General features: G+C 37.8%; 6 protein-coding genes, 1 long non-coding RNA gene and 2 pseudogenes across 7 annotated transcripts; 4 read left to right on the top strand and 5 right to left on the bottom strand.

Moving 5' to 3' along the window:
• Window positions 1-30,513: 30,513 nt before the first annotated feature.
• Window positions 30,514-32,501, bottom strand: LOC126583269 (2-methylpropanoate--CoA ligase CCL4-like). Its single transcript, XM_050247603.1, has one exon. It carries the CDS (start codon window positions 32,388-32,390, stop codon window positions 30,732-30,734), a length of 1,659 nt encoding a protein of 552 aa, XP_050103560.1. The 5' UTR covers window positions 32,391-32,501; the 3' UTR covers window positions 30,514-30,731.
• A 16,394-nt stretch (window positions 32,502-48,895) lies between these two features.
• Window positions 48,896-49,823, top strand: LOC126634289 (uncharacterized; annotated as a pseudogene).
• A 7,451-nt stretch (window positions 49,824-57,274) lies between these two features.
• LOC126583949 (uncharacterized) lies at window positions 57,275-58,890 on the bottom strand. Its single transcript, XR_007609887.1, has 3 exons — window positions 58,726-58,890; window positions 58,422-58,620; window positions 57,275-57,752 (listed from the first exon to the last, which is right to left on the bottom strand). It is a non-coding gene; the product is annotated as an uncharacterized LOC126583949 (long non-coding RNA).
• Window positions 58,891-72,401: 13,511 nt separating this feature from the next.
• On the top strand, window positions 72,402-74,920 carry LOC126582682 (protein LEAD-SENSITIVE 1-like). The gene is made up of 2 exons (XM_050246854.1): window positions 72,402-72,799; window positions 74,052-74,920. The coding sequence occupies exons 1-2, from the start codon at window positions 72,706-72,708 to the stop codon at window positions 74,720-74,722; spliced, it is 765 nt and encodes a 254-aa protein (XP_050102811.1). The 5' UTR covers window positions 72,402-72,705; the 3' UTR covers window positions 74,723-74,920.
• Window positions 74,921-75,044: 124 nt separating this feature from the next.
• Window positions 75,045-77,648, bottom strand: LOC126582685 (uncharacterized). Its single transcript, XM_050246855.1, has 2 exons — window positions 77,409-77,648; window positions 75,045-75,281 (listed from the first exon to the last, which is right to left on the bottom strand). The coding sequence occupies exons 1-2, from the start codon at window positions 77,631-77,633 to the stop codon at window positions 75,213-75,215; spliced, it is 294 nt and encodes a 97-aa protein (XP_050102812.1). The 5' UTR covers window positions 77,634-77,648; the 3' UTR covers window positions 75,045-75,212.
• Window positions 77,649-79,575: 1,927 nt separating this feature from the next.
• Window positions 79,576-101,883, top strand: LOC126582131 (uncharacterized). The gene is made up of 2 exons (XM_050246147.1): window positions 79,576-80,301; window positions 101,716-101,883. The coding sequence occupies exon 1, from the start codon at window positions 79,656-79,658 to the stop codon at window positions 80,241-80,243; it is 588 nt and encodes a 195-aa protein (XP_050102104.1). The 5' UTR covers window positions 79,576-79,655; the 3' UTR covers window positions 80,244-80,301; window positions 101,716-101,883.
• Window positions 86,242-88,767, bottom strand: LOC126582123 (geraniol 8-hydroxylase-like). Its single transcript, XM_050246133.1, has 3 exons — window positions 88,300-88,767; window positions 87,139-87,594; window positions 86,242-86,965 (listed from the first exon to the last, which is right to left on the bottom strand). The coding sequence occupies exons 1-3, from the start codon at window positions 88,765-88,767 to the stop codon at window positions 86,351-86,353; spliced, it is 1,539 nt and encodes a 512-aa protein (XP_050102090.1). The 3' UTR covers window positions 86,242-86,350.
• Window positions 94,725-95,302, bottom strand: LOC126633995 (lipid phosphate phosphatase 2-like; annotated as a pseudogene).
• Window positions 99,553-101,883, top strand: LOC126633994 (uncharacterized). The gene is made up of 2 exons (XM_050304488.1): window positions 99,553-99,656; window positions 101,240-101,883. Exons 1-2 carry the CDS (start codon window positions 99,553-99,555, stop codon window positions 101,655-101,657), a joined length of 522 nt encoding a protein of 173 aa, XP_050160445.1. The 3' UTR covers window positions 101,658-101,883.
• Window positions 101,884-103,726: the final 1,843 nt, after the last annotated feature.

The following is a 103,726-nucleotide window of genomic DNA, read 5'->3' as shown; positions in this document are numbered from 1 at the left end:
GTCTAGCTGGAGTCTTCCTACTAAGTGCATCCGCCACTACATTTGTACGACCAGGGTGATACTCAATCGTGCAATCATAATCGCTAAGTAACTCAATCTATCTCCGCTGCCGAAGATTTAGATCCTTCTGAGTAAACAGATACTGAAGACTCTTATGATCCGTTAAGATCTTACATTTTTCACCATAAAGATAATGTCTCCAAATCTTCAGAGGAAATATGATAGCCGCTAACTCTGGATCATGAGTAGGGTAATTCTTCTCGTGAGGTTTCAACTGTCTCGAAGCATAAGCAATCACCCTACCGTGTTGCATCAATACACAACCCAGACCATTCAAAGAAGCATCACTGTAGACCTTAAAATTACCACTATCATCTGGGAGTGCTAAAACAGGTGCATGAGTGAGATAATACTTCAACTGCTGAAAACTTTGCTCACAATTATCATCCCACTTAAACTTAACCTCTTTTCTAGTCAACCTCGTTAATGGAAAAGCAATGACTGAAAAATCCTTAGCAAACCGTCTATAATAGCCTGCTAGGCCAAGAAAACTCCGTACCTTAGTGACAGTTCGAGGTTGCTCCCAATCCTCCATAGCTGCCACTTTTTGAGAATCCACTCGAATGCCTTGAGCTGATATAACATGTCCTAAAAATGCCACTTGACCTAACCAGAATTGGCATTTGCTGAACTTAGCATATAACTGTTGTTCCCTCAAACTTTTCAACACCAATTTAAGATGTCTAGCATGCTCTGCTCTAGTCTTAGAGTATACCAGAATATCATCAATGAAGACAATGACAAACCTGTCCAAATATGGCTGGAATACTCGATTCATTAAATCCATGAAAGCTGCTAGTGCATAAGTTAACCCAAACGACATCACAAGAAACTCATAATGACCATACCGAGTCCTGAATGCTGTTCGGGACATCTTCACTTTTAATCTTCAACTGGTAGAAACCAGACCTTAAATCAATCTTAGAGAACACACAGTCACCTCGGAGTTAATCAAACAAATCATCTATACGTGGCAATGGATAACGGTTCTTAATTGTTACCCGATTCAATTGCATGTAATCAATACATAGCCTCAAAGTTCCGTCCTTCTTCCTCACAAATAAAACTGGAGCTCCCCAAGGTGAAGTACTAGGCTGAATAAAAAATTTATCCACTAATTCTTGCAACTGAACTTTCAATTCCCTTAATTCAGCATGAGCCATTCTATAAGGAGTCAAAAATATAGGATCCGTACCTAGAAGCAGATCAATAGCGAACTCCACATCTCTACAAATGTAACTTCGGGCAATCCAGGACGATGAAAAGTAACTGTCTTTCCATAGCAATCTATCTTGGCATGATTGCAGTGTAACCAATCAGTGCCCAAAATCACATCAAAATCAACAATGTCTAACGGAATAAGGTTAGTTGGCATAACAACATCATCCATCATCATTGGACATCCTGGATATGCTCGATCAACATAACATCTCTCCCCTCTAGGCATAGAAAACTCTAAATCATATCCTAGAGGTGTAGGATGAGGTTGGGTCATTTCAGCAAATGTATGAGAAACAACAGAATGCGTAGCACCACAATCAATCAATACTCTAGCAAAATGACCAAGAACATTTAATGTACCCATGATTAAATCAGGATTGTTCTGAGTATCTTGCAGTATCATGTTATGGATACGTCCCTGATTCTGCTGTCGTCCACCATGACCTCTATTAGCATGAATACCTCTTCCTTGTCTTGGCTAACCAGACTACCTCAAAGATCCTGCACTGCTAGCAGCAATCTCTACCTGTTGGGGATGTCCCCCTAGTACCACCGGGATCTACCTGCTGAATGTGGCTGATAAGGCATAAAACCTCCCTGATACTAAGGGTAACCACCTTAATAATGAAGGTCCTACGAGTATGATATTGCCCTGTAGTATAAGGAGCGGTGTCGCCTTAATAATGATAAGCAGCACCACGACCAGTCTGGGCATAACCACTAGGTCTTGATGGGTCGGCGCAGGTGGTGGTAAAGAAAACTGTTGGGGCCTCTGCTGATTCTGAGGGCACTGTGCAGCCCTATGCCCCATATGCCCACAAGTATAGCATCCACTGATGCCTCTCCTACACTCTCCAAAATGCCTATTATTACATATGCGGCATAAAGGAGCACCTGAACCACCAAAATCCCTCTACCTCTGAAATCTAGGGCCTTCAGAAAATCTACCACCTCTCATCTGTACATTAGAGCTCAAACCTCTATTAGAAGAGCTGGAACTGACACCACTTCTCTTAAAACTTTGAGTCTTACGAGGTCCCTAAGAAGATTGACCTTTACCTTTATCATCTCACCTCTGGTTCTCGTTCTTTTCTTCTTCATCTTCACTTTCACTGGGCATGTTTTCTAAGTCTTCAATCCGCAGTAAAACCTCATAAAACTCCTTGTAAGTGGCACAAGAAGTCGATGTTGCTATAGAACGCCATTTCTTTTTAGTGCCCAACCTGAAACGACGGAGCATCTCAACCGGATTAGCAGCAGCCTCCGGATGATAGCGAGACAAGTCAGTGAATCTCCTATAATACTCATTTGTCGTCATCTTCCCCTGCTTTAATTAAGTAAACTCTTGCTTTTTGCGATCAATATACTCAGGGGGAATAAACCTTTTTAGGAACATATGCTTAAATAATTCCCAGTCCCCAATCTCCTTTGGGGTCAACTAATAAGACTCCTGTCTCCACCAAGATGCAGGTTTCGGGCCAAAAAACCAGGTAGTCGTCTCGACCCATTTATCAGAAGGAAGATTCCATTGACTCTGCATCACACAGAAAGTCTTCTCAATATCATTGATCTATTTCTCCGCTCATTCACGCCCTTCATTCCCCATAAAATGATTCAGCTTCAGATTGTACACAATCTCAAGAGGTATCCTTTGAGGATGACGGAGCGAAGACTGAATGGAATTAGCTATAACTTCCCCTAATTGAGCAATATCAAGGAAACTAGGCTTGGCTGAGTGACGTGGCTCACTACGAGGTGGCATGATTCTGACAGAAGACATCACAATGATTAGAATATTCATAAACAATACAAGACTGCTAAACCTAGGCTCTGATACCAAACTGACACACCCCGACCCAAATCAGGACATGCTGGCAGTCACGTGAGGGTGACGTAGCCATGTACACAGTGCGGAATCAATAATGATAATAAAGAATACGAATAATTAACAACCAATTCATTAGAGTACTAGCTAAGGTAAGTGCTAGAAAATGTGTGAATACACAATCAGAGCATAACTAGCCTAAGTTCAATCCAAAAAACAAGCACTAATTAAACGACACCCAAAAATGCCCTACATTTGTGATAGTCAGTCAGAACCTCCAGTCAATCCTCGTGAGCCACCAACGAACAAGCTTATCTAAAACCTGGAGGGGTGCAAAATAGAAAGTGTGAATGGGCAAAAACAAAGCTTTTCAAAACCATTTCATTATCAAATGCTCTAACCCCTCGCCGTAAAACATGTATAATTTTCCCAGAAATGGAATATAAATATATAAGTATATATACACATATATTTCAATTCATGCTTCACATATCCATTTTCATAAGTATGCCATGCCAAAATATGAAACAGAATAAGTAACTCAGGTGATAATAAATTCATGGAAAAATAACATATTAGCCGTGTTGATGCACAAAATCAGCGAAGACTTTGGTACAACAGAAAGTGTCAGGTTTTATGACCTTCGCTTGGTTGCTTCGGTCACTAGTGAGGATAAGTACGTAAATGAATAGAGACAGAGAAGCAAACACAGGATGTACGTGGTTCACCCAGATTGGCTACGTCCACGGAGTAGAGGAGTTCTTATTAGTAGTGAAGGGCTTACACAAGTACAAAGGATCAAGCTCTCAATTTAGTGAGTTCTTGTGAATGATTTCACACAAAATGGCATTAGGCAATATTGTGGGGGAATGACCCCTATTTATAGAAAAACTTGTAGCTTTGTCACATTGACATGTGTCATGTTATGATTGGTTCTTGATGTTGACACGTGCTGCACTCTGATTGGCTTCTAATCTTGACACGTGTCGAGTAGTGATTGGCCTCCTGGTCGGAGGGGAACTCTTCTGGGTCCTTGACAGTATAGCGTTGGCCGGTGCTCGGTAGTTTCGGGATTGGTCAAGTATGGTACAAACAGTGCTCCCCTAAGTTCCCGAGTGAGGGAAACTCCTCGGTTGGGGACTTGCAAGATCCAATCCCTTGAGTAATCACGAAACTTCTAAGTACCGAAGTGTGGTCTGATCTTCATCTGCCCTTCTCTGGAAGTACTTTTCCTCCATCCGGGAATGGTGTATTTAGCTGATGTTAACGCACAAGGTAATGTATCAATTTCACTTGAAGCTTAGTTGTAGTTTCGGGCTTAGTCAAGTGTGATACAAACCCTATAGTAGGAGTCCCCCAAGTCGCCGAGCTAGGAGATCTGCCGAAAGAGGTGACAGACAAGGTAAGCAGTCAAACTTCCAAGTAAGCAACCCAGGATCAGAGGTTTGACTTCGGCTTCCGGTTGATTGTTCTCATTCTCCTTGTCTCTCATTCAACTGCCAGGATAAGGAGAAGCAAATGGATAAGAGATGATATGAGATACTTTTGCTTTTGAAAAAGTAACTTTCCACAGGCTTATTCTTGAACTGTGCTAGAGGGTTTTCTGGTGCCCTTCAGAGTATAAGGCCGACTCAAAAATTTGAGGGTCAAAACAAGTCCATCAAATCTAGAGTACGTTCGACCTTGATGATATGGGATACTTTTGCTGTTGACGGAATAATGAATGTGGTATGGAAAGGTGTCGTGTTGTAGTGATCTGTTTCAGCTCACCGTTGAACCTTCTGCTTCAATCTTTTGCATGGCAGAAGTGGTGTGCAACCTTTGCATTTAAATGGTCCTTCAGAACATTCCTTCATAGTGACTCATCCACGCTTGGCAGCTTCAGTGTAAAGAGCCAATATCTGATCAACTGTCATGAGGTATTTGCCGGTGGAATTCGTGACCTTGACAGCAGTTGAGGATGAGTACTCGAGAGCAATGCTAAGTAAGCAACCAGGCAAAGGCTCCAGGCAGTCAGTTCCAAATTGGAGGTTTGATTTCAGGTTCCGACTGACTGCTCTCTTTCTCCTTGTCCTGCAGGTGTGGACAAGGACAAAGACAAAGATAGGGAGAAAGCATGATATGGGATACTCTTGCTTTCGACCCTGATGATATGAGATACTCTTGTTCTTGGTGTGGCTTATTTGCTGAGGTATTATCGGGGGGAAATAAAGCTGAGTATTTCGAGAGGTTATGTTGAGGGTGCCTTTTCGAATGCGAGAAAGGGTTGAGCATTTTTGCAGGTTTGCCTGTCCGTTGAGGAGGGAGGTCAATGTATATAGGGATTTCCCAATAACAAGTAGTAATGCTATTCCTTTACCCTTCTTGGTCACAGCAATGTAGTGGGAGCTGCCAGCTTCACGTGTTTTAATTTTGTCAGAGCACTTTGAAAAAGTGGTATGTGGTATCTGGAAAGCTGATGTTACGTGTGAAGATTACAGACAAGCTTTATCTAAGGAAATCTGGCTCTCGAAGTTCTGAGAGTTGTGCCTCTTCGGTTTTTGAACAAGCAATCCCGTCGAGGATCTGACTTTCGAGATTCGGAAAGCGGTGCTACTCCGGTTTTTTAGAAAGTAATTATGTTGGGAGTCTTTTCTCGAATGTGAGTAAAGGTTGGACGTTCTTGCCAACTTGTCTTGCCGCAAAACCCGGAGGTCGACACACATAGGGACTTTCCAGTTGTCAAGCAGTGGTGCTGTTCCTTTACCCTTATGGGTAATAGTAGGGTAGCTGGAACTTCGAAATTCTCGTGCCTAAACTTTGTCAGAGATCTTTGACAAAGTTATATGTGGTACCCGAGGAGTTGATGGTGCATATGGAGAGCGGTGATTGAACAGTAAGATTCACGTGCTTTCTACTTCACCAGAAATCTTCGACAGAGTGCCCGTAATTTCCGCAAAGCTGATTGTGCATGTGACAGGTGCTGACGAGGCTGAAAAAGCAGGTGCTTCTTCGATTTCTGAGATTGGCCCTCGTGGTCTCTGAGCAGCCCAGCTTTTGAGAAAGCAAACGCCTCTTCAATTTCTGAGATCGGCCCTCGTGGTCTCTGAGTAGCCCAGCTTTTGAGAAAGCAAACGCCTCTTCGATTTCTGAAGCTCCGTCGAGTGCAGATTTTTATAGAGGCTGACATTAAGTTCCACAGCACACTTGAATCTCTACCAGTAGAAGCTCATTTCTTGCACTTCTAAGATCTTGATTTGTCTGACCTCTTCCTTCTTCAACACATTTGAAAATGTCTGGACCCTCCGACCGTCGTTTTGACTTGAACCTTGGAGAAGAGACAGCCACGCCTTCTCCAGACAACATATGGCGCCCATCCTTCATATCCCCTACTGGTCCCCTTACCGTTGGGGATTCTGTGATGAAGAATGATATGACCGCTGCAGTGGTGGCCAGGAACCTTCTCACTCCCAAAGATAACAGACTACTTTCCAAACGGTCTGATGAGTTGGCTGTTAAGGACTCTCTGGCTCTTAGTGTTCAGTGTGCAGGTTCTGTGTCTAATATGGCCCAACGCCTATTTGCTAGAACCCGCCAAGTTGAATCATTGGCTGCTGAAGTGATGAGTCTCAAACAGGAGATTAGAGGGCTCAAGCATGAGAATAAGCAGTTGCACCGGCTCGCCCATGACTATGCTACAAACATGAAGAGGAAGCTTGACCAGATGAAGGAATCTGATGGTAAGGTTTTACTTGATCATCAGCGGTTTGTGGGTTTGTTCCAAAGGCATTTATTGCCTTCGTCCTCTGGGGCTGTACCTGGTAATGAAGCTTCAAATGATGAACCTCCAATTCCTCCTCCTTCTGGGGTTTTGTCAAGTACTGAGGCTCCAAATAACCACCCTCCGGTGCTTTCTCTTTCTGGGGCTCTACCGACTGCTGAGACTTCCCCTAAGCAACCTTTGTGAAGGCTCCCTTTTGTTTGTTTATTTTGACTCATGTATATGTACATATTTGTGGCTTATCGAAAATATTAATAAATAAGCTTTGCTTCATTTCAACATATTGTGTTAAATACACCAAAGCCTTCTTCATAAAGTTCTTTGAATTTTTGCTTTTGTTGAAACCTGTATTGTTGAAGCTTTGTGAGTGAAGCATGTAGTTTGAGGTAGTGTTCCCTTAATTTCCCGAGTGAAGAAAACTTCTCGGTTGGAGACTTGAAAAATCCAAGTCACTGAGTGGTTGTGAGACTGCCGAGTATCAAGGTGCAGTAGCATATGGTGGGAGTCCCCCAAGTCTTCAGGCGAAGAGAGTTGCCGAATGAGGTGTCTCGCGTGTTACTAATTTGTCAAAGTAACGAATCCTTGTTTCGATGTCACACATTCGTATATGCTTTATCTAAAAATATTTCCAACTTTTGTGTGTTTGATGCTGCATGCTATTGACTAGACAAGATCAAGTGCAATTAGTAGCTTTTCTCTCTTTTTCATCTTTTCTTTGGTGGAATTGCTTTTCGTTTCCACTAATCAGCCTGAGTGGATGCAAGATAACACCTTTCTCTATAGCTCAGATTGCAAAGTCGTCTTCATGAAAGTTTTTCCTTATCTTGTGAACTACAACATATACAAATTTGAGATCCATCGGAGTAGTACAACTTCAGAAATTCAAGTATGATGAGTAACTGTTCATCAATGTTCTGTTAATCCGTCAGACTTGTTGTGAGCTTCGAAACTCCATTTGCTCTTGTTCAGATCAACATACTTTCTTCATCGAAGTTGTTCCTTAACTTGTGAACTACAACATATCCAAATTTGAGGTCCCTCGGAGCAGTATAACTCCAGAAATCCAGGTATGATGAGTGACTGGTTATTATTTTTCTGTCAACCCGTCAGATTTGTTGTGAGCTTCGAAACTTCATTTTCTCTTGTTCAGATCGGTATGCTTTCTTCATTGAAGTTGTTCCTCAGCTCGTGAACTACAACATATCCAAATTGGAGATCCCTCGGAGCAGTATAACTCCAGAAATCCAGGTATGATGAATGACTGGTTATTATTTTTCTGTCAACCCGTCAGATTTGTTGTGAGCTTCGAAACTCCATTTTCTATTGTTCAGATCGGCATGCTTTCTTCATTGAAGTTGTTCCTCATCGACTCTTTCATAACATATCAAAAAGTCAGGATGAACTAACGGTTGAATATTTCCAGATCTTCGAAACATCACAACAGCTTCGAAATCTGCAAGAAGCCGACTATCATGTTTGGAGCTTCAACACTGTAATTTCCGTCGCTCAAACAGAAATGGTTCCTTCTTGAAAGTTGTTCATATGCTCAAGAACTATAGGGTGTCTAAAATTCAGCTCCATTGGAGAAGAGCAGAGGTTGCAGAAATTTGATAGATGAAAGGAGGCGGAAGAGGGAGAGAGAGAAAAAGTCTCTTGGGTTGGATTTCTATTTTGGGGCAGATTCCAATTTTTGTAGCACCTTCATTATTGATGAATTGCTTGTACTTTTGTCCATTATGAAACGTGGGACTTTGGCTTGTTGTTGGATCTATTATAATATGTTTGGGAACATATATAAGTGAATAAATAAGAAGGAAAATTTTGGGCCCTTGTGGGTGTAAAACAAAAAATGTTTATGTTTACCCAAGTGTTTTTGTACAAGTTCAAGGGCATCTTGGGTTTTGTGAACAAAATTTGTTTATTTGGAGCAAGGTTTTGTGTTGAAGCTTTCTAGGTGAAGCTTTGATGGTGAAGCTTTGTAGATGAAGCTTTGTAGATGAAGCTTTCTAGGTGAAGCTTTGATGGTGAAGCTTTGTAGATGAAGCTTTCTAGGTGAAGCTTTGATGGTGAAGCTTTGTAGATGAAGCTTTGTAGGTGAAGCTTTTTTAAGTGAAGCTTTTCGGGTGAAGTTTTTTTTTTTTTTGGGTGAAGCTTTGTGGGTGAAGCTTTTTAGGTGAAGCTTTGTGGGTGAAGCTTTGGAGGTGAAGCTTTTCGGGTGAAGCTTGTTGGGTGAAGCTTTTTAGGTGAAGCTTTGTGGGTGAAGCTTTTTTAGGTGAAGCTTTGTGGGTGAAGCTTTGGAGGTGAAGCTTTTCGGGTGAAGCTTTTTGGGTGAAGCTTTTTAGGTGAAGCTTTGTGGGTGAAGCTTTGGAGGTGAAGCTTTTCGGGTGAAGCTTTTTGGATGAAGCTGTTTTTTTTTTTTTTTTTTTTTTTTTTTTTGGCGCTTGACACGGTCTTCATTTGCTTGTTTTGTAGTGACTGTGGAAGACGGATTGCTTTCTGATTGAGAAGGGTTCCGGCATCGCTTGCTATGAATGTAAAAGAGTGAGGGCTGAGTTGGCTAAATTACCTCTTTATTGAATTCATTGCCAAATGGCCTTCATTACATAGGATGCCGAACGGCTATAGCTCAACACTTGTACATCGTGAGTCTATTTGTAGTAGTACTTCAAGTGATCAGCGTTCCATGGATGGCCAAGGGTCTTGCCATCGGAGCTTCTAAGTGTGTAAGAGCCAGGGCGACTGATGCCAATGACTTCATACGGTCAATCCCAGTTTGGACTAAGTGTGCCTTCACTCGGGACTCTGTCGCAGAGTAATCTTTTCTTTAAGACCCAGTCTCCTATTTTGAAAGAACGAGGCTTGACCCTAGAGTCATAATAGTTGGAGATGCGCTGCTTGTAGGCGACATTCCTCAAGTGAGCTTGGTTTCTGTGTTCCTCGACTAAATCCAAGTTGAGGGTGAGTTGTTTGTCATTTTCACTTTGAATGTAATTCTGGACTCGGAATGTTGCTTGCTCGAGCTCAACAGGGACAACCGCCTCTGTGCCAAAGGCAAGTGAGAATGGAGTTTCTCCTGTTGAAGTCCGATATGAAGTGCGATATGACCAAAGAACTTGGGGTACAAATTCTGGCCAACAGCCTTTAGCTTTGTCCAAGCTGGTTTTCAAAGTGCGCTTGATTATTTTGTTGATGGCCTTAACTTGTCCATTAGACTGGGGATGAGCTGGAGAGGCAAAGCATAAGTTGATGTTGAACTTAGAGCAGAACAACCTGAACTTCTTGTTGTCAAACTGTCGCCCATTGTCAGTGACTATCGCATTGGGAATGCCGAATCTACAAAGGATGTTCTTCCACACGAAGTCTTCTATCTTTGCCTCAGTAATGGTTGCCAAGGGTTCTACTTCGGCCCACTTTGTGAAGTAGTCCACTGCAACGACTGCGTAACAGACTTTGCCCTTCCCTGCCGGCATTGGGCCGATCAAATCAAGTCCCCACTGGGCGAAGGGCCAAGGGCTGATCATAGGAGTAAGAGGCTCTGGAGGGGAATGAGGAATAATTGCATATCGTTGACATTTGTCACATGAGCGGGATACTTTGATGGCATCCTGGTGGAGTGTTGGCCAGTAATATCCTTGGTGAAAAGTCTTGTGTGCTAGGGACCGAGATCCAGCATGATCTCCACAGACTCCCTCATGTATTTCCCGAAGGACGATTTCCGCCTCGGCAGGCGTAAGACACCTTAAGTATGGCAGGCTAAAACCTCGCTATTGTGGCGATACCCTTGACGCAGGTTTGACCCACTGCATTGACTGCCTGGGGGCGAGCGCTATTGTGGCGATACCCTTGGTTATCGGGATAGTGTCCCTTACTCTTTTTACTGAAAGGAGAGTGGTGAGGATGGAAATCCTTCCTCTTGCCTTGAAATTGATATGTCTGTTGATTCGGTGAAGCATTATGCAAGGCATGGGGAGGTGCCACTGCTGTTTGGAAAGTCGAGGTCTTCTCATTTAGGTGAGTCTGGCTTCCACCTCCCACTTGTTGATAAAGGATGGTTGTAGGGGGTTTCTCCTGATATGTCTTTGCCTCGGCGGAGGCATGGTTATAAGCCTGCGCCATCACCTCAGAGTAAGTCTTCCAAGTATTGGCATTGATCATGTATTTAAAGAAACAATCACGTAGGCCTGCCGTGAAGGCTTTGAGGGCAGTCTTGTCGTCTGCCTCGGCACACCGGGAGTATTCATGGCTGAAGCGGCCAGCATACATACGTAATGACTCGTCTGGCTTCTGGCGGATAGTGTACAAGTCATCTGCAGAGTGCAAGCGATCGGTTTGGAAAATGTGTTGGGAAACAAATAGTTTCCTCAATTCCTCAAATGAGTCTACCGTCTCAGGTGTAAGACGACAATACCAATTTAGAGCTCCACTAGAGAGGGTGGAGGGGAAGAGAAGACATCGCTCTTCGTCGGTGTGCATCCGGTATGCCATGGTGGATTCAAAGAGGTTAAGGTGCTCAATCGGGTCCTCTTTTCCAGTATAAAGTTGCAAGCCAAGCTTTTGCTTTGTCTTTGCTTGAAGGGGGGTGTTGAGGATCCTCCTTGTAAGAGGGCCAGGCCTGGGTTGGTTCCAGTCAGGTATTTCAGCCTGACGTTCAGCCTTCAACTTGTTTACTTCCTCAAGAAGTTGTAGGACAAGGGGGTCCTGAGCGGAGTTATGTGCCACTGGAGCTTTCTTTCGTAAATCTCCATCTCCTCTTGGAATTAGGAAGGTTTGATCAAGGGCATGTGATTTTTCCCTGGACTCGCTGTACTGGCTTCCAGGGTATGTCTGTCGGAACACCTCTGAGTCCCCTGTACCCTCATGTCTCTCTGGGACTTGTTGCCCCTTCCCCAAATTGGTGGCCGGCTTGGGCCGTGGCAGGGGACCGAGTCTCTCAGAAATCCTTGGGTCATTAATCTTTGAGCTTATATGGATGGAATTCTCTCGACGTTGCTTCAGGAAATCCCGACAATCGCGAAAGACGGCTTTCGATCCTTCTGCCCCTTCAGCAAAGAGGTGTCTCCCTCCACTTCTCATGGTTCGGGTCGAAGCAACTGGGTTAAGAGAAGCCTCATGTTGATTATCAAGTCGAGGGGTAATCTGTTCCCTATCAGGGATATCTATGTCGAATGCATGTGACCCTCCATGTTGGAGGGCACCCAGTTGATGGTTGACTTCCACGAGGGCAACAAGCTCGCGTGTCTGAGCTTGCCTAGCTTCGTGGAGTGTCTCGAAGAGCTTCTCATATTGCTCCTGGAGGACCTCATTCCTCATTGCTATCTTGTTGTTCTGAGCTTCCAACTCATCGACTTTAGCTTGAAGAAGAACTCGTTTTCCTTCATTCTTTCGTTGTTTCGCACTATGTGCAAGGGGGGTGTCATTCTGTGTGCTGTGGCTTCCTTCGCTTCCCATGCTGGAGAGGGATGCCTGATCAAAAGAAAGTGTACGAATGATAGAAACCAGCTTGACACAGCTGAAGAGAGTAGGAATAAGTGTCGTTTCCCACAGACGGCGCCAAATGTTGATGCACAAAATCAGCGAAGACTTTGGTACAACAGAAAGTGTCAGGTTTTATGACCTTCGCTTGGTTGCTTCGATCACTAGTGAGGATAAGTACGTAAATGAATAGAGACAGAGAAGCAAACACAGGATGTACGTGGTTCACCCAGATTGGCTACGTCCACGGAGTAGAGGAGTTCTTATTAGTAGTGAAGGGCTTACACAAGTACAAAGGATCAAGCTCTCAATTTAGTGAGTTCTTGTGAATGATTTCACACAAAATGGCATTAGGCAATATTGTGGGGGAATGACCCCTATTTATAGAAAAACTTGTAGCTTTGTCACATTGACATGTGTCATGTTATGATTGGTTCTTGATGTTGACACGTGCTGCACTCTGATTGGCTTCTAATCTTGACACGTGTCGAGTAGTGATTGGCCTCCTGGTCGGAGGGGAACTCTTCTGGGTCCTTGACAGTATAGCGTTGGCCGGTGCTCGGTAGTTTCGGGATTGGTCAAGTATGGTACAAACAAGCCGAAACCTTTGCAGAGGTATATACGGCTGAATTCATAGCTCAATAGTCAATCTAGCCGGAGTCACTGCAAGTGACCTATACGGCACTACACTGCACACGAGTTGGAACCACTGTAATGGTCTGTACAACAGGACTGGGTGTAATATAACTATGCTCCTTACTACATTCTCATTATAACTGTGCGATAAATCACTAGTCACCTACGAGTCGGAACCACATAGAATGGTCTGTACGACAAGACCGTGCACCTAACTTGGATCTAATGTGAGCATATCGTGCGGGAGGTGATATTATATACAGGCCTGTGCCATATCTCTGGCTAAATCACTAACACCGGGGTGCAGGTTTATGAGCTCATTGTTCCTTAATTAATCACAACTGTTATTCACATTCACAATTCATAAACTCACCTAGGACTTACCTGAGCGTCCACATCACCACAATTATATATATATGCAAACATCATATGCATATTCTAAATGTAAAACATTTGGCATGGCAATTTAAGTCATAACTCATTTAAATGCATTTTCTGGGAAAGATACCAAGCATATACATATATATTTAAAACCAAAAGCCCACTCATTGGTATGTCGAAGGGTCGTAGTCCCCGAGTCACCCTTGACTGCGCTCGTCCTCGAGATAAGTCTCCCCTATATGCGAAACAACTATAAAAACGTTAATTTAAAGCACATAACCAATATTGGCTAATAACTTCTCATATATTGCTCAAATGGGATGTTTAAATATACCAACATGATCTACACAACCTCAGAAACACGCCCAAATTTTTAAAATAATTTTTGGAGCCCTCACGCGCCGTCACGCGCCGGCAAGGGCACGGCCCTACGCGCCACACGCGGCCAAACCTTAACTGAGGCCTAATGGCCGTTAGGAATATTTCGTTAAATTTAAGGAATATTCCATTAAATTTAACTAACGCCTTTAGTTGCCGTTAGGAATATTCCGTCAAAATTGAATGAATATTCCATCATCTCCTACCTTCGAACTCCGACGACCGTCGCCGTCGCCGGAAACTGGAAAATCTAAAAATCCTTCTAACTTCTTCATTTTCGGCGAGTTTCGTGGATTTTAAGGCTCTTGAAAGCTATGGTTTTATTCTATTCATGTCAAGCTTCAAATTGGTTTAAGTTTCATGAAATTTGACTGAGAAATGGACGAGAAATAAAGGTTTGAAAATTTCCCAGTTTTCCGGCGACGGTCGCCGGAGTTCTGAGGTAGGGGATGACGAAATATTTCGTCAACTTTGATGGAATATTCCTAACGGCGTTGGTTAGTTTAACATATTCTGTTACTATGTAATGGAATATTCCTAATGGGGTTAGGAGATTCCGTTAGGGTCCTTGCGCGTGGCCGCGCGTGTTGCCGTGCCTTTGCCGGCGCGTGGGACGTCCAAAAATTATTCTTAAAATATGGGAATGTTCGTGAGGTTGTGTAGATCACGTTGGTATATTCAAACACCCAATTTGAGCATTGTATGAGAAGTTATTAGCTAGTATTGGTTATGTGCTTTAAATTAACGTTTTTATAGTTGTTTCGCATATAGGAGAGACTTATCCCGAGGACAAGCACAGTCAAGGGTGACTCGGGGGCTACAACCCTTTGACATACCAGTGAGTGGGCTTTTGGTTTTTAGTATATATTTATATACTTGATATTTTCCTAGAAAATGTGTTTAAATGAAAGTATGCCTTGAAATGCCATGCATATGAAATTATATTATGTATATGAATTGGTATATGATGCATATTATATAATTGTGGTGTTGAGCATAATTATATTACACCCAGTCTTGTCGTACAGACCGCTTTTAGTGGTTTCGACTTATGTGCAGTGTAGTGCCGTATAGGTCCTTGTAGTGACTCCGGCTATATTGAATAATGAGCTATGAATTCAACCGTACATACTTATGTAGGGGTTCCGGCTAATACGTTATTTTCCATGAATTTATTCTCACCTAAGTTACTTATTCTACTTTATGTTTTGGCATGGTATACTTATAAATATGATTATATGAAGCATGATTTGAATTGAAATATGCATATATATATTTATGCATATGTTTATATTCTATTATGGGAAAATTATACATGTTTTACGGCGAGGGGTTAGAGCATTTTAATGATGAAATGGTTTTGAAAAACATTTGTTTTTGCCCACTCACACTTTCTGTTTTGCGCCCCTCCAGGTTTTAGGTAGTCTTGCTATTGGTGGCGTATGAGGATTTCGGCGGTTCTGACATAATAAAATATTTGTAGGATGTTTTCTGGTACTGTATAACTAGTACTTGTCCTACTGGACTGCACCTAGACTTTCTATGCTTTGATTAGGGGTATTTACACTTGTATCTCACTCCTAGCACTTCATGTTTATTAGTGCACATTAGTAGCTTTCGGTTTTTATTTATTCGTATATTTCTTATCTTTATTGCTTCCGCACTATGCACATGGTTACGTCACCCTCACGTGATGGCCAGCATGCTTCAATCTCGGTCGGGGTGTGTGATATGTATTTATTCAAACATACATACAAAATTCACTTTTTCGTCAAACAATTCTTCCTTTTTTTTCTTTCTACCCATCTATGTATTTGTTATTAAGAATGGGGTAGGGTGTGTGATTTTCCATGTTTTTTTTCATGTGGTGCATATTTGTAAGAATGATGTAAGTTTAGTAATTTTTCATTATCTATCGGGACTTAAATATTTTTAGGTTAAAATATGGGTAAATTACATAGTAGTCCCTCAGGTTTAAGATCTATTACAACCTCATACAGCATCTTTAAAACATTTCACTTTCATATCTCAAGTACTATTTTATTTCAAAATAATACATCCGTTACATTTTCCATCCATTGATCCGTTAAGTGCTGACGTTGCTGCCACATATATACGACGTGGCAAAAAAAATTTTTTTTACAAAAAAACCTTAATCTTCTAAATTTACAAAAAAAAAAAAAAAAACTCTAAAACCCCAATCCATTACCCCACCCCCCGCCGCAAAAACCCAGTTCCCATTAAAAACCCCCATATCCCATTATTCCCCCCCCCCCCAACAAACAAAAAAACCCAAATCGCCCAGTTCCCATTAAAAAAAAACCCCATATCCCATTATTCCTCCCCCCCCCAAACAAAAAAACCCAAAACGCATACCTAGCGAAGTCCGACGGTCCGCACCCATCCTCCACCTCCTCCTCTGCACCCAGCTCCACCTTCTTCGCGCACCCATCTTCCGCTACCCTATCCTGCAACCTAGAAAGAAGAAGAAAAAAAAACCCAGCGCACCCACCCTCGCACGCATCCACTTCCCTCCTCTACACACCTCACTCCTTAAATCCACACTCATTGGAGAAGACGGGATTTGGGTTGCAGGGAAAGGGAGATGAGTTTTTTTTTTCTTTTCTTTTATGGGTTGCAGGTAGTGGGTGCAGAGGAGGAGGTGGAGGATGGGTGCATGGTGGGTTTGGGGAAGACGGGAGTGGGAAGAAACGAGTGGGTTGCAAGGAAGGTGGGTTGGGGGATGAAGATGGGATTTTTTTTTTTTCCCTCTCCTCTTCTTCTTCTGGGGTGCAGGTTGTGTGGGTGGGTTGCGGGTTCAGCTTTTGGTTTTTTTTTTTTTAAATGTAGAAGATTCATGTTTTTTTTTTTTAAAAAAAATTTGTTTGCCACGTGGCACACATTTGGCAGCCACGTCATCAATGGATGGAAAATGTAACATATGTATTATTTTGAAATAAAATAGTACTTGAGGTATGAAAATGAAATATTTTAAAGATGTTGTATGGGATTATAATAGACCTCAAACCTGAGGGGCTACTATGTAATTTACCCTTAAAATATTCATAAAAATAAATTAGGATAATATACAAAAATTTTTTTTTTAAAGAAGTTACCCAAAAAAAAGGCTAAAATCATTCTTTAATAATTTCGGACTAAAACTTTAAGCCCAAAACCATTGGAGGAGAAAAACTGTTTCTAAGTTAGAACTAAGGACGTATTTGGTATCATACTTGAGTTTAACTTTTTAAATTCAAAAACACATTTTGAATTTTAGACTTTGAATTTTTGTTTAGAAAGGTTTTTTTTTTTTAAATTGTATTCAAAACTAATTTAAAAACATAGATTATTTCTTAAAAACATTAAAAGTGAGCTTTTAGAGTTTTTATTTCTTTTTCTGCTCCCTCTCCTCAACATTTTTTTTTTGCTTGCTCTTTCTCTCTCCTAACCCTCGTTGTCTTATCTCTCTCCTCACATCCTCCACCTCTGTCTTATCTCTCTCCTCACCGTATTTTTATGCTCTCTCATCACCCTCTCTTAATTACTTCTCTCCCCTCACCTCTTCGCCTACTTCATATCTTTCTCTCTCCTTGCCAACCGTTTCCCTTCTTCTCTCTTTCCTACTTGTGTCTCTCCTCCAATTTTTGCAAGGTAGTTTGAATTTCAATTAAGAAAAACTATTTTTTTAAATATAACCAAATAGATTTTTGAATTGTGAGATTTAAAAGAAAAATTGTTCTTAAGGGATGTCCTTTGAAAAATGTTTTAGGAACAATCAAAGTTTTTGGATAGAATACTAAACAAGCTTTGAATTTTTTGAGCTAAAATTAAGATTTTAACCTCGATCATTGGAGTTGGTCTTAGAAAAATAGTACAAATAAGGTATAAAAAAAATATGACAAGTATAACATTACTCCTTTATAATTGTTATTGATGAAATGTGCTATCTGATAAATTATTTAATCATAAGGGTCGTCTTGTTACGTTTTCATTTGTTTAAACGAAGCTGAGAAAATTGATATTAGGGAAAGACTGAATCGCTAACATGGCCCCAAGGGGTTAGACTGGGACGATAAACAAATGATTTCCTAGATGGGGCCGTTGGAGGCTACTTGCTATAGCCCATTGTCATATCTATTTAGTTTGTTGTCTGAAACCCTTGGATTAAAACCTAAAATTTTTAACCCATAAAATTTAGATTTTAGCCTTGAAACAGTTTTTCTGCTCCAACATTTCTTACCTAAATTTTTTAGCCTGAGATTATTAAAGAATAAATTTAGGCTAATTTTTTCCTTTAAAGTAATTTTTTTAAAAATTTATGTACACTATCATAATTTAATTTTATGAACATTTTAACCTAAAAATATTTAAATTCCGATAAATATTGAAAAATCACTAAAATATGGTGAATTTTGAGTTAAATAATTTTTTTTAAATTATTTTAGCTGTTGGATTTAAATTTGGGCAGTTAGATTTTATTATATTCGATCTTAGCCGTTGGATTCAATCAATCCTATGAGACATGCCTATGTGAGTGGGGTACCGCTGGTGGTGCCCACACCATTTTCTAGGCTAAATCCTTGGGGGGGGGGCATTCGGCTTTTGTTTGACTTTTAACTTTTAGCCCAGGTTGAGTTTGGTCTTAAATGTCTTCAATCCTAAACTTAAGTTTCTTTCTTTTTCTTTGTTTTTTTTCCCGTATTTTACTATCCCGAATACAATCAATACCTCCCAGTCAAATAAGAAAGCGGGATAGGTAACAATGGGAAGGGATCTAAGGACCAACATAACACTAAATGGCGTCAATTGAAAATTTTGTCTGTAAAAACATGCATGTTTCCAAGCGGAAAATTCTCCATAGTCGCCTTCAAACGCCATGATGTTATTTGGAATATGTCAATGAACTTAAGCTACTCTTACCCACACCACTCAATCTACTGTGACCAAATTTACAAAAAAAAAATAATTTACATGTGACCAAATGTAAAGGACCAATGGTTTTTATCTATCTTTCAGAATTTCTATACATAACGTGGGCAGCAATATTTGGTGAAACATTCTGAAACGCCTAAAATGCCCTTCTGTAAAAAAAATTCCCACAAAAAAGGCCCAATAGATTAGGGATAGCTTAGTAAATGACACATATCAGAAAATAAAGAAATTAAATAAAAGAATCTGAAGTCACTCACCAACAGATCATGTTTGTGCAAATCTTTAGATTGACTATTTTAGTCGGTCGGATGAAACACATCCGCAGTTGAGATAAACCCTAAACATTATGTCCCCTTGTTTAAGGAGAACTTTTTAGTTGTAAATAGGAGACAAGTGATACACCACGTGTTTTAATAAGAGTGGTGAGAAATTTTATTTTTAAGTTATTAACTTTTTAGCACACATATCACACCATTTGTATAGTGACACGTGATGTACCATCCCGTATACTGTTCACACTAAAAAATCTCTCTTGTTCAAGAACCCTCACACACTCCAAAAACGATTATTTTTAAGTATAATATTAGAGAGATCAAAATTTTTAAATTAAATTTGCAAGCCAAATGATGTGGTTGTTGATGATTGAATTATTACCTAAGCATTAATTAATGTGCTTATTTCCTATTAGTGACACATTATTTGATTTGCAAATTTGTTTTTTAAAAGTTTGGTCTCCCTAACATTACGCACTTGTTTTAAAGTCCTTGTTCAATATAACGATTATTTTAGGGTAATGTTATGGAGACCAAATTATGTAAATCAAATTATGTGGTTGTTGATGATTAGATTATTACCTAAATGTTGATTAACGTAATTATTTCATTATTTTTTATTAGTCACACATATGCAAATTTAGTTTAAAAATTTAATCTTCCTAATATTATCTTTATTTCGGAAAAAAAAAATTAACTTTAATTTTTTATAACAGTTTAAAGGAAAACAATTCTGAGCCGAGGAGGGGCAGGTTGGTAAATTCCAAACGAAACGCCACCACCAGTCTGGAGTGTCGTGAGGAAATATTGATCATCACCACTTCCACTGCCCCAGAAAACCCGCAGATATGAACATTGCAGATCGCCTGAAATTTGACAGTGCAACCATTAATTAATTAAACTTATTGATAAACCGCAATAAAAATTACATCCGAAGCATCGTCGACCAACCCAAACGACGACAATATAGACCCACCACCAACCCAACTCTAATCAAACTGATCATCGCCGGCATCGCAGGGTGATGACGCATTTTCTATTTTCCAGTCAAGATGGCGAACAGTAATCAAACTTAAACTATATATAAAATTATTTTGGAGGAAGAATATCGGACGGAAACTTATTTTAACAATAGATATGAAAAATGATAAGATTAAATAGTCAGAGATGGCAAACCACAACTCATCTGACAATTTCGGTCAGCAACACATGCATGCAATTTTCCTAATATCATAAGCATGTAGTCCAAACGGCCTGCCATCGCAAGCCCGGCAACCCAAAAGCTTCCAACGTCCAACGTCATCATGCTATGCACCTGTACAATAAATTAACCACCAAAATTTACAGTCTTTTTAATTGTCAAAGGAGTAGTGCTACATCACCATATATTTGTGTAATCATTTGTATCATCTCTTTAATAGAGATAGAGTTCACTAACACATGTTGATTCCATCTGTATTAGAGATGTTCAACCTTGGATGCACTCTATCAAAACTAGATGAATGCTGAGTGTGCAACTGTTGGCCAAGACCAACAGATTGTGAATCATTCGGGCATGACTAGATTGATTACTTGCACCACAAGTAAAATGACTTCTTTTATAAGGGATTGTTTATAGAGGGGTTAAGTCCATAAAAGGTCATTTTTACTGCCTTGAGATCAAGGATTGTGTTGATGTTATTTACCAAGTTTTAATTAGGTCAAGATTACCAAGTTTAGGCCATGATTGCATCATAACTGATAGGGAACAACCAAAAGTAGAGTGACAGTGAAGGTTTCAAGTAATAAATGAGTAGAACAGTCCATGTTAGAACGTAATATATAAATTCAAGAGTAAACATGAAGTAAATAATGACAATATGTAATGCATCAAATGGTAAACAAGTGAATTCGGGCACATTATAAACCTTGTCTAGCTCGAGTCCCTACCTTTCGGGCACTTCTTCTGCAAACTTACAGAATATAGGTCAGCTTTTGGAAATGAAAAAGGGTGCAGTAGCGGCTACAAATTAAATCGATACTGCGAAAAGGCTGCAGCAAAGCTATAACTTAAAGGGAATAACTGGGGGGCAAAGAGAATATAACGAAAGCGACAAAGCTTTTAAGTATTTTTTTGAGAATTGAGTTGAGTGTCATTTTCTTTGTGTTCTCTTGTAGATTTTATAAGATTTTCATCGTTCTGGGTTAAACCCCCTTGGATTGATGTGACGTGCAACTGGTGATTTCACATTTAACCCTTTCCAAATTAAGGGGGTTTACCCCTAAAAGGTGCTTTTGCCTTCTGTGAAATCCTTCGTTAATGACCCATGTGCCTGCCCAGTTGCACAGGTTTGCCGTCTAGTTTTGCCACATTAGGCAATATCTTGAATACTGGGTCGAGCTTTCGTACTCAACCTTATTTGCTTTGATGATGTAGTGTTTCCCTGGGGCTTTGTGTGCGATTGGGCCACTCTCCAGGCCTAATATCCAATTTGGGTCCAAATAAGAGAAATGTACAAATGATGGCACAAATAAATAGTAAGAATAAGATTTTTGTTATCAAAGAATCTTTCCAAATTTCCCTCAACTTTGTAAAACACAATACGAAACTTGGTCGAGGCGATTAAACTCCTAATTTTTTCTCTAGTCTCTGTTTTTTCTTTGTTGTCTAGTTTCTCTTGCATCCTATTTGTTGTCCGCGATGCCACCGCCGTGGAAAAAATAACGAGGGCAATGCAATCCCTTTATCAATCTCCCTCACCAAAAACTTTTGAATCTTCCCGGTGGAAGTCTTAGGAAGCTCGTCCTTAATCACCACCGTTGTGGGTACCATGTGTTGATGAATAAGCATTGTTGCTATAATCATTATGTAGACGTTAAATGAAAATTTGAAGCTCGGATTGCTGGATTTCTTCTTAAGTTCAAGTGGTATGGCTTATGTAATCAACGACTGAGATTATAATATCTAGATGGTGTAAATCTTGCCATGTGTTATTTGTTTGTTATGTTTTAAGTTGTATGTGTGCCTTGCACGTGATCATAGTCACGTTGCAAGTGTGACCAACGACTATATTGGAGATGGCATTTCTAGCTTGATGTAATGGGACCCAATTCAGAATTTAAGGAGCTATTAACACCATTTTTTTAATCTCTTTAAGTTTTTTGCATTTTCAACTCTATGAGCTCATCAATTTCTGATTGATTTTAAACCAAATTCAACCAAAATTAACCTGCAAAATTGATAAAAATACTAACATGTGCCCATAGCTTGGTTCGTTGTTGAATCAAGGGGCGTGGATCTGTGAGTTGTTCTCTAAGTTTCCAACGAAGAACTTAGGTGAATCGAGGAGCAAGATGGCTGGATTTGGAGCTGAGCTTCGAACTATGGCCCTTAATAGCATCAACTATGAGTTTTGGTGCATCAGGTTGAAGACAACTTCAAAAATCTATGGAAATTTGTTAAGAAGGCTATGTTCTTCCCTTATATGAGAAGCAACTGCTTGTTGCTCAAGATCTTATTTCCGGTGATGCAAGGGCTCTGGGATTGATCCAAGGAGCTATGAGTGATGATTTTTTCCCAAAGATTACAAACCAGGAAATTGTTAAAGCTACTTAGGATGTATTGCAATAAGAATACAAAGGTGATTCTCAAGTAATGGCCTTTAAACTTCAATGCATTTGTTGTGATTTTGAGTATGATATAATGAGGAATGGTGAATCATTATCTGATTATTTAACTAAGGTGTTTGGATTGATACGTCAAATGCAAATGTATGGTGAAGACTTGCATAACAAGAGGGTTGTTAAAAAGTTATCAATCAGTTTTACACTTCAATATGATAATATTGTTGATGTGAAAGAAGAAGCTAAAAAGACCAAAGAAATTGATTCCACTGAGGTTGTTGCAACACTAAAAGGGTTTGAACAAAAATTAATTAGGCACTCAAAAGATAGTGAGGTTACTGAGAGAGCTTTTGGTAGCCTAAGTGTTTGGGGGAAGAACTAATACGCAATCTAGTGGGTATAAAGACAAGAAGCCTTGGAAAAGCAAGGAGAAGAAACCATTTGTGGAATTAATTGAGAAAAGTAATGCAGTTGTTACGACCAGTCCCTAAAATTAGAGTATTTCAATTTTCAAGAGTGTGAAATGACTAAATGTTCAAAGTGGTGACTTCGGTTGACATTTGAGCTTGTGATAAACATGACCCATTATCTTAGTGTATTCATATAGTATTTGCTGCAACGAATGTGTGGGCGCAAACGGTGAAGAATTTGGAGTTCAAACAAAATTCCTACGGGATTTTAAGTTCATGGTTTTTTTTTTCCCCTAATTTCCCTATTATGGATAATTTTATTGGATTATTGGTACATAGGGACCCACAAAATCTTTCTTTGTAGTTTGCCTGGGCTTTTTCTCCCCCTTGCCTAAAGACTTCCCCACTTTGGGACTCTCTTCTCCATCTCTCTCTCGTTTCTCGTTTGCATAGAGAGTGAGGTGTCCTGCCCCACCCAACACTTCCAAATTCATCTCGCCGTCAACCACCACAACATCTTTCATTCCTCCATCTCCCCCCTCTACTGAACATAGGCTCCCCTCCACTCAACATGAGTTCCCCTCCATAGTTCCACCCAAAATCGGACCTCCCTGTGGTATAAATCAACTCCACACCCGAGCTTAAATCAAGGTAAGATTCATGTAATCCCAATGCAAATATGTTCTACTACTTTGTAATTTATATGTCATTCTACTTTGTCATTTATTTATTTCAATGCAATTATGTATTATTTTAAGTATAAATAAGCACTTATTTACACAATATATAACAAATTTATTTAAATCTGCCTAGTCCGACTAGGCCCCTGCTTAGCCGCTAGGTCTTAGTTCGTATACAGACTAGCGCCTAACGTCTTTTAGAACCTTAGTTTTACCTATATTAGATAGATGAGTTAGATGTATTTTACAAAATGTGATCTAAGCCACAGAGCGTTATGATTGCAGTTGCAGTTGATGAAACGTGTTATTTGATAAATTATTTAATTGTAAAGGTCATTTGGTTATGTTGTCATTTGTGTTTTTCTTTATGGTAATTGGTAAAATTTATTATCAACCCAACGAATGTCCAATCACAAATAAAGCACAAAGCAAAATAATGAACCCCAAAGTAAACACAAAAAAAGCCCAAAACAAGAGTTGGAGCCCAAAGCAGAAAAACCAAAACAAAGAAACCAAAGCAAAATTGGTTTTTCTTGTCTTTTCTATAAGTCAGGTGTAAAACACATCAGGTATATAACCCAGGACCATGATGTGTCATGCAAGTCCGGGTGCACTCAACTTTGGACTTGGATTGTCTGCCCTCTAATTTTGGTGCCCTCCCCGTGCCCTCATGTTTTTATGATCATGGTTAAGCCACGTCAACATTTTATATTACTATTTCTTTTTGTTTTATTATTTTTATAAAAAAATAATATAAAATATTGACATGGCTTAACCGTGACCATACAAAACATGAGGGCACGGGAAGAGCACGGAGAGGGCACTGAAATGGGAGGGCAGACAATCCAAGTCCCCTCAACTTTAAGACTCGATGTTGACATTAGCCTATTAGGGAAAGACTGATTTAAGTAACCCGGCCCGAAAGGGTTGGACTGGGACGGTCCACAAATGATTTCCTAGATAGTGGGTTACTTGTTAGCCCATAGTCGTATCTATTTAGTTTTTTTCTTTTTTTTTTAAAAAAAAAATGAGACAACTGATAGTAAACCACGGTTATCTAAGGTTGGGTTCGGTTGGCAAATCGTGTCAAATTCTTTGTGCCACCTGCCAACCACATATACATAACTATCAAAAATCAGTTACCGTTAGCCAACCGTCTTCTTGCTGTTGCCAAAAATATATTCAGCCGAAATTATTGGCTGATTCGGTTGGTAAATGGCACAACCGATGGTTTGCAAATAAGCTACAAAAACAATAGCTCAAGACTATGCATCAACCCGTAAACAACAAACCAGAAAAGAGAAAAAGAAGTTGCTGCTGCATTTTTCAATTGATGATAAGCCAACATAATCATGACTTAACAAATTAAAATGAAAATCAAATCAAAACTTAATAAAACAATGTCAATGTCAGCAAACATAATCCAAATAGTCATAAGTTCACAAACTCAAAAATCTAACTAATATAATTGTCTAAATTCAATTGTAGCAACTAATGTATAAATAAAAAAACTCAAAAGTATGGTTCTGGTTATAAGATCCCTTTATTAAAATCCCAAAACAAATAACTTGTTAACCAGATCCCCTTATTAAAATCCCAAAACAAATAACTTGTTGTTTTGGTAATGCAACATCACTGAAGTAGGATCAACCAATGCATGTGAAATCTTCCATGAATCAATTCTTCGAAGCACTTGGAATTGATGTTCCTACTTGAGATGTAGAACCATCAACTATTTCAATTCAAATGTTACATAAAAAAGTATGATTAGAATAAGAAGTAATATTGAATAATAAACTAAAAATATCAATAAACATTGGATTGAAGTACTATAACTAGAATTAGAAAAAATATAGCAATACTTACATTTTTCCAGTTCTTCACATGTCAAGCATGTAAAAAATACCTAAAATATCTAAATATAAAATATATAGTATTGGTAGGTATGGCATACCGCCGGTATACAAAATCCAATACCAAAGCCATACCATTAATTGTCGGTTCAGTATAATGTCAACCGATTATGAAAAAATGCCAAAACTATACCATACCATTATGAACCGACCGGTATGGTTTAGTTGGTAAATCGGTTTATGGCAAAATTTCCCACCTGACGAAAAACGTTTAGCGGAGGAATTTGAAGCACAGCTTGATAGGCGCAAGGTGAAGACGAATAGGTCATGAGTATTACACGCCATGATTTAAATAGCATTCAAAATGTATAATTAATAATGCGAATTACAAATAGAATAAATAGGCAATGGAAGTGTTGCCTTAAGGATCAACTTTGTATTCCAGAGTAATCAATATAGTTTTTCAGAATTCTCTCACTTTTCTAGTGGATTCCAGATGAATCATTAAGGGTGAATGTGAGGATCCCTCTGTGTATCTTCATGCTGCGTCACACCCCTACTTTTATCCACCCGTTTCGAGACCAAAGAGGCTATGAGAAATTTCACGCTGCTCATAATTATATCTATTTAGTTGAAATTGAAATTCTTTTTCCAAGTTACATTAGAGGTCTCCAACCCTAAACTTAAGCTACTATTTTTTTTCATCCGTATTTTTTTCAAATTAAGAGTTAAAAGGAGAAGCCCCAAATACAATCAATATCAGCCCGGTCACATAGAAAAGCGAGATAGATAACTATGGGCAATGATGTATCTCAAATATGAGTATATGTGACCTAATGACCAACACTAGTGATGGTTGTCAATTAGAAATTTTATCTCTGTAAAAACATGTTTCCAAGCAGAAAATTTCCCATAATCGCCTTCAACGCCATTGTGTTGTTTAGAATAATGTCGATGAACTTAAGCTACTCTCACCCACAGACTCAATCTACTGTGATCAAATTTACAAAAAAATGATGTAAAGGGCCGACGGTTTTTATCTGTATCTTTTAGATTCTGAAATGCCTAAAATACCCTTCTCTAAGAAAAAAATTCAACAGATAATAGCCAAATATATTACGGATAGCTTAGTAAGATGACACAAATAAGAAAATAAAGAAATTAAGTGAAAAAAATTCAGAGTCACTCACGTACAGACCATGTTTAGGGGAATGTTTAGAATGACTATCCATTGGATAAAACACACCCACAGTTGAGATAAATAATATCGTAGACTCAACTTGGGAATATGCGAAGGAGGACAACTTGAAATATTTGAAGGAGGATTTAAGCATTGTTTCTTATTATATCATTTCCTCACGTAACTATATAATGGGAATAAAAGTCTTAGACTCAGTAATCCTAGAGCAGAGTCTAGTATGACTAACAACTAAGTAAACCAACTATTCAATTAATCATATCAATAGTTATATAAATGATTCAATAATCAACAATTCAATTAATCAATAATTAACAATTTCATTCATCAATAATCAACAATTTCATTTATCAGTACTCATATTGTGGATGCAAATTTCCGTCTTTCTTTGATTGACGAATCTCTTGACATAGTCCCGTAGCGACTCCTTTCGATTCTTCTTGATATTAAAGAGATGATCAGACTTCTCCTTGATCGAGCAGTAGGATGAGTACTTCTTAGTGAAAACTACAGAAAGCTCATCGAAACTCCAGATGGACTATGGAGGTAGGGTATGAAACAAATCCTGCACCTCGCCCTGCAAAGTAGTGGCGAATACCTTGCACATTAAGGCGTCGTTGGCACCGTAGAGGATCATCATGTTGCGGTAGTGCTTTAAGTGCATTTCCGGGTCTTTATCTCCCTTGAATAGGGTGAAGTGTGGCGTATTGAACTTACACGGGGGTTCCGTCTACTAGATCTCGTCCGTGAAAGGTGGTTTGCCCATGTGTGCCACGTCCCTATGAAGGGCTTCGTCTGTGGTATCGATGCGTTGGAATCTGCGCAATCGCTCAGTTAGGAGCCTCTCTACTTCTTCCTAAATTTTCCTCTGTCGAGGCAGCAAGGCTTCCGGTTACCCCTGGTCATAACCTGCTGGTTTCGGCTGCTCTTCCTTATACTTGGCTTGTCTATGTCGCGGTTGTTGTGCATGTAGTACGTTCCTAGTAGGCGAGCAGATTACTCGTAGGATACCGGTTAAACTTGAGCCGGATTGTGCGACTACTTCTCCTCGTCCACCGTGCTGCCTACTCCGATGTAAGATGGAAGATGCTCATTGCGGGCCTAACCGCATATAAACACATTGCTTGGAAGGTTGTCTATGTCGATTATCGGAGTGTGGCCCCAACCTTGAATGTATGTTCGTTTGGGGGCCTAACCGAGAGTGCACGCTCCTCTGTGTGCTAAGACAAGAGTCTACGCTATCTCGAGGGCCCATGCATGAATCTACACTGCCAGAAAGCTCGGTTCTTGGATGGTCGATGGGTTGCTTACCAAGACGCCGTTGGAGAGAAACGTCATTGCTTGCCTTTGTCCTACTTCTGGACATTTTGTCTAGGGCACATTATATCTCGATGCGCTGCAGGAGCTGACTCGCCAAGGTAATCTATTGCGCGAGGACGCTTGTCAGTTCAGCAACCTGTCGGGATATGTGTTGTTTGCCATTTGGAGTGGAAGAACTAGGACAGTAGACATCTACTTGAGTTGTGGAAGTGTAAAGGACTCCGGGTGCAAAACTTGAGCCAGGATAGGTCAGATCTGCAGTAAGTTGGGGGTGAAAATACCCTTGGTTCAACCGTCGACATTGGGATCTGGATTTGGGCTGGTTGAATTGGTCTGGGACTATGATGGGCCGTTTGGAAGCCTGCGGGAGCAGGTTAGGCGCATGGGCGCTGGGCTAGCTCGATTAGCGTGGCTTGGGCTGCCTCGGTCTAAGTAGCTCTTGTCCAACTGAAGGTGGCAGGCGCTAAAGGCTGCTGTCGAGGACGAGTAGTTGTTTGGGTCTACGATTGATGGCTGTTTGTGTCGTGGGCCTCCCTGCCCTAAAGTTTCCTTGTGTTAAGTGGAGGCTGCCCTGTAGGCCACTGTAGCGAGGGTTGGTCCATGTTTTTGCTGTGATGGCAAATGTGTAGTCTTTGTTGTGGTAAACCTCAAGTAGCGACGATGTGGAACCACGACACGATCTTCATCGATTAGTTCATGTCCTTAAACGTAAGGGGTCCCATTGGTTGTAGTTTCTGAATTTCCTGTCATCGTAGTCGTGGATCTACGAATGAAGGAAGTTGAAAGCAAAAGTCTTCTTCGAGTCTTCGGATCAGAGCTTTCAATGAAAACACCAATTTGTGGATGCAAATGTCCGCCTTCCTTTGATTGACGAATTTGCACCAGCAAAATAATAACACCTAAGATTAAGGCCAAAAGCCTCACGCACCCACGATGAATAAGGGGCTTTGGCCGAAGAATCTGCGATGCCAAAGTTAGAATTTTGAAAATAATGCTTTTGAGTGTTTGTGGAAAGCAAAAAGCCTCTTTAGGGGTCGCTAAAGCTTACCGGATTTTGGAGATGAAGTGTGTATTTATAGGAGAAATAGAGAAGATGGGCCGGCCCTCTAGGGTTTAAGGGTGGCCGGCCCTATGGTGGATTTTGGGTGAGAACATTCCAAGATATTTGTATAAATAAATATCTTAGAGTAATTAGGTAAATATCCTAAATAAATGGGATTATGATTACTTACTTGAAAAAAGTTTTCTCTGATTAGGAATGTATTTATAATAAGAATAAGAGATTATTCTTTCATAAATACCTTTGACTTTTCCTACGAGCAGGGGTGCCTTGAGCAGTCGTTGATCTCTGCCTGGTCTATCTTAGCTACGCGTTGTAAATGAGGCTGCTCCCTGTTATTTAATAGGGGCAGTCGTCCTTCTTGGGAAATAATTCATGTGTTAGCAAAATGATTTTTAGGATTATTTTTAGCTTTACACATATGATTCATATCAATAATCAATAAGCATATAACACTATAATTCCTTATTAACTAGACAAAATTTCATATTAAATTATCAATTAAGTTTAGAGATTTAAATTTGAAAATCAGGTAGTTACCTTGAAATAGGTTTGGCTTGGAACTTTGATTTTGTTGGCTTGAAAGCTGGAAAGTGAAGGCTGTATGTGACGGAAGGGGCCTAAGTGTTGTCTCCTCTGTCTTCTTCTGCTCTTTTCGAAGGTGGCCGTGTGTGGGGGCTGGGTGGGAGGATTGGAGGACGCGTGGTTCCCCTAATGATAATATTTTTTTTTTGGTTTTTAATCAACCAAAAGCACGCCGTTTGGCGTCTGATATTTTTTTTTAATAAGCAAAACGAGCTGTTTGGCGTCTGATATAGTTAATTATCAAAACACCGCCGCGGGCAGTGCCGGCTGCGCAGCAGCAGAACCGTTCCAGCTTTTCCGACGAAACCAGAGGGGCGACTACTTGCACCTGAGCGATATTTCCAGCAAGAGGAGTGGCCCTATGTCTGCCCTGTTTAATATGATTTTGGATCGCATTCAAGTCAGTGCCTTGTCAGTGTTCTCTGATGTGATTTCATAATAATATATTCAATTGAGAATTTGAGAGATTTAAATAGATTTATAGATTTATAGATTTTTATGGGATTTAATTGATTTGTAGATATTTTATGTAAAATTTTGATTGAATTCCCTCGAAATCTCATGGAGATATGTAAGATTTGTGAATACTTAAAATACATTACGAAATCTCTACAATTCCCTTTAATTCTTTAATTTTTTTTAAATTCTTTAAAATTAAATTCTAATTGAATACATTCGGATTTCTAACGATTTTAATAAACTATCTTAAAATCATGATTAAATATACATTGAATTTTTATAAAATTACTTAAAATCCTGATACACAAAATTTATGAATTAAAATTCTTAAAAATCCAAATTGAATACATTCATTACAGTCTAGGTAATAGAAAGCAACAACATCACCAGCTGTTCAAATTGTTCACATTTGCTACATAAATTCCACTCCAATAATATTTGAAATATGCTTAAAAAGGCACTGTTCAATGAAAGATATACATTCATAATGAAATGCCACTTCCACTCTGTAGTGTCGTGAGCAAACATTGATCATCACCACTGCCCAGAAAAATCACTTACATGAACATCATAAATGGGTTGAAATTTGACAATGCAATCATTAATTAATTAATTGATATTTAAAGTTACATCCGACTCAGCCTCGACGAACCCAAACCCTTAGCCATCTGTCTGAGCACAAACTTCTGAATCTTCCCGGTCGAAGTCTTGGGAAGCTCGTCCTTAAACACCACCGTTTTTGGCACCATGTATTTCGGCAGCTTCTTCCTGCAATACTCCATGATCTCATTCTCCGTTGGCTTCGCCGTCACATCACTCTTCAAGCTCACAAACGCGCACGGCGTCTCCCCCCAAAACTCGTCAGGCCTCGCCACAACCGCCGCCTCGTCGACAGCCGGGTTCGTATACAGCACTGACTCCACCTCCACGCTGCTCAGGTTCTCGCCCCCGCTTATAATAACGTCCTTGGATCTGTCCTTGATTTCCAAATAGCCATCGGGATGAATTACCCCCACGTCACCAGTATAAAACCACCCGCCTTTCATGCACTTGGCCGTTCCCGATGGGTCCTTCAGATACCCGAGCATCACGCACCCGCCTCTCAGAACGATCTCGCCGAGCGACATTCCGTCGCGTTTTACGCTGAGTCCCGAGTCCGGGTCAACCACGTCGACTCGGGTCATTCCGACCGTCCTCACTCCTTGCCTCGACTTCAGCCTCGCTCTCTCCGTCGCCGGCAACAAATTCCACTTCCCCTTCCACGCGCACGACACCACCACCCCCGCCGTTTCGGTCAGCCCGTACCCGTGACTCACCACGAAACCCATGGACTCGGTCCGGATGAGAACCTGAGCCGGCGGCGGTGCTCCGCCGGTTAGGATGTGTACTGGGTACTCGAGCTTTTCGGTTCCGGACCGGACGTTTGTGAGCATGTTCAGCACCACGGGCGCACCGCACATGTGAGTGACACCGTGTCGTTTGATCATGGCGTAGATGATTTGGCCGTCGAACTTACGGACGCAGATGTTCGTCCCACCGACGGCTGCCATCCCGTATGGGAAGTTCCACCCGTTAGAGTGGAACATTGGTAGGGTCCACAGGTACACGGGCTGTTTGGGTACGCCCCAGTCAATCAGGGAATCGACGGTGATGATGAAAGCCCCTCTGTGGCAGTGAACTACTCCCTTGGGAGACGATGTGGTACCCGACGTGTAATTCAGCGTTATGGGGTCCCACTCGTTCGACGGCGGGACCCACTCGAACCCCTCGTCGCCTGTCTCCACGAGGTTCTCGTACGTGCAGAGGAAGTGGTCGAGTTGTGCTGCGCGTGACGGCGCGCCGGAATCGTTGGCGATGAGGACGAGTCTAGGGGAGGGGGTATTTGGCGGGAAGAGAGAGATGGCTTCAAGGACTAGGGATTGCAATTCGTAGTCGACGAAGACTAGTTTTGATTCGCTGTGGCGCAGGAGTAGGGAGACGGTGCGGGTGTCGAGGCGGGTGTTGATGGTGTTGAGGATGGCGCCGGACATGGGCACGGCGAAGTGTAGCTCGTACATGGCGGGGACGTTTGGGGAAAGGACAGACACCACGTGGCCTCTGTCGATGCCGAGGGATGATATGGAGGAAGCGACGCGGAGACAGCGACGGTGGGTCTGCGTCCACGTGTAGGTGGTGTCTTCGTAGACAACGGAGGGGCAGTCGCCGTAAACGGTGGCTGCTCTTTCCAGAAATCCCAAGGGGGTTAGAGGAGATGAGTTGACTGAAGTGGGCTTCAGGTCTTCCATTATTTTTGTCTGGAGTTGTTCACAGATGGTCTGAGCTAGCTGTGTTGTTCTGATGCGGGTTCTGTTCAATGGGGGACACCTTATTTAATATATAGAACGGAATAGATCCTTTTCGGATTCTCTTGAGAATCTGGATGATAAATTAATCATATCCGTTCATTATAGATATTAAAAATTATTTTAAATTTAAAATTAAATATACATAGTACCTAATAAAAATTAATCACATGATATAGGATAAACAAATACAATTAATTGATCTCCGAATTCCTACGAAAAGAAAAAAAATCCGAGGAGAATTCTTGTCCAGATAGAACGACCTACTTTGGCCAAGGACAAAAATAATAACAAAAGAAGGACCACAAAGTAGCGACAAATTTTGGTAAATTTTTTTTACATTAATCATTTCGTCGTGCACGTTGTATGTACATGGCTGAACTTGTTTTGTTCTTTAAAGATTTGAAGTCTTGCTAAAATATTCAGTGTCATTTGTTTTTTTACAACTATTAGATTGAAAGGTTTTTCTTGAGTTTTAGTTCGTCTGGGGTTGTCTTCACCCCTCCATTCACCCAAAAAAAAAAAATGGTTTTTTCCTTTCCAAGATACTGGCCACTTGAAGGGTTTTCTTTGTTATGAGCTATTAATCTAAATTACATATTAATAAAACTATATTCGTCAATTTAAATTCTATCAAATTACCATTCTAACCCTCTTACCAGAATTGAACAAAAATAAAAAAACATAGACAATTTAGCAATTACACCTAGCTCAAATTTTACTGTTATTTATACTACCATCACATCTATGTAAATATAACATATCCTATTTAAAAATTTAAAAATAAATAAATAAACCTCACCTTTCTCCCTCTCTTCCTCTCTCTTCCGTTTTTGTATTTGTATTTGTTTTTTTTTTTTTTTTGAGTTGTCATTCGTTCACTAATCATAAGTCGTAATAAAATAAAAACAAATTTAGTTGAACATGTGAAGCGTGTGTGCTAATTGCTAGTAATTATGAGGTGAATAGACACTAATAACTTAAAAAGTTAAAGAATATATTTAGCATTCAATATTTAATTATTTTGTAGGGATATTAATGTTATTCATACCATATTTTTATACCATATTTCTATATCAACTTAGATGATATTTGATATGAACTGTCATATCATTTGAAAAAAAATTTAAACATAAGGAAATAAAGGAGAAAGACTCATCGTATACTACAATAATTATTTAATTAACTAGTTTTTCTTAATTATTAGTTTATTAAATAATGAATTAAATTTAAAAACATCAAAAAAAAAAATTTTTTAAGACAGAAGATGCTGCTGGTAAGGGAAATTTTTAGTTATAACTGGAACACAAGTGGTACACCACGTGTTTTAATAGAAATTGTAGGAAATTTTATTTTTTAAGTTATTAACATTTTACCACATATATCTCACCATTTGTTTAATGACACATGATGTATCACCCGTACAAATCATATTAAAAAATCTCTCATCTGGTAGGCCCAAATTAAAATAAAAGGAGGATAGAGAAAAGGACAAGCACGATACACGAACACAATCCATCTTCTTACGGCAGCGCTGCAACTCAAAATTCCAGACTCCATATCGGGCCATCCCCCTGACTCGTCTATTCAGTGTCGGTGCATCCGCTGACTTAACAACACCACCCCCCCCCCCCCCCCTCTCCTCCAAAAAAACCCACCCCCCACCAGTATACGGTATACCCAAAAAAAAAAATGTGAGATGACCACGTGACGCATATTAGGGCTCTTAATCATGTTTTAGGAAAGAATTCTTGATATGATTAATGGTTCCCCACTCTCAAATCACAAACATACACACCTTCCCCACCCCAAACTTAGTCCCCACACACCACATATCTTCTAGACTGATTAGTTATGAGATCCTTAAATAAGCAACTAGAATAGTTGAAATTGTTATTCTACAAGGAGCATCATAACGCTGCTACAAAACAGTAGATAAAATATCAACCATATAAATCACGAACGAAAATTCATCTTTATCAAGATATCAATCAATTAGCAGCCTTGATATACATAACGATCGATACATATATATATATATATATATATATATATATATATATATATCAACCAAATAAATCACGAACAAAAAGTCATCTTCATCTGTCAATCTGTTGTAAATTGTGTATGTATGCCCACATGCACATAGTAACCCCACATGCACATAGTAAACATTTCACAAGTTTAATAGTGTTTTGTTTGCTCTATAAATAGAGCATTACAAGTGTTCAAAAGGGGTGATAAAAAAAGGAAGAATTGGAGATGAATGTGAGGGACTCACGGGAGAGAGAGGAAGGAAAGGAAAGAGAGAAAAGAGAGGAAGATGAGAGGAGATAATAGAGAGGGTTATCTTTGTACTCATATTATTTCAAATTATAATGAAAGCACCACTGCTGCCCCGAGGACGTACTCCAGTCACACTGACTGTAGAGGAACCTCGTAAATTTTGTGTCTTGTTTCATTTATTCCACTGCACCCACAGTCGATTTTACAACACGTTATTAGCACGAGAAGCTCTCATGTCAGTGGAAAGCACAACGCCACAAATCCTGTTCACCTCCTTCAGCTGGAATCTCACAGATAAGAAATAATTTTCATTTCATCTTCAAATCTCAGTACAATTGATTTTCTTGAAGCAACTATATATATTGTTGTATGACTGTATATCATCCTTTGCAGAAGCAAAAGAGTACATACTCAAAATTCGTAAAGAATTTGACAGCCATGTAAACAGCCTCTGAACTCCAACCTGCGGACCTCGGATTAAAATACTTTCTTCTTGAAAGTTGTTCGTCCACTCAGTATCTACAACATATCAAAATTTCAGAAAACTTTAACGGTGCAATCGTTGCAGATGTCTGAAATACTAAACCAGTTTCCAATTTCCGCAGAAAACTGGACAGCCACCTTATGAGTACCATAACTCTATTTCTGTAGCTCAAATCGAAATTGTTTCTTCACGAAAGTTGTTTGGTATCCTCTTATCCATATCATACTAAAATTTGAACTAAATCTAACGGTTTGATCTTCTCATAAGTTGCAGACACTCTTGACTCCAAAACTTATGGGAACCGTTTCGACTTTTTCGAAACTCACCGGAGGAGGAACACCAATTGGAACTTATTATTACTTTTACTTCCTGAGTAACTAAAAGGACTTGTTGTTGTGAAATGAAAACATTAATAAAATAAGGACAATTTGGATGGGTGCCCCGACAGAAGTGAAGGGAAGAAATAATAAAAAATAATAATAAAGTTGATAGTGGGAAGTTGATGAGACCATCACCATTATGAAAAGAAATAATAAAATTATATATTTATTTATGTGCATGGTGTTGGTTTAAAGCACATGTCACAAGTTCTATTTATTTAAAGCAATTTATTTATAGTGGGTAGAATTATTACCCTTTGCTTTAAAGCTTTGATATTTATGTGAATGGTGCTGAATCAAAGCCCTTGTCACAAGCTTTATTTACTTTAAAGCAATTTATTTACCATGGACGGTTTTACCGCCTATTGCTTTAAGTTTTGATGGTGCTGAATTAAAGCCCTTGTCACAAGCTTTATTTACTTAAATGCAATTTATTCATTATGGCTGGAATTACCGCCTATTGCTTTAATTTATTTATTGTACTTATCTTTTGTTACAATGAGTATATATAGGACCTAAAGTTCATTGATCAGATCAGAACCTGCAGTTTCTTGATCCTCATCATATAAAAATGATTGGACCTGAAGTTCCATCACGCAAAAAGATCAGGTATGAAGTCCCTTGATCCTGAAGATCAGGACATGAAGTTCCTAGATGAGTACCGTAAGTTTGAAGTGCCGCAGTGCCTTAACTTAATTGTAATACAAGCCATAAGAGTCTCAGTTTACAGACTATTAAATAAGGACCAGAAGTTCCTTATGTCCATACTCAAAATGGTTTAGCAGAAGCATTTATTAAGCGAATGAAATTGATTTCCCGCGCTCTGCTCATGAAAATGAAATTGCCAATTTTCTACATGGGGACATGTAAACTTTACATGATGCATTATTAATTCGGTTGAGACATGTTACCGACCATCAATACTTCTCAGTACAACTCGGGTTTGGGAACCAGCCAAACATTATACATTTACGAGTTTTTGGTTGTGTTATCTATGTGCCTATTGCACTACCACAACGTACTGAAATGAGGCATCATCGTGGATTAGGCATTAAAGTTGAACACCATCTATCATTCAATATTTAGAACCCTTGATTGGGGATATATTTACCGCATGGTTTGCGGACTGTTATTTTGATAAGACAATTTTCCCGCTGTTAGGGGGAGAAAATATCGTTCCAGAATAATGATGAGAAAATACCGTTCCAGAAGAACGAAGAGAATTTGTCTTATTTTGATTCACGAAGCAATCAATGAAAAAATGAAATAGGAATAATTGAATGATGCAACGAAAGTGATGAAATCATATATACTTGCTGCAAATGTGCCTACAAGAATTGATGTCCTTGTTGGACAAAATAATGAGACAATAAATGATTTATCTGTTGCACGTCTGAAGCGTGGCAGACCTTTAGACTCAAAAGGTTCAGTCATTCGAAAAAAAAAAAAAAAGGAATATGGCACTACTGAACTATTGCATTCCTGAAGCATAATTGTTGCATGCCAGAAGCATGACAGTCGCTGCATGGATAATACGTTCTAGAAAGGACAATCCGCAGACATGGGAATATTGATGTTTCTTGCATGTAGCATGATAGACGTATAGGTTCCAATGACTCAACTCCTAGAAGTGGAGATTAAAATCCAAGCTCTATAACCCTCAAAATGAGGTTATGATCCGAATTCTCTAAATTACGATTATCCTAGAAGAGATAGTATAATGCCCTTGAAGAGGCAATGGATATCCAAAAGAAATAAAAAAAAAGCTTTTATGCATGCGCATGCATATGAGCATATGGGATCACGGATTGATGATAACCAATGATAATTTTGGTTTTTACAAGTAGCTACTAAATTCATCAATGAGCTGTGTTAATATTGAGTCACGTTCTTTTGTTTGTCGACAAAAGGAAAATTATTGGCCAAAAATGGAGAAAGGCAATTCCATTACAATGTTGTAAGAACGTGGAAAAATGGACCTATATATTTGAATAAAATACAAATAGCCAAAAGATGTTGAACCGAGGAGGTTACATATGGGCATTTGTAATACAGTGAAATACACTCACATGATATGACACAAGATTACTAATTGAACTCTTGTAAACGAGTTCATATAAATAGAGAATTATATACGAAGGGTTGTGAGTCGCTCACATTATATCTCCATAAGTAAATCCCTCAAGTATACATGGGAGCAAATTGCTCTGTATAAATTCCAAAGGAAAATGTATCATGAAGTGTAGAAAACCCTTGAAGGATTCAAATTGCTTGAAGTAAGCCTCTGAATGGTAAAACATAAAATATGTACTCAATACCAATGGATGATATAAATTGCCTTAGTGAGTACTATCATTATAATATTGTTGCAACATACTAAAATCTCTTGCAAGAGTCAATGACATTAAATTATAACTCTTGAAGAGTTGATGATATTAAATTGGGACTCCTGAAGAGTCTAGAAAAATTATAAAGTGTTGAAGGAATTATTGTCTCGAGCTGCAGATCGAACAATCTACCAACACGAATCTTATCCATGATATTTATGATATTAAAAGAACCATATGGATTGAAGATTATGAGTTGAATACTCATATGATGAAGACACTAAGAATAATCATTTATCTTCGTGAGGGTAAAGATAAATTAATACTTGGTCCAGAAGTACCACATCTTAGTGAAGTATATGCTTTATTGTATTTGGCACAATACATTGAATGAAATAAAGCTTATTTATTAATATCTCCAAGAAATTACAGATATATACATACACATGAGTTAAAACAAACAAATAGGATGGAGCCTTCACAAAGGTTGCTCATGTGAAGCCTCAGTACTCGGAAGTACCCCAGAAGGGGGAGGCACTGGAGATTGATCATGTGGCACCCCAGTACTTAGCAAAACACCAGAAGGGGAAGGCATCAGTTGCTTTCGGAATCTAGCAACAAACCTCTGGTGATCACTTTGAATTCGACTTTCAGATTCCTGGTCGAGCTTTCTTTTCATGCTCATAGAGTAACTATTTGCAAGCACGTGTAACACCCTATTCTCGTGCTTGAGCCCTCTGATCTCTTGTTTAAGACTTGCCACATCCGCCATCAATAATTCAACTTGGCGAGTTTGAGCAAGTAGGCGTTGGCCCATATTGGAAACAGAGCCAGCACACTGAACACTGAGAGCCAAGGAGTCTTGAACGGCCAACTCTTCAAACCGTTCTGAAAGGATCTTGTTATCCCTTGGAGTGAGAAGATTCCTAACTACCACAGTAGCGGTTATGTTATTCTTCATCACAGAGTCCCCAACCGTAAGAGGACCATTAGAAGATAAGAAGGACGGGCGCCATATATTATCCTGACGCTGCTCGTCTGTATCACTCCTAAGACTCAAATCTAAGCAAATGTTAGATGGGCAAGTCATTTTTCAGAAATGATGAAGGAAAAACAGAGGTCAAATAAAATTTCAGAAGTGCAAGATAGATGAAATTTTTACAGGCAGCAACTTTCTGAGCATACTCTTGAACACAATTGATGTCTCTATAAAAGAAGAGGCAGCAGAGCCACTCGTTCAAAGATCGAAGAGGCACCGCTCTCTGAATTTCAAAAGCCAGATTTTCCTGAATAAAGTTCGTTAGCATTTTTCAGACGTAATCCCAGCTTTTTCAGATGTCGCGTGCAATTTTGTCAAAGATCTCTGACAAAGTTGAAAACGCGTAAATCTTACTATTCTATTTACACCACAGTTGCTGATAAGAGTAAAAGCACAGCACCACCACTTGCTATTGAGAAATCTCTATATATGTCGACATCTGTTCTCCATAACAAGGTAGACCTGCAACACTGCAAGAATACCTAACTCTTCCTCATCTCCGAGAATGCATCTTCAACATAGCATCTCGAAATACTCAGTTTTCTTCCTCTCCGAGAATACCTCTTCAAACATGTCACACCAGAGCAAGATTATCACATATCTTCAGGGACCAGAGTAAGATTATCTCATATCATGCAATCTCCCTGTCCTTTCCTTTGTCCTTGTTCTTGCATGCGAAGACAAGGATAAAGAAAGCAATATGTCGGAACCTCCACTCAAACTCCCGGTAAGGAACCGACTGCCTGGAACCTTTCCTGATTGCTTACCTAGTGTTGCTCTCGAGTAGTCATCTTCAACGGTTGGAGCTGGGTCTCCAGTCACCAAGAAGTGATGAACCATCCAAATGCAAGGGTTGCACTCCACTCCGACATCAGAGGGCAAATACTGCCGGAGAAGATGCCACACATGCATGGGGGGAAAGCAGGGAAAATACTACTTAAGCAAGGGGAGCAAGTAAGAAAAGTGAAAATGATACATTGAAGCATGTGGAGACAAGCACAACAAACGCGTGCTGATTCATCCCTGACAAAACTGAAGATCACTTGCCACATGAAGCTCCTCATGGTCCAATTTCATTCAAGATCAAGCCTCGAAGGTCCTTGAAGAAATCACAAGTCCGATTCAAGATCAAGTGTTCACTACTCTTGAATCAAATTCCGCTCCAGATAAAAGGAGTAAATTCAGACCTTTGGATGCTAGTCTAGTAGAAAGTCCTACAACCCAGTTCAAGAAAAAGCCTGTGGAAAGTTAACAACAAGTAAAGCAACTCTTTCAGCAACTCTTCTTACTAAGTGACTAAAGCAGAACGATCAACGATCAACCTAAATGATTTGAAATCAGGGGGAGCATCCAAAACAAATCAAGATCTTAACGAGTCAATTGAAGACTTATGTGAGCATCCAAGGGGGAGTGTTGTAAATTGTGTATGTATGCCCACATGCACATAGTAACCCCACATGCACATAGTAAACATTTCACAAGTTTAATAGTGTTTTGTTTGCTCTATAAATAGAGCATTACAAGTGTTCAAAAGGGGTGATAAAAAAAGGAAGAATTGGAGATGAATGTGAGGGACTCACGGGAGAGAGAGGAAGGAAAGGAAAGAGAGAAAAGAGAGGAAGATGAGAGGAGATAATAGAGAGGGTTATCTTTGTACTCATATTATTTCAAATTATAATGAAAGCACCACTGCTGCCCCGAGGACGTACTCCAGTCACACTGACTGTAGAGGAACCTCGTAAATTTTGTGTCTTGTTTCATTTATTCCACTGCACCCACAGTCGATTTTACAACACAATTATGTTTCTCTTTAACAAAATGTCTATTAACAGCCTTAATATACATAACAATATCGTTGAAATCACTAAGAAAATGAAAACATAGAAGGTCTTATGTCACGTGAAGCCTTCAAACATCGATCATCATAACTAACATTTTTTTATCAACGTGTTTTATACTTTTATTGGTTAAAGTTTTGTTCAACAATAGTATATAAGAATGACATGGAAAACTTGAAAAAAGAAATAATCTTAGTTCATACACATTGAAAGTCATTCGGAACGTATTTAAAATTTTTAATTTACGTTTAAAAATCTTATGGGGTCTAAATAATCATTTTATATAAGGGTGTATAAGTCATTTAATAAAAAAAATTAATGTTGGGAGTATTTAATAATATGTGGAGTGTTAACAAAAAAACCATTCACAAATAAAATAATAGCTCTTTTGATGGATTTAAAGGGTTTGTAGAGTTCGTATTTAGGAATATATTTTATTTTTTAATAGTGCTATATTTACCATTTATTTGTATCATCTATCTAATAGAGGTAGGACCCACTAATATATGTGAGTCTCATCTCTCTTAATGAGATGATACAAATGATGGTAAAAAAATTAAAAACGAGTTATATTATATAGGAATTATAAAGTAATGCTAGAGAGACCAAAATTTTAAACAAAAATTGCAAACCAAATGATGTGTCACAAATAGAAAATAAGCACGTTAATCAACGTTTAAGTAATAATTCAATCATCAATAACCACATCATTTAATTTGCAATTTTGGTTTTAAAAATTTGATCTCTCTAGCATTATCAAAATCATGTGACTTTAGCAAGTCATTTTATCTCAAACCATAGGGAAAAAAAAAAACACAAGCTCTAAAATCGAAAGATCTACAAAATTGCAGTTTAGACAATCTCCAAAGAAAATGTCAAATTATAAGAGTTAAATTACAATTGATGGCTGATATGGTAATATGAAGCCTTATGTCAAATTTTTATTTCTCCAATCGAATTGTCAAATGTTATTTTATTATTTAACTAGAGATTTAAATGGTTGTAATTATTAAAAAAAATCTTAAAACAAATTGTTTATTGGTTGATATGTTAGTAGAACAAAGGACTTACCATTAAACTGAATTAAAAATAAATTTGACATTGATGTCAAATTTGACTCTAAATCACAAAGCCTTCAAATTCAGTTAGCAAATAATAATTTAGTTGGAGAGACTTTTGATGTCAAATACGTACAGTGATATTCCACCTAAACTTTTGACATTTCATTTAGAAATGCTTTTACAAGTCACCAAACTCAAATTATAAATTATTCAGTCAGTCAAACCTCCCTCGATTTCATTTGTTTCCTCCAAACTGCATCGAAACGTACTTCCAAATTCAATTGATCAAGAAATTCACATGTATTATAATGATAAATTCTGTCCTTAATCAGTGTCCCTACATGAAAATAAGTCCAACAAATCCATATATTTCACTCATAAAAGTTAAAACATACGAATCATTTAATGATTTGGAGCATTTTTAATACAGAGGTGCAAACATAAAGAGAATTGATATTAACATTTCAAAATTTTTTAGGGGTATATTCAATTGGGATTTTGAGGGATTTTAATTCTTTTAATGAATTTAGGGGTATTCAATTAGGATTTTAAGTAATTCTCTGAAATTCAAGGTGTATTCAATTAGAATTTTAAAATAGTTTATTAAAATCATTAGAAATCCGGGTATATTCAATTAGGATTTTAAAGAAGTTTATAACATTCCAGGTGTATTCGATTAGAAATTGATTTTAAAGAATTTGAGAAAGTTGAGGAATTATAGGAAATTTAAGAGATTTCGTAGTTCCTACACTGCCCAAGGTAACCTCGTTGTGTTCCAAATGGGAAAGGAAGCGTTATGAGATGAATGAAATAGTGCGATATGATGCACGCCTTACGACGTAAGGTTTCTCTCAAACGTCATGTGATTGATAGCAGCATTATGAAATGTGGTTAATGTTTTCTCCATGGGGAAATAGATACGGAGATTTACATGTAAGTTCTCAAAGAATTACATGGACTGTTTCAAATAGTTCCAAAACCACGAAACACCCTCTTAACTTGTTTGAGGAGCTCACTACAATCCAACAAATGTGGTATACCCGTCTAAGTGATTATTTGATTAGTCAGGGATATGAATTATGCCCTTGCGTGTTCAACTATGAAGTCTTATTCCAAATTGCTAGAGTTACAGTTTATGTCGTTAACACGAATCTCACTAAGACTCTGGAAGAGCTTGAGAAAACTGCATCGCACCTGAAGATGGAATTTGAGATGAAGGATCTTAGGAAAACTCATTTATGCCTTAACCTGAAGTTGAAGCATTGTTCTGACGGTATTTTGGTCTACCAGTCGAAATACACCCTGAATGTGTTACCTTTGAGTATACTTATGATTGTCCATACGTTATATGCAAATGAGACCTTTGAAGAGGTTATGGAATCCGAAATTCCATATCTAATTTCAACTTTGCGCTTCGTTGTACTTAACTCATTGTATTTAGACAGGACATCTCCTTTGTTGTTGATCTTGGTAAAGATGCAGCACCGCACCTACGCGCATCCACTGAATTGGTGTTAAAGACGTACCCTGAAGGTACTACATGGGAAAATCTCAACGCATCTCAACAGATCTAACCCCCCTGATCCTCGAAATGATACTTGCCTTGTTTGTTATGCTGACGCTGGTTAATTATCAAACCCGCACAAGGCAAAATCCCCAAATAGTTATGTCTTTACCGTTAGGGATATCGCAATATCTTGGAGGTTCATGATATGACCTTAGTTGCAAAATCTTCGAATCGTTCCAAAACTCACCTTACTTCACTACGCCACAAGTAAGACATGGTTAGGAGTTCTTGTTAAGCATATTCGAAGTACTTGCTGTGTTTTCATCCATCGTTGAGTCCCAACAACGATCCATGAAGATTATGCCGCATGTATCAACCAGACCAAGCCATGATACATCAATGAAGTCAACGCCAAGACATATTGCATCTACATTTACATCAGCAAAGCATCAGGAGATTAAAGTCATGCAAGCCGATCCCAGACAACCTTGCCGACCTCCACACGACGTCACTGCTAAAGTCAACCTTCCAGAAGCTTGTCCGAGGAATTGGTATGTCTAACTATCATATGCAATGTTTGTAGTTCTCATTTGGAAGTTATGTCAAACTCAAGGGGACTATCCAGAAGTATACTCACTTGATCTTAATGTACTCTTTTTCTCTACGATTAAGAGCATTTTTCCCATTGGATTTTTGCTACCTAACTAGGTTTTAACGAGGCACCCATCATGGGCTGATCATACCCTTGTGAGCTATTCTACTTACGTCCAAAAGACGTATAGTTTTGACTGAATGCAACTTCTCACATTTCTCCTTAGACTATGGGTTTTTCCCCACCTTGGGTTTTACCATAGCGAGATTTTTTGAGTTTTACTTTTTATGCATTCTTCCGTTGATTTAAGACTCGCATTCACTCATTGTGCCGACGACTTCATCAACTATACTTGCTTCATCACTGAAGACCTAATGCGCCATTTACTTGAGTATTTACACACTCAAGGGGGAATGTTGCAATCCTATTAGATTATGAATATGATTGTGTAAATCCTAATAGATATGGGAATGTATCTTATATTCCTATTAAGAGTAGATTACCTATTAAATGTTGTAATCCTAAAGGGAAAAGTTTTTACCTATCATACTACTATAAATAAAGACACAAAGGGTGGAATAACACACACCCACAATTACACATCTCTCTCTATCTATGCCGCACCCCTCTCTCTTTGGCCTCCATAATTGTTCAGTAAATTATGCCTACAACAAAATGAAATTTTTAAAATTTTAATAACAGTTTTCAATATAAAAAATAAAAATTAAATTTCTTTATGCATCGAGAGTGGCACGGTAATAAAAGGCAAAGGGAAAACTTTAATAAATCAGATCAATTCCTACCAATTCCCTTAAATGTACAAGTCATCTTTCAGTTTCAGGAAGGGTCAATTTTCCGTTACTTGTTGTTATATGTTATTGTAATTACTCAACAAAATATTAACCGAATCAATTGCTACCATATCTTATAACAGGATTTGGATTCCATTTGGATTTAAATTGTGAGAATTTTAAGGATCTTCACATTCTAATCATTCATCGTAAATCGTATAGTTATAAACAAGGTATTAAATATCGGTAATATTGGAAATATCGGTAGTCCGAAAACACGAAAATATCGATGAAAATATCGGGATAATATCGATATTGATAAAAATTACATGGAAACCACGGAAATTGTAAGAAAAACTTGGAATTTTTTATTGAAACTTTGCAGGATGTTTATTTAGTCAATTATCTATTAGTTTATCACAAAAAATTGGAAGGAAATGCATTGCATGATGGATTTAACTGATTTAAGTTGATTATATAGCGAGCTGTCATATGCAAATTTGTTTCTTGCAAAAAGAATTCAAAACAAAACCATATATATAAATATTTTAGCATATTTTCACGAAAACATAAGTGATATGGTGGTCAAGGTGTTGAAGGGTAGCAGTTCCGTTGGTTTAAAATCTCAATCCATTAACCGAGTCCAAGTGTGCTCAAAACCCTCAACAACAACAATCTCCCATTCTCCCAAAATACCCCTATTGCACCTCCCATTCTCCCACCCCACCACCAAACAATCTCCGTCATTTCAGTCACAACCCAGGTCCTCTTTCGTCCACCCAAAATTCCCCCACCCTTCTACTCTGTCTGAAGTGAACTTCACCGAAAACCAAGAAAGGCAGAAATGGGAGTGAGAGAGAGAGAGAGAAAAGAGAGGGCGAAGGCGGAAGCGGAGAGCCGTGAAGCTACTGTCGGCGCATGACTTGCAGTAGACCAAGACCTTCGTGATTCGAGCCCGAGAGACTGACCCCAGGCTCGAGGCCACCGAGCAGATAATCGTTGTCGCCGACACTCTTCTCGCCGCTGAATCCCAGATCAACAACCAAAACCAGCAGCCCGACTGGTACGCTATTCTCTAACTCGCCCAGTACACTCAGAACCTCGAAATCGTCGCGACTCAGTACCGTCGACTCGCTCTTCTATTGAACCCCACCAAGAAGGCCATGTACGACCACAAGTTGAGCATGTTCAACCGGTTCGACTCGCCCTCATTCGGGTCGACTCAGCTGTTCGAGAGGTGATATTATCGGTTCATCTCGCGATATTATCGGTAATATCGTGATATTTGGACGAAAACCATCCGAATACCTATTTAAATATCCATTGCGCGAAAAACCGATAATATCGGCGATATTTCGCCGATATTATCGGCATTTTCTTCCATGGTTATAAATTATTTTAAATATAATGGCAAGTCGCATTCATGGGTATTTTTGACACACCCCGTCCCGAAGGAGGGCATGCTGGCCGTCACGATTCACCCTCGGGTGTTATATCTTAGTAATTGTTTTAAAGCTTCCGAACTGTGTAAATTGTTACGTCACTCTCACGTGACGGCCAGCATGCCCTCATTCGGGACGGGATGTGTCAATTTTGAAAGACTTTTTATTGGAATTAAATTCTACAATATTTATCTACAAGATTTTAGGAATTTTGATGTATTATCTAGGAATTAAAAGATATATTTATATAATGGCAAGTTTGGATAATTTAAATTATAAAAAAGGTTACTTCTAATCCAATTGGCATCTAAATTGTAGGAAAATGATTAATTAAAACTCTAAAATGCATAAATATTTAATTTCAAAACTTTAAAACCTAGGCATCTGTATCAAAACCCCCTAAATAATTTGACAGATGTGACATGTCGATCGCAGTTGGTGAGATAAAGATGGACTAATAAAAAGTAGCATGTAATAGGAAAGAAACATGTTATCTACGCGTTCGAACTTGGACGCACTTGTTGACTGTCAAATTGTTTGAATTCGATCACGGATTGGTTGTTAACTAATTATAACAACATATTGTTTGTCTTTTATTCATATAATTTTTGAAGGTAGTGCATATAACTTTTTTTCTTTTCTAAATAGAGATTTTACAGAGATTGGAAAGACTTATAAAGATATTTCAACATTATAGATCAAATTTAGAATGTATCGTGTGATATACAGGTCGGAAATTCGTTTTTAACCACTAAGCGTGATAGTTTGGTGGTGCATATTACTTAATTAAACATTATATTTCATAATACAATTGTATAACATATAAATAAGCCAGGTAGATTCTCCACAACGTATTCCACATATGCATATTTTAGTAATAAATCAGATATAAGCGTGTGATGTCCATGTTCTGCAAAATATTAACTGCCTGTTTAAACTCCATGGTTACGATTATGAATAATAGTTTAGATAAATAAACAGTTATGAGTATAACTATTTAGCTATTAAATTTAAATTGGTGATTATGAGTATTAACCGCGGTTATAAATGAGGTAACCGTTTACCCATTTATTTTATATATGTAAAATTAACACAAACCATGTTCTCGATCCAATAATATTTAGCACCCAATAAATTAGCAAGGAATTCATCGGTCCTTCTCTCAATAACACTACTGCAGGAATGATGATTCTCATCTGAAAGGAATTCGCCAAATTAATTTAAATTCCTTGTGAGTAACAGTGAAATTGACTGAAATGTCTTCGAAACAATTTTCATAACCTAATAATACTTAGCAAATATTATATTACCTTCATTGGTAATATTTAAAAATATCGTCCGTAAACTATTATTTCAATTATTGGAATGATATAAGAACTTAAAAAATTAAAATACGGAAATGTATGATGAACGTACCTATAACGGTGTTTAATTGTCAAAAAAAGAGAAAATTATGACAATTTTTTTTTAATTTTCAAGTTGTTAAAAAACATGACGGGTGAAAAAGGGGTAATGGTAAAAAAAAGAAGATAAACGGGTTAAAAATGGTAAATGGGTAAACGGGTATTAAATTATTACGGTTAAATGAGTATGCGGTTATGGATTAAGTTAACCGTTTATAAACATTTATGGGTATGGGTATAACCGTTTAGGCAATTACCTAATAGATAAATGGTTATGCGGGTATGAGCATAAACGGTTATGGGTAAATAACCGCGATTACCTTCCCGTCATAACCGTTGCCCATCCCTAGTCTTGCATGCATTCTATGTAAAAACTATAATTTTGTATAGAAGCAAGCTAATGGAGTTGCAGACAAGTCTACCACGGAACGAGATCTCACTCCCGCTTTGAAGAATCTCATCATGTTATTGTAGACCTTCTAGTCCATGATAGGACTATGTTATTTCTGGGTACGAGACATTCTTTTTGCTTTCGATCAGATTGAAATCTTCGCAAACAATTTTATGGAAGCTCAAATAAAAGAACTGCTATTCTCCTTTGTACTCATTTAATAACCTCATCAATGAATATTACGCTGGTTCAAAAAATCAATGTTATTATTTTATACTACATCAAGAAAAGAATGATGATTTGAATACGAGACACCATAGGTAAAAAAGAAAGATCATATTCAACGAAGCAATCAACCAATTGCAAATCCCTCATCCTTGCATGACTTTTGATTCGGTACTCTATTTTGCGTGATCGTGTAGTTGGTGTCTGTGTTGCGAAAACTAGATAATCAAAAGTAGTCTCATTAAGTCTTGAATTTTTGTGCCCGGAAGTATACAAATCAAGTGACATTACAACATATAAGCACGGGTATCGTCTCACAAAGATCGAATTGATTCTAAAAATCTAAGGGTAAATTACACAAAACTACTTCAACTATGGGTCAAACCACAATCACATACCTTATGTTTTAAACATTACAACGTCATACCTCAACTTATGATTTTCTTGCAATGTTAGATATTCATTAAATTTTCTATTAATTTTACTGTTAAATAATTACGTGACAAGAGAAGAGCCCACTCATTGGCCAACTAGAATAAAAAATTAATTAATTATTGATTGATTTATTCATTTTTTATTTAACCATTAAAATTAATTAAAAAAAAAACTTTCTCATCAAGACACGTCTGTTCTCTCTTCCTCTTTTTTCTCGATCGATTCTTGGCCCTCTGATTCCTCTTGAGAACCGACGAAAAGAAGAAATAAACAGGGCCTCAAGGCTCCCTCCGCCACACTCTGCCGCATGCAGACCTACGCCCTCGCCTGGGTTGACTCCGCCCAAAAGATACACTCTCGGGTCGAGAAGGTCGGCGGCGAGAAACCGACGTGGAACGATCGGTTCATCTTCAAGGTCCCGTCCTGATTTCTCTCAAGCAAGATGTCCCAGGTCTCCGTCTAGATCAACGCCGTGGGCTGCTTCAGCGATCACCTCGTCGGCACCGTTCGATTTCTTCTTATCAACGACTTTCTCTACGTCGCGTCCAAAGTTCCGTTGTTTACAGATATCTAGATTCGGAGACCTTCTGGAAGGTTCCAAGACGTGTTGAAGGTGGCCACGATGGTGATTGACGGTTCCTATCTGGCTCCGGCGGTGATCGAATTTTCTGCGGTCGGGTACCGTGACCTGATGGGAAAGGGAGAGAGCTTCTGGCGCAGACGACGCGACAAAGCAAATCGAAGGATTACTCCGGCGATTTGAAGGAGAACTCTTGCACTGAGTCGGTGGAGAACTCGGATGTCGGCGGTGGTGAAGTTTGGCGAGAGACTCCATGGATTAAGAGAGATTTCGGGTTTTGTAAAACTCTGCAATGAAGGTGAGAGAAGTGGAAGTGACGGAGGAGGAAGATAACTAAGAAACAGGGGAAAGAGAAACGGTGTCGTAGAGGAGAGGGATTCTTTTTTAATTAATTTTAATTTTTTTTCAAACAAAAAAAAATCTTAGTTTATTAATAATTAATTAATTTTTTTATTCCAGTTGGCTACTTAGTGGGCCTCGCAGCTGTCACGTATCACTTAACATTCAAATTAACAGAAAAATTTAACAGATATCTAACATTGCAACGAAATTATAAGTTAAGGTATGATATTGCAATGTTTAAAAAATAAGGTATGAAATTATGGTGTGATCCATAATTGATGTAGTTTTGTGTAATTTACCTAAAATCTTAATAACTACATTGAAACAAGAAAAAGATATGACGATTTGAATTAAACATAAAAGTGCCCAACATGAACACCTAGGGAATTCAAATCCACCGTCAGTTCTACTTAATTCCCTTAATATGTTATGCTCAAGTAATTCTCAAATATTGATGATCGATTTTTTCTATATTATTTAATGGTCATGGCATCTGCTTGCATCAAAAGTATCTTTACATATTAACCCTCTAGGACATTTAAATCCACCGTTAGTTATACTTAATTCTATTGAAATTACTCGAGACACTTGAAATTGCCATTTTCTTCTCAATTTTCATGTAGTTCCCATATTGGATGCTTAAAGATCGAAACAATATTATTTAATACATTTAACCTCTTTCAATATGCAAAATACAAATGAAATATATGATAAAAATATGTGAAATATGGCCAGACCAGTTTGCATGCTTTTTGCTTAAAAAAAAAAGGAAGTCTGCATGCCTTTTTTTTTTTTTTTTTGTGTAGTAGCTAGCTGTGTTTTTTATTTCAGCGAGTGTGTTTTTCTACTTAAGGCTTGCGTGACAAGTTTTTTTAAATGACTGAAAACGTTTTTAAAAAAAATATTTTTAAGCTTCAAAGCACTTGAAAGAAGCACTTCAAGTATTTTTCATGATTAACTTTTATTTTTACTAAGACTTGATTTCAAAAACGTTTTATATAAAAGTGCTTTCAATTATTTAAAGGGAACTTTAACGAAAAGCACCTGGTACTGTTCACTTTAACGAAAAACCACATTTTTACACTAAAAAGTCAATCATGGTACTATTCATTTTACCCTTTATTTTGTCCTTATTATTAAAACTTAAAATTTTTAAATTTTTTTCATTAATTTTCCATTATTTAAAAGTACTTACCAAACGAGCTATTTATTTACTTGTCAATTAAAGGCCTCCTAGTCCACGATAAGGCCAACGATAAAAATATTGGCAGACTGTCACAAAAATGAAATAAAATACTGGAACCTTGACAGCAAGGAAGATTCCATTATTGGACTTTTGACTTCGTCCAAGTCATATATTAATTAGGTCTTAACTGATTTAGGTGTTATTTTGGAAATTACTACTTTATTTACACTAGAAAGAAGGGAGAAGGGTTTCAACTCTGGTTGAAGAAAACACCTTACCTACCGGGAAGAGGGTAATGCTTGCATCTCCTTTTAGGGGAAGAGCTTATTTTCCTATTTACTTGTAATGTATTATTATCGTAAAGTTTTTATAATTAAAACTGTTCAATTTTCTAATTTTCATGTGAAGATCATTCTTATAATGTATCTTCATCGTAAAATTTTTATAATAAAAATTGTTCAATCTTCTAATCTTCATGTATGAAATAAAACAACGGTTCATCATGAATAAGAGATTGATGACTAAATGATCTTCAATTAGATTGTATTTTTTTTTTTTTGCAGGAATGATCTTCAAATGAAGAATAAGAAATTGAACAATTCCGATTATGAATATCAATTTTTCCTTTATACTTTACTTGGATCGTTCAATTCAACCATTGCTCACTCTACGACAAAGATATGTTATTTGAAAGTGGCATGGGAATGAACTCATCTCACAAAAAAAATACAAGTATTATTCTGGAAAAAGAAAATTTGTGTGGGGCTCATCTTATCATCGAACTTTGCCGAGTGACACTCAAAACTCGCCTTGTGATAAGTTTTCAATATAATCTATTATCATTTTTCTATATTTTAAATTGTCTTAATCATTTTTTTCTAATAATTAATACACACCAGGGATGGGCACTTAGAACTGAAAACCAAAGCACGAACCAAATCAACCGCACCGAATGGTTCGTTTTTTGCAATTTGGAAACGGTTCCAGTTTTAAACCGAACTGTAATATAGAGAAACGATTTAATTTCAATTTTAACTATAAAAAACCATATCGAAACGGAAACCATTAACATTAGAGTTCCAAGCTGCATGCGATGGGAACTGCTACAGTCTGCTCGTGTAAGAAATTATTAAGCGACCATTGACATACCTACTTGTGTGATGGCAACTTTTACAGTCTATTCGTTATCCCAACAAATCCAATTTTTTTGGGGATGCAGGGTCCCTTTGTAAATAATTAAGAGGTCATTCAAGCTTTCATATACTTCCAAAGTTATCGACTTCATTTCTTAGCTTTTAAGAAAGAAAAAATGGCAACTTTCTGGAGAAAATGAAAGCTGCCCAATAGTCCAAGTGGAAAAAATGGCAAAAAGAACTAAAGAAGGAAAGGTCCAGGAAATGGGAAGTGAGAAATACTAAGACCACTTTCCCATGTAATTTACCAATGTTGTTGAGAGAGGAAGAGAGATAATTTTTTCATTTTGTGTGTAGATGGTTTGGAATCAAACCAAAACCTTTTGAAATGACACCAAATAAAAACCAAATGGTTTGGTTTCATTTCAGTTTTAACTTCAAAATTGTACCAGACCGAACGACAAAAATTTATAGCTTTGATTTCACTCAAAACCGCATCAAACCTATATACGATGATATCATCTAATGGTTCATTTTTTTTCCTCTTTCTCCTCCCTCCATTTTATCTTCCCAAATTGTCTCTGTCGTGTGCAGTCTTCTTCTCCACCATGTCATTCCTTTCTTCATAATTTTGTTAGAGATATTAGAGAAGTTGTAATTGTTTGCTACTGGATTCTTTGTGATAAACCAACACAGACTTCATTGCATTTCCAATCCATATTTTCATCAATTACATCTTCCCGTTAAATTTTCCAATGACTCTTAGATCCCTACACGTGAAACTCTATCTATTATCACCAAGCTTAAAACGCCCATGAACGAATGTCGAGTCTAAGAAGAACAAAAACTGAAAAGAGGAAAAAAAAACATGGGTCATTAGATGAATCTGTGTATGTTAATTATGAGAAAAATTAATTATAATGATTTTAAAAAGGGGTAAGTGGAGTTTAATCCTTGGCATAGATCAACTTTTCATAAAAACCTGGTACAAGATAAAAAATTTAAATTAGTCCCTTGACTGGATGTCCACCTCAGAATTAACATTAAAACTCATATTTCATTGGATTTAATGTCTTTATGTGTATTTTAGTTCCTAAAATACCCCCACAATTAATATTTGATTTGAGGGCTTCATTTCCTCCTATAAAATAAGAAATTCAGTTACATACCAAATAAGAAAACAAAATTATTGATTAGAATTCAAAAAGTTTCATATCACAATGAAACAAAACTCTAGAAATCAAATTTTAATGAATACATCATACCAAATAAGTAAATAATGTACCTAAACCATGGTACCTATATCACAGTACCTATAACATGGTACCTATATCATGGTACCTAATACATGGTACCTGCAAATTAAAAAAACATTATTAGAATTTTAATGTACCTCAACCATGGTACCTATGTTGGATTAGTGTACCTCATTTCTATAGTGCGCCAAAATATAGAGGAGCGAATGGCATGAGAACTATTAGAAACCATGTGCAATACACATATGCAGATCATATACAAATATTGAACTAATATATCAAGTATACCACAAACAAACAACAAATCCTAACAAAAACCCATGTACACGATTTTAGTGAAAATGCTAAACTTCCTAGATAAAGAAACGAATCTGCGCAACACCATAGAAGAGGACGATGAAAGATTCATACAATTGAACTTTTGTGTTTAAAATGGACAAAAATTGAAAATATATTAAGTAACAATTGCACACTCATAACTCAGCATTTAAAATTTGTTATTGTCCATAATCACATATGGGCAATGTTGGAAAAATAGAATCAATAAAACCACCAAAAAAACAAAAGCTGCCATGGATAATATATATTGACATGGATGTATAGTCAAAGGACTATAATCAATACTTAATCTTGTATAAGACATTTTTCTAATTATAATCTTAAGCAAGGATTAAAATCACATTTACCATTTTAAAAATAAAAAGGTGATAAAAATTACACCAAGTTTATCACGTGGCAAATTTTAAGTGGTTTGCAGTGCTGTTCCGTAAAACTCAGCCACGAGCTGAACTCCGCATAAGTTTTTCTCAACGACTATGACAATCCAACACCTTCAATAAATAATTATGTTAATTAACTTAAGCCTTAACCTAATTTTTTTTCTGTATTTACCCCCAATCCACTAATTCACTTTTTTTCTTTGGTCAAGATTACTAATCACATTAACACAATATTACGCTAGAATTGGATCCTCTCCTGAGCAAAGGCTCGGATCCTCCTGACTCAATAGTACGGGTTCTTGAATTTTAATCCAACGATTACAATTATTATAATTTTTAGAAAGATCTCTTATTTGTAGTCGTCGAATCAAAATCTAACGATCCGTGTTTTTGAATCAGGATGATTATGAGTTTTTGCTCAGAAGAGGATCCAATTCCTATTATGCGGAGTAAGACGTCACCTACACATTATAATAGTGTGACATCGCAAGTCGCAATCCCACTCACAAGTATGGTCCAACTTGTCTTTTCAAATATTTAGATAACTAATTTCCAATACATGGCTCCACCTTTCAATCGCTTTCTCCCGAGTTGTTGTAGAGATGACGATGGTTTTATTATGGGAACTTTAACGAAAAGCTCTCGGTACTGTTCACTTTAACGAAAAATCACATTTTTACATTAAAAAGTCAATCCTGGTACTATTCACTTTACCCTTTATTTTGTCCTTATCATTAAAACTCAAAGTTTTCAAGCCCTTTTTATTAATTTTCCTTTTTATATATGGTCGCTAAATTTTTATAGTGACAATTTTTAAAGGACTTTTCGTCGCTTAGCGGCCGTTTTTGGGTTAGTATCCATCACTAAAAATTTATTGTATTTTATAAAAAAAGTGTAAAAGAAAATGAGGATAATTGTTAATTGATATGATTGCTTGGTGGTAAAGCTTTATAAAAAAATAAAATTATTTTGTGTTTGACAATTAATTTTCTATGCTGCCTCTAATTTTTATTTAGGTTATTTTTCTTTAGTTTTGCTGACAGAGTTAATTCGGTTTTCTCACCTAATTTTTATTGGTAAAAAAATATTTTATTAATAGATAGTTTAGATAAAATAAAATTAGGCTGTGTGAAAGACTCACTTGAAATGAGTTCAACTCTATTATATAGCAATTTAGTCCTATAATATGTTGGTATATGAAAGAATAATTAAATAATAATAGTGTGTGATTAAACTGAAATACCATATTTAATTATGAATCAGTTTTATGTAAATTTTTCTCTAATATAGAAAATCTCCTAGTTCCGTTGGTGCAATAATCAATGACGATAAGTAAGTATGTTCCAGATGATTGGGGAATTCGTCTATTAATCCTCACATATTGTATTTTTAAAATCTTCTTTAGAAAAACTTGAAAACCAAAATGTTTGAATGCGGTCCATGGTTGTTAGCAACAATATTTTGTTCGTCCTTTTTATTCACATTTTGCAGTTGGTAAAATTAACTAAAGGACTAAACACCCATTTCTTTCTTTCAAGCATGTACATTTCCGTAGAATATTCTCAATTAGATAAGTTCACACGAACTAGTCAGGGAGTTATAAATACTTGCCTTTGAATTGAAAAATATTCAGACAATGATAGCACTCTTATTCCATTAAGTAGGGTCGTTGTATGAATTCTAAAACGTTAATGCACTCAATTTTCCGCTTATCTAATTTGACTTCTTCCAGCCCATCCTCTAATTCGTATACCTGCAAAATTTAGTTAGAGTGAGCTTAAAAAGCTCAGTACAGCTTTTAGGCCATCACAATAAGTAATTGACAAAATTGGATTATCAAAGAAACAATTAAAAACACATATAGAATAGTACTTTTGGATGCAACGTAAAACACCTCGTCTATTCCTAACGTTCATTTGATAGAACAAGAAGACATGTATGTTTCATATCATACATTTACCGCTGCAGTGGTGGTATGGAAGTTCTATTATATAAACCAACTCCTGTAAAGGCATGTGCACTTTGGGCTAACCGGACACTTTGTTAGTCGTCTTGCTTGACACTTTATTGCTAGTATTGACTTATTTGATAAAGACCCTGTACATATTCGACTGACCTGGGACTTGGTGCCACCAAGAGTCAAATCCGGATCCTCTTCGGATCCTCCTTATGAGGATTTCGGAGATCTGCGAATTATGTCTGTTTATCGTTCATTCATATATCGTGTAGTTAGAAATCATTTTATTTTATTTTTTATTTAAAATTAAACACAAATAGTACCTGACGAAAACTAACTATATAATGTACAATAAACAAACACGATTCTTGAGATACTCACAAAGAGGATTTGAAGAGGATCCTGATGGCCAAGAGTTAAGCTTAACTACACAAAAGTTCCTATTCACTACCCCAATTTTCATGATTTTTCTTAATAAGCCAACTCATTTTCACATACCTTTCTTTTTCCACAAAGCATCGACAATCAGAAATGAATTCTCAAAACCAAACCATATACAGAAACACAATCATATTCAATTAACATTCATAATCATTAGTTTATTCAAATCGCATTTATAACAATATAATACTAGACTGATATACGTATATACATTATCTAATATAAGCAATAATCAAACTAGTTAATAGAAAGTTTCCCAAACCCCCTATCTGGAGTCCAAAGCAAAGTTTGTGCCAACGCCACGTCAAAGTGCATTTAACTTTTTCTTCAGTATTTAGATCATTGTTTCCCACAGTAACTCAACATCTCATCGTGCTAGAGATATCATTCCTAGTTACGTACACATCTCCTCGCCTGCTCCTCAAAAATCACAAAAAAGGTAAATATATTTATAAGGTTTGAAGATTGTTATACTTGAAGTTGGTTGTGCGAGACCCCGTACTTTGAAATTATATGTGCATTACTAATATTAAAGAGTTTTTCTTAGATTATATATACTAGCCTTTCTGCACGCGCTCACGAGCTTGCGAAATGTATTTTTTTTAATCACGGTGCGCTACGCACGGCTTGCACATTTTAGATGTATTTATATGCAAAAATTGGTTCAATATATAAAAACATAAAATAAAGGCGATTATCATCTCTAATAATACAGGTAGAAATTTAAAGTATTTTATCTAGAATATGTAAAAAAAAAAAGTAATAAATAACAGAGAAGATCTTTATAATGTAGTTGCAACTAAAAGCTAAATAAAAAGTATAAAAATAATCCAAGAACTTCAATTGACCTTGATACACTTGACAGCAAAACATATCATGAACTCATATCGTTCTATCATGTTGAAAATTTAATGCGTTTGGTTAAAATCAAATATTAGCATTATTTGTAATTGAATTGCATTAAAAGTTGAAAAAGGGAATTAAACATTAAAAGAAAGAATATAACCTTATGTTGAATTTGAGGGACGCAAAATATCTTTGTACACAACATTTCTAGTGAAGACTCTTTCATGACTGTGTAATTCTCCTTTCTTTACCAAGACTTTTGTTGTAGACGCTGAAACTCCTCTTGATAAAGCCACGTACAATTGTCTATGACTGAATACGTGATATGGTAGATAAATATCCACATTTGGTATTGTCTGCCCTTGTGATTTATTTATGGTCAGTGCAAAACTCAATTTCACTGGAAACTGTTTTCTCATCATTTCAAATGGAAGTCCTGCGCTTTCTGTGGTCTTTAAAATATGAACATGTAACACAATATGAACAGGTATACAACTCTAAAACATGAAGACATTAATACCTGTTCGAATCATTGATGGCGTCTGCGATTCACAAAGGAGAACATCTTAAATAATCTATCATCCTTTTCGACTAAGGAATTTTTCAAAACTTCGACTTTGTAGTCCCAATCCTTATTTACAAATCTACAAAGAACAAAGAAAATGGGTATTGCTGAATGAACTGGAGTTAGAATGAAAGATTTTGGATGCCAGTATGAGAGTTAAAAGATTTTGGAGTGAGAAAAAAAAAGTGGAATTGTAAACTACTTTACGAAGAGAAAGAGGGTTTCTTTCCTATTTAAAATTTGATGATGCAAGAGGTGGAAGTGGGTATGACTCATGCACTTGTGGAAGGGATGCTGACAGCAGCTATTTATGGGAAATGTTTTTGCTTCACGACAAACTGATTCAATTCTAGCTTTATAATCTCCTGCAATTTTTCAATTAATAGTTAAGCATGGCATAGGTTTTGAATTGAATTGGTGAATTTGAATACGGTGAAGTTTTCACAATTTGAATCACTGACGAGACATCTCCAATTTCAGAAAGGAAATTTTCACAATTTGCAGTTTAATAAACACCTATTATCCAAGACTTGAAAGTAAATGAACCAAAAAATTAAAAGATTAAGCAATTAAACGTAAAGCAAGTAAATGCTTGCAAAAATTAAAAGATTAGGCAATTAAATGGAGAATTACCCTTAGAATTGAAAAATTACTACAAAAGGTTTGAAAGTTACACAGTTAGATACTAAAAAGGAGAGAGATGAGATGGAATGGGCAGGCAAAATTAAGATCGGCAATGGTTAACAACCTACACCCTTTAATCTTTGCACTGTATTCCTTGTTGGATTGTTCCAATATTGGGCAAGGTAGGGGGCATTGGTTCTGCCATAATCGCAACTACACAATCCTGTCCATCAGAGCGGTTTGACAATGCTTCCATGGTTCTCATGCTCCATGATTTTTTCATTCAATCGTATCCATCAGATCAAGATTCGCAACTACACAATCTATTCAACCAAAATTTAATCAAAATCTACTCAGCTCTATTAATCCCAAAACAAACAAAAGCAAATAAAAGGTTAGATTTTGTTTGCATATAAAATTAAAAGTACCTGCATTCAACATCCACGTTACGAAGCCAAGAAGGGGATTGAGTCATACCATCGACAAACACGATCATCCACATCATAGATTATTGACCCGTTGAAATGTATTTTTCGGTGGTTTGGCAATATAGTAGTTAAACAGAATGACAAATTCATGATAGAAGCTAGTAAATGAACAAATCAAACCAAATAAGAAATATCAAATCAATAGAACAACTTATAGCAATTCTGAAGACTGTCTTCTCCTTCACATATAGGGATGGGCAACGGTTATGGTGGGCGGGTAACCGCGGTTATTTACCCATAACCGTTTATGCTCATACCCGCATAACCGTTTACCCGTTGGGTAATTGCCTAAACGGTTATACCCATACCCATAACCGTTTATAAACGGTTAACCATACCCATAACTGTATACTCATTTAACCGTAACCGTTTAATACCCGTTTACCCATTTATCCTTTTTAACCCGTTTATCTTTTTTTTTTTTTTACCATTACCTTTTTTTCACCCGTCTACATATTTTTTAACAACTTGAAAATAAAAAAAAAATTGTCATAATTTTGTTTTTTTGACAATTAAACACCGTTATAGATACATTCATCATACATTTCCATATTTTAATTTTTTAAGTCCTTATACCATTCCAATAATTGAAATAATAGTTTACGGATAATATTTTGAACTGTTACTAATGAAGGTAAATATAATATTTGTTAAGTATTATTGGGTTACAAAATTGTTTAGAAGACATTTCTGTCAAAGCATTTCTGTCAATTTCAAGGTTACCCGCAATGAATTTAAATTAATTTGGCCAATAATCATCATTCCTGTAACAGTGTTATTGAGAGAAGGACCGATGAATTCCTTGCTAATTTATTGGGTGCTAAGTGTTGAGCAAAGATTGTACATAATATGTAAACAAATAATTCACTCGACACAATTTCACCCTCGTTCATTTATTCGAAGAGGGTTTTACTAGTTTGAGTTTGACCCATTCTAGGCTACGCGCCTATTAATTACAACATTTCTTTTGGGAAAGGAATACCATTTGATTCTAATATGAATAAATCGTAACTTGAGGATTTGGGTGTTTATTTGATTTTGTGACTGCATCTAGGTAGAGTCCTAGATTGCCTACGTACCCTCGTTGAGGGATCAAGTCACTCGTAGTTCCTTGTATGCTTGATACTTGTTTGGATTTGATGCCTTGTGCAGTTTTAGCTCATGCGGGTGAGGACTTTGCGCCATTAAAGCGTTTAATGCCTTGTGCAGTTTAGGCTCTTGCAGGCAAGGACTTTAAGCCATTAGAGCTTTTAATGCCTTGTGCAGTTTAGGCTTTTGCAGGCGAGAACTTTAAGCCATTGGAGCTTTTAATGCCTCATGCAGTTTAAACTCGTGTAGGCGAGGACTTTAAGCCATTGGAGTGATTTATAAATTTGATATGGTTTTATGCCATTATGAAATTTGATACGGCTTTGTGCCAGTTAACATAGCTTCGTGCCACTTGAGATTCTGTTGCAGCTTCATGCCATTTGATATTTGACTTTTTCTTCGGCTTCGTGCCATTTGATATTTGATACGGCTTCGGGCCATTGGGTTTTGTCGCAGCTTCGTGCCATCAGAATTTAATACGGCTTCATGTCATTGAATCGGCTTTTAGCCATTTGAGGCAGTTTTGTCTCATTTAAAGTGGTTTTGTGCCGCTTGAGTGTAGAGTAAAATTAACGGGTTTATTTCTGATAAACCCACTAATATTTTGGCATTTGACTCTAGCTTGGTACCATTTCTTACTCCATGTTTAATTTTACTTTTCCTTTGCAGCTTCTTTCTTCTGACAAATTTGTAGAGAATCATGCTTGGAATAAAAAAAATATTTCCTCTGTTCCTTCACGGGATTTATCCCACAAGGGTTCTGTTCACAGCAACAAAAGTGAATTTAGTTTATACAAACCAGGGATTCATCTTGATTTCTTGGTTGCGTCTAAAATTTAATATTAGACTACCTACGTATCCTTAACGGAATCAAACCGACGTAGTTCGTAATTTTTTATTTGGATTTGCCTAATTGTGTTCAGTCTTGGCAAAATGAGTAGTCAATTGGATTTGTTTGAAACCCATACATGACCTTTGGTAATATCCAATAGATCATTGTGAAATGGGACTTCACTTTTTTCTTCAGAGTAGTTCCACCGGAACACCATTAGGCTGGCACCCAGTCAAAAAAAGGGGCCGGGACTCAGTCAATCCACTCCAGCCCGTTCAATTGCCTAACACCCAGTCCAAGTTGGTGTCCAGACCAGCCTAGAATTGACAGAGCCAGGGACCGAGCTATTAGCTTGCGTTTTTTGGGAATGGAGCCGAGGAAATGCAAGATGACTAAGCAAGAAGAAAAGCAGATGGTGGCGCCGACGAAATCAAGCTGGTGACCCGTTGCCCGATGCCCTCATCTTCGCCTTCCTCCTCCTCCTCCTCACCTACTCAATCTTCATCGACACCGCCGGAGTGAGCTGAAAAAGTGAGAGAGAGAGAGAGAAACAGATAGAACCGGAGTGAGTTGAAAGCCACCTACCTTTCGAAGGAAAGAGAGCGCAGATTCGAGGCGGCGAGAGAGACGATGCGGCTAGAGGGATGTGAGAAACCAGAGAGAGAGAAGCGTGATAGATTGAGAGAGAAGAGTCCTGACTTTTTATATATATATATATATAATTATTATTTTTATTATTTTATAATAAAAATAATAATATTTTAATAAAATTGACTAGGGTATTTTTTGTTAAGGGTGGAGATGCTTTCGCCTATTGCTGTTCACTAGGGTCTATTACTGTTCACTTGAGTGGATAAATGCGCTGGGTGCTGGCGCAAAGTCTTTAGGGGGGGACTTGCTCTCAAGTAGTAACCTACGTGGGATGCGCAATACAAAGTAAATAGGACTTTGTCCTTTCCTTGAGTAGAATGTGGGATTCACGACATATGGACTTGAAAAGACATTTAAACAGCCTTTTATTTTTGGTTTGTTGAACACTTCCGAGGCATCTTGAGCCTGCTCTTTTTTTTGAGAGTTTTAACTCTTATTTCAAATAAACGGTACACTGAAGACTGAAGATAATGACATATATTCATCTACCGTTGCTTGTTTATTTTTGAGGTGCCATGCACTAAGCTTTTTCTGAAAACAAGTACTTCCCATTTTTTTTTGAGTTTTACTGCATCTTGCATGGATTTGTCTTGATTTCTTGGTTGCGTCCAAAATTTGATATTAGACTGCCTACGTATCCTTAACGGAATCAAACCGGCGTAGTTCGTATATTTTTGAGACTCATCGCGGCTTTGTGCCATTTAATACTTGATATGGCTTCGTGCCATTTGTATCTTGTAAATTTAATGGGAATATTTGTGATGAACCCACTATTACTTTGGTATTTGACTTTGTCTCAATGCCGTGCATCTCAGACTTCTTGAATAAATTTAACTTTGATGGATGCCATATTCATAAAACCCATATGAGTAATATGGAAGAGCTACTCTTTTTTTCTTTCTGGTTTCGTGGATAGCCTTCCCATTTTTATTTGAGGGATTTGTATGTAGCAAGCTTCTTATTTCTTCCCTTGTACACTTTGATTTTTCCAAGTCCAGATGGGACATCACATGGCGTCAAAGTCCTAGCACAAAAAGGCTTTTGATGGAATTCTTTAAGAAGTAGCTTCCCCCTTTTTTTTTTTATAACTTTCTTTTGAATTTTCAAACCCATTTGTCATGGGATTTTGAACCCATTTGATCCAAGACCCAAGTTTTTCTTTTAATCTGACGGCAGGCTTTGCACTTTTCTTTATTTGAGTTTAAAGGTCTCCAAGTTCCAAAATGGGACTTCTAATTTCAATGGACTTCCCTTTTCTTCACGTGAGGTACAATTTGCTCTTTTTTTGTGGCTGAAACTTGAAGGTAAAGTGAGACTTCAATTTGACAACCATGCTTTACTCTTCTCTTTATTTGACTTTAAAGGTCTCCAAATAAGACTTGTCTTCTAATTTCAACAACCTTACTTTTTCTCCACATGAGCAACATTCCCACGTGATGAGCAACTTTTCCTTCTTTTATTTGCCTTCCTTTTCATTTATTTTGTTTTGAAACCCATTTCATTTTGTCTTCATGTTTGTCATTTTGTTGTTGCCTTTTATCTTTTGCACGGCAGCACAGCAAGTCCTGCTTTCATATGGAAATATGAAAGCAAGTGGCAGAGCTACTTTTCTTTTACCAATGCCTTGGCATTTATCGAAAGCTTTACTTTTGCTCTTTTGACATTGAGCTTGTATGCATACAATGATCCATTTGCTTTGGTTGGGTGAACCTTTAATCTTACTGTCCCCGATATTTTGGAGGTGCAGATCTCAGAGCAGCAGAGCTTATTGCTTCTTTTCTTTCTTCATTGTTTGGCAGCAAAGGAAAGACCTTCCTTTCCATTAGCGATTTGGATGGTAGCTGTTACATGACACACTTTTCCACGTTAGTGCAATCTTCTTTTCCAATGCAGGCGACATCTTTTCCTGGTTAGCAACTTTTCTTCTTGCATTCAAGATGGCGACGGAAGTGAGTTCTTGTGTGTTTTTTGTTCTCTTCAGATTTAGGCAGAAAGAAGTCATGTGGCTGCTGCCATTTTTTTGGACTGCTTCGTGCTGTTTGCTTTCCCGGTAGTTTTTTTGCAACGACTGAGTTTTCAATGGCTTAACTGTGACTACTAGAAGTCGGGACAATAATGACTTGACGGGACCGCAGAGACCTCTTGCAGGATTGATTTGATTTGAATTTCTTCCGAGGGGTTAGACCATTCTCGAAAATTTGGAGAGGCAGCATAGGCATGGGAGCTTTGTTTCGAGCCTCGACGATTGATCTAGACCACTTTAAAATTTATGGCAGCGAAGACTGCAGGGAGTGGCACAGACTGCTTCTTTTTCTTCTCTGCATGAACGGAAAACATGGCTCACTTAGATTTGATTGGAACTTCACGGGGTAATTTAGACTACCCCGAAGAAACTCATGGGATTGACGGCAACGGCGGGAAGCGGACCACTTAGATTGATTGGAACTTCACGGGGTGGTTTAGACCACCCCGAAGAAATTCATGGGATTGGAGATGGGAGAGGTTGAAGAAACAAATTGCTTTTTTCTTTCCTGCGAAACCGAGAGAAACCAAACAAAGAACAAATTTAGAAGGATGAATTTGTACCTTTAAATGCTTTGTTGTTTTCCTCTGCCATGTATCCTCTTCTCTGTTTGCTTTTGTTTCCTTGAATTCATGTAGCAGTTCACCTTTTCTCTTGATTTTTGCAGAGTCTCCCTCTCTTGTTTCCGTTTTTTTTTTCTTGCACTGCAACTAGTACTTATTTATAGGCATGGTTGGAAGGCTCTGGAGTTTTTACATGGGGGAGTAGAGGCCTCCACTTTCCCTCCCACTATCTGTGCAGCAATCTTCCACGACTGCAACCTTCCCACGTTTTGCACAAAATGAGGAGTTTTTGCTCCACGTTTCTTCCTCTTCTGAAGGGAGATATATGTGTTTATCTTTAGAGCAGTTCCACCGGAGTTGGAATAGCCCAGCACCCAGTCAAAAAACCAGGCTGGCACCCTGTTAATTCACTCCAGCCCAGCAACTTGCCTGGCACCCAGCCCAAGCTGGTCTCTGGGCCAGTCCAAAATTGACTAACCAAGGAGCCGGGCTATTTTCCTGGCACGTGCCTTTCATGGAGACAACCTCCGATTCCTCCGATTAGGGCCGAGCTGGAGAACAATTTTGTTAGGTTTTTTCCTGGTGACAACCTCCGATTTCGAGCTACACCGGTGACAATTTCGTTGGGTTTTTTCCTGGTTTTTTTCCCAGGGGTGTGGATTTTCATTTTTTTGTGGGGGAAGACCGGAAGATTTGCAGAGGGAGGTTCCAGGGGTGCGGAGCGAAATGGGTAGCGAGAGAGAGAGAGAGGGAGAGAAATGCAGAGAGAGAGAGAGAGAGAGAGAGAGAGAGGGGGAGAGAGATGCAGAGGGAGGTCCCAGGGGTGCGGAGCGAAATGGGTAGAGAGAGAGAGGGAGGGAGAGAGAGATGCAGAGGGAGGTCCCAGGTGCGCTGGGTGTGTGTTCGGCGATGGTATTTTGCTTATTTTTTCTGGGTTTTGATAAGGGGAGAGAGGGGGATAGAGAAAGATGTAACGTGCACAAGGAATTGCACAGAGAAAGAGAGTGTGTGTGGGGCTAATATTTTTATAAAATTGATAATATTTTAATAAATCAAATTATTATTTTATAATAAAAATTAATAATATTTTAATAAAATTGACTAGGCTATTTAGTTTTAGGGGTGAAGATGCTTTGACCTATTACTGTTCACTATGGTCTATTACTGTTCACTTGAGTGGATAAATGCGCTGGGTGCTGGCGCAAAATCTTTAGGGGTGGACTTGCTCTTATATATGTTTATTATTATTTTTGCTCCCGTCTTTGTCGACTTGGGTTTTCAAAGTCTGAGATGTGCTACCTTTCCTTTGTCTTTTGAGAAGTTTGTTTGTTTGCAAATTTTTCTTTAATTTTTTAATTATTTTTTTTTTGTTCAACTCTAAGTATTATCGGATCGAGAACATGGTTTGTGTTAGTTTTACATATATAAAATAAATAGGTAAACGGTTACCTGTTAACCGCGATTAATACCCATAACAGCCCATTTAAATTTCGTGGGTAAACGGTTATAGCCATAACTGTTTATTTATCTAAATGGTTACCCATAACCGTAATTGTTTAATTTAAATGAATGGGTAACCGCAGTTACCCATAACCAATGAGTATTTGCCCATCCCTATTCACATACTCGAAAATGGAATCTATCTAATAATCATCCAACCACAAAAATGCATATACACTAATTTATATACATTCACAAATGAATATGTACACCGATTAGGGTTTGCAAAAGTTAAAGCACATACCTTTGCAAGTCAAAAACCCCTAGAAGAGAAAACGGAAGCTTACACCCCGATTAATTTCCTTTGAACACCTGGAGAGATGAATCACTGCAAATTCTGCCGTATTCAGAATTGCACACTTTCATTCACAAATCGCAAAGCAAGAAACCGAAAAAACTGAAAGAAAAAGAATCGAGGACTCAGACGTTGGTTTCTACCCCCTTTTATCCCACGTTGGAGTGTGGCAGTCTCCAAAATCGAGCATCAACTCTTAGTATCAGTTGCAAAACTGAAAATTTTGAATTTGTATATGGGAGTGCATATAAAATACCGGAGTGGAAAGCCTATCAATCATAAAGGGACAAATTGTAGAAACATATAAGAAAGCAAATATAGGATCACCAACATCTTGTTGAGGTTTTTAGGGTTAACTAGCTGTTAGGGTTGGGTTTCCTGGTTTGTAGGGTTGTTTCAAGTAGTAGATAATGATTCCTAACTTTGAGGGATACACTTGTTTAGTTTGTTTCCATCACTAGTCATGTACCACGTAATTAGGGTTGTGTAAACGTGGGTTGTTATGATTTCCTTACCAGTTTGTTTTGCATGGCTATTTAATGCCATTGTATGCTCTTGAATTCAATAAAGAAATATTCTCCCAGTTCTTGTGTGCTTGATCAAATATACATTTATATCAAACGTTCATTCTTGGTTTTAACACATCTTATATGGAACTTGGAAGCATCAATGGGTGGACTTCTTCTTATCTGCATAATTTTCGTAAAAAAATAACAAGAGAATAGCAAATCAACCATGAATGCTTGGCGTTGGATTCATGGAACCAAATTTGAGAAAGTAAACGAAATCATTTAAACTGAAACGAAATTAAACAATGCCAGTAATCTATACATGTGTTCTCAATTCCTCTATCCTGTTCTTGGATTGCTGTGTGGACCATGATTGGGAGAGGCAGTTATGGGGTATCATTCGCTCTTGATCAATTGAGTTGGAAAAGAACCCCAATTGATGGAAAAATTTGTAGAACGTGGAGGGTTAATTTATTTTGATTTTGAATCCCACGTTTGGCAATTATCTCTTTTCCGCAAAACTTCTTCTGTTTACAGCTTAACCCACGTGGCTTTAATCCTTTTTTTTATTTTTTTATTTCAGTTTTTTAATTTTTTATGACAAAATTACCCTTGCGAATTTGTTTCTATTATTTTCGGGCAGTTTTGATTTTTTTTTGTTTGGGGGGCTTTTTTGTCCAAAATTTTTTGGTGAAGCCTTGAGACACCAAACTCTCTTTCAAACATTAAAGATTAAAGATTAAAGATATAGAAAATCTTTAAGGGAAGGAATCTCCATCTTTTTTCTATAAAAATGAGGATTAGTTGTGGGGTCCACACTACATAAAATTTTAATGATTCGAACCGTCTATTTTTGAAGTTGCACCTCATAGATCATCCTTACAAAATATTAGCCAAATCAGAAATGTTTAAGACATCTAATTGGGTTCAAAGAAATTAACGAATACTTTGTTATATAAGAAACATTGAAATTTTATCTTGATAATTAAATAGGCAAATGATTTCAGATTGAATTGAATTTTTGCAAGGATGATATATGAATTGAGACTTACAAAATAGATGGTTTGGATCGTTAAAGTTTGATGTGGAGTGAGCCCCACACCTAATCTCCATTTAAAAAAAAATTGAGAATCCCTTTGCATAAATGGATATATTTATATTTACATGAGCATGAGATTTTCACATGATATGTTTGTACTATAAGCCATATTCTGGTATAATATATTAACTTATAAGTTCTGGTGTTCCATATACTAGCTTTTTTGCACGTGCTATCTCGCGTGTGAAAGACCTTTTTGTTTTTTGTTTTTTTTTTAATTTTTATCACGGACCGCTGCGCGACTTAACTGTATTTATCCATAATGATTGTTTTGCTCTTGTGCGTGCAAAAGGTCTTTCTTTTTCAGGACTAGGATTCTTTCCCCTCCTCTTCGCATCCCCTTCTATCCCATCCTCTCACATTCTCTATCTTGTCCTTCTCTTTCTATAAAAAATTAATATAAGATGTTGACATGTAGGGGAAGGAAGGGGAGAGAAAAAAAGAGGGGAGAGAATCCAACTCCTCTTTTTCACAGGCGACACGCACCCATAAAGATCATATGTTTAGGTGAGAGGGACGTCAAAATTCCAAAAGATTAAGGTCAAATTTGTAAGGAATGAAGTACAAACTTTTAAAGAATAAATTAAATGCGTTTCTTCGGCATGGAAACCTTTAAGGGAAGGGGGCATTTAAAAAAAAAAAGAGTATTAGTTGTGGGGTCTACACCACATCGAACGTTAACAATCCGAACTGTTAATTTTTCAAGTTACACCTCATAGATCATCCTTATAAAATATTAGCCAAATCGGAAATATCTATGACATCTAATTGGGTTAAAAAAAATTAACGAATACTTTGTTATATTAAATAGGCAAATGATTTCAGATTGAATTGAATTTTTGTAAGGATGATCTATGAGTCGAGACTTACAAAATAAACAATTCGGGTCATTGAAGTTCAATGTGAAGTGGACCCCATACTTAATCTCCATTTTTTGAAAAAAAATAAAATTCCCTTTGCATAAAGCGCTTGTCACAAAAAATTCTTATCTATTTCATTTAGCTGGAGGTGGCCTAAACTTTAACTCCCCACACTTGAGTTTGCATGAGCTGTTGAGTTATGGGAAACAATGGCCTGAATTTGCAGTGTCCAACTTCAATTTTACGTAACACTCAATGCCATTTCTATATATATATATATATATAATTGTTAAATCCTTTAATTTTTAATTTTTTTTTTGCATCTTTTAGTGTCTACCAAGCTACTACTATTGAAAATATTATTGACTTTTTATTATTTTATAAATGACGAGATATTGTTTTATTCATAACTTTTTTGTTTGTACAAAACATATTATATATATTAAGAGATGAGAGTAGACTAAGTATCACACTGAACTAGTCATTGTAAAATGGTTCAAATTCGTCTTTGGTGAACACCAAACTTAAGATCTCTTCCAGTAGTCTCACACTGAACTAATCATTGTAAAATGGTTCAAATTCGTCTTTGGTGAACATCTAACTTAAAAACTCTTAGGGGACGTTTGTTTGCCTTCACTAAGTGGTACTGGACTAGACTGGACTAACAATTAGTCTAATCCAGTGTTTGTTTTGTATTAAAATTATCTTTAATGAGACTAAAAGGGACTCGCACGGACAAACTCCTTCGCTAGGAGTTCTTGGCCAGACCCCCCGATACCCATGGGATTGCTAAGACCTCGTCTACTCCGTCCTCATCGTGCTCTTATCTCTCTTGCTCTTTGTTCTCTTGAGCACCGACATCCACCATCACACCACAACTCGCCAACTCCAGCGAGACCATACCACCAGCCCACCACCACTTTCTCCCTCTCTCCTCACCCTGAACCCATAATTTTGAACTGAGGAAGATCCCGCTCTTACCGTTGTCTGTCCAACTCTAGTCGTCCTCCGATCCACCTCCGAGGAAGATCTCGCACTCGCCGTCCTCGATTCAATACCGTCGAGGAGTTGTGTAGGTTAATTTATTTCATTTCCTGTATTTTTTTTTTGTTCAATTTCAAACTTGTGATGCAACTTTAAAAAGGGCAGCAAAGCCTTGACCCGCAGCTCCAACACCATCCCCCTTCTCCAGCCCCACCAGCTTGTTAATCAGGTTTATGTTAATGGGTTTGATAAAATTACGTTAATTTGGATTAATTTATTAATTTATGGTCAATTACTGGCTTGATTTATGATTTTTGCTTTGTTTTTGCTACTTAGTTTCCTTTTCGTCAATTTTGAAAGAGGCTATGGTTTGATTTTGACCATAATCCATCACCAGCGCCTTACTTTTCTAGAAGTGGATAACCCTAATTAAAGTCCTTAAATAAGTTACTCAGACCACATTATATCACTGGTCAATTGAAGGTCCTTGAATAAGTTATTTGAGTATTGTGCAATCATACTTGTTCAGGTTTTTGTCACGTGGAAACATCACAAATCTATGGTATCAATCTGCTTATTGTGTTAAACTTTTGGTCTTTATTTGTTTTCCTTGTATGAATGAATCTGAAAATTCTTTTGAATGTAGCCAAGATGGAATGTTTGGGGTTGTGATGTTGGTCTCCATATGTGGAGGAAATTGGTGTGTTTTGGCGTTTGGTCTTCAATGGTCAAGTATTTTGGGATCAATTTTGTGGAGTAACTCAGACTGTGAGGATTTTTGTTTGAAAAGAAAAATGATGAAATGCAGCACTACTGTTTCACATTCTTTTTTGTACAAGGAAAGCTATCTTAGCTATGAGTTTGGCTATTGTAGTTGATATGGTTCTGATAGCATGCCAAGCATTCTTTGGATATGGGACATGTCACATACGCCATCTTGAACTCGTTGCTATCTTGGTACATAAATATCTTATTCGTGCAACACTTTGGGATCCTACATGCACTCGTCCTATTTTTTGCACATGAAGTTCTCGTTTGTACATGTGGACTCCTAGTGTTGCCTACAGTGTGAGCATCCCGCCCCAGCCACAATTTAGCATACTTGATCTAAAATGGAATTGAGTTGGAAGCTGTCTCCTCTTGAAGGATAAAGAGTTGTTTTGCTGCGCTTTTGTTGCAATTCTTGAATTGAGTAAATATAGCTCGGATGATTGAGGCAGTTAGTTATTTTCCAGAGTTATTGTAAAAAATTGTAGAATGTACAATTATGCAGTTTACCTTGCTCTGCTATGTACTGTGTTAATGTAGTATTGGGATCTTTCATTTGTTCTAGTTGGAACATCCAACAATTTGATTAAATTGGTGACCTTTCCCTCTCTCATTTGTTTTTCCTTTCATTGGATTAGCACTAGTGCACATGGAATTGACTAACTGACTTTCTCCGTTGTGAGGGAAGACATTTTAATTGCTTAGTTTAATATACAAATGGAATGCATAAATTGTTCATGATCTCTTCCTTTTGCATATTGTTACTAGTTTTCTTCAAACTAGTTGGAGCAAGCCAATTTACGTGCTAGGAATCCAAATGTAGCAATGATCAATGCGCAGCTATCCATTTGTCATTGTGCCTCACATCATTGTGGTCTTGGGATTGAATGCAATTTTCACGGTATGGATTGAAATTGGCTTATACAAACAAGAGCAATTCCAAGTAATTATTTCACAATTGAGTAAAAATTTGAACTTGTTAGACATCAATTTTCGTTCTACTCAAATACAAGTATTTACCAACACCTTTAACTTTAATCTACAACTTTAAACCAAAGGTGAATAATTAAGAAAAGCATCCTGAACCCTGTCGATTGTTGGGAGAACACTTTGTTATATTGATGTTTGGAATAATGCTACTCTTTAATCATGTATTTTCGTTTTTGTATTTTTATTGAGTCTCACTCTCATCCAATATTATTAATTTTAATAATATCTTTGATAAAAAAGAAATTAAAATAGAACAATAATGTAGTCCTAGTCTGAGCAAACACCAAATTAATGACAGTACTGTTTTCATTATCCTGCTTTTTAGTTCGACACTGCACCAAACGCTTCACTAAGTTAGTCTAGCTTAGTCTAGTCTAAGCCAGTCCAGCTTAGTCCCTGAAGCTAGTCCAGTCCAAGATAGTCTGGTGCAACAAACGCACCCTTACAGTAAAGAAAAATACCGATAAACTGTAGTATAAAGTAGGGTTGGTTCGGTATGGGATCCTAAATCCCAAACCGATTTTTTTCGGGACAGAGTTTTGAAAACCAAAACCGAATTGAAATGAAGGTATTCCCGAATTTCGGGATTCTCGAAATTTTTTCTGGATTTCGGTATGGTTCGGGATTCATTGACCTCCCACCTTCCCTACCAGCCCACACGGCCACACCTCATCTTAGATTCGTCGACCTTCCCACCCCCATCTCCATCCCTCTCATTCCTAGGCTTGTCTTTGCTGCCTTCGGGAGTCGGAGGGCTTTGCGAAGTGCATCAAACAGAATCAGGTATCGACCATCGTCGATGTGTGAGCTTTTCCATGTCTTGCCAAACGAAATCGCCATCAGAGGGCTACTCTTCTTTGCAAGCTTGAGCGATGGATCTGATGTCTTGGAAGAACGATTGGGTTTCTCAGACGAATGCTACAATGGGTATGGCATTTTGGGAAGAGCAGGCTGCGGGTGTGGCTGCTTTTGAAGATTGAGAAAGCATTTGGAGGCCTTGAGCTTGCTTCTGCATTTGAGGGAGTCGGTGGAGGGAAGGAGAAAGAGTGTGGCTGTCTGTTGGATGAGAGTGCGACTTATCAAGAAATAAAATAAAGAAGAAAGGTTAGTGAAGATGATAGACAATAAGTCATGAGATAAAGAAAGAATAAAAAAAGAAAAAGGCAGTGAAGAAAGGTTATCGGGCAAAGGAATGGTTGATTAAATAATATATATGTATATATCGGTTTGGATCCCAAAGGTTATTGGGCAAAGGAATGGTTAATTAAATAATATATATGTATATATCGGTTTGGATTCCCAAAGGTTATTGGGCAAAGGAATGGTTAATTAAATAATATATATGTGTGTGGATATATATATATATATATATCGGTTTGGAATTCCTGAACAAAAAAAAAAAAAATGAGATCGATTCTCGTACCGAACGGTTCGGGATCGATTTGGGATTGGTATCAAAATTTTCAGGATTTTCGGGATTTTTTTTCCAGCTCACAACTTAAACACACTAAAGGATATCGAATATTCGAAATCCAGAAAAACCGAAAACAAAAAAGTTTGGAAAAAAAAAAAAAAAAACTGAAAAATAACGCAACGTTGCCTTTATGATTACGTCGGGAGAATAAAATCAACGGAAAAAGAAAAGCGACTTGGGTTTTCGCCATTTCAATTTTTTTCTTCTGATTTGGGGATGAATTGAGTTTTCGCCATTTCGTTTCCAGTTCCACATCCTTACAGTTTCGATCGAGAGAGAAGGAATGGGAGTGCTGTCGAACAAGATCCAGAGGGATCTTCTGAAACCTGGAGATCACATCTATTCATGGCGCCACGCCTACCTCTATTCCCACCACGGTTCTCCTTTTCTCCTTTCCCTTCTTTTAATTATTTTAATTTTTATGTGTTTATTCATTTATTTGCATATCAGGAATTGTTTGTTGATGCTTTTCTGCTTTTTGTTTCTGGGTGTGTTTTTCCTTCACTGAAGTATCAAAAGATTGGATTTTTATTGCTAGTTTTCTGAATCCACAGTTCACTAGCCTACTAGTATTATCTGAAAATTTCAATCATTTCTACTACTTTTTGTTGTTGTTAATTACTGAGATCGTATAATTTGCGGAAAGTGTTGTGTGCTTGTGGACAAGTCTTAGATCCTGCTTGTATTTTCTTTTTGTGTTGTGTGCGTGTGGACATGGCTGCAGGTGGCAATGGGTTGCTGTTTATATATATTTTTATGTGAATGTTGCTAGTAAGTATTGTTCAAGTAGGGGTATTGGTTTAAATTCAGCTTAAGTGGAAGAGGAAAATTCGAATAGCAAGTCAGGCGAAAATGAAAGACATAAAAAAATTAATGATTCTTTAACCTTGAGGAAGTTAATTTTTGTTATCAGACTGAAATGGTAGACAACATTGAGTTTACAGTCAAGCAATTTGCACGGTTAGTCACTGGATCAGCATATTCAGCACTACTTAGAAATTGTGATTAGAAGAATGTCGACTGAATAATTTTTCTTTAACTTTGAAGGAGTTATTTTGGTTATTGGTGACCGCAATGAGTTTACAGTAGAGCAATTTGTGTAGTTATTCAATTGTCTGTGGATCATCGGCTTTTACTGATTATGAAATCCCTAGTTCTAATCGTTGATTGATTGCACTGCTGGTATGAGTCGTGATTAAAAGAATGTTATTGATCAATGTGGACATACGGTATGCATTATTGTTTTTTGGGTCAGTCTCCCCCCGGCACACACTTATACACAAGAATACTCTGGGGTTGGACTGTTGGAATATGATTCCATTATTTAGATTGATGGGGCGAGTTAGGAGAATTGAGTGGTTTTGTTGAAGTTATATATTCCATTTGGAGCATGTACTGAAGGAGTCCTCACATCTTAGTTCTCTACCTATGTGTATGTAGTTTTGTTGATTTTTTTTGAAAACTTGCACAGTTTAGTTTTCTTTCATCCATAGTTTTTCTTCCTTCTACTTCCATCAGTTTTTGTTGTTGTACGAGGACAACTTTTGTGTATTTTACTTTTAAATCCTGCATTTAAGTCACCATGGAAAACATGGCGTTGCTGATCGTTTATCTGTTATGGGATCTCAGGGATATACTTTGGTGAAGGAAAGGTTATTCACTTCACTCGAGGAGCTGGCCAGGAAACTGGCACCGGAACTGTGTTAGACCGCTTCCTTCTAAGCAGCTCTCCATCCCATTCTTCGGACAATCCGTGCCCAAACTGCGGAGACCAATCGACACTTGATGGTGTCATCTCTTCTTGCATAGATTGTTTTCTATCAGGCGGTTATCTTTACCTCTTTGAATATGGTGTCAATCCAGCTTTCTTTATTGCCAAAGCTAGAGGGGGCACCTGTACCCTTGCCCGGTCTGACCCACCCGAAGATGTCCTTCATCGCGCTTCTTTCCTTCTGCAGAATGGTTTTGGTAGTTATGACATTTTCAAAAACAACTGCGAAGACTTTGCTATATATTGCAAAACAGGTTTGCTCGTGTTCACTAGCATTAGTGTGGGCAGGAGTGGACAGGCAGCCTCCATTGTAGCTGCCGCAACAGCTGTTGTTTCTTCACCGCTTCGCTTTTTGACTACCAGTTTTACTGGTCTGGGTGTTGTAGGCTGTGGCATGTATTGCATTAGTAGAATTGTTTCTGATATCGGAATACGCCGAGATGTTAAGAAAGTACCGGTGGAGAGACTGATTACCCCCTGTGCCCTAGACGAGTCAGTGGTTGCAACTGAAGTGCTCAAGAAAGAATAATTTGTGTGCATAAACCGAATTCGTCTGGCTTCAAAAGTCGAATATTTTGGTTGTATTATACATTGATTGTTGAGTGTTGGTATTAGTAGTTTATAATTGCTTGTATTTTCCGCGGTTGTCACGATAACGGTGAATGATATATTCATTCGTTGGTTTATGTATTTTGCTTTGATTTGTTCACATGATGTACTTTGTTCATCCCTCTGTTTTTCGCTACAGTTATATCATGCCCGTGAAATGCCCTCTAAATTTGGTGCGAAATCACTGGTACGAAACAACTTAAAATACAGGGATGACAAGAAAATCTTTCACAACCAACCTCTTACCGTCGAAAAATATTGTAAGCTGTTATTTAATCATATAATTACGTGTACAGATACAAATACAGGGATGACAAGAAAGTCTGTTGTGTTACAAGAAAGTACACAATCAATCAACATCCAAAAACTGGATGATATACCAAATGTTAATCCAACAATGAAATCTCCAGCTAGTACGGCCAAATACTACCGCCGCCTGGCTTTTTTACGAGAATCTGACTGTATTCCGGCCTTGATGTCTGCAGTTTACACATTCAAATGTTAAGATCTAAAACATTTAACCATTTAAATTGAACATTTACCAAGCCCTCTTAAAAGGTGAAATATATCATTCAGAAGACACTAAATGCAGGTTATTAGCCAAAAAGAAAAGGATACGAAAAGCATGTTGAAACAGAAAAATAAATCCTTAACGCTATTTTTGGGTGAGGGATTGCCGAGTTCCCAAGGATTGAGACCAAGTTAGCAAGAAATGGATCACAGAAAGTTGATAGCAGAGATTAAGGAATGCACTCCAAGATCATTACATAGGTACATAAGAAGTATTTGCAAGTGACACCTTCCAAGTAGGGATTTCAAATCCCTCTCACATGCCTTTGTAATGGTCATGGAGGGTTTTTTGTAATGCCGTCATCCCTCTTATTCAACTTTTTTGATCAATTAATAACTTCCCATCAATCCCTTGGAACTTGGAAATCCCTTAACCGGAAAATCGCCTAAAGTGAATCTTTATATCAACAAATCATAATATTGTTGGTATGAAAGTCTTTATCAAGGGTTTCTCACCCCGAATTTAGTTATGTTGTCTAAATATTGCAAGGTGGTAATCCAGCAAACATCAACTACTCTAGCAGCTTAATCATCATCCATTGCTGAAATTAAGGATTAATCATCATCCATTGCTGAAAATAAGGATCATTACCCCCCATCCGAATGTTTTTCTTTTGTTACAAACATGGCCCTGAATTTTAAATTTCTAGAAAGATGTGATTAGCGTAAACAATCATAGACTTAGCATGAATAGAAAAAAAAAAAAACCACTCACAATGGAATCAAAAGGGTTGGCCAATCAGTGGTAGGACAATTGGAGGTTTCTTTCCATAGTTCTTATTTAGCCTTTCAATTTGTTATGAAGCTTCTATGCAATGGGATGTTCGGGCCTTAAATGCATCCTTGGTTTCAGATTAATGCAATGTAATTGGCATATACTGATATTTAGTTCCATCTTTGGAGGGTCTTCCTTCTTTGGGAGTAGCCTCTCCATAAATGGGGGTAAGGCTAGCCGACATTTACCTCTCTCAGACCCTGCGTAAAGCGGGAGCCTTGTGCACTGGGTACGACCTTTTTTTTTGGAGGGTCTTCCTTCTACTTGTTAACTAATGGAAGTAGAAGGCATTTTGCGCCACAACATGAAGGTAAATGAGTATGTTGTGTGAACTTCGGAATGGTGAATTCTTCTCTGGGTTTTGTTTACTCCTATTTAACTGCAATGATTCTATGACCGAATCAGATTTTGGCTAAGCTGTATTAGGTACAGGTTTCGACAGGTTGACCAGGGTATTTTGCTTTGACTATGCACTTGCAATTAACTTTTGGCACTAAACCAAAACCATTTTGTGGTACTTTCTTTTACTACTTAGCTTCCTAGAAATGCATAAACCTTAGATTCCTTTCTCACTTATGTTAAACCTTCATTTCAGCTACATTCATGAGAGGCTTGCTATTTCTAAACTACATAACCCTCATATAACAGACTGCTACTGCAATCCCTTCAAACAAGAGTGCTGGGGGTCAAAAGATTGATTCGGGGGTTAAGTCCTGCAGAAATAAGCAGAAGCTAAACCTTTCTTTTTAAAAGTTACATAATCTGTTATACAAGCAATGTCGGGGTAGGGGGACTTGAACATAGGATCTCAGGTGCAAGGGTAAACGCTCTTAACCACTTTGTGCTACAAACCCTTGCCCTTTAGTGGCACTTCTCTCTCCGAATAGGTCCCAAATTCGAATACCTCTATCCCTATTGATTATAAAAAACTACTAGCAAACCTTTGGCTAATAATTTAAACGTTTTCAGTTCTATAATTATGTGCTCCTACATCATATCAAATACCGAGAACAGTTTTGCCCAATTCAATCAACAAGAGTTAAAAAAATTCTAGGATCTGTATAATTTGTTCGTCCCTAAAATTAACATATCACATGAGGTGATTCATTATATGAACCGAATCAATTTCAAGAAAATTAAAATTGCATAATTAACGAAATTAACATAATATAATGATAATTAGGAAACCAAAATCCAAAAATAAAGAATCCAAGGAAAGAATCAGAAGAAAAATTGAGAAAAAGACGAATTGGGAACTTACGAGATCTTTGAAAATGATGAAAGCGATTACGAAGAAAAGAACAAAGAGGATTTCGAACTCGGCGAATCGAAAGAACCGAAAAACCGACTTGACGCCCCCAGTCCATGCGGCCTCGTTCGAATTCCGGCTGCTGACTCGTTTCGCCATCGCTGCGGTGGTGGCTCTGTATCGTGTGCCTTCGTTTACCTTGGTAGTTGGTAGTAATGGGGTTCGCGAGGATGGCATTGATTTTGTCCGGTTTCCTTTTAAATTAATAAAAGAAAAATACAGAAAAGTCAGATTCAGATAAAAAGTAAAACAGAATAGTCAATTTGTAAATTTATCTTATTCTTACATTTTTGCCACATGGCTAAATTTATTAAGGCATTCTACACTAAATTATATTAAACCTAAGTTTGATTTCTATAAGGCTCTCAAAGTATCTCGAAAAAATTGAGTGTTATACCAATGCATTGAATAGAAATTACACTTTTACAGTGGGCTGGCAAATTTGAGCGTGATACAATTTATTGAACTCATGAGTTCAATATATCAAACTCATGATTGCGGTATCAATATATTGAACTAACTCACACTAATGTAGCAGTTGTGTTACTTAGGAAGTTTGATTCCAATATATAGGCACCACGCTTACTTGAACCACTGTGGAAAACCTAATATTATCATTGCAAGTCTATTAGGCCTTCTATATATTAATCTCATATAAGAATCATACTTCTATAGTAAGCCAAAAAACTTGAATGTGATACTAATTTATTGAAATCACACTAGCATAGCATTGTTATAAGTATCAAACTCAATCTGACTAATTCATATATAAATATCACACTCATGCAAATTACTATAATATAACCTTTCAACGTGTCGTGCTTGTGTTAATATGTTACTAGTAGAGGGCACACACTTTGTGTATGTGAACAACCGTCCACCTCCTCCCACGTTCTCTTCAAGCGCAACCGCTTCAGTTCATTCAAACTATCCCAAAAACATCATGATTTCACTTACCTGTATGAAAAAAATGACGGTGGGACAATTTCTCTTAATAAATGCATATTTTTATCTTATGTAAATATTTTGATACAAAATTACCATTTTACCCTCCATATGTAAATATTGTGAATCAAAAGTAAGGGCAAAATAGGAAAAATGGGAATATGATTGTCATTTTGTCAAAAGATACAAAATTACTATTTTACCCTCTTCATGTCAACATTGTGTATTAAAAAATGAGGGCAAAATTGCAAAAAAAAGAGGCAAAAAGTTGACAAGCCTTCTTCTCTGAATAAAGATAATAGAATAGATAGATGTTGCATCAACTTGTTAAGCTATCGACTGAAGAAATTCAAACTCGAACATGACCTTGTAACACATGTTAACAACTTCTTACTTTTGGCAAATAAAACTTGAAATTTCATCTCAAAGGAGGGAAAGCGTAACAACGATTGACAAAACTAAAAGATCCAACTATAATCTTCTAAAATGGTATTTTTGCTAGAGCTAGGTACCCCTATTTTTTTAATTCCTATTCTGGTGGCTGTTTTTGTTACATGATAATCTTAATTTTGCTAGCCTAAGGAACCCTAAAGATATTATTGTTGAAAGCGACTCAAAAATTGTTACAATTGGTTCTTGTATCAATTTATTCGTTGAATGCATATCTTGCGAGGCGAATTTTCACAAATACTCAAGTTTTGGAGAGACTTTTCATTATAAGAGAACACGATTTAGTATATAAATGTTACAAAATAATTTGTTAGAAATTTGAAAAAAAAAACTTTTAATCAATTGTTTTGTGATACTTCATCTTGTGTTTCCGGCACACTTCAAGTTTTGAGAACTCTATTAACGGGCTCCAAAATATAATTATGTTTTTGATGAAATCTCATACAATTCTATCCATGGATAAAAACTTGCATGAAACATGTTTACCAACGTTACGCAATTCCATTCCAATAACATAATAGATACAAGTAAGTTTTTCAACCCATTTCAATATTTTAGAGGATCAGACATCATTTGGGGTGTGACTATTATGTTGCTTTTGGAAATATGTAATGAAAAATACATATAAATATGTAACTGAAAAGAAATTAATCAAAATTTTAATATGATGTAATTATTTAGACATGTTGAGGGCAATATAAGTAGGTAATTTGGTGCCACAGAGACTTGCTCAAAATCCCTAAATTGCCAATTGAAACTTGATAGAACGAGAGGCTCTCCCTTTTCCTCTGTGCAGGTAAATCCATGGCGTCAACAAGTCAACGACCCCTCCTCCTCATCGCCCTCCTCACCCTGTCCCTCTTCGCCATCTCCGCCACCGCATCAAGGCCCTGCAAAACCCTCTTCGTTTCCTCCTACTCCTTCTCCCTCCGCCGTCTCCCCTCCTCCTCTTCCTCCTCCGGCTTCGTCACCGTCGTCACCGAAATCGGCCAGCTCCGCCCCGTCCACATCCACCCTGCCCGCTCAGAAGACGTCTTCGTTCCACACCACCACCACCACCACCAGGACAGCGAGAAGCGGACTCAGACGGCACCGCTCTTTCCCTTCATCGGAACGGCTTCTTCGTCGTCGTCCTACGACCTCAGCTCCCTGCGCGATCGCACCAAGGACATCATGAGCGTCGTCGTTTCGCTGCTTTTCGGCGTTGGCTGCGGCGCGCTCACCGCCGCCACTATGTACCTGGCTTGGTCCGTCTTCATCAGTCGCCACGACGACAGCGGCTCCAGCTCTTTCGATGACGATTTCAAAGACTTGAGCCCGAAGAAGGTGGGTTATGTCAAGATTCCGGAGGTGACCGCTGACTCCGTTTCCCCACCACCGTCTACAGTGTGAATAGCGTCATGATGATGGCAAGTTGGTAATTCCATAAATAGCTTATAATTAAAAAAATGTGGCCTTTGGATGATGAGAAGTTTGTGACTGTGTTGTGGTTTGGGGATAAAATAAGCTTAAATCGTACTCCGTGGTCTGTATTTATCGAATTACTACTTAATTATTGTCCTCTCACTCTTTTCCTATATAGTTTATCCAGATATGACACATTTGAAATGTTGTTGTATTTCGTATTCGTTATATATGCACGCAATTGTATTGATGCTGCCGATGGATGGACACTGAACATGCATATGCATAATGCCTGTAAATACACTTTGTTCTAGGGGGTTTTGTTAACTGTTTTTAGCCTTCTACGGAATTGGCATTCTTCATAAGAATTGGGGGTGGTCGGGTTTTTTGAAATGTCCCTAAGTTTCAATTTCCCACCCATGAATGTGTTCCTGGTTTATTGTCTTTCCTTCAGCTTCATGTTGCTACACCACTGCGTAATTGTTTTTCATGGTATTAATGTTGTGGGTTCTCTCTATTGATACCCATTGGGTAGTTGCTGTGATGAGTTCAGTTGTTCTTGAGCATTTTGTTGTTCCAAAGTACATGATTGGGTTTTTGCCCTTGTTTTTGGTGGCAAATGTACATTTTCTATCTTTGTTTCGTATGAAAAATTACATTATATTTGAAACATATGATCTATAGCTGGCTGGGTTATTTAGTGGTTGTTAGTACTATGATTGGGAAGATCTGGATGAGTCAGATAGCATAATTCAAATTGCGAAGAATATGTTACCGCAATAGATTGGATTGTTTGATTTATCAATTCATAGGTGATAGATGAGCGTCTTAATGTGTTTGCAGTGAGCCTTCACTTAGTGATAGAGAATGAACTAGGGAGTTACAGGATATGAGGGCAGTTTAATAATGGGAGGTGGTGGTTCATAACTACGAATGCTTAATAGAGGTGTTTATGGGGGTTATTTAAGTTGTAGCAAATATTGAACAAATTAGAGTCTTATATAGGTTGGAACACGGTAATTGATTGGCGGTATGTGGTAGATTGTTGTCGGGTTAGTTGGGTTATGGTGTCGAATGAACAACAAATTGTTAGGTCATTAGAGATGGGTTATGGGTTGCAGGTGAACTATAAATGGAGAGGTTGAGTTGTGACCATTGTGAAGGCAGATGATAGCTCTAATAATCGACAATTGTGGAAGGTACTTGTTAGCTAGACTGGTGTAATCGGTTAGCCTTCCTCTTGCAAGTAATCGTGGTGTCCGTGAGTTTCACTCTTCCAGGTGATATTTCTGATATGAATTTGTATGTGAGGAACAATATAGAGTTACTTCATAAATCACAGGCAGTTCCAGCGAGGGAACCCTCATGCCAGGCAATACACTATGCTATCCATCTAGTGAACAGTAACTGTCCTTAATGAACAGTAGTAATCTCATTTTGCATCTCCACCGTTGCTCTTCAATAGCCATGACAATAGACAATAAAATATTAGTTTTTTTTAAATAATACAAAATAATTTTATTTGTAATTTCGGATATAATTTTTAATCGATCTCGTTGTGCTATTTTCTATTAAAAAATTGTTCTTATTATTTTTATTTTTTCTTTTCACGTGGTGCAGCACACCATTCCAAAATCATTTTTCTTCTTTTCACATGGTGCCAATGCACCATTCCAAAAGCACCCAAACCCCTTCTTTTCAACCTGTGTCCCCCCTCCCCCCAATGCACCCAAACCCTCATTGCCTCTGTTCCTCCATCTTCACCACCCCACAGCCGCATCTCTTCCTCCATCTTCACCATCCCACCCACCTCAACCTCCATCAACGATCTCGATCTTCCCTGCTCCCTAACCAAACTCTCTCTCTCTCCTCTTTCCCCAAAAAACAAATCCCAAATCGTGCGATCTGGGCACGCCAGTGGAAGGAGGAGGATCGCGAGTGTGTGGGGGCGAAGGCGGTTTGGGGTGCGGCGGTAGCTGCGGTGGAGGAGGGACTGGATCTCTGTCATTTGTTTGTGGGTGTTCATCAACCTCGGCGACGAACTTCGGCGAGAGCCGTTGAGTTCGAAGCCTGGGTTTTACAATTTTTTTATTTTTTTATTAATATTTAATATTTTTATTAATTTTATATTATGGCTGACATCAGCCCACGTTACGTTGCCTTCGGGTTCTCGGGCTGACAACTCGTGCCGGGCCTCTCCCTCGAACCCGCTCGGGCTCCATCGCCAGCACACGTTGGGATTGGTTGCTCGGGCTCTCTGCCACTATTCACGGGCCTGTCCCTCGGGGGAGAGCACACGCTGGAAGTGCTCTAAGCAGGGGGGAAAATGGAGTACGAAAAGCACTCTACCAGATTATTGCTGAATTGCATTTTCGTCTTTGGAACACAATGTAAGAGTTGTCCATGTCCCAACCCTCCACTGCACAACGAAATCTAAACCCCCAGGCTTGCTGCCTCTGCCCCTCTCTCTACATCGACCGTGAACCCAAATCCACTGTCACCAATAACCATTGTGGGCCACCGCCCAATCACCGTTAAACCCCCGAGTACACAAGAACCACGTACAAATCTTGGCTTATAAAGCTAGTTGCAGGCTTAAGTCATCACCAATGTAAAGCTGACACGCGACGGTCCATGGTGGACCAGTCATTTATAAAACCTAATAGTGACATCCATACAACCACCCCCACGACCTCTCGCTTTGTCTGCGAATCAAGAAGCAAACTTTTCGGCTTCGACAACAGCATGCTCAATTTCAACGGTGCAACATCCAAGTTGTTGACAAATTTTGGTTTCTTTGATTTTTGAAATTACCTGCTATGGCAATCCTTCAGAGACATCGACCAAATGTTGGACATCCTAAGGTTTAAACTTTCCTCTTTGGCATCGAGTATGAGAACCAACTCTCTGCTAAAACTCAAGTTATTCAGTTAGTGTGTCACATCCCTATCAAACCAATGAGACTTCAAATGCTTATCAATCGGAAGCGACACCAACATGATATCGTCCATGAACACATGCGACAAATCTCCAGCGACAAACTCAAAGACCTCGCCATTGGCTTCGATTGAGCTATGTTTGTACCATACTTGACCAATCCCGAAACTACCGAGCACCGGCCAACGCTATACTGTCAAGGACCCAGAAGAGTTCCCCTCCGACCAGGAGGCCAATCACTACTCGACACGTGTCAAGATTAGAAGCCAATCAGAGCGCATCACGTGTCAACATCAAGAACCAATCATAACATGACACATGTCAATGTGACAAAGCTACAAGTTTTTCTATAAATAGGGGTCATTCCCCCACAATATTGCCTAATGCCATTTTGTGTTAAATCATTCACAAGAACTCACTAAATTGAGAGCTTGATCCTTTGTACTTGTGTAAGCCCTTCACTACTAATAAGAACTCCTCTACTCCGTGGACGTAGCCAATCTGGGTGAACCACGTACATCCTGTGTTTGCTTCTCTGTCTCTATTCATTTACGTACTTATCCTCACTAGTGACCGAAGCAACCAAGCGAAGGTCACAAAACCTGACACTTTCTGTTGTACCAAAGTCTTCGTTGATTTTGTGCATCAACAAGCTACATCCCGGAACCTTTCTCACCATTTTCTCCTCCATTTACTCAGCATTGTGATATGTTCTTCCCAATGTCCTATCTGACAGCCGCATCCGAAGTAGCGATTCCCTTCCTCGCTTAGGAAAGTAAGAAGGAAAGGCATAAAGCAAGTACTGCGAACCACATTGTCCCACTGGTTGGTGGAGACGTACATGTTTGGAAGAAGAACATGCATTCCACTGTGCTCTAAACTTTTCCCAGACAAACGCTCGACCATTTCTTTTTATAACTCAACATATCCATGAACTCCACAGGCATTAAGCAATGCAACAAAAGACTTCCGAGTCTGGTTCCACGTGCATCTTTCTCACTGCTTTCTTTGCCTCTTCTAGCATACAAGCTTGTCCTAGTAAATCCACCAAACAACCACAGTGTTGTACCTCGGGCTGTAATAGTGTTATACTTTCAAAGACTCGCAGTCCCGAATCCACCAAACCCATCCGACTGCAAGCACTCAATATGCATATGAATGTAACCATGGACTGCATGAGTGACGAAAAAATTGTTGGAAAATAAGGAATTTAGGACATAGGCTCAGCCCCTTTGAATTAGGTTTTGTTAGAGATTAAGATTTAGTTTATTATAAATAGAATGCCTGTTATTTACTTAGAACAAGCCGTCAAGATGTAGTTGTTCAATTATAGCCGTCTCAGCAGTCTCGTTTAATCAATAATATTCATAGTATATTTCGTTTGTTAGTCGCCTTGGCTCCACGTGGTATCCCATATCGACTGTATCCCTAAGAAAAGAAGAGTTTAAATATCATAACCTCACTTCATCAAACACTAAGGCATTTTGTGATAAAACCCCACACTTGATGTGCACTTGGTAATTAATTATCAAGTTGAGAACAATATTTGTGTTGTTGGAAGTAGGTATTTGGCCTGTCGTTCTAATAATTATATAATTTTACATGGTATTAGAGTTAGGGAGCGGGCAATACTGCCACGTGATGGGTGGGTTTAATTGGTCTCGTGCGATGATGGTGGGTCCCTTGGCCTCGTGTGTAGGGTAAGTCCCCTTGGCTCTGCATAGTTGCCGATGTGTGGATCTCTCACGTGTGACCCACTAATTGGGTTCCATGTGAGGGAGCGTGTTGAAATATCCTATGTAGCTCTTTTATGAGAAAATAAGAGTTTAAATATCTTAATCCTACTCCAACTAATACCGATGCCTTTTGTGATAAAGCCCTATACTTGACGGATTGTGCAGGTGGTAATTAATAAGTTGGGGACAATATCGGTGTTGTTGGAAGTGGGTTGTCTGTCTCTCTTATAATTCTACATATGCAAAAATCGAGGACGATATAGCTGCAAGAAGTAGTACTGCAATGTTGGTAATGCAGAGAGGGAAGGTTGAAGCTGCTGCTGCTGAAATTGAAGTAAAATGCAGGTAATTCATGGTCTTATTTCTCTATCTCCTCTGATTCTTCTCCTCTTTGAGTATATGTATATAATTGTTTATCGTTTTCTCCTTGAAAATCGTAACGGGGAAAGGAAAAAAACAAACCAAACATCACATGTATGTGCTTACATTTTTGTTTGACAGTTTTTCTCCGTTGTCTTTATCTGGTGCATGTGTTTCGAAGGTTTAAGTCCTAATTAAGTAAATTAAGGAATCCTTTAAACACAATTGTTATGCTCAGTGATAACATTATCTAAGGATATCTTAGTAGATGAGAATCACAAACTCAACTACTTCGTGTTTTACTACGAATTGACAATTTACAGTAACAAACTAACAATATATACGACACATGAAGACACTTTGACCAAAGACGATTAACTAGTAACATATTTTTAAGAATCAAGGACATAGTCTATTGCTTAAGGTTGAGGGACATAAACTGAACCCTATAGATGTAATATATGCATTGCAGATAGTGCTGCCCCCATCACCAAATCATGTTTGGTTAACATTCACTTTTATTTTTCAATGAAAAGATGAAGAGGTTAGAAGGTTATTTCTTATAACACCTGTACGGGATTTTATAGGGAAGTAAGTGAGAAAAAACTCTAAAGCTTGTCCTCCATTTATAGAGGTTTAAGTGCCCCATTCTGATTATGTTAAACAACTTGGATTTGGATCCTTGCCGGTCCGTATTCGTTGATCCCTAAGATCCCCAAGGAGGGGATCCGGCGAGGATCCAAATCCAAATCCAAACAACCCTTCAGAAACATCATATCATCACTTTGTTTGCACCCTTTGTTAAGAGGCACCACTTTCAGAAAGACATATCTAATCACTTGGATTTAACTTCTTTTTCTTTTTAAAAAAAATGAGGACAACTGGTGGCAAGTCACATTTATCTACTCATTTTTGACCCGAAGAGGCTATGAGGAATTTCACTATGCCCCTGTAACTTGTCAAATCCCTTGTTTATTTTGAAAACTTTTTTTTATAACATTATACGTCCAACAACATTTATTTAATTTGACAGGCTAATGATGCAACACTAGCTATCACAGATTACATGTAAACAGAAGTTGAGAGTCTAGGTTTGGGAATGGCGATGATACTCTTGGCCTTTTGAATTGTAATCCCAACAAATTCTTCCATATTGTCCACGACTTCAGGAGGGCATTCCCACTCAAAGGCATGGAGAAATGCTGCCAAGTAAAATTGCACCGTGCGATGAGCAAGCGGCCATCCTACACAGATCCTTTTCCCACACCCAAATGGCAGTAGATTGAAGTCTTGGCCTTTCACATCAATCTTCGAACCAATAAACCTTTCTGGTTTGAATTTGCAAGGCTCTTCCCAAATGCTTGGATCTCTAGCCATCCCCCAAATGTTCACCATCGCAACGCAATCCTTCGGAAAATGATACCCAGAAACCTCACAAGCTTCGTATGAGCGACGAGTAATGAGTGGGACTGCTGGGTGGAGTCGGAAAACTTCTTTCACTGCTGCTTGAAGGTAAGGCAAATTCGCAATGTCGCTTTCTTCGACAAACCTGTCCTTTCCAACAACTTGGTCCAATTCCAGAACTATTTTCTTGTGTACATCAGGGTTTTTTAGGATCTCTGCCATTCCCCACTCGGCAGTGCTTGTGCTTGTCTCCGTGCTTGCAATGAACATGTCCTACAAAATCAAAATCAAGACAATTCTTAATTTCTTAAAATGAATCAATTTCAAATAGGTTTGATTTGTTACACAATCAGTAGTCCCAAAAGCCTACAGCCACCGGACTCAAAAGCTAAAACTGTTTTAAACAATGGGCCAACAATGTATATCAAGCTTATATATTGACTTACCGAAAGCAAGCTTTTGATCATGTTTCTAGAAAGCGTTCTCAGGTCATCATCTTTATCACTTCTATAGTTCAACAATGCATCTAACATGTCCCCTTTCTCCTTCTTAGTATTATTGTTGATTCCAATTTCCCTCTCTGTCAACCTCTCGTCAATAAGTTTCTCATACGAAGCATCATATTTCCAAAAGATCTCCAATGTTCTCCGCTTGAGCCCTTGAGGATCAAAGGGCTTGAATAATGGGAAGAAATCAGCAACATTTCCCGTGCCAAGAAGTTTTATTAATTCTCTTAATGATTCTTTCATTTCTCTCCCTTCCTTTGTTGTGTATTCAAAAAGGCTCTTACTGCATGTAAGGTTACTTGTAATGTTGGCTACGGTGATGAAAACCCACTCTCCAATGTTCACCGGATTCTTTGACGAAGAAGCTGAGTAGAGCTGCTTCAGTAATCCATGGACCTACAAACAATTGAAAGAATAAACCATATTCAGAGTATCAATATCAATATAAAAATTAAAATCTTTTTTCCAATATTTGAAAATTTTTTCTCCAATATTTGATGTGTGTATTAAATTTGACGATTTTCCCAAATACTTAAGAACATATCCTCAATAAATATATAGGAGAGGACTTTATTATAAGAATGAACTGAACTCACAATCTCATTACGTGGTGTCACTAATACACTCATGTATTTCACCACTATTAATTATAGCACATAAATTAGTATTAAAACGGGGCAATGAAACTGCCCTAATAAAAAATTTCTTGCCAACAGCGTTCAATGTAAAGAACAGTTCTTTTCACTAGTGTTTTTGATGGAAGCACATAAAAAATGTTAATGCTTGCCTCAACTTTTTCTGCTAAATATAATCAAAAGTACTTTTGGTCTTCTCAAAATATTCTTAATTATTTCAAAAGCACTTCTTAAAAGTCTCAATCACTCGATCTAGAAACAAAAAAAAAAAAAAAAACCAGTCTAGTAAGTGTGTCTCTCTTATCAAATCAACAGATACTACTGCAATTACTTCATGAACTTATTGATCAAATCAAGATATGCAGAGATGCTTCAATGATTTCAAATGTGATCATACAAATTATTTCAGTTACGTAATCTAACATGATCCATCGGCAAAAGTTAAAAAGGACGGAAATTGACGAACCTTTTGCTTGCGAAGTGGTGTAAAATTGTCAAGGGCTCTAGTAGAGAAGACATTTTCATTCAATATTCTTCTGAGCACTCTCCATCGTGTACCCATCGGAGAATATACAAGGGAGGTCGCATCATATGACATGACTAGGGAGGTCTCGTTGGCGACATGATTGGAGAAAACAGCCTCCTGTTCCTTGAGGATAATGCGTGCCATTTCCGGCGAAGCTGCCACGATGACCGGCTTTGGACCCAATTTCAGGCTAAAGAGCGGGCCATGAATTTTTGATAACTTAAACAAGTGTTCATGTATTTGACTGCTGCTCAGTTGAAGAAGGTTGCCGAGTATCGGCCATCCAACAGGTCCTGGCGGGGAGTTTTTCCAATTCTCATATTTGCCGCCGTGGACAAGACGAGTGATGAAAAAATATGCAGCAACTGATAACAAAACAATCATCATGCAGAGAGGGAAGGCTTCCATTTTTGCTACGTTTTTTTTTTCTCTCTCTAGGTCCTCTTCTTGCAATCAAACTCTCAAAAGGAGAGAACAAAACAAACAAACTATGCATCTTTTTCTTTAGACAGTTGTCCGATGCATGCTGTTTTTCTCTGATACATGACACGCTTTCTGGTAGAAATTGTGGTGGTGATGACAAGTTTACGATATGCATGCAATAAAGTGATTTCGGATAAAAAAAAGAAGACAAAAAGATGTGTTTGTTCCACCGTACTATCTCGGATTGAACTAGCTTAAGGGTCTAAACTAGATTAGCTTAGATTAACTTAAGTTGGATTAAATTAGTAAAGCACTTGGTGTAATGTTGGACTAAAGAGCAAGATAACAAAAACCCACATCACATTCATCATCACCAACGAGACCAACAAAGCAATTCATAACAAAAATCTTACTTTTTTTTTTAATTTATAAAATTTTCATTGAATAAAGAATGATGTTAGGAGCTACACATACGATATGAAGTCATCAAATGAAATACTCCGTCGAGTATTCAAAAAATATATATATACCTTATGTATGATTTTTATTTGACATACAAACTCAAACTCAGGATCTTCTCCCTTCTTCCAGTAACTGGTGGACTTGTGGACTCGAATCTGGAATCTCAATATCTGTTCTTCGCATAAGAGAGAGCTTAACCTCATGGCCGGAGACAAGGACACGGCAACATTCTTCTCTGCACCCAGCATGTGGAAATACACTTGAGGTGCCCACCCATCCTGTTGGTTTAGGAGAGGGAAGGACTGCAAGTAACAAGTCGTAGCTATGACAATTCCTATAAGACCTGCAGCGAAGACGTCCTACCAATGATCCAGTAATCATCCACACGAGAGATTCCCAATAGAGCAGCACATAAAAATGGAAGGAATACAATGCAGAGCTTTGCGAATGGCCTCTGTGACCAAACACTTTGATCTTCCAAGACAAACACCATGCAAGAAAACCAAGATCTGCAAGTAAAACTGAAGTATTACACTAGGAAAGTTTTTATGTCCTTCCTTTACAATCTTCTTCTCTCCAGTGCAGATAGCATTGTTAGTGTCAGGATTGTATTTCATGTTGCAAATCATGAGAGTTATAAGAACATAATAGATAAGGCCCAATATGGCATGTTGCAAATCATGAGAAAAAAAATTTAAACATACATTATTTGATTTACATCAAGTTTGATAGCAAATTCTCTGCACAATTGTAAAAGAAACATAAGCAAATTACCAAAAAGGATATGAAAGGGGGTCAGATATTACTTAAAAGGCCCTTCCAATCTTCCTTACGGAACATATAGGTCATAACCAAATGTGAATTCATTAGTCAAGAAGCACCTTAGAGGACATTAATGTTGTGCTAGGATAGCACAAAACCCGTTGGAACCAACTCAAGCTAACCCACAGGAAATTTATCACATGAAAATGCAAGAACAAAATATAAAAGACACCAAGATTTTAACGAGGTTCCTCAACAGTCAGTGTAACTGGAGTACGTCCTCGGAGCAGTAGGAGCTCACCCAATAATCCACTATCAACCAATTGGGAGTTTACAAAGTGTTGGCAATCTCACAACCCAAATAACCCAATACACCCAATAGCTCTCACACAACAAGGAGTGGGACTGCTGGGTGGAGTCGGAAAACTTCTTTCACTGCTGCTTGAAGGTAAGGCAAATTCGCAATGTCGCTTTCTTCGACAAACCTGTCCTTTCCAACAACTTGGTCCAATTCCAGAACTATTTTCTTGTGTACATCAGGGTTTTTTAGGATCTCTGCCATTCCCCACTCGGCAGTGCTTGTGCTTGTCTCCGTGCTTGCAATGAAAATGTCCTACAAAATCAAAATCAAGACAATTCTTAATTTCTTAAAATGAATCAATTTCAAATAGGTTTGATTTGTTACACAATCAGTAGTCCCAAAAGCCTACAGCCACCGGACTCAAAAGCTAAAACTGTTTTAAACAATGGGCCAACAATGTATATCAAGCTTATATATTGACTTACCGAAAGCAAGCTTTTGATCATGTTTCTAGAAAGCGTTCTCAGGTCATCATCTTTATCACTTCTATAGTTCAACAATGCATCTAACATGTCCCCTTTCTCCTTCTTAGTATTATTGTTGATTCCAATTTCCCTCTCTGTCAACCTCTCGTCAATAAGTTTCTCATACGAAGCATCATATTTCCAAAAGATCTCCAATGTTCTCCGCTTGAGCCCTTGAGGATCAAAGGGCTTGAATAATGGGAAGAAATCAGCAACATTTCCCGTGCCAAGAAGTTTTATTAATTCTCTTAATGATTCTTTCATTTCTCTCCCTTCCTTTGTTGTGTATTCAAAAAGGCTCTTACTGCATGTAAGGTTACTTGTAATGTTGGCTACGGTGATGAAAACCCACTCTCCAATGTTCACCGGATTCTTTGACGAAGAAGCTGAGTAGAGCTGCTTCAGTAATCCATGGACCTACAAACAATTGAAAGAATAAACCATATTCAGAGTATCAATATCAATATAAAAATTAAAATCTTTTTTCCAATATTTGAAAATTTCTTTCTCCAATATTTGATGTGTGTATTAAATTTGACGATTTTCCCAAATACTTAAGTACATATCCTCAATATATAGGAGAGGACTTTATTATAAGAATGAACTGAACTCACAATCTCATTACGTGGTGTCACTAATACACTCATGTATTTCACCACTATTAATTATAGCACATAAATTAGTATTAAAACGGGGCAATGAAACTGCCCTAATAAAAAATTTCTTTTCAACAGCGTTCAATGTAAAGAACAGTTCTTTTCACTAGTGTTTTTGATGGAAGCACATAAAAAATGTTAATGCTTGCCTTAACTTTTTCTGCTAAATATAATCAAAAGTACTTTTGGTCTTCTCAAAATATTCTTAATTATTTCAAAAGCACTTCTTAAAAGTCTCAATCACTCGATCTAGAAACAAAAAAAAAAAAAAAAAAAAAACCAGTCTAGTAAGTGTGTCTCTCTTATCAAATCAACAGATACTACTGCAATTACTTCATGAACTTATTGATCAAATCAAGATATGCAGAGATGCTTCAATGATTTCAAATGTGATCATACAAATGATTTCAGTTACGTAATCTAACATGATCCATCGGCAAAAGTTAAAAAGGACGGAAATTGACGAACCTTTTGCTTGCGAAGTGGTGTAAAATTGTCAAGGGCTCTAGTAGAGAAGACATTTTCATTCAATATTCTTCTGAGCACTCTCCATCGTGTACCCATCGGAGAATATACAAGGAGTTGAATATCAGAGTGCGCAACGAACAAGGCTAACAAAATAATAGAAATATTATTAAACAACCGAGAATGCCGGAATGACTACAAAACCCTAAGAGACTACATTATGAATAACATATATTCTACGAGTTACAAAACACCATATATATAGAGAACTAACATAACCCTAATAAGCAAGAAAACGAAACCCTAATACTAATGGGCTAAGCCCAAATTCAAACAATAAAATAAATAACTATTTTCCAACACCCCCTGTCAAATTCATGGTGGTATATACGACATGAGTTTGCAAACAAGTAGATGCGGACGGGCTCCGTTAGGCGGACTGGCAGGCATGCAAACTTGACTTGACTGGACTTGACTGGCAAATTGGCAAACTTGACTTGATTCTTGATTCTTGACTTGATTCCTGATTGTGGCTGACAAACTGGCTAGAGTTGAGAGTATGGAAAGAACCCGTCACTAAACGGACGAGATTTTCATATCTCAATTCAAGCAATGAACGAATAAACACAAATATTATCACTCGAGTGATCACATTTCAACACTCGAGTGACGTCACAAAACAATTCCAAACAGGCCAACAACTCGTGTAGACCTAAAAACAAACTTAACCATTTTTTTTTCTTGTTGCCCTTGTGGGCCTCAAACTAACAGCAAACGATTTTTTTTTTCTTCCTTTTTTCTATCCTTTCCTTCATTCCCATTTTTCTTTCTTTTTTCTTTCTGGACTAACGAGTGCAAAGTGCAGCAGTAGCAAAACTGGGCAAACGAGTGCAGCGGCATTTTTCTTTTTTCTTTATGGGCTTCAGTCAACAGCAGCGGCAGGTTGCAGAAAACCTGGGCACACGAGTGCAGGCTGGTTTGACGAAGGTACGGCTTCGGTGATTCTGGCAACAGGAAGCAGGTCATGTCGTCTGGGCTTGCGGAAGTGGTGCAGCGGTTCAAGCAGCGGCGAGGATGCGGGTACAGGGAGTGCAGCAGATTCAAATGGAGGTGTGCAAGGTACGAGGATGGCTGGTGGTCTGGTTCGAATGGAGCAAGTATGATTCTGTCGGTGCTGGTGCTTGGTGGGTGCGAGCAAGTGCAGCGAGGACGAAGAGATTTAGGACTGAGTTGCAGGTGATGGGTCGGCAGGGGAGATTCAAGCAGGTGGCAAGGCTGGTTCGAGGTGAGCGAGATGCAGGTTTAATAGGTGCGGATCAAAGTGGTGCAAAAGGATCTGGCACGGCTTGACAGAGATGGGTCAGGTGCGGATTGTTCAGGTGGGTCTGGCAAAGGGTGGTGGTCGACGACGACGGCGAAACTGCAGACCGTCAACACAACTGAAAAAATTAGAACACTTTTTTCCTTGCAAACTGTAAAAAACAACTAGACAATCTGAACGTGAACGACAACCGACACAAGCAAACGCATACCAACCCAAAGCAGATTAAATCCCGAAGGATGAAACCTGCTCTGATACCAAGTTGAATATCAGAGTGCGCAACGAACAAGACTAACAAAATAATAGAAATATTATTAAACAACCGAGAATGCCGGAATGGCTACAAAACCCTAAGAGACTACATTGTGAATAACATATATTCTACGAGTTACAAAACACCATATATATAAAGAACTAACAGAACCCTAATAAGTAAGAAAACGAAACCCTAATAGTAATGGGCTAAGCCCAAATTCAAACAATAAAATAAATAACTATTTTCCAACACAAGGGAGGTCGCATCATATGACATGACTAGGGAGGTCTCGTTGGCGACATGATTGGAGAAAACAGCCTCCTGTTCCTTGAGGATAATGCGTGCCATTTCCGGTGAAGCTGCCACGATGACCGGCTTTGGACCCAATTTCAGGCTAAAGAGCGGGCCATGAATTTTTGATAACTTAAACAAGTGTTCATGTATTTGACTGCTGCTCAGTTGAAGAAGGTTGCCGAGTATCGGCCATCCAACAGGTCCTGGCGGGGAGTTTTTCCAATTCTCATATTTGCCGCCGTGGACAAGACGAGTGATGAAAAAAATATGCAGCAACTGATAACAAAACAATCATCATGCAGAGAGGGAAGGCTTCCATTTTTGCTACGTTTTTTTTTTCTCTCTCTAGGTCCTCTTCTTGCAATCAAACTCTCAAAAAGAGAGAACAAAACAAACAAACTATGCATCTTTCTTTAGACAGTTGTCCGATGCATGCTGTTTTTCTCTGATACATGACACGCTTTCTGGTAGAAATTGTAGTGGTGATGACAAGTTTACAATATGCATGCAATAAAGTGATTTCGGATAAAAAAAAAAAGACAAAAAGATGTGTTTGTTCCACCGTACTATCTCGGATTGAACTAGCTTAAGGGTCTAAACTAGAATAACTTAGATTAACTTCAGTTGGATTAAATTAGTAAAGCACTTGGTGTAGTGTTGGACTAAAGAGCAAGATAACAAAAACCCATATCACATTCATCATCACCAACAAGACCAACAAAGCAATTCATAACAAAAATCTTACTTTTTTTTTTAATTTATAAAATTTTCATTGAATAAAGAATGATGTTAGGAGCTACACATACGATATGAAGTCATCAAATGAAATACTCCGTCGAGTATTCAAAAAATATATATATATACCTTATGTATGATTTTTATTTGACATACAAACTCAAACTCAGGATCTTCTCCCTTCTTTCAGTAACTGGTGGACTTGTGGACTCGAATCTGGAATCTCAATATCTGTTCTTCGCATAAGAGAGAGCTTAACCTCATGGCCGGAGACAAGGACACACCAACATTCTTCTCCGCACCCAGCATGTGGAAATACACTTGAGGTGCCCACCCATCCTACTGGTTTAGGAGAGGGAAGGACTGCAAGTAACAAGTCGAAGCTATGACAATTCCTCTAAGACCTCCAGCGAAGACGTCCTACCAATGATCCAGTAATCATCCACACGAGAGATTCCCAATAGAGCAGCACATAGAAATGGAAGGAATACAATGCAAAGCTTTGCGAATGGCCTCTGTGACCAAACACTTTGATCTTCCAAGACAAACACCATGCAAGAAAACCAAGATCTGCAAGTAAAACTGAAGTATTACACTAGGAAAGTTTTTATGTCCTTCCTTTACAATCTTCTTCTCTCCAGTGCAGATAGCATTGTTAGTGTCAGGATTGTATTTCATGTTGCAAATCATGAGAGTTATAAGAACATAATAGAAAAGGCCCAATATGGCATGTTGCAAATCATGAGAAAAAAAATTTAAACAAACATTATTTGATTTACATCAAGTTTGATAGCAAATTCTCTGCACAATTGTAAAAGAAACATAAGCAAATTACCAAAAAGGATATGAAAGAGGGTCAGATATTACTTAAAAGGCCCTTCCAATCTTCCTTACGGAACATATAGGTCATAACCAAATGTGAATTCATTAGTCAAGAAGCACCTTAGAGGACATTAAACATATAAATATTCTTCTTAATCTGAAAAACATTCACCATATTAGTATTTAGGGTCTTTATTACAAATGGTCTCTGAAATTGACTCTCACCATCAAGATGGTCATTGAAATTGAAAAAATCAATCAATGTAGTCCTTGAAAATAGGTGTTGCAAATTAATGTGATCCTTTTGTCACAATTATGTTAAAAATTCCGTTAAGTGCTGATCTGACACATAAATGGGTCCCATAAATCCTTTTTTCTCATAAGTGGTCCTTGAAATTGACCTGAGACATCAAAATGATCATTGAAATTGAAAATTGATCAATGTAGTCCTGCAAGTAAGTGCCCCAAAACAATGTAGTCATTCCATCACAATTCTGTCAAAAATTCTGTTATGTTCTGAAGTGACACATAAATGGATTATACAAGTCTAATTAAATTAAAAAAATTACAAATAGGTTTAATAATTTAATAGTTCATAAAAAGTTGTGAAACCAAAAACCCAGTCCTGCAATCAACTTTTTAATTAATTATTAAACCTACATCAGCACATAACAATTTTTTTTTACAGAATTGTGGCGGAAGGATCATATTGATTTGCGACACCTATTTTCAAGGACTACATTCATCGATTTTTAATTTTAGGGACCATCTTGATGTAGTGGGTCAATTTCAGGGACTATCTTGATGGTGTGACTCAATTTCAGGGACCATTTGTGATAAAAACCCGTAAATCTTATGGGCCTTATTTATGTGTCACATCAGCACTTAACGGAATTTTTAATAGAATTGTGACGGAAGGACCACGTTGATTTGCGACACCTATTTTCAGGGACTACATTGATTGATTTTCAATTTCAGGAACCATCTTGATGGTGAGATGGTGAGAGTAAATTTCAAGGACCATTTGTGATAAAAATGTTAGATAGGAGATATAAACTTATAGACTAACTCATCAGCCAAGAACATAATGACTAATCAACTAAATCACAACCCTTTGATCGTGTATGTAATGTGAATGCGAAAACAGAAACAATTGCACCAGTACATACCTGAACAAGATCTGTTCTATAGGATCGTACCTTTATATCCTTGATTTCTAAGGAGACAAGAACTCAAACCTGGTTCTGCATTGTTCGATACCGATGAAGAAGCCATGGCAGCCTCTGTGTTCGAAACCTTCTCCTCTTTTACGATCACAATAGCTTCTCTAATCAATAGGACTTAGAACAACATAAGCCAATCTCTCGCAAGAGCAGTGGTTTGAACCATAAATATATAGTGCTCCTTCGTCCATTCCTTATCAGAATTGGACTAGGATTGAAAGACATACAAACCATAAAGATTCATGAGAATTTACCAAGTTCCAACACAAAGTTCTTTTCCAAAACCAATTGGAACTTCTCTCAAGACTGCATTCCTTATCAGATTTAGACTTCTTTATAATATCAATTATCTCAAGACTTGTAAGAATCATACTCATACTCTTACATTCTCCCACTTGAGTATGATTTATCACAACAGATAATCATCTCAAATTATTATAAAGGTTATCACATAAGTCATTCACCATCACACTAGTACATAGACACAACCAGCTTACATAAACCAAAACAATGAATTTATAATTGCCTCTGCAACACAATATACAGATTTAACTTACAAATCACAATGTCTAGTTTATGTTCATAGCAATGTATCTAAGCTCAAGAGTAAACCAAGATGTCTACTCCCACTCATATAGCCCAAATTGCTATAAAAATTACCAAAAGTTTTGGATAACAAAAGCTTATCCTCACATACAACTTACCTATGCATTTTGAAGTATTGAACTTAAGAATCTTTTCTGTTACATCGCATAATTAACTCAAAAGTCACAACATACTTAATTTGCACTTTGTAATTATGTGAATTAATATAGCAAAACCAAACCAATTTGCTCCCACTTATTTTACTTGACCAGAACAAACACATAAATTGGTTTGCTCCCACTATATCAAGTTTAAGTTTAGTTCCAGCAAATAGCACTAAACTTTTTATTACTTAAACAAATTAAGTAACATAAATAATTCAACCAATTTGCTTCAATAAAACCATAAACTGGTTTTCAAGCATCCAAATGAATTATAATGGCTGGCCTAAATAGCCTTATGCTTACAGTCAAACATATGATTCTCCCACTTAAGCATAAGCAGAATGTACTGCACAGCCAATAAAGAAATCGGAGATATGAACCAATTAATTCCCGATTCCTCACCAATTGCATAATCTCAGTTTAGTCAAATACACCTAAACCATTATGCAAATAGTCTATGTATCAAAAGATAGTCACAATCCATTCGGAAAAAACTTATCTCACATAAACCCAAAATCACCAGTTTCAACAATGATCAAAATCAGAATAGCAAACACAATATTCTTGCATTCAATTTGATCCTAACTAGTTCAATATCCATCGAGCAAGATCAACCAAAATTTGATAATGTCTGGATATATATCATAACAATATGTCTTGATTAAAACGAGATAATCAAGACCACTATTTCTTCTGGAGAACTCGAAGTTCATCTTCCTCCCTATTTGTGATTTCAAGCAAAATATAATAGCCGAAGCATGCATCATGAAATCACAAATATACATATACAATAAGCATGCATTGATATATACATGATAAGATTAGTCGACAATAATCCAAATTAAAAAATCTTCATCCCTTTAATTCATTGTCAACACCATCATCAATCATATACAGATTCGCAAAGCAAGTCAATGGAGAAAATAATGATAGCTGCATATCATTAATCTTATGAATTTCCAATAAGATGACAAAATAATTATTTGCTTTCCGATTCATAATAGAATATACATTTTGTAAATGACTAAAAGTTTATTGTCGCAAGACTCATTGTAGGCGGTCAATAAAACATCTACCTTAGATATTCATTTGTTCATATATTTTCTTGTATGCATGCATCAGTATGTAGAGAAACTTATGCAAGTTCTTTTTGATATAGAGAAAACCGCATGCCCATAATTACAACATCTATGCACGAATGCTATCTCCATATGCATACAAATTTCATTCATATATGCTATTATATATAAATCACAAAACAATTGGCATCCACTTTATATATATATTCAGTCGAATCCATTCCAAACCAAACAAACATATCTTGTATTCCAGCTACTTAAACCTCCCACATTTAAGTCCAACTTCGTAAAAATTAATCATGCAGTTGAAGATTTAAGGTTAATCTTGCTAAGAATTAAGAGGATCAAGGAAATATTAAGAATAGCTTTGCAAGAACTGCTCTCATAATGAAGACGGTACTTACCATTAGCATGCACATAGACTCTTTAATTAAATATAGAAGAGTATATCTAGACCCACACTAATTTATTTATGCAGCAAAGGATGATTCCTGACATCTCACATAAATCACAAGTTGGCATCTATAGGGATTTCGAGTTTAATCATGCATTCACAATATATTTAAACAAGCATACTCGAAATAGCAAAAGCCCTAATTCATTATGCTCCAACTCATCACACTATAATCATGCATCTAGGGGAACAATTAATCATGCATGAAACAGTGAAGTGAGTTACCTGAATGCATCATTGGACCCGTATTCGTCAACCCGATTGCAATTCCTTGGCTCCAAATCAACGAAATAAATTGTCCATCAATGCTCGAGACCCATCCATATAGATTGCCATCACCAAAGTTATCGGCCAGAATCCTGTTGGCACCAATTCCCAGAAAAAATAGGCACACTGGCAAGGTTGAGCGTCTTAAGTGAAACCGAACAGATTCAAAATGAAATCTCAACAGAAGAACCAAAAGGTTCTTGATTTCAATCCATTTTCACTTAACACATAATGCTTATGAATCAATTTAGTCATATATACAAATTTCTCATGAACATGAAAAGCGTATATAGATTAGTGGAAAGAACCCATTTGTGTATACAGAAACTCAATCATCATGCCAATCATAATTCCAATTGTGACAAGACAACAAAAGAACAACATGTCAATAACTGCAGATATGGAATCAAACGCATTGAATGAGATGAGGGAAAGGAACATTAAACCTGACAATGTCACATGTAACACATTGATTAATGCTTATTGTAAGATAGGAGATACAAGGTCTGCTGTCAATGTGAAGAACCTTTGATTTCACGGAAAAGTCTTACAGCCTCCCTTATCCTACCTGCTATTTCCATTCTATCCTGAACAGACAAAGCTTTACAGTGCATACCCCTCAAGTTGCAGACGTCATAATCAACGCAGCGGAAACAGTAGATATACAAGAAATTTGATTTTATGATGTTTAGGAAAGACGAAATTGCCATATCAGATTATGGATCTTTCCTTCAGAAATTGAAGATCGAGAGTTGTTTTCCTTCTTTGCTTCGACAACGGTAAAAATTTTTGAAAGTAATTTTAAAAACCCAGTTTGGTTTTCCGAAGCCAACGGTGATAATTATTTTTATTTTTATTTTTTTATTTTTTTTATTTTTTTATTTTTAAGAATACTATAAAAAACGACGTCGTATTCTGCAATTTGAATTTAAACAGACTTTATCCTTCAGGTCAGTTTGTTTTGCAGATTTTAAAGAACGATTTTAAGATTGAATTTAGATGAAAAATCCATTGGCTCTGATACCACATGTTAGATAGGAGATATAAACTTACTAACTCATCAGCCAAGAACATAATGACTAATCAACTAAATCACAACCCTTTGATCGTGTAAGTAATGTGAATGCGAAAACAGAAACAATTGCACCAGTACATACCTGAACAAGATCTGTTCTATAGGATCGTACCTTTATATCCTTGATTTCTAAGGAGACAAGAACTCAAACCTGGTTCTGCATTGTTCGATACCGATGAAGAAGCCATGGCAGCCTCTGTGTTCGAAACCTTCTCCTCTTTTACGATCACAATAGCTTCTCTAATCAATAGGACTTAGAACAACATAAGCTAATCTCTCGCAAGAGCAGTGGTTTGAATCATAAATATATAGTGCTCCTTCGTCCATTCCCTATCAGAATTGGACTAGGATTCAAAGACATACAAACCATAAAGATTCATGAGAATTTACCAAGTTCCAACACAAAGTTCTTTTCCAAAACCAATTGGAACTTCTCTCAAGACTGCATTTCTTATCAGATTTAGACTTCTTTATAATATCAATTATCCCAAGACTTGTAAGAATCATACTCATACTCTTACGAAAAACTCTAGTGTTTATATTCCCTGAGTAATTTAGAACCAACTATGCCTGAACTAAGTCAGTGCGTAACTAAAAACAAGGAGCACGAGTGAACTGCATGTGTGTTTCCAAAGCCAAGAATAGGAGCATATTGAATATATAGCCTCCCATATATATTTTGATGTAAGTATCAAATTTACACACATATGTCATATTCGATACACTTGATTGATAGTTTTCACCACAATAACACCATTAAATTCTTAAATTTGAAAAAAAAATCCCTTAGTATAGTTTTCTTGTAGGCTTCAGGGTTAGGAATAGAGAGTCCATATACGAGAAAAGGAGAGCGGATACAAGAGCGGATACAAAACAATAATTAAAGTACGACAATATCAAATGAATCCTTGGATTAGTTACCTTCTAAATGTCATTTCTAAGATGAAGTCATAAAGTCCTCATTTGTGCTTACAAATTCACATCGTTTTTGGTAATTTGCTTTTTCTTATAGCTGTGCCGTCGTCACCGAAACCGGCCAGCTCCGCCCCGTCCACATCCACCCTGCCCGCTCAGAAGACGTCTTCGTCCCACACCACCACCAGGACAGCGAGAAGCGGACTCAGACGGCACCGCTCTTTCGCTTCATCGGAACGGCTTCTTCGTCGTCATCCTACGACCTCAGCTCCCTGCGCGATCGCACCAAGGACATCATGAGCGTCGTCGTTTCGCTGCTTTTCGGCGTTGGCTGCGGCGCGCTCACCGCCGCCACTATGTACCTGGCTTGGTCCGTCTTCATCAGTCGCCACGACGACAGCGGCTCCAGCTCTTTCGATGACGATTTCAAAGACTTGAGCCCGAAGAAGGTGGGTTATGTCAAGATTCCAGAGGTGACCGCTGACTCCGTTTCCCCACCACCGTCTACAGTGTGAATAGCGTCATGATGATGGCAAGTTGGTAATTCCATAAATAGCTTATAATTAAAAAAAGGTGCCCCTTGGATGATGAGAAGTTTGTGACTGTGTTGTGGTTTGGTGATAAAATAAGCTTAAATCGTACGCCGTGGTCTGTATTTATCGAATTACTACTTAATTATTGTCCTCTCACTCTTTTCCTATACAGTTTATCCAGATATGACACATTTGAAATGTTGTTGTATTTCGTATTCTTATATATGCACGCAATTGTATTGATGCTGCCGATGGATGGACACTGAACATGCATATGCATAATGCCTGTAAATACACTGAAGATGTTGAGTATGAAACCCTTACTGCTAGAACGTAACTTCTTCTAGGGGGTTTTGTTGACTGTTTTAGCCTTCTACGGAATTGGCATTCTTCATAAGAATTGGGGATGGTCGGGTTTTTTGAAATGTCCCTAAGTTTCAATTTCCCACCCATGAATGTGTTCCTGGTTTATTGTCTTTCCTTCAGCTTCATGTTGCTACACCACTGCATAACTGTTTTTCATGGTATAAATGTTGTGGGCTCTCTCTATTGATGCCCATTGGGTAGTTGCTGTGATGAGTTCAGTTGTTCTTGAGCATTTTGTTGTTTTTGGTGGCAAATGTACATTTTCTTTCTTGGCTATGTTTTCTATCTTTGTTTCGTATGAAAAATTACATTATATTTGAAACATATGATTGGGAAGATCTGGATGAGTCAGATAGCATAATTCAAATTGCGAAGAATATGTTACCGCAATAGCTAGGATTGTTTGATTTATCAATTCGTAGGTGATAGATGAGCGTCTTAATGTGTTTGCAGTGAGCCTTCACTTAGTGATAGAGAATGAACTAGGGAGTTACAGGATATGAGGGCAGTTTAATAATGGGAGGTGGTGTGTTAAAATATGAACTAGCTGTTGCTAGGTTTTGATCGAGTAAAAGAAGAATGGGAGATGATCTAATAATTCATTCATTAGATTACAACAAAGGTTTAGTGTTTTATATACATCTTACTGCATACGCATGCAGTAAACAAGAATATTGAAATGACACCCTTGCTGTCCACTACGCTGCTGTCAGGGCATCCATGTGGAGACTCCTGTCCATGACATGCTGTCCATGGTGAGTGGAGCATCTTCGACAGAAGAGGATGGCTTCCATTAGAATAATCTTTAGTAATACTCTAAGATATTGTTGCTCAATACTCCCCCTCAAGGTGGAATGTGAATATCAATCACACCCATCTTGCCCAGTAATAATCGGAAAGTCCCTTGTCCAAGTGGCTTGGTGAATATATCGGCTAATTGTGCTCCAGTACGAACATAGGCTGTCGTGATGACTCCTAACTGAATGCGTTCACGAACAACATGACAATCAATCTCTATATGTTTGGTACGCTCGTGGAACACGGGATTGGCTGCTATGTGAAGAGCAGCCTGATTATCACAGTATAACTTTGCTGGCATGTGGTGATCAACACGTAAGTCATCCAACAAATATTTCATCCATGCTCACAAGTTGCAGAGGCCATGGCGCGATACTCCGCCTCTGCTGAAGACCGAGAAACAGTTGTTTGTTTCTTAGTCTTCCAAGACACCAATGCACCTCCAAGAAAAACACAATAACCTGTAATAGATCTCCTTGTAATTGCACACCGAGCCCAATCGGCATCGCAATAACCAGTTAGAATTAAGTCCCCTTTTGACGGGAATAAAAGTCCTTGTCCAGGTGCCCCCTTTAAGTACCGCAAGAGCCGATGAACTGCATCCAAATGTGGTTTTCTTGGTTGCTGCATGTATTGACTGAGTACATGAACTACATATGAAATTTCTGGCCTGGTGATCGTGAGATAAATGAGCTTACCAACAAGCCTCCTATACTTCGAGGCATCGTGGAGGATTTGTCCTTCAGTTGGGGATAACTTCAAGTTTTCTTCCATGGGAAACTTTGCAGGTTTGGCGCCAAGTAAGCCGGCTTCATCAAGAATGTCAAGTGTGTATTTCCGTTGAGAGATAGAAATACCTTGAGAAGAACGAGCCACTTCGACGCCGA

Source organism: Malus sylvestris, chromosome 9 (genome assembly GCF_916048215.2).
Source record: "Malus sylvestris chromosome 9, drMalSylv7.2, whole genome shotgun sequence".
NCBI lineage: Eukaryota > Viridiplantae > Streptophyta > Magnoliopsida > Rosales > Rosaceae > Malus > Malus sylvestris.
The sequence above is the reverse complement of the archived record's forward strand: the minus strand, read 5'-3'. Positions and strand labels throughout refer to the sequence as shown.

Excerpts from the sequence above, each read along its gene's own strand:
- LOC126583269 (XM_050247603.1), bottom strand. The coding sequence starts at position 32,390 with ATGGAAGACCTGAAGCCCACTTCAGTCAACTCATCTCCTCTAACCCCC.
- LOC126582682 (XM_050246854.1), top strand. The coding sequence starts at position 72,706 with ATGGGAGTGCTGTCGAACAAGATCCAGAGGGATCTTCTGAAACCTGGA. Across the intron at positions 72,800-74,051 it reads CTACCTCTATTCCCACCACG|GGATATACTTTGGTGAAGGA; the intron begins GTTCTCCTTTTC and ends ATGGGATCTCAG.
- LOC126582685 (XM_050246855.1), bottom strand. The coding sequence starts at position 77,633 with ATGCCATCCTCGCGAACCCCATTACTACCAACTACCAAGGTAAACGAA. Across the intron at positions 75,282-77,408 it reads TCATCATTTTCAAAGATCTC|ACATCAAGGCCGGAATACAG; the intron begins GTAAGTTCCCAA and ends TGTAAACTGCAG.
- LOC126582131 (XM_050246147.1), top strand. The coding sequence starts at position 79,656 with ATGGCGTCAACAAGTCAACGACCCCTCCTCCTCATCGCCCTCCTCACC.
- LOC126582123 (XM_050246133.1), bottom strand. The coding sequence starts at position 88,767 with ATGGAAGCCTTCCCTCTCTGCATGATGATTGTTTTGTTATCAGTTGCT. Across the intron at positions 87,595-88,299 it reads CACCACTTCGCAAGCAAAAG|GTCCATGGATTACTGAAGCA; the intron begins GTTCGTCAATTT and ends AATTGTTTGTAG. Across the intron at positions 86,966-87,138 it reads TGATCAAAAGCTTGCTTTCG|GACATGTTCATTGCAAGCAC; the intron begins GTAAGTCAATAT and ends TTGATTTTGTAG.
- LOC126633994 (XM_050304488.1), top strand. The coding sequence starts at position 99,553 with ATGGAATCAAACGCATTGAATGAGATGAGGGAAAGGAACATTAAACCT. Across the intron at positions 99,657-101,239 it reads TGTAAGATAGGAGATACAAG|CTGTGCCGTCGTCACCGAAA; the intron begins GTCTGCTGTCAA and ends TTTTTCTTATAG.